At 42.1% G+C, this 144,179-nt stretch overlaps 2 protein-coding genes across 2 annotated transcripts in view; one reads left to right on the top strand and one right to left on the bottom strand.

Moving 5' to 3' along the window:
* Nucleotides 1–43,217: 43,217 nt before the first annotated feature.
* PGBD5 (piggyBac transposable element derived 5) lies at nucleotides 43,218–105,718 on the top strand (the record flags this gene model as incomplete). The annotated part of the gene is made up of 7 exons (XM_084285162.1): nucleotides 43,218–43,938; nucleotides 71,497–71,924; nucleotides 79,399–79,533; nucleotides 90,821–91,001; nucleotides 98,005–98,202; nucleotides 103,768–103,873; nucleotides 105,523–105,718. 7 exons carry the CDS (start codon nucleotides 43,218–43,220, stop codon nucleotides 105,716–105,718), a joined length of 1,965 nt encoding a protein of 654 aa, XP_084141288.1.
* Nucleotides 105,719–125,759: 20,041 nt separating this feature from the next.
* The window catches only part of GALNT2 (polypeptide N-acetylgalactosaminyltransferase 2), an 87,601-nt gene continuing 69,181 nt past the window's right edge, over nucleotides 125,760–144,179 (bottom strand). The window contains exons 9-16 of the mRNA XM_084285002.1: nucleotides 143,408–143,495; nucleotides 142,212–142,315; nucleotides 137,986–138,112; nucleotides 134,238–134,330; nucleotides 133,956–134,039; nucleotides 132,043–132,169; nucleotides 128,151–128,270; nucleotides 125,760–126,022 (exon numbers count right to left, since the gene is read on the bottom strand). Of these exons, the coding sequence (XP_084141128.1) occupies nucleotides 125,867–126,022; nucleotides 128,151–128,270; nucleotides 132,043–132,169; nucleotides 133,956–134,039; nucleotides 134,238–134,330; nucleotides 137,986–138,112; nucleotides 142,212–142,315; nucleotides 143,408–143,495 (899 nt within the window). The 3' untranslated portion in view covers nucleotides 125,760–125,866. The remainder of the gene's footprint in view (nucleotides 126,023–128,150; nucleotides 128,271–132,042; nucleotides 132,170–133,955; nucleotides 134,040–134,237; nucleotides 134,331–137,985; nucleotides 138,113–142,211; nucleotides 142,316–143,407; nucleotides 143,496–144,179) is intronic.

Raw genomic sequence — 144,179 nt, 5'->3', positions numbered from 1 at the left:
AAATTAGTGATAGAAATTACCTATTTGGTCATTAAGTCCATCCCTTCACAGCAGGATAATCGCTATGCAATGCAGAACACAGCTCAAGTAAGGTCTAATTTCTCATAGAGAAGACTGATGGCAAGATATAACTTCTTCTTAGAGATTATAGGGACCTGCTTTGATGAAGCGGACACTGTTTATGATAAAAAATCATTGTGTCAAAAAGACAATGCCCATCCTGATATGTTTTCTGAAGAGCAAAAACAGTGGTTTTGTCCTCTGCTGTCTGTCAGTGTATGGTTCCTGGGAGATAAGGGAAAGGTATGCTATGAAGGTTGGTAAGAAACAGGCATGCTAACCATTTATTTGCTGTGAAGAACTTATCCCACTGCTTTCTCACTGATCAGCTACCAACTATTCCCCACTTCTGGAGTAAATTAATGTGTTGGCCTATTCTGTAAATCACACATGAGTGGCACTGGGTGTACGGTGTGCTCTGCTGGGGCTCCCCCATCCACTCACTGTAAGCATCCAGGTAGAGGGCAGGTGCCAGGCTGCACAGACATCAGCCATGACCCCAATCTGCTGAATGAGCAGGGGTGGCTACCCCTGAGCCACCCCACAGTGGGGGAACCTGTGCCAGCATGAGGGAGGAATTTATGCCAGCAGCTCTCAGTGCTCCCACTCATGCTGCTTGCTGGTAATCTATAACAAGCCTCACAATGCACCACTTCTTTCTTCGGTGCTTCAGTTCCTCTTTCACTTTCCTTTCCCATAGCCAAATGGCAAAATGGACATCAGCTGCTTTTCAGTAGTGAGTGAATCCTTGGGGGCATGTACAGGGGACCAGGGAAAGACATTTAATGGGTAATTAGAAAAGTTAGGAGAACTTCTCAGCCTAAAATCAGAGCTTCACACCTCCCAGATATGGAGTGCAGCCCAGAACTGGGCTGAGAGGTGTTTTTGAAAGCGTGCTTTGGGATACTCCTTAAAGGGCTGTAGCACTGAGGAAGCCCTGGGGCATGTAAAGCATGACTAAGCATCCTAGTATATCTTGCATCTCAGTTCAGGACAGCAAGAGGGCAAAAGCAGAGGAAGAAAGATAATGAAGAAGGCAGAGTCCTCTGAACTTACCCAATAAACCTATATATTACAGAATCACAGAATTGTAGGGCTTGGAAGGACCTCCAGAGATCATTGGGTCCAACTCCCAAATTCAAGGTCGTTGATGAAGATGAATGATATATGGATGCTGCTGAGATGCCCAAGAGTGCTGTGTGAAGCATTTGAAGTAAAGAAACCAGAGAAAACAAACCTGAAGGAGTTACAGGACATCTGGGAATACTGCAGAAAGTAGATTGAACTCAAGGAAATGGATAGCCCTTGTCTGAATGATGGGAGAGGTTCATGGTGAAAACAACAAGGCTGTAATACTCGATGCCTTTCTGAAGCCCACCTCTAAGTTGTTGACTGCAAAATTCATGGCAGTGCTATGCTGCCTGGTGCTCTGCGATGACCTTTATCTTTGCTAGTCACAGCTTGATTCCACTTGGCCAGGAACAGCATCTCTAGATCTGTCTCCATTGCCTGATTGCTTTTGTATCCATCTGAAGCTTTGTAAGCTGTATTTCTTATGACTACAGTAAGTGATGCCCGACTGGGTATGCTGCTGTCTGCATATAAACAACAACAGCATTGTTCGTAGAAGAAAGAAAAGAGCCTGGGAGAATTCTCAAGGCTGAGGTGCATTTAGGGTGTCTATAAATAGACTAAATCCATCATCACACCCTCTTCCCCTCTCTAGCAGGCCCTCCTATCGCAGGCTCTAAGTGTCACACCCAACAAGGACAGGGGAATGCAGAAGAAGGAAGGGAGTACTGCTTGCAGTGTAGAAAACGCAGGTTAAAAATTTATTTCTGTCTCACAGGCCCCAAACCATGACTATTCTGTGCAGCCTGTGAGTTCAGCCGTGAAAGCACTTTGGGTCACCTTGCTACGAATATAACTCATGGCTATTTTCTCTCTTTGTCTCACAAAGTATGGCATGTGAGGTTTCGGTTCCACTTTATTGTTCCAGCTTTCTCTGATGCTGCAACATCCCTCTCCTAAATTGTTTTCTCTATTCCTATCCGTAAATTAAAAACGTTTCCAGCTCAGCTTTTGGGCTCTCTTTTTCTCTCTCTCTTTTAATATATATGTGATAGCAGTTGCCACAGAAAGGCTGACTGACAGCTCAGCTGGCCCCACATTCTGCCTTTGATAGTGTCTAAAAACAATGAGGATATTTATTTAATCCCTGAAAGACATTGTACTTAAATTTCTCCCTAGCTAATTCTCGAAAGCACTCAGATGCCTCCAAGCAAATTAACAACCTGAGATGTCAAAAAACCCTGTTCTTAACCCAAACAGTGATTGCAATGTCCTCATTAATGAAACAAAAGATCAAGACTTACGCGTACACAGTTAGAACCAGCTTCAGGCAGAAATACTCCAACAACTCCTGTAATCATGTACTTGTGAGGACCTTGCCGTGTACCACCCTGTCCAGCCCTGCATCCCCTCAAGCCACCTTCTGCAGCAACTGCTGATGTGCGAGCTTTAATTCAGGATAATTCAACACCTCTTTCTTCTTGGAGGATTAACAGTTTTGTGCGCCCTATGGCATAAAGTGGTGATGATGCTGGAGCAATGGATGTGTTCTGGTGGGAGGCAGTGGGTTTGCAGCTCCCAAGCCTCTTCTACAGCAGCCCACGCAAAGGCTGGACTGGTGTTTGGACATGTGCTGCCCTGCAAAAGCTCTGGTGAGGCTGAGGAAAGAGGGAGCAGCGAGGGGCGAGGCACTGGAGGTGAGCAGAGAGAAAGTGAGAGAGGTGGAGATGAAGACAGCCATAGGATGAGCTCTCACCACATGGGGGAAGGTAAATGGGCTTATTTTAGAGCAACGTAGAGCCCTGAATCCAAGCTTGGCTGCTGGCCCAGTTTTATTTCAAGCCAGTCTTTACAGTGCACATTTGCTCCTCACCAGAGAAGGAAGAGAATTTTCTTCACAACATCTGAGCTGACAGGACCAGCTGGAAGCAGAAAGAGTACAAAAGGGAAGGGAGACTTTCAGACAGTCTTCACTGGCCTGTCTGATGGCAATAATTCAGTTTGTTCCTTCAGCTCAGAAAGCTCTGCAGAGAGCAGTGTCTCATCAGCATCCTAGCTTGTCTTTATGACCCCAGGGCAGAAATCTGTGCAGGTATTTTTTGCATTGACCTTTCAGATCTATTTATTTATTTATTTTTATTATTTATTTTAAGATAGGACACAGGAAATTCTGTGTGCTCTAACACCATTTGCTGTTTATTATCCTCCATCTCAGATTATGACTTGCGGCTTCTGCACACTGGGGAAGTCTGCATAATAGTTTCAGTTCACTTGTTAAGAGTAATTATTTTTTCCAGCCTCTTGTTTGATGTAAGCTGAATAGCTTGGCCTCTAAGAGATGTAATTAGTGATTCCTCCAGTTTGGTATGGAATGGGGCAATTGCATCATTAAATTGAAGATAAGCCTTAACTTGGTGTTTCAGGCACTCACATAATGCGTTATGCAACGGGGGAATTAAAGCTACAAGATCTCCCCCCCCAACTTTGCCCCAGTTATTTCTGTCTCTCTACAGCTCTAATGCAGAGAGGAAACACAGATTTAACACTGCAGATGAAGGGATATCAGCTGTCCAGATAGCACCAGCTGGCATGTCACTGGCTTGTGTGACCTGGGATGAAGCAGTGCAGCTCCCCCTGTTCCCCTCAACCTTTTGGCTGTTCACCTGAAAGAATCTGGATATAAAAAGTGCAGTAGAAAAGAAGAGAAGCAATACTAACTCAGCAGAAACCAAGAAAACAATCCCAACTTATTTGAAATGGGTTGCATCTGGGAAAATCAGGTCAATCATTCAAGAGTATGATCATTTAGCGTTTTCTTTCCAGTTGTTCATTGTCTTCTGTGGAAACCCAGACAGTGAACAACAACATTTTATTTTATTTTAACATTATTCTATTACTGGATCTGGAAACAATGTAATTTAAGCTTCATTTCACTCCTGCCAAGTCATCATGAAGTTATTAGTAGGAATACCTTACCTGACAGGGAAACTTAGGCACAGAAATTGTAATGATACCTATCTATGGTTGTGCATAAGTGAAAGAAAGATGAATTGATACCTCATATCATTTTTATCAATTCCCTACTATCCTGTTTCATCCCAGTCAAGAAAGAACTCAGAAAAATACCTAATAACAGGAAAAAAAAAAAAAAAAAAAAACAAACAACAAAAACAAACCAACCAACCAACCAAACAAACAAAAAACCACTTTTACTTAGTTTTACTTAATAACACTGAAATTCACTGTTTAAAGTATTGTTTACTATTTTCATTTTATTCAACCTGCTTCTTTCAAACAACTAGGGTGGATTTTAAGATAAAGATTCTGGAAAATTATGTGTAATGTCCTTAAAAATATCCCTGCTTTGGGACTCCTCTTTCCTCAAAGTCATATACCTGTGACGAGGCACTGTTGTACCTGCACGCAGAAGTCCTCACACTGCCTCAGTGATTAATAGGACACTACTGTACAGGAGACAGCAGCACATTTTTGACAAATTGCAGTCCTGTCTTAGGATCAAAACTGCATGACGCTCAAAAGAAGTGGCAACTGCAAAAAAAACTACCCCTTTTATTTCTGTCTGCCCTGCCCTGAAAGTTAATACATAGCAATATATGAATCTCCAGTACTTCTCAAATCATTGTTTGTTCAAACCATGCAAAATACTTATAGTCATATTTCACTATTCCCCTAAATGCACCAACATGCTTCCATTCCACAACCATAACCCAGTTATAACACCAGCACTAGTGCCTTGTCCCTCTGACGTTTTCAGAAAGCAGAGAGAACTGAATAGAAATGTTCTTTTTATGTGATGCATTACCTTTCCCACTTTCTTTTCTCTAGTATATCTTTTACGTGCATACACTTTCTGAAACTTCTCTTTATTCTCCTCTCTCGTCTATCATCCATTAGTTTTTGCTCCCTTTTTCTCTTCAGTTTTCCATTCCAATTCTTCTCCTTAACCTTCTTGCAAGAATTGCCCAGATGTCCCAATGGATCCTGTGAATACTGAGTCAGATTTAAAATCCATTTTAATCAAGGGAAATCTCTCTGTTTTCAGCTATAGACAAAAAATGGCATAACAGGAACTGGAGTTCAGCATATCTGGTGTCTTCTGAGGCACAGATGACACATTGGAATTTGGCAGATCTATCCCATATATTGCTTTTTCTCTTTGCAGAGATACAGTACATTGGTAGGCTTTGTGCATACTTCTTCATTTCTGAATAAGCCACAGCTCTTTTAACTTTAATGCCCAGACTCTCTCATAAATGTTGCTTATTGCAGCAATATCAGTATTTTCTTGAAGACAATATCCATTGCATTTTTTATTTTCTTTGACAAGCTATGCCTTGCCTAAAACATGGAATCATTTTTGAGGATGTCCTTTTACACTCAAACAATTTGTCTATTGTATCTCATGTATCAAGCATTTAATTCCTCATTCTTGCTGTGTCCAATAGGTAAGAGAAACAACATTCCTCTAGAACATGCTACCACAGGGACTGAGCCAGCTTCCTAGGTTGATATATGGGATGTGCATGGTTATACTCTGGTGTCTGATCCTCCATTTCTCTTCCCTACCACTGCCTGTCCCATTGATGGATGCATCTTCTTGGGATCCGTGATGTGACAATGACTGTGCAGTATATCTCTTCCCAGCTTTGGTTCACATTATCCTCTGTACCATCAAAGTATGCCAAACAATGAGGAAAGAAAAAAAAAGGAAAACAACAGGTGGAAATCTCTGATTAAGCTGGGAACAGAGGCTGTCCTAGTGACATATGCGAAGAGCAGCTCCTGTAGCATTCCCAGGAAGCTCAGCTACTGATAAATGTTAATTAGCTGATTAACATCCCCATTAGTGTCTGCCAGCATGTGATTAAGCTGCATAGAGCACAATGGGGAAGCTGATCAACAAACTAGGAGGAACTCCAGGCACTGAAGAACTCGGCCAGCCACAGAGCATCAGAGGGTTCTGCTTGGTGGCACCACCTCAAGTCACAGAGACTCTGCAGGAATGGAGAGGGAACGGAGGTCCCACCTTATTCCCACCCCTCTGGCCTTTCCCTCTTTCTTCTCCTTAAGCTAAAGCTTAAAGGACTTGCCAGTCTGAGCGGCTAAGTGAGGCATGATGCATGTACATGTTCAGCAGAGCTCGCCTACAACAGAGTTGGCATGAGAAGAATATCACAAACACAATGGAAATACAACCATCCTGTTGTTCTGGTAGTTTCTTGGTCCTGTCCATGTTGCAAGCTGTGTTACTACCTTAATCTTTTAAGATCTTTATTGTAATCTGGAACAGGCTTCTGTGTTCTTATAAAGGCTTCAGTAAAATAGCTGGATAGGGAGTCTTTGAAAGCACAGCTGTGGGGTTTATTCATCCATTCATTGCTAATACAGCACTTTCTTACACCTGTATCTTTTATTATATTAGCATAATTTTGTTACTACAAGAAGTCACTACCCAGTACTATTTCTTCTAGTTATGGTTTTCTTTTAGGTGCTCAGCTGTTTTGCTGATGGAAAAAAAAAGTCTCCTTATGTAAGATACATAAGGGACTCCATGCATTAACTGTCAGTCCTTACAGGGATATCCTTGACCACCAGGCTAGAACAGCCTAGACTTACTCTTTTTCACAGAGAGGGAAAGGTGTGTGATTGCTTCCCTTATGGTTCCTCTGTTTCCTAGTATCTGTAAGGCTCCTCTCCTCAAATGAATGATTACTGAGCTGTGGGCAGGTGCATTGTTTTTGAGTGCTCAGGTGCTTCTACCATGAACGGATTCTCCATCGCTAGGACTTGGAAGGGAAGATATGCAGAAGTTGCACATGACACAGGGTTGGGAAGAGCCCGGTTGCACAGACACCTACATCAGACATGCTCTGCCCCTGCCAAGTTGATTAATCTCTCTTATCCACCGTCAAAATGAGTTTATGAAGTGCCTGAACCCTGTTTCGGTTGTCACCATTTCCCACTCCTTCTCAAAGCCAGAGGGCATCACCTTCCGGGTCAATACACACATAGGCCCCAATCAATTGGGTGGCCTGCCAAAACCCAGAGCTGCTGCTGTCTGATGTCACTGTAGGACGATAGAGCTGCTAAAAGCACCTCCATCACAATAGCTGCTGATTGTTTTTTGGAAGTTATTTTACAGTCATCTGGGGAAATAACTTCTTCATTCATTGAATATTGCAATGACTTTGCTGTTTGTGAGAACCCTCGGTGTTACTGATTTGAATGATTTCTTACAGTACCCTCACTTCTAAATTCTTAATAGAGTGGCTGAAGAAAGTTCTGATAGCAAGGTTATAGACATTTTTTCCCCCAGTGTGGCTTAGGCACTGTTTTTCCTGCAGTTCCTTAATATGATGAGGAGCATAAAATGTCAGTTGCATAGAACTATACTGGGGACACATCTGTCAAAAATAGGAGAAAGAAGCCAATTATGACAGAAATTATTTTGGCTAGCCAAAGAGAGCTTCCTTCATATGCCAAGCTTTGCTGTCTTTACTAGTCATTAATATTATGTTGGTAAAAAAAAAATAAAAAAAATCTTCCTTTAAAAAAAAAATCCTTTTAATCTATATTTTTTAATTTAGCATCCCCATTGATTTTACAGAAGGCTAATACTGGACCAATACAACCAGTGTAAAAATGGGGCACAAAGTTACTCAGAGGAAGCAATAACAAGGAGAATAAACATGAAAAATCATATAGTGGCAGGGATTGAGTTCTTATTGCTGCCTGTAAGGCTGCCTGACACTTCGCAGATAAGGCTGCTTTCTGTTGACTGTAATTATATAACTCTTTAGCTGTTTAGGATGAAACTTGCTTTGCTGGGTGTCTGCCACAAATAGATTTATTTTATTTTTTAATGCCATCTAAATGCTCAGTGACAGAAAAGAAACCCTGGAGAAGCTTTCCACGATATTCACCATCTGGAACAGTAAATTCCAGAATGGAATCCTATGAACCAGGATGATCCAGAATAGATTCCTTAACAAATAATGATATATGTGGCTATTGGCATGAGCAAATAGAGAAACTGCCTGCTCTTTAACCTAAGCAGCAATGCCCTAGTCTTGGAAACATCGGTCTCCTTCAGTGACCTATCCATTTTAAGACACCACTGATTCTATGATGGCACACGACGACTTCTCAGTTTGCAAGGCATTGCAGTACATCAGCTCTATTTTTTCTGAAACTAAGGAGGGCAAAAATAAGCAGCTTTGCCAGTAATGAAGAGGAGAGACTAAGCCTTTATACGTATTTTCACCCTTGCAAGGGACTGCTTCAGTCAATGCTGGGAGCTGCAGATGCAGTAGCAAGTTTTTGGTTGAGGGGGCAAACAGTCCTTGTGTGTTAGCTTTACAAGTGACTGTTCCTTTGTGCTTGGAGACCAGCGCTCCAAAAAGTGCTTTCTGACTGCAATTGCATGAAGACTGTCACTCTACCCCAAGACTCTTCACATATTTTCTCAGCTGCCACCCCTACGTATGTTCGTGTTCATTAGGGCTCTAGTTCATCCATCTAGTTCACCCATGTGCAGCTGTGGTTCAGTGTGAAGGATGAATCCTTCCTGTTGTTGTAAATGCTGCTCATGTCTCTTAGCTTCGGCTCCCTCTGCAGAAAGTGAACAAGAAAAATACTTGTCCCAAGGATCAGTGCCCTGTCTTGGCAGGGTCACTTCAGCTCTGCAACAAATGGGAGGCCTGGACCCCATTTCCAGTGAACAGACAGCACCAGTGGACTGTCCAGACGCACATGAGACACGGCAGCCTTAGAGACTGGTCCTCAGCTCTCTGAAGTGTTTATGGGTTACACAGGTATTTAAAGGAAACACTGCCTTTGGAAGAGAAGCTCACATCTCAGTTTTGTTAAAAACTGGGGAAATAAGTCATCGCACAAACAAACTCACTAAAGCACTACTTTTTCTGGGTATGACTTCAGAATGTAAAAAGGTGCTGAACTTTTCCCTCTTTATTCGTGCACTCTCAAGAAATTACTCTGCAACAGCTGCAAGTCAAAAAACATCTGTTCTGTTGTTGTATGATGTAGGGAACACTTCATTTTTGAGTTCTGATCTCCTGATCAAAGCCACATATTTAATATGGCATACAGCAGTGGAACTTTGCTTGTAGATATGATATTGCCAGTTCTACCATGTTGGTTATATAAAGCTGAAAAATTAGTCAGTCATAGCTGGATTCAGAATGTTGTACTATAAATATACCCTGAACTAAAATTTCTGCTGATAGGAGTGCAAAGAGTTAGCAGATTTTGAATGACTTTGTAGCTTTTGCCTTCAAATCTTGATTTGAGACCAAACTTTGGGAAACTATTTTTTGAATAGATGGCTTAAAAACATACATTTGTTACCTTAATTATCTGAATGTCACCTACTTTTGCATTTTCTCAGATTTTTTTTGTTTTTGGTTTTTGTTGTTATTGGGAACTCAGAAACCTCCTCAATTTCCAAGCTTCTGGTACCTTCCAGCAGAAGCTGGAAGTCGTGGCTTATTATCTCTTTAGATGGATAGAAGCGAATTGAATGTTGTTTTTGTAGGTGAGTAGTTGATGAAATTTCCATTCTTTGTAGTACTTTAGGGAGGCTGTTCATTGTGATTCAGTAGCAAAGGGGAAGACTAACTTATCCATCTGACAAGACGTGCTCCCCCATTCAGTGTCTCATTTCATGATCTTTCCCTGCATCCTTTGAAAACACATTGTACCAGATAGCTTTAGAAAGTGTAGCCAATGCTTTCACACAGACGGTTCCTCTCTCTGAATGAAAGATGTGCATGCCTGATGCTGTGACTAACACTTCCCACCTTATGTCCTGAAATACAGCATCCTGTTTGGATCATTTCTTCCTTCCTTTTTCTCTCTCTCTCTTCCCCCCTCTCCCCCAATAGTTATGTAAACAGCTTTTGGCCTGTCTCTTAGGATGGTTTTTGCTTGTTGCATTCAGAGTATGCCCATGCCAAGAAGTACATGCAGCTCATATTTCCTTCTGTTGCTGTCTGCTTTCTACACCTGACACAAAGCCTGGCCTATTAGCAACAACTTTATTGTGTGTGCTCTTATTTTCCCCCATGAGAAGTTGTTATTGTTCCTCATAATAGCTAATCTCCACATCCATCATGTGACTTGTTTGTTTAATGTTCTTCAGTTTATTTATAGCTCACTTGAAATCATCATCAGCTCGTTCCTCATGCAGCAGAATATTTGATTGTGGAAGCTGGTTCACAAAATTCTCCTGAGCAGGATGGGTTGCACAGGCACATATGTTAACACAGCATCCAAAGATTAGGGCAACACAAGATCTGAACAGGACTCTTCCTTGGCTAGAATTTTCTTGGGATGATCCTGCCTTGGAAACACACTTCCTGCATGTCCAAATATAATTGCCATCTGTATAATCTCTTTTGGAGGCTGTACTGATTGTGAACTGGAGGTATCTGAGCAGGACATTGTGATTATTTTTCTTCATTCAACACATGAAAGTGTTTTTGGTAGATGCTTTCCGTACAGCCCTTCCTTCTTAATTGCAGGAGGATGCCCATACTAAGTCAGGATGACAACTCCTCTAGCTCAGCACCCTGTCTCTGACACTGGCCAGTTGGATACTTACAAAAAGAAAGGAAAAGGGCAAATACAAAACAACCTTTCTTCCATTTCTTGATACCTCAGATGTGGGCAACTGGTGATCTGAGATTTTCTTCACTTTAGAACTGATTTTACTAAATCATTTTTTATCATTCACAAAATCTTTGTCATTCACCTCCTTCTCCTGTCACATATAGCTGCTTCACAAGTTCGAGCTTAAAATCTTTTGGATCTTTGCTGGTAATTCCCCTTCATTATTAAAAGCGGCCATTTGTTCTTATCCTCTTTCCCCTATGTCATAAGCAGTTTCTAATGACAAGAGCTCCTTCTTTCATATGTCATGATAACTATATTCCTTTAAGAGCTTTCTGTGAAAGAGCTTACTGAAAGCTTAGAAAGGAGCTTTGGAGCAGGGGTGACCTCTGAGAGCTGGGGATTCAGATTACAGCAGCGAAGCATCTGGATCAGCCAGAGGGAGGCTAGAGCTACTGAAGGTCACAACAAAACAGCTGGAGGAAATATTAAGGAGATCTAAAATGAATCCTGGCTGAGATAAAACAGGTTGGAAAGGCAAAATGATCAGCCCATGTCAGATCTTGCTCAAAAAGCTAATTCAGATTAAGCTATGCTTTGTGAATGCAAAGAATTATATTAAAATCACATCACAGGAAAAAGAATTAGATGACTTGAGGGAGAGGCTCTATATCTCATTCCTCTCTGGCTGTCAGTTTAAATCCAGGTCAGGGCTGTACTGCTCAAGAGTCATTAGCATCTTGTGGCCCATCTGTGTATGGTATCATTCTCCATTTTCAAGCTCTAGTAATTCAAATGGGGACAAAATAAGAATTTACTATCTATGTCTGCTCCACCCTGGGCCAGTTCTCATGACCAAGCCTGATAGTTTGTATGGATGGCACTTTGTCCTAAAATCCCATATTAGAAACTGTTCTCCTTTGGGTGGGAATTAATTCAGAGTGGGTATAGCTCTTCAGACAGATAGTGAAGGTGGGCTTCTTGGTCTGTCCCACAATAAATATTGATGACTTGGAGCCCAGAGCTGGTTTTCTTATCAGTCTGTCAGTGATGAAGGGTGCTAACAGCGAAGCCAAAGACTGAAGAGGTAGGTAGCAGGAAATACCACATTCCCACCCACCCAGCAGGTCCGTTTCTGATGGAACTGTACTGATGACTGAAGACGTGCAATTGTAGGTGGGTGATGTGTTTTATTCAGCCTATACCGTTTTCTCTTTGTGTCATTACTTACCTCTGACCCAGCTGATTTATAAATGTTGCATCATTTTGAGAGAGGCTGAAAACTGGTTTTGGAAAATATTTGGAGCTGTCTTTTAGTTTCCTGACATTGGCTTTTTGCATATGCTGCATGCTCCATCCATCCTTGTAAGAGTACATGGACCCTGCTGCTACCAAATTGTCATACTCGGTAATAAAACTGTGGTATTTAATTGAATGTATTGTTATTCCCAAGACTTCCATTCACTCAAACTGCTCTTTCTCAAGTGTTAATATTTTAAAAAAGCAAGGAAACAAAAATCCCACATGATCTATTTGAAGCCAAGTAATGGTTGAGAGGGAATCTTAGTTCATATAAAATTATATGTTTGAGGTGACTAAGACAGAGCTCTAACTGCATATGAGAATATTCTTTCCCTGTGTGTTTTGACATGACCAGCAGAATTACAGGGAAAAGAGTGAGTATTTCTTTGTGGAGCCTTCTCATTTTTCACCACAGACTTGCACCTGGTTTACCACTGAAGGAATGTTTTTGCTGCATGAAAAGACACTGCTCATTACGATATATTGTTGTGCTGTGCTAAGTGGCGACTTTTGTTGTGTTGATGCACATGGCCAAAAACTCTTAGTCTGCATGGCTTTAATTAAAATTTCAGATAACAAGGAAAAAATAAAATTTCTGTGTTAGAAATAGTACAGTGGGTCTCTCTTCTTTTCAGACTATTGTGAATTCTCCCAGAGGGTTATTAGTTAGACACACACATAGAGCTGCGACTCTCAGCACTTACCTTTTTGGCCTGTATCTCAATAACTTTTCACTTTGCACAAGCTGTGAGGTTTTAAAAAGAGAATTCCTTGATTGTCTCCACTTATCACCTCTTGGTTTAGTTCACCAAGTAGCATATGTGCATAGGAGCTAGATTTGCAAAAATGCTAGAACTAAGAGCAAAAAGAAAAGCAATGTTCAAACAAAAGGAAACAATAGCACTGTAGACGAAAAATACTAAAAGGGATGAAAGCCTAAAAGAAAAGTATTAAAAAACCCTCACTATTTTCATGATGAGAAAGCAATTTGGTTTTATGCCCATGAGTTAGTGAATGAAACTGGTTGTGCTGCCAATTAGTTTCTGAGGGCTTACAGCTTGTCTTCATTTTTCACTGCACTTTTCTCATCTCAGCTGCAGTTTCACTCCACGAGTGCAGCAACAAGCTTCTTCTCTCCTACCACGGCTCCAAAAACCATGACCTACCATGCCACTGGCATCTCATTGATGTTGCATGGAAAGGTTTCGGGTCCATCACCAGGTACAAAGGCAGGATGGACAGCAGTTATTTTTAGGAACTTCATCAGCCACGTACATTCCTCAGCACAAAACCCAAACTGGTCAGAGTCCAGCTTCATCTTCGTAACTGCTGACAGGTTCTTAAATGGCATTACTGCAATTTGAGGCTTCAGAAATTACTCATTTGGAGGATTTTTCATTTGTGCTGTATAGCCCTTCAGGGTAGAAATGTACTATTTTTCAGAGGAGTTGATGTGCTCTCTGTAGCATTTTAAACTTCTGGGGAAGACACCATTTTTCAGTGAATGTTATAGGCATTTTAAAGATGAATTACAATTGAACTCCATTTAGATAGTTGACCTCGGCTGTTCCTAGAGGTCATGCTGAGGAATGGTCTTTGTTAAAGTCGTAAGGCCTTTTTAATTCCTTCACACGTAAAGGATGAAAATATGTGGTGGGACAACACGACAAAAAGTTTTGTCTTAAAAAAATTACTTTAATAAAAGTGTAGGAATTTCCTTGTGCATGAATGCTCTTGAAAGAGATTTTCTGGAGAGCATTTTTCACTAACAACAACAACAATAATAGGAATAATAGTTATAGCAATAACAATAGTAATGGCAAAAATAAGAAAATGCATTTTATGTTTATACAATGGAATCATTTCTCTAGGAATTTACACCCAAAAGTGATATTATTGCAGTCCAGGAGAACGTACTTACCATGTTACAAATATATATATAATTAAATCTAAGCAACAATGCTCCAATTTAAGGTGTCCTATATTTTTTAATAAATACAAGAAGAAAACCCATCTTGCAATACTATGAAGATCTTTCTGGGGTAGTCTTTATTCATGCTGATGAACATTTGGTCACTTGAGAAGTTCTACTTATATGAATGAGAGAATATCGTGGAATTTTTGCACCCCCAGAGTCAATGGTCTGTAACTTTGAAAAGAAATATGATCAATGTTGTTTTTGTCACTTCTCTAAAACAGGGGGACAGATGACCAAGACATTTATAAGCTTCATATCCAGATTTGTAAACGACATCTGAAATGAAGACTTTAAGGTCACCTTCCATTGTTTTTGACCCACTTTTGGGCTGTGCATGGTAAACATGCCTGTTAGTTTAGCCCTTGTGTTGAACCCAGCTACTTAAACATAGAATGCATTCTGCTTATCAATAATGAAACGCTTTCTTTTGCATTAATGGAAAACTGCCATGCCAGATTTGCTTGGTATAATTTTACGTAGGCATTTTCCCTCTGAATTTGAGCTCCTCAGAGTTCCTCTAATGACTCAGTAGTCGATACATGTTATAGGTTCTATGTTCCTTCATTTGCATTTAAAAAAAAAATTAATAATACACTGTGCTTCCTTCTTCAAGGTGTTTCCCCCATTGACAAGAGGAACAGGTGTGGCAGGCTTAATAGAAAATTTCTAAAGCCCATGTTTATGTGATTATTTACATCTCTGTTTGCTCCCTGATACCTTGCTTTGTTTTAGATACAGAGAAGGCAAATGATTAATCATTATAGTGATTACTAAAAGCAACACTAACAACAAAATCATCTGATAGTTTTTTTTTGCGTAGTAAATTTTTATATTTTAATAGTTTTCCAGTCTAAATCAATTTCTGCCCAGAACTGGCTGCCAATGCCTTTTAGATAGTAACTGTGCAGGTACTACACTCTATTTTAGAATCCAGAGATGTTTAGCAAGGTGCCTTTTACTGCCTTCATTTGCCTCTGGCACTTCTGGTACTTATCTCAGCAGAATTATTGACTTGAGCTAAGTCAATCACAACAAACATACGCACAGCCACACACCCACATGGCAATCTCTGCCTGGCATCCTGCATGAAAGACAAATGCTCGGTTGCCTGTTTATGACAATCACCTAAATGCTCACAAATATGAAGGTTATCATCATTTTTCCTTTCATCAGGTAACTCTAACAGCCCCTCCACTGCTGCAGCAACAAATTTGAACAAGCAGACTCTCCCATCAGCGTTTAGGCTCACTTTGAGTGGGTGCTTGTGCTCAGCTGGAGGTGTGCATGTGTTTAATGATCAAACACGATTTTTCTGGTAGCAGTTCTCCTACATGGGTCAGATTCTACATAGGCCTTGAGAACCTATATATTGAAAGCCACTCCTGCAAATTAATTCTGTGCAGTTTCTGTACTTTTCCAGCCTACAGTTGTAGGCAGACATCAGCAGTGTTTGCAGAGAATGTCATGACTCCAAATGTTGCAAAGTAGTTATGATGGACATTTGGAAGACATTAAGCTTTCTGTAAGGAAAGGATTAAAATTTTGTGGCATCCAGCCTCACCAGAACCTACGAAGAACTTCCGAATATGTATTAGATATTAATTTTACCAACTAGCTCAAAATTTACCCTAAATGTTTGTTCTTTAACCACTCTTACATACTTTCTTTTGGGTCATAAACATACATGGCAAATAGAAGGAAGTCCACCAATGAAAACAATGTTTTTGGATTTTCCTTTGACTAGGACATGACTTGCATTCAAGCTTGGGAATTATTTACCACCTGAATTTTGTTGCTTGAAACCATCCTGATTTTGCGTTCTAAAAACATTTGCAGATGAAGAAGCTGCTTTCCTGCAGAGAACACTCTTCTCTCTGTGCTGCTTTCTTATTTTCTTCCCAATGATTTTTCTTTTTTTACTTTTTTTTTTTTTCAGGGAAAAACAGCGTTTAGTGCTGAGCATTACCATAATGTTTTCTAAAAGCACTTTCCGTCATTGAAGAGACCACTGCTGGATTTCACACAGGCCTGCTTTGTAGCCTTGCAAAAAGGAAAAAAAAAAAAAAAAAAAAGAAAGAAAGAAAAAAAAAAGTAGGGTAATGAGAAATATCTGCAAACTGACATAATTCCCCATGTTAATAAATATTTCAAGTCATCCCACTAATGCTGTGATTTTCTAAGAATACCCAGAACCTCTCATTAATGACCTTTGTTAATGTCTTTTCCTGTCTAGAGTCGTTCCTCTCCGTCACACTAATAGCAATGTGACAGACAGGCCAGTAATGGCATCCTGGCGGCTGGATTTGGATTCAGTATGTGCAGGCTGCATTCAGATGGGGAATTTCACAAGGGGATGGCAATGCTGGTTCCCATTGTCGTGGTTCCGCTCGAGTGGGCAGCCGAGCTCCACCACAGCCACTCTCTCACTCCCCCTCCTCAAAGAGGAATGGGGAGAAAATATGTGAAAAGGGCTCAAGGATTGAGATAAGGACGAGAAAATCACGCAATAATTATTGTAACGGGCAAAACAGACTCGGCATAAGGAGATAGTAAGATTTATTGCCTACAACTAACAAGCGAGAGAAGTGAGAAAACAAAGAAAAAAAAACCAAAAGCACCTTCCCCCCCCATCCACCCTCTTCCACCTCCTCCCCCCGAGTGGCGCAGGGGAACGGGGAATGGGGGTTATGGTCAGTCTACAGCACTTCTTCTCTGCCGCTCCTTCTCGGTCACTCTCGTCCCCTGTGCTGTGGGGTCCCACCCACGGGATGCAGTCCTTGATGAACTGATCCGGCGTGGGCTTCCCACAGGCAGCAGCTCTTTCAGAACTGCTCCAGATATGGGTCCGTACCACGGGGTCCATCCCTCAGGAGAAAACTGCTCCAACCTGGCTCCCCTACGGGCAGCAGCTCCTGCCGGGTCACCTGCTCCTGCGTGGGCTCCTCTCCACGGGCTACAGGTCCGGCCCGGAATCTGCTCCGGCAGGGGTCTTCCACAGGCGGCAGCCTCCGTCGGTGCAGGGCCACCTGCTCCACCGTGGTCTCCTCCACGGGCTGCAGCGTGGAACCCTGCTCCACCGTGGTACTCCATGGGCTGCAGGGGGACATCCTGCTTCACCATGGTCCTCACCACAGGCCGCAGGGGACTTCTGCTCCGGCGCCTGGAGCACCTCTCCCCCTCCCTCTACACTGACCTTGGTGCAAGGCTGTTCTCTCGCTCCCTTGAGTCTCCCGGCTGCTGCGTGGCGCAGCGTTTTTTCCCTGTCTTAAATATGCTCTCACAGAGGCGCAAAACAACATCGCTTATTGGCTCGGATCTGGAAAACAATGGGGCCCTTCCCAAACATGGGGCAGCTTCTGGATCTTTCTCACAGAAACCACCCCTATGGCTCCCTGCTACCAAAACCTTGCCACGTAAACCCACTACACCCATGTACTGGCCGGGGGTTGCCATTGCCTGGGGATGCCTCTGCCAGGGCAAAGCAGTGCCTGCAAGAGAGTTAGGATGATCCAAAGACAGGGAAAGGTAGGGCAGCCCTTGAGCTGCTCTAAACTATGCGTGGCATTGGGCTCAAAATCACAGGATCAGAAAAGGGCTGAAGTGAGCAGGGACCTCTGGAGCCCACCTGGCCGAACCCCTGCTCCAGCAGGGACACCCAAAGCAGGCTGCACAAGGCCATGTCCAGGTGGCTTTAGGAGATCTCCCAGGAGGAGACCCCACAGCCTCTCTGGGCAGCCTGTGCCAGGGCTATGTTACCCCACAGCATGAAAATGAGACCTGGTGTTTGGAGGGAGCCTGCGTTCCAGCTTGCCCATGATCACATCAGCAACAGGGAAATGGTGAAAGAAAGGTCATAAATGCCACCCTGCTTCTACTTCAATTGCGGCACTCAGTAACAACCATCAAACATTTTCACCATGGTGTTTACTTTTGATGTTAATATTCCTTCAGTAACATCTGCTAAGAGTACAATAAAAGAGCAAAACAGGTGAGAAAGCATCCAGATTTCAGCAATTAGCACTTATTCATGATTTCAGTCTTTTATACATAGTGAATCCCGAATTCTTAGTGGCACAATTCTCATGTGTGTTTCCCTTATCTGTTTAAAATTTATGTTCCTACCTGCATGGAGGCCACCAAGGGATGGGAACCGTTTTCATCTGACTCCAGGGAGAAAAACGCTGCTGCTTGCTTGGACTCTGTGGGACGTGGTAATGGGGAACAGGGGGAGAGGAAAAGGCTGAGGCAGAAAAGCACCCTAAATAGGTCCGTGCCTGTCACTGAGGCTTGCAGAGGGCTCTTTGGGAGTGCTGTTTGGTGACAGCCTGAACAACTCACTCTTCAGAAGCTCTGCCACTGGTGCAGAACTCGCCTTTTTCTACAGTCAGACCCAGCCTTCACTTTGCAACCATGAACACAGCTAAGTTTTTGGTTTGGTTTGATTTTAGTTTGTTGTTATTTGTTTTCTGAAATGCCTTGCCCCAGTTTTCAACAGCAAATTTGCCTGGGGAGACTTTGGGATCCCCACTGACATCGGGACCAAGAGCTCCACTTACCAGCACAGATATTTTCAGCCAGTCCCCAAGATACCATTCCCCCCTTATGGGCTGTGGGTTAGGTTGTGTGCCGTATTGTCTGTGCACCACAGTTAGAGGAGGGTGCTCAGTCAGGCTTTTTCTTTACTGTGCTTGAGCTTATCTGAAGTGTAAGTCATACTGGCAGACTGATGGGGAGGAACAGCTCCAAATTCTTGCTTGTAGCAGAAAAGTCCATGCTGCCTCTGTGTGCAGGTGACAAATGTGACACTGCTTCTAACATTTTCCAATATTATCTCCATCGTGCAGGAAATTATTGACAAACTGCTTTAAGTTATGCAGTACAAATGCACCTGCTGTGCACCCAGTGCTGCAATGCCTTTCATCCATTCATAATATCAGTATCTTTTCAGACAGATGCCAAACAGTTGTTACAGAGTTTTTTGTTTGTTTGTCTGTTTGTTTGTGAAGAGGCTTCTGGTATGAACATCTTTTATTGTTTCTCCAGGTTAAAAACAAACTAAACCCATAAATCTGTAGATCAGCATGACTGGTGATCAGTTTCCTTTCCCAGTTTGCAGTCCTCAGAGTACTTTAGAAGCAAAGAACTCAGAAATCCTGGTGAGCTGATGTTTCTCTCCATGCACTCCTTGAACAGGTGGAATTAAAGGAGAGGTTGAAGGACCAAAGTTTAATCCAAAGTAATGCAATATGACAGGTGCTTTTGACAGGGATGTCAGACATGCCTAACATCAAACTGAGGTGAAACCAGCTTTGCCTCTCTGTGTTGCATCTTGAAGGCAGGTACACATTTTTTTAAACTAGCTGAAGGAATTATATTTTCTTTACTCTATCCTGAACAATTTTGGTGCTTTAACAGATATTTTGCATGTAGACTACAGCAAATTATAAGGAACATTAAAGGTAAGAAATCAGAAATCCCAAACTCACTGTTTTTAGACATTTGATTCAAAACAAGAGACACATCTTCAACTGATAAAAATAATTTAATCACCCCCAGAGGTGTCACTGTTCAGTACACTTATGGGACGTGGCCAACACTTTTCCTCACACATGAAGATTATCTTCCCTTGCAGCAACCCTAATCTGGAGCTTTTAAATAAAACATTAACTATAGTAGTCTCTCCACTGGGTGAACTCTAAATGTTTAATAAATGTTCATAAACTAACCTCAGCACTTACCTGGGAAAAATAAAATAATAAAATAATAAAAAATCAGCTTTTCAAGTTTTACAGGCAAGGATGGGATCCTGGATTCACCAGAGTCAGTGGAAGAACAAGCTCTGGTTCTTCTTGCCCTTCGGAGGCTGGGATCCTGAAGATTAGTCTTCCTTCATGCTGTGGCATTTTGCATCAAAAAAGGGAGCCATCTTCATGCCTGGCATTTCACAGAGAAGCGTTCATGATCTGTCCAAATTTGAACTGACTTAATTACATAAACAAACAGCCCTTCATGAACAGGAATGTTTGCTCTGAAAACTACTGTTATTTTCAAAAAGCAAATCAAATTGCCTTCCAAATAAATCTAGTGCTTCAGCTTTTAAAGAGATATTTGGACTCAACCATGTACAAAAGCAAGTTCTTTTCTATTCATTGCTTAGTATGTGTTTAATTTCTAAACTTATTTCTTTTAAATTACATATAGTGAAGGACTCAGACAGCCAAATACATTTTGTTTCAGCTTAAAAATAAAAAGTCAAATCTCAACTGAGAGATCATATTTCAGCACCCCACCTCAACCCCAATTAGGTGATAAAAATTGTAAGGTCTGAATTAAATAAGAAAAATATCTTTAACATCTTTAACAAGTAGCTCCTTAGGGAGTTCTTCAAACAGTCAGAATTCATGCATTTAGGAAAGGGATGGTATGGAAGTAAACTCTCTCTGAGAATGAATCTGTGGTACACTGGGGTAACTTTGAGCACAGAGTTTTCCTGTGAAATAATGCTGATTCATTCAAGTCAAATCCATTTACAGGAAAGTGTCAGTTCTGGCAATTTTTTTGGCATCAAAATTTTTCAAAAGCAATTACAAAAAATTTCATCTCTCTTTAATTTCACTGTATTTAATTGTGTCAGTTTTGTTTTTTTCATGTTGAAAGATAATCTGTTGTTTGAGTAAGATAATTCTCATAACTTGATAGAAATACTTCAAAGTTTCTCAAAAAAACAATTGACCCAAACTAAATTTCCTTCTGTATTTACTTAAAAACAAAACAACAACAACAAGAAAAACGGGACTTCATGTCTTTGTCTATAGAGATGTGAAATTGTTTGCTTTATTTTTCCTAAAAAAAGTTTGGGAAAATTGATCTACATCTAGTGCGTAAGTTAGACAGAAACAAGTTTCAAAACACTGAGTAATATATTCATTTGTTTCTCTCTCTTTCTCTCTTTCTTTTTCAAAAAAAGCATAAAAAGCATGTTTAAATTGTGAAAGAAACTGATGTCTTAAAGTTCAGCACCGTAAGGAAATTACAGATGGTGAATCAAGCCCATGAGAGAATCCCTAACAGAAGGGAACGGGCCTGTAGCATATAAACATACAATAAAGGTCTAAAAATTCCAGTGTGAAATCTATAGGCTGTTCTAACCCTGCAGCAAAAATTAACAGCAGATATTTCTGCAGCTGAAAGCTTGAAAACCAGCCTCAAATTCTGCTATTAAATAGTAGTATCTGTAGACATGCTGCTTAGTGCCTCCAAAAGACCTCTCACTGACTAAATGTAGCCCATTAATAACAAGTTATTTTCTGTGATGTTGAGTGTCCCCATCTGTGCAATTAGAGGGTTGGTTTGTGTCATTCAACCACCTTCTGTTCCAAGGTGGCATCAGGTCACTTCCTCATGCTGTGGTAACTGGCACATTAAACGCCCCCAGGACTAGTCCACATGGTTTGCATGTATCTACATACATGCGTCTGTCTTCTAGAAGCAAGAGGTTGCTGAGAGCGTGTTCTTCCTTGGTTATTGGTTTAGCACCTGAGAACATTTGCCTTAAAACACAGACACACACATGACAGGCTTACGTTGCTGCTGTAGACCACAAAGTAGTCTTCATTTACTGTTTGGCTTAAAATCTAATTTTAGTTACAACCGAGCAACTCCATTAGCATCACAGACATAGGAAAGCCGTAACCAAGATTGAATTAATCTCCATTTATAATTGCCCTTCTCACCCTGGCACCTTATGCTACTCTATTTTGTGTTATGAACATCAGTATATTTGCGTTATCAGCACCTGTAATAAATAATGCCTACATTGATCTGCTTGCCTCGTTGGCAAGATGGCAAACAGACACAGCACGAGACTATCCCTGCACGTGAAAAGGACCTGCCTTCTCCCAAAGGACCTCACAGAATCACAGAATCACAGAATTTTCTAGGTTGGAAGAGACCTCGATCCAGCCCCAGTATTCTGCTAAGTATACTGAACTGCAGGCTGCTACCTGTGCTTTAATACCATCAGATGCGATCATGGTGGCCTTGTGCCAAGGTTTGATTTAGTTTTCTGAGAATGCAGGTATTTCCCCACCTCCCTGGACTGTCCTCATCAAGACAGATGATCAATGCTTGCACGCATACCATGCAGTGACAAAGTGTCCTCTCTCTTCCCTCACTTTCTTTTCTATAATTTGTTACTGTCCTTGTCTACTTAGCAATGCATTTCATAGTCGAAGCTGATTCATTCAAGCTTAATAATGCAGTCAAGCTGCTTTCTGGCATTATCCCAGTACAATCACTATAATTCCTTCAGTTTCCAATATAGGTCAAATTATTCCTAATTCAATAAAATATTGTTTTAAAGTAAGCATCATTCATCATTAGTTTGTTTCATTTTGGTAATTGTTCTCTATCATTTTTGTTTGCTTTTTTTTCAGATTTTCCTTGCTCTTTAATTCTGTAATCACACAGTGGATTATTAAAAAGCTGAAACTCTATTAAATAAAGTGACCATATACAGCCATCTATTCGCAGTTCAATTTCCATTCTTTTAAGCTTCAGCCTTCATGCTCTCTTGCAGTTGAGTGAAGAAGCAAGGAGTTCTGATTTTCAATTATAGGCATAGAAAAGGAGAGAAAAGAAAGGGTCTAGGTGTAGTGAAATTGGAAACGGGATTCAATAGAAGTAAAAGTCATTAAAAAAATAAAAATGGACTAGCTGAGAAGGTGAGGTGGCTCCAGGGACTAAAAACCTGATTTTTTCTTGTGTGGCATATGGGAACCTTTGGAATGTGGAAAACATCACCATTGTTGATGAGGGATAGAAACAGCTGTAGGTATATGCTATTATACCTCTCTTTATTATTAAATGTGTCTGAGTCCAGACTCCAAAATTACAAATATGCAAGTCAAACAGGTCAGAAATACACGAATTATTTTAAAAATAAATAGTAACAACTTTGGTTATTGTAAATGGCTTCAGCCTAAAAGGGACCTCTGTGCCACCAGCCAAGGCCCCCAAGCAGCTGAGGGTCCCAAATGTAAAGACAGCATTTAAAGGAAGCAGTTTTTCAAAAATCTCCCTACATCCACAGAAAGGATGTCTGATAAAAAACGGTCAGAAATTGAATATTTTTGGCAGGCAATTCAAAGTATTAAAAAGAGATTGCATTTTGTACTGAAATGAAATATAACTAAAATAATAGTAATAAAAAGAAAAAAAACAAACAAAAAAACAAACAAACAAAAAATAAATAAACAGAATTTAGGTGAATTTAAATATGTTTAAGTACTTTATTCTGATTCTACAAAATCCTTCTCCCTAGCCCTAGCAATATTTAGGGCATGAAAAAGAGACGTCAAGCACAATCAGTCTCCTGTGCCGCCACTATCTTTTTTTTTTTGTGTGTCTCTGTATCTGAAAAATTACTCAGCCTGCACAGCGAGCAAGCCTGAGGAGTGGTGTTTTTCCTTCCCTCCCACTCTGCTCAGGCAGCTCCTGTCTGTCTGCTCTGCACTGTTATCACCAGCTAGGATGGAAGGGTGCTGGATGGTGTGCAGGGGGATAATAAGGAGTGGGGAGAGAGCAAAGCAGTTGTGCAAAGAAACGGGGAGTGGGTGTTTTGAGAATTAATGATCTGACCCAGCCCCTGCAGGGGTCTCCTCATGTCATTCTGTCCTTATTGATGTGCATTTCTCGCAGCTAGGAGGTGAAACAAAAGGTAGCTGGTGATATAAGTCACATAGAGACAAACTCTTTAAATTCTTTACAAAGACCAAGGATAATATATTTGTTTTTGTTGTCGTTGTTGTTGTTTGTTTGTCTTTTTTTTTTTTTTTCCTTCAGGCAGGATGTATAAAATCTCTGGAAGCAGTTCTGTTTCTGACTGACTACAGTGCAGTAAATGCAGACTATCTCAGCTGAGCTGCCTGATCGTCTCTTGCTTTTTGGGCAGGACGAGGAAACTAAAGTAGGATGAGTCCCACATTTAGCAGCTGTCTCTGCGCTTAATCCTGTCCCTCTGACACCTGTGATTAATAGTCCAGAGCTTTTCCTTCAAGTTGCAAACCTTGCCATTTTAGCTTTACCATTCCTCAGTTATCATTTGTAAACCCAGAGGCAATCCCAGGGCAGACTGTTTCTCTAACTGTCCTACATTGCACAGATTATAATTCTTACCATGCTCTGATGGTCCTTTAATCCCTCCTCTCAGCCTAATAAGCCTAATAAGACTCCTGTTTCAGCAGCCAGAAAAGTTTGTGTTCGTTTCTACGCCATCATCTGGAATCACTGCATAGAGTTACTCCAGACCTTATCGCATTTTCCCAAATTGAAAAAGCCTGTCCACAATATATTGACCATTGCAACCAAATAGATGAAAAAAAATATTTCAAATTAATGAATTATGTTAGGCTCTCACAAATGATTCACCCTCCTTTAATTCCATTTACTTCAGTGGACTAACAGCAGTGATCATTTGGCCCATACCTTTTGGATCTGTGAAGTAAATACCTATTCAATTCCATACATGAAGTCAGAGCTGTCAGTATGCCAAATAAAATTAATACAGTTCTTGTATGATTTGATATTTTTTCCCTGGGTTGGTGTAGAAGAGACTTTGGTCACACCAAAAAGCAGTTCCAGATTACGTGATTTCATATATGAAGTCTTTGACATGACTTCCCAGGAAATCTACTGTGATTTCCCAGCGCATCCACGTGGAATAAAAAGGCAAATTCCTCTCTTTCAGGGATATCAGTTAGGGTTGTGGGTTCCTAAACCAGCAGCCACCAGCTTTTCTTTACCTCAGGGGATGAATGAAATCAGAATATGAGAAGAGGTTGCTGTGCAAGAGGTGATTTTAAAAGTAGCCAAGGCATGAATTCAAATAGCAAGCGAAGTGGAAACAGAGCTGTCATGAGGAAAAGAAGACCCTGAACTTCAGTCTTCCCCTAGCATTTTATTTTATGCATTGCAATCTGTGGAGGCTCAGGAGACTTCATAATTTCTCCAGGGTCTCTGTTCATGTAGTGGAGCTTTTGCAAGCGGAAACAGCTGCTTGTTCTAGACACAGACAGTCTGACCCCAGGCATCAGAGGAGATGGAGGCAGATTTTTTCTTCTGTTTCACAGCCAGTTAATGTGCATGTGACTAGTGCTCCCAGGTATCAGAAGCGTTGTCTATGGCATTAGTTAAATGTGGAGGCTAGCCCAGACACATCCAGCACAGCAATATATATGTGGGTCTGAAGATGCCACCTCTAGCGTGGTGGCAGGGCACTGTGAAAGAGAAGGTGAAACACCCAGGCTTGTTGGATGCTTTAGCCTGTACCCAACATCTTTTTTGGTTGCCTCAGCACCAGCAGAGCTGAACACACACCAGCCCAGTCCTCCAATCAGTGTCCTGAGAGCAGCTCTGCTGCAGCCTGAGAAGCTCCCAGCCATGGTCAGCCAGATGGACTGCTGTGGTGGAGCAGTGCTGGTGTTCCTCAGTGCTTGGTCAGCGAGGCGCACTGGGTTGTCCTTGTTGTTCTCACCGGGAAGACAGAAAATTGCCAGAAAGGCACAATAGGTTCCTCTCCTAGGATTTTCTGTCTCTGGTGTCCAGGGAACACCCCATCAGAGATACCAAATATCTCTGATACCTCTGATATCTCTGATACCTCTAGTGAGGTGATGGGACAAATCAGATACTCTCCACTCCCTGGGGAAGCTTGCTGAAATTCTGCATCATTTGTGGATATCACTGTAGTGTTTATTTTTGTTTGGAAGAAGCTGCCTGTTACCATTATTAAACAGATTTTAAACTGTGCATATGGAGAAATTGTCTGGTCTCCATCTTATTCCTAGTCAAGTGAGTTAACATTTTATATTACTTTGGAGATAATCAGGTTAATTTAACTATCTAGATATTCATGGAGTCAACAGAGAAGTGTAAAAATCACTTTCACTGATGGTCATCTCCTTGCAAGAGACTGAAACAATTAAACTATTTTGCTAGGATAAAGCCAACATATGTGCACTACAATCCCTTACGTGCAATAAAGAGTAATAATGCTTGGAGCACATGAATTTTCACATGAAATATTGTAGGACAGAACTGCTGGAAACCTCTTAAGGCAATAATGGCTGTAAATTCATATGTAACTCATTAACAGAGCCAATACATTAAAAGTAAACTACTTGCTGTCACTAGATGTGTGGAAAATTATATATATATGTGTGTGTGTGTGTATATATATATTCTCATTCATCTCACCTTCTCACAATTTGAAAAATACCAGAAAAGGAACTTGGGACTAGTCTTCTAGTTTTGTATTTCTCTTCATTGGTATTTTGCAGTTAGTACAGGCAGCAGTACGATGGCTAGAATGAGACTGTTTATCCTGCTGGCCAACACTCACCTCTTGCTTCCCTTGTCTTCCTACACTGCACCTGGGCCCCTCTGATGGGTGGTCCCTGGTGCACTTGTGTGCCAAACAGCTAGATCATTTCTTCTCTAACCTTTTCTTCTCCTCCCGTTTCCACTGAGTTTCCATCATCATCACAAGTTTACCATCTGTCTTCACCAGGAATTGCACTATATGTTGTTATTCCTCATCGATAATGCCTGCTTCATCTGAATGTGACGAGTAGGGTTGTATGGTCCACATCTTGATCATCTCTTATCTCTGACAGTGTAATTTGCTTCTCTGTAGCTTTCTTTCATTCAGCTACCTGTTTTTTTTTGTTGTTGTTTTGTTTTGTTTTGTTTTGTTTGTTTGTTTGTTTGTTTCTGAAAATGAGCTAAGGAAAAAGAGTCTGTATCATTCATCTTCTTACAAATATACGCATCCTTGTTTTCTTTTCCAAGTTTTTATTTCTGTTTTTACATTAGATAAAAACACCTCAGTTCTGAAGTTCTGCATCTCGTTATGTTCCATAAAGCAATTATTATTCATGAAAGAGAACCTGGATTTTTCTAGGTAATTCTTGAAAACATCCATTCAATTTTCAGCATTGGTGAAGAAGGAAAATGAAAAGTTAAAAACTAATGAGAAAGGAATACGGCGGGGGGGGGGGGGGGAGAAAAAAAAAAAGAGTAGGCCATTGCAAAAATCTGCAACAAGCTCACACATCGAAAACTTCACGTGGTTTTGATTAATCAAACATTAAAACATAAAACTAGAAAAGGTAGAAAAAGTATAAAATCATGAACACCACAGAGAAAATGAATGAGGAATAATTACTGACTGCTTCACACAATGAGAGAATGGAGGGACATGCAATGAAACGATCAAGTGACAGGTTATAAACAAAGGGTTTTTACGTACTGCTCTTAAGCTGGAATTCATTGCCACAGCATGTTGTAAAGGGTGTTGAGAAAGCCAGAAGAATGAGTCTGCTCAAAAAAAAATTTAGAAAAATCATTGGAAATAAAGCCTACCAAGCCATTAGACAGAGATGATATAGTTACAATATCCATCTCTGAAAGTTGCTAAGCAGATGAGAGCTCAAGGCTAAGGGCTAACTGGTAGCATCAGGGCACTGTCCCATTAGGCTTTTCTTCTAAGTGTCTGCGTATAGACCTTGACAGGGAGAGGATGTGGGCAAGAGAGACTTTTGATCTACCTTAACATTAACAGTCTTATTTCATTTCCTTCGCTCTGGGTGGGACCCTTTGTCTTTTGGTCTCTTCCTCCAACACGTCTCCTCCAACAGGTCACCTTTCCTGCTGTAAATGTCCCATGTCCTCCACCTCTTTCACAGGGATTCCTGGGCGTTGAGTCATCCTGGAAAGGCATCTCGATTAGCCTTATACATTGACTGTGTGTGTCATAACATGAACTGAAACATAAACTGATTTTAGAATGTGGCATCCTTTTTTAACTTTTGCAGGTTGCTGAGAATGCCTTCAGGGACAAAGAAATGTCACTTCTTCCAGCTTCATTATATTGTGCCCACATCTCACAGATTTTCTTGTGGTGGCAGAGATCAATAGGAAAACTAAAATAAGAGACAGAAAAAAAAGATGGATGGGTGAACTGTGCATTCAGCATTAATCAATGGAATGAGTTTTGCTTCTGAGTCAATGCAGAAAAAGTTAAGATAGTGCTGGAGACATCTGAAACCCTCCTCAGCAGGGCCTTCACAAAAGGGAGACTCCACACTCATGCCAAAGGAGAATGCTTCCCATGGAGGGCCCCCAGACGTGGCCCATCTCCTGTCTTGTTACAAGACATTCATGTGGCATCTGGGCACAGCGTCTGGCACTCTGTCGAGCAATCTGACACATACTTGTCACCCAGTAACAGCAGCGATCTCTTAATTAACATGATGGGCATACATCCAGTCACTTGGAGCTGGCTGGCACTGCTGGAAAAAACTCTCCAGCCAGCAGCCAGCCCTCTGCTGCATCTGAAGATCCTTCCTGAGCTAATATGGCAGAGCCCTTCTGAAGGAGAAAGCAGCACTGATAAGATGGGTCTTGTTGGTGGCTGTCTGAGTGCAGGCTGTGTCTCGGCAGAGTGCAGGCCTGCCGTGGTGAGCCTGCATCTCTGGGCTTCTTCTAAGTCTGTGCATGAGATGGATGAGCTGGAAAACTGCAGACACAAGCACAAACAAGTAAGGAGCTTCCTAAACATGATCAGCATACATCTTAAGGCCAGAAAAGGCTAATAGGGATGAATATTATTGAAACAGACAGTTAGAGCCCCAGGTTATCAGGCCTAACCTGTTGGTTTATATCACCTAATGCCTGCCACAAACACATTTCCTTGTGAACAAGCAACCATCGATTGCAATACCATGGATATTGCAAATGGTATTGAATGTTTATGTGATGACGGAGTAGCCAGATGTACCTTAAAACATGAGTATATTTTCCACAATTGTATAAATTCAGGTATATGCCCTCATTTCTGAAGAAGTGCAAATACAGGCTCAGATATTTTATCGGTAGCCTTTACTTATTCTCTCTCAGTGGAATCAATGTCACTTTACTTAATCACCAGTCAGAAGATGCCCATTACTGAACAGATCTGTTAACAAGCTTTGCAAGGTAAATCTTGCAGAATGCATATTTGGAAAGACATTTCTGAGGCAGCTAAATGCTCAGGTTTTTCTTTTAAGTTTCCAATCTGCTTTTGTGTATTTCAAGATCAAGAAGATTTATGGGATTTGAGCTCACTGAACTAGCAGAAAGGGGACAGCATTACAGCCAACAGCTGATGATTTGACCTCTGTTCATCTTTGTAGAGCATCTGCTTAGAAGCTGAAATGAAACAAAACTGACTTAGAAGTATAAATCCAGCTACATTCATCATAGAGCACATTTAAGACTGTGAAATGACTGAACATTCTAAAATAACCCTAGTAAGTGTCCTTAGAAAATAATTGTATCAAATTATTAATCTACACTAAATAAATTGGTTTGACTTGTGCTGCAGCTGCCTGCAGCCAATGTCTATTCTACTAACAAGTTCAAGGCTCTAGAGAAATGTAATTTACATACCAATCTTTAAATACTGCTAAGAGTAATGGTCTTTGGGAGCAGGGCATACTTCTGGCAGTATTTGCCTGAGGTACCATCTTGTTAGTAGATATTGATGTTGTTGAAGATGGCCAGGATACATAAGAGGTTGAGAAGTTTTCCTGAAGAAGGCAGAGGCCAGAGAAGACACCTAGTAGCAGTAACTGAGACTTTAGTACATATGATGTACTAGATATTGATTTCTATCTGGAAGGCAATGGCGTAGGTTAAGTGTTAGGAAATCAGAGACCCACAAGGGCAGGTGGATAAAGGAGAGAAGCAACAGGGACTATAGCTTCATCACGAGGATAACAGCATGCCCGTGACATTTCTTGGTGGCCTGGTGGTTATTCAGTCCTTACCTGTGAGAAGGATAAGCTTGTGAAGTCTTCGTCTACAGAGCAACATGATTTCCTCTCTTCAGTGTGTAAGAAATTGTGGTCAGAAGAGAATATTTCCTTCATAAGTGCAGCAATCCAGAAATGAGAATGACTAGAATGAAAATAAAGCCATGCAATGATTTTCTTCTAAGAGTAATAGCTACCCCCCCCCTATATTTTTTTTTATTGACATAAATGTATGTTTGTAAAGTCAGTTAAAGATAATGTGCTTATTCCTTATCACTTCCCAAATAGATGCCAGTCAGTGTATCTAAATTAATCTAAATTAATTTTTAATTTAGATTCTATATTTTGAACATGTAGGGGAAAATAATTTGGCAAAAATGATAAGCCACTGTGGGAAAAGACACGTAAAATCCAGAAATCAGTCAGGGGGACCTTACAAGGAAGATGTAGTCTGCAAATCTATGCTTAGTTAAATCAGTGACAAAAATTCTTGCTCATCCTGATGAGATGGATAGGCCAAATGAGATCAAGGAGGCTGATTCAGGGCTGTGTATCAGTAAAATCCAGAGAGCCAGTGTGTCTTCAGCCTAGGGACTATGAAAGAGGCTCTCATCAATGATGGCAGTCTTCCCAGAGAAGCAAGCAACAGTTGTTTACAATGAAGAAAATGAAGAAAGATGCAAATGTTGTGTAAATCAGGAGATCATTGCTGTATTTCCATAGCTTATTTGTGTAATCTCCTCCAGGGATTAATTTTACGCATTAAGAGCTTTGAAAAGGCAGGTGACCCACGTGAGGAAGAGTAAGTGGGTAATGTACTGAACAAATGAGTGGCTTTACAGCATGCAGCTAGAATATTTTGCATAATATTTATTTTAAGCTTCAGTAACTAAATTGGCATTCAGAAAGCTTTCCCTTCTTTCTCTTTACTTTTTTACTTCACTCTCTCTCTTACAGAGCGATTTTGAAAGCCTAATAGTAAAGTGTTTAGCAAATATCAATGTCACTTCAGAATTTAATGGAGATCTGGTGCCTTTCTTTATTCACTGTGTTTTCCCATCTGAAAGTGAGCAGGCCAGGATGTGAAGCACTGTCAGATTTACAGCAGTGTCTATGAACTGTTCCCTGAACATTCTGCTGTTTCGTTGTGGTTTAACCTGGCCGGCAACTAAACACCACACAACCTTTCGCTCGCCCTCCCTCCCCCCTCTCTGGAATGGGGGAGAGAAACGGGAATGTGAAGCTTGTGAGTTGAGATAAAGACAGTTTAGTAAGACAGGAGAATATTATTATTATTATTAATAACAATAACAATAATGTGTACGGAACAAGTGATGCACAATGTAATTGCTCACTACCTGTTGACCGATGCCCAGCCTATCCCCAAGCAGCCACCCCCCCCACTCCGGCTAGCCACCCCCATATATATTGCTCAGCATGACCCCATATGGTACAGAATACCCCTCTGGCCAGTTTGGGTCAGCTTTCCTGGGTTTGTCCCCTCCCAGCCCCTGCTGCACCACCAGCCTGCCTGCTGGCAGGACAGAGTGAGAAGCTGAAAAGTCCTTGCCTTGGTATAAGCACTGCTCTGCAACAATTAAAACATCAGCATATTATCAGCACTCTTTTCATCCTAATCCAAAACATAGCACCCTAACAGCTACTAGGAGGAAAATTAACTCTACCCTAACTGAAACCAGGCCATATATCCAGCACTTATTCCATACCGTTTATGCCATGCTCAGGTTACACTCTTTCCAATACATTCTAATTAATCACTATTTTCGTCTATGGTATATAGCAATCATGGCAGCAATGACATACAGTATTATCTAATAATTAATATAATACAATTCAACTCATGGCTATTCTCACCCAGTATTAAATCCCCTTGAGGTACACACTGGACCTCTCCATTCTTTTGCATTACCCACTAAGTGCATCCAGGTCCCTGAGCAAAAGCAATCCCACGAATAGGTTTGCCTTTTCCTGAGGCAGAAGTAGCCCAGACTATTTTACCCAGCACGTTTCTTACATGCACTGCAGGAACTTTATCCCCTTCTACAGTATGTAACAGGTTTGACTGGGCAGGTCCAGTTTGTTTGGCAGATCCCCTAGTATTGACTAACCAGGCAGCCTTTGCCAAATGCGTATTTTTTGAATGTCCCAGCACCTATTGCTTTCAGTGTAGTCTTTAACAGTCCATTGTATCATTCTATGTTCCTGGAGGCTGGTGCATGACAGGGCATGTGATACACACACTCAATACCATGTTCTTTGGCCCAAGTGTCTATAAGGTTGTTTCGGAAATGAGTCCCATTGTCTGACTCTATTCTTTCTGGGGTGCCATGTTGCCATAGGACTTGCTTTTCAAGGCCCAGGATAGTGTTCCGGGCGGTGGCATGAGGCACAGGATATGTTTCCAGCCATCCGGTGGTTGCTTCCACCATTGTAAGTACGTGGCGCTTGCCATTGCGAGTTTGAGGGAGTGTGGTGTAATCAATCTGCCAGGCCTCTCCATATTTATATTTCAGCCATCGTCCTCCATACCAAAGAGGCTTTGACCGTTTGGCTTGCTTGACTGCAGCATGTTTCACAATCATGAATAACCTGTGCTATAGTGTCCATGGTCAGGTCCACCCCTCGATCATGAGCCCATCTGTATGTTGCATCTCTACCTTGATGGCCTGTGGTGTTATGTCACCCCACACAATAATGTCATTGATGTACTGCAGGTGTTCAGGAGCTTCCCCCTGCTCCAGCACAGACTGGATCTCTCCATGGCAAGTGGTAGGGCTGTCTTTCCACCCCTGGAGCAACTGATTCTAGGTGTACTGGACTCCCCTCCAAGTGAAAGCAAACTGTGGCCTGCACTCTGCTGCTAGAAGGATGGAGAAAAATGCATTAGCAATATCAATTGTGGCATACAACTTGGCTGCCTTCGATTCCAGTTTGTACTGGAGTTCCAGCATGTCCGGCACTGCAGCACTCAGTGGTGGCGTGGCTTTGTTCACACCATGATAGTCCACCGTTAGCCTCCACTCACCATTGGATTTTTGCACTGGCCATATGGAACTATTGAAAGGTGAATGAGTCTTGCTGATCACAGCTTGCCTCTCCAGTTGACGAATTAGTTTATGGATGGGAATCAGGGAGTCTTGGTTAGTGCGATATTGCCGCTGGTGCACAGTTGTGGTAGCGACTGGCACCTGCTGTTCTTTGACCCTCAGCAACCCCACAACAGAAGGGTCCTCCAAGAGACTGGGCAAGGTAGATAATTGTTTAATGCCCTCTGTCTCTAAGGCAGTTATGCCAAAAGCCCACCAGAACCCTTTTGGGTCCTTGAAATATCCTCTTCTAAGATATTCTATGCAAAGGATGCACAGAGCATCTGGGCCAGTCAGATATAAGGTGCTTTTGCCACTCATTCCCAGTTAGACTCACTTCAGCCTCCAATGCAGTTAACTGCTGGGATCTCCCCATCACGCCATAAATACAGATGGGTTCTGGCCCTTTATAGCTTGATGGCATTACAGTACACTGTGCACCGGTGTCTACTAAATCCTTATATTTCTCTGCATCTGACATGCCAGGCCATCGAATCCACACAGTCCAATAAACTCGATTGTCCATTTCCTCCCTCTGGTTGGAGGCAGGGCCCCTCTAGTCCTGGTCAGAATCTTCATTTCTGTGTCTAAATGACTGCCTGCTGGAAGTTGGAGCAGCAAGGTTTTCAGAGAACCCCTTTTTCCCAATTGTTTTCTTTTGCAACTCACATACCCATGCCTCTAAGGTCGAGGTAGATTTTCCATCCCATTTTCATAGAATCACAAAATCACAGAATCACAGAATCACCTAGGTTAGAAGAGATCATCTAGTCCAACCTCTGACCTAACAATAACAAGTCCTCCACTAAACCATATCACTAAGCTTTAAATCTAAATGGCTTTTAAAGACCTCCTGGGATGGTGACTCCACCACTTCCATGGGCAGCCTATTCCAATGTCTAACAACACTTCCACTAAAGAAGTTCTTCCTAATATCCAACCTAAACCTCTCTTGGTGCAACTTTAGCCCATTCCTCATCATCCTGTCGCCAGGCACATGGGAGAACAGACCAACCCCCACCTCGCCACAGCCTCCTTTAAGATACCTATAAAGTGTGATAAGGTTGCCCCTGAGCCTCCTCTTCTCCCTCAGCTGCTCCTCGTAGGACTTGTTCTCCAGATCCCTCACCAGCTTCATTGCCCTTCTCTGGATTCACTGGAGCCCCTCGCTATCTTTCTTGTAGTGAGGGGCCCAAAACTGAACACAGTACTCAAGGTGTGGCCTCACCAGAGCCGAGTACAGGGGGACAATCACCTCCCTAGCCCTGCTGGCCACACTGTTTCTTCTACAAGCCAGGATGCTGTTGGCTTTCTTGGCCACCTGAGCACACTGCTGACTCGTCTTCAGCTGACTATCCATCGATACTCCCAGGTCCTTCTCTACCAGGTAGCTTTCTAACCACTCAGGTGGCTTTTCCAGCCATCTTCAAACTTCCGGATCTAGAGGAACACCTCACTGTGGGCTGTATGGTCCCCAGGTGTGGTCCCCAGGTGTGGTCCCTGAAATTTTTCACCAGGAACACCTTATGACAGAGCAGTCAACTGTTTCTTTAGCTTGGAAGCTGCTGAAATGGTCCCTGGCTTGAAAAGAACCACTTTGTAGGCCAGGACCACCCTCTTTGTAGCCCAGCATCTTACTGCACAAACCAGTGTCTGTATCAGGTGTTAGGGAAAGCATCCTTCTGTTCAAGGAATATGACAGAGTGGGTACACAGCCCGTGCCACCCTGTGGTTTTACCAATGTCTCCATGAAGAGGACATGAGAAGAAGGGATGGAAAATCTACTGGGACACTACAGGCACAGGAACATGAGTTGCAAGGGAAAAAGAAAAAAAAATGGGAAAAGAGGTTTGGTGAGAAACTTGTTGCTCCAACTTCCAGTGGGCGGTGCTTTGTCCCCAGACCTGGTCTTTCTGTGTAAGGAAGATGACAGAATGGATACACAGCCTGTGCCCCCGTGTGGTTTTACCTACGTGATGATGGAGAGGACGTGGGAAAAAGGGATAGAAAGTCTACCAGGACACTACAGGCACAGGGATGTGAGTTGCAAGGAAAAAAAAAAAAAAAAAAAAAAAAAGAGGGAAAAAGGATTTCTCTGAGAAACTTGGTGCTCCAACTTCAAGTGCGCAGTGCTTATTCCCTGGATCAGGTCAGGTCCCCCAACCAATGTCTGGGTGAAGACAGTGTGATTTAACACACAACATGGTGAATATTTCTGTAACTTTAAGCAATTTTCAGCAACACATAGAGGGGACTTCTAATAAATGCATTTCAGTTGATCATTTTCTCCTTTTTGCAGTATCAAGAAATCAGATTTTTATCTTGACAATGTGCCTTGGAAATGTTCCTCTTTCAAATCCTCAATGTGTACTTGGAGAACTACTGGCAAGTGAATAAACAATTTCTGATGGAGGCTGATGAACATTTTTTCCAGATATCTTTTAAATATCCTATTTCTAACAACATTGCAAGCTCGTTGAGACTACAGCTTCTGGAATTGGTAGCTTCTGTTGGTGTATCTCGGAATAGAAATTCATAATGTGTCGAGCTAACAGTCATTGATGTGCTCTGAAAGGATCATTTGATGGGCCAGATCTTGAGAGCCAGGAAAGTATTTGTGCATTTCATCCACTGCTGCAGATGTTCAGTTATCATCAAGAGCAAAGCCTATGTGTATTGTGATGGTTGAACTTTCAGCCTTTGCATGGAAAAATGAATTTTCTCCTACAGGGCGAAATGTCAAGCAGAAAGTATTTTTTAGATTAACAATTATTCTGGTTAATGAAAATAGTCTCTCTCTCTTTCACCCTCTCCCTTCCCTCATTTTCAGTATTGCTCCCTTCTATGATCAGATTTTGACTTCTGAAAGACTTCTTTTCCAGGAGGCAACTGGGAGCTGGTCTCACTCATGGCTACATTGATTAAACAAAGTGGGTAAACACTCCAAATCTAATGGTGACAAACAGCCATCTGCCATGCTCTATAACTAACATTATTCCTTTTTTTGTGGGAAGATGTGATTCCATTTCAGATCCTTAAGCAATCCAAATCACCCTGTACAGAGCATATTTTGCTTTTTCAGCTTCTTTTTCTTTTCTCTGCAGAGAAGTCGAATCCCCTAAAAAATGAAACCAAGATGGATGCTTTTGACTAAAATATAAATTAATCAGTTTGGTATCTGATGAAATACAACAGTGTTGGTCTAAGTATAATTCATTAGCCTACAGTGCTTTGCAAGGAGAACCAATTTCAATAGAATTATAATTGTCTGATAAGTTACTGCACAAAAGAGGAAAAAAAAAAGAGATAATCTCATATGAGTAGGTTTAGCATAGACTGTTGACAGATTGAAGCCTGTTTAGGTAATAGCAATCAAAGCATCCTGGCAGTTAACAGATGGGATACTTTATTTCCTGGTGGTTTCAGAAGGTGTCTTAGAAAAAAGGGCTAAAAACCAGAAATTGTTTCAGCAGACAAAAGGAAAATATTGGTAGGTGGACAGACAATTTGAAGAACTGTTTTGGGGTATTCTTGCTCTCCTACCCAGTTACAGGCTATACATTGTACCTCCAAGAATATTCATTATGTTAGGGCAACCTTGATTTTTACTTATTTTATGATGTTATTCTAGAAGTTATTCATTTATTTATAATATTGATAAGGTTATTAACTAACCACTAAATATAAAAAAAAAAATCAATGCTTAACGTTTTTACTATTTAGTAATATTATCACTCTAGTTTTATATTGGAAAGGTAAATTTACAAGCTGAAGATGAAGCAAATGAGTGAATTCTGCAGCTGGATAAGCCTCCAACTTGAGTTGCCACAGAAAGAGTAGACCATGATGTAGCCTGTAGAGCAAATAGCATATGGCAGTATCCATTCACTCAGCCAGGCAGGCACCTGTGTTTGCAGCTGAAGCATCCTTCCAGGAAGGGTTCAAGAAGGTGAACTTGGAAATCAAGGATAGTCATGGTAAAGTGAAAACTGTGCAAGATACCAAACTACGAGCCAGCCTGGGTGGGATCCTGTTCTCTAGTCATCTCCTTCATGCATTGCTACAGCATGGGTTTCTCTGAAAAAAAGCTTTTATCTTTACTAAGCTAATTGATCAAATAAGATAAGAGACAAAAATATTTGTGGCAAAAAGGGTTGTAGGTGGTAGAAATGCGGGCAAGTTTTGATGTGTTATTTACATAGTAACGAGTGATCATGCTATCACAACTTATTGATTCTGTAGTGTGTTATAATAGAAATAACTAGCTAAATAAAGAGATTCCAGGTGCTATCACACTCCCAGTCCCAGGTCCTCTCTAGGTTCCATTCCCATCTTGATCAAAAGCTGGATGTGAATTACACTATGGGACACACAGACTGTCATAGGGCATTGGCTTAATGACTCCAGCCTTTAACAGAGCTCATGTGGGGCTCTGCCTTACTGGATCTGCTCTTACTATGAAGTGTGTGCATGAGGTCAGTCCTTCAAAAAGTGCTTTCCAAACAGGTGTGGTTTTCAACTGGGAAAAAAAAAAAAAAAAAAAAAAAAAGTGCATTAGAGAGCTCAGCATTTGATTTTTTTAAAAAGACAGCACAGTTCTGTGCTTCTGGCCTGCTAGATATAATTTCTGATCCACGTACGCACCAGAAAGCAAGGAGAGTAAGACAGGGCTTCTGCAGACAGTTGCAGCATACTCTATGGACCCTCCATAAATTATTGATGAAACCACTAATCTTCCATGCATGCCTGAGCAACACACCTTATCTTTCCCTTTGGAGCTTAGGTGAGGGTTGTTTATAAAATAGCTTTTGCTAAAAATGTACCATGTATGCACAAAACATGACTTTCGAAGGCTATTAAGCCCAGTAAATCAAAAGGATTTATCACCAAAATACTCAAATTTCTCTGCTAAGTTTTAAATTTCAACCCTCACCTTGTTTCATTGTTAGAACTGTCAAAAATCACCTCTCCCTTTTATATTGTAGTAAAATATATTTGTTCCCTCTCTCTTTCTTGAAAAGAGCAACCTGCTTTATTTCCTTGAGCTTTGAGTTATCATCATGTTTAGGCAATGTAAAATTTCTTTCAATCCAAGAAGCAGAGGGTTCAGACACTACCTATAATTTGAAAACCTAAGAATGAAAAGAAAATATCTAGACAACCATTGCTATTGCTGCCAACATCTCATATGCTACAACTACCTAAGTTCAAAAGAAACTTCTGTAAGGAGGAAAAGAAGCTGTGCTATACCTCCCAAAATGGAGGATCTGTATTTCGCAGGGCAATACAGTGGAAAACAACCCCTACAGAGCTGCTTTTCCCCATGCCATGCAGCCAGTCACGTAATATGAAGCCTTTATAACAGAGCATGGAGAGGGATGTGACATTACCGGTTGTGGTTGCATAGTTTTCTTTCCTGTGAGGTGAGAGTAAACTAGATATCATGTGGTGATGTGCTGAGAAACAGCCTGATGCATGATTTCTTGCAAGGACAAGACAGCCCCTTACTGCTTTTTCTCTGGGGTCTGGGAGGAAACGGTGTGCCAGCTCCATATTTACAGCTGTAATGTGTTTGTTGTCAGAGAACTGTCTGGGTAAAACCACTACTTTTGAACTCAAAGTTTTTATCTTCTGTTTTTCCAAGTCATCACAGTTTCCAGTTCTGATGAAGCCTTTTTCTTGAGTTTTCCTGTTCACCTGATGCAAAACAATATTAGAAGAGGGAAATGGAGTCTATTTCACCTGATACTTGATGAAGAAATCTACCCTTGTGTAAAGTATCAACTGTACAGATTACTTTAAGGAGGGCATTGAGATGGAAGACAGCTTGAAATTCATATTCTGGGCTGTGCTTGCAGTAAAGAGGTTAGAAAATAATAAATTGGTGAACTGATTAAATATTATTCCAACTTGGTGAATTTTTGCTGTGAAAGGATCCAGGTACACACTGGGGCTTAGGTCTACTAACTCTATGAAATCAATAGGAAGTAAGAAAGCTTAGATAGGAGATAGAAATGTCAATGTTTTCTTGGATCTGAGCCAAGCTTTAACAGCATGAAGTAATGCAAACACAGTACAAGACCCTTCCTCCAAGAGCTTGATGTCTAACTACAAAGAGCAAGTTACTGAAAAATCAGAAATATGGGATTTTCTACTACTGGCTCAAGGCATCACTTTTCTTATTCTATTTTAAAACTCACCACCTTAGGATTAACAGGCCTGTTCAGACTAGCTCACAATCCTTTTCTTGTAGTATGTATATTTTCAGTGAAAGATAACCACCTCTTGATACACATGGAATAATAGTACAAGAAAAACCCTGATATATTTCTAGCTGTCTTCAACACTGTAAGCGAAAGTAGTTTGTGGAAGGGAGTTAGAAACCTGTGATTTGCCATCTTTCAGTGGTTCAATTTCTCAGCAAGAGCTCTTCAGACAGCCCATAGTCAATTGATGAGACCTACAGTATCACTACAGCAGTCAAATGTTAGATTGAAGTGCTCTTCCTTTGCAACCTAAGGAAATAAGGGCTCAATCCTGCTCCCAGTGTGGAACATACTGGTCGGGGCAATGGGGTTATTCTACCTTCAGCTGTAGTAGAAGCAGTAAAAAACTTGAAACTGTGCAAACTGAGGACAGAGAACCATCTGACTGCTTGTGCTGACACTGCTCTGCTATGCATGATGTGACCCACCATGCCACTTCTTCAACATATTTTATAATTTGTTTGAAAGATGATTTAAGGAATCAGCCACTGACAGCTGGCCACTGGATCTGCAAATGAAGTGTCAGGCACTTTGATGACCTACTGCACAAGATGAGAGAGGCTCAGGCCTATCATGGTCTTACCCTTGAAAGCTGGCATGATCAGAAGGAGCACATAGAAGGCACCACTGCTATTGCAATAAAAATAGAAAACTTCAAGGAAAAAAAATCCCAGCATTTTCTCTGCAGACAAATTAAAAAGTGGATCCACAGGTTGTCATGGATACAAAAGTCAGTTTACTGTAGTAATGTTTTCTAGCAGCTAAACACAAGTGCAAGTGATTAAGGAGAAAACACGTCTATATGTATAATGTCCCATTAGGTTTATATAATTTGTTCTTTCAATCAACAAGCTGGTGACTGTTTTCTTGACTGTTCACAAAACCCTGCAACCTGATGAGAACGTTATTAGAATCACCTTTCCTCTCTTTGCCTCTCTATAATTATTTTTCATCAAAAGACTATTAGCATTTGATATGCAGCAACTTTCACAATCTAGAACCCTTATTTTGGGTTATGGCAATCCAGCCAGCAGCTTATACAGCTGCTCTGAGAAGACTACTGTCCTGGTTTCAGTTAGAACAGGGGACAGACCCAGCTCTTACTGCACCCCCAGCCTGCCTGTTGGCAGGACAGAGCAAAAGGCTGAGATGTCCTTGGCTTGGTATAAGCACTGCTCTGCAGCAATTAAACCATCGGGGTGTTATCAGCACTCTTCTCATCCTAAGCCAAAACACAGCATTCCACCAGCTACTAGGAAGAAAATTAATTCTGTTCTAACTGAAACCAGGACAACTACTCAAACAGCTATGTGTTACAGCAAATAATGCAAGCTAAAATCCTGTGCGTAGAGCCCTTGTGTGACCCTCTATGGCCCTCTCTCAGAAAAGTGATCTTACCCTTCTGTGCATTCATGAAAAACTCAAAGCAGTCTCTCTGCTTGTGAGACAGGCAGAACAGCTATAGATGAGGCTGAAAGAGGGGAAACTTTCACCAATAAAAGGTGCACATATATGGCAGAAGACTCCATCTTTAAAAAGTTGTGTTGGATTGGTAACTGCAAGGGTCAGTCCTGCTGCTCCCTATTGGTGTAGCCGTCTGGTCCCAGAGTTATTGTTTCCAGCATTCTCTTCAAAAAATGAAAGCTGAAATTGTGGCATCTGGCATGCCAGTAGGAGTGAAAGTCATGGCAGTATGCCTCAACCAGCTGTAATGAGAACTTGGAGTGAAGTGTGCTGGAAGTGGGGGAAATTGTCTTTGCTGCAACCAGCAGTTGTGAAAATCTGTGTGGGTTTCTTTGATCTCTGGACTGTTCTCATTAATTCTTCCACTGGGAGCCCATCCTGGCAAGCCTTCTTTTTCTGTCCTGGTCTTCAGAGCAGTCCTTCTTGCTGCTGTGTTTTACTGAAAAAATAGAAACACTATAGACATTTCAATGTCCAAGGGCACACTCATAAAACCTGCATGCAGAGATGAATTCACCTGGATGGAGAGGTCCATCCATGTCTCTAGTACCAAAAAACAAAACAAAACAAAACAAAAAAACAAACACCTGTCAAGACCTTTAATTATATTTTTTTCCTTAAAAATCATTGTGTGAAAAGGTCATCAGAGTGCACCACTTTTTTGTTGCATTTTGTTTGTTTCATGGGTACTGCATACGAAACAGACAACATTTGGAAAAAGTAATCTGTTGTTTTCTACTTGCCAGTCCAAATGGACTCATGAGGCTCAAACTGGTCACTTGTCGATACCAGCAAGAACAATTCTGCCAGTCCAGTTATGCCTCCAGTGGCAGATTTGCAACCTCATTGTCTTCAAATGATAATTTGTTATAGGTATTCTGAAGACAACAGGGTAGCATAGATGTGATTAAAAGGGCAGGTTGGCCTACAGAGCTATGATTTCTGTTGACCAGAGATGAGAAGAACCCACATTACAGGCTAAGTTGGCAGATCCTGCAGTTAAAAAAAAAAAAAAAAAAAAAAAAAAAAGGAAAAATCCATAAAATCCATTTGTATATAAACTTAGTAATTTTTTAATATAATCAATAAGACATTTTTGAGATTTTTCAGAAGTAGAAATATGGCTTAAATCTCACACCTCAGATTGCACTGGGCTTTTCTATTTGCTTAAAGGTGCTCAAAAGATGGATTCTTTTCTCTGGACTTGGCTGTACGCACTATACAGAACCCTAAAGTTTTAATGATGTCATGGCAATTTAAAAACATCTGAATAGAACATAAGATTGAATTTTTAAATACTTATACATCCCAACTTTTATCATCTCATAGGTTGTGCTAGAGTCCTTGAGAATCATTGGAAGGACATAATCTTCATTTTTAAAAGACAGAAAGATTCAGTGTTATAAAATTTGCCAAATCTGTAACGCTGACAGATTTTCTGAATAACCTACACCAAAGAATTGCATCAAAAATGCAAATTATATGTGTGTGTCCTCCACCCCAGTTGAACGCAACCATTCCACAGAATCCAATGGATGTTTATTTTGAGAGCAGTGCTGCGAAAGGGTGGGCTGTCGGCGAGAGGGAAGGCAGGGACTGTCTTCTTAATGAGAGTTTGTACAGTAACCAGCACAGCAGGAAGCCAATAGTAATGATAATAAACCTTGATTGGGGATTTCAAACATTACCCTAACATCAGACACACCGTTCTGACTTGTGCATAACCAGACACTTCGGCTGCTTTAACAAACCCTTAGGTTGCCCTCGGGAGCCGTGTTTAACCGGCACAGCCCTTCCCTCGCTGATGCCTCGCCACCACCGTGCTTTTAGGGTCAGCCACGGGTGCTGGGGCCGCCTTCAGCACCGCGGGCGAGCGGACAGCTCCGGGACGGGGCGGGACGGGGCGGGGACGGGGATGGGGATATGGGAGTGAGGGATGGGGATGTGGGGATGGGGATGAAGGGGTGGGGATATGGGGATGGTGGATGGGGATATGGGGATGGGGATGAAGGGATGGGATTATGGGGATGTGGGGATGGGGATATGGGGATGGTGGATGGGGATATGGGGATGGGGATGAAGGGGTGGGGATATGGGGATGATGGATGAGGATATGGGGATGGGGATGGTGGATGAGGATATGGGGATGATGAATGGGGATGATGGATGGGGATATGGGGATGGGGATGGTGAATGGGGATATGGGGATGGGGAGGATGAGGATGGGGATGGGGATGATGGGGATGATGGGGATGATGGGGATGATGGGGATGATGGGGATGATGGGGATGATGGGGATCCCCCCCTTCTGGCGGCGCGGCGCAGCGGCGGCGGCAGCCCCGAGCCCGGCGCTGTGGTTTTAAATGGGCGGAGCGGCGGCGGGCGGCGGGGCGGCCCGTGGGCGGCCGGCGCTGGCCCATATAACCCCACCTCCCGTGCGCGGAGTGCCGCGGTAATTGGCTGGATGTGGTACTTGGAGATGTTGAGCTGGCTCCTTCCCCCCATGTCCCTGCACACGCACAGGGGCGGGTGGTGCGGGCGGGAGCGGGAGGCAGGGCTCGGTGGCGGCGGCGGCGGTGGTGGTGGCAGTGGTAGCAGTGGCGGGGCTGCCCCCGCTCGCTGCTTGCCCTCCGCCGTGCCCGAGCCCCTGCAGCTGCTGGGCTGCTGCCTGCGGCCGCAGGACCCGGCCGAGCCGGGCCGAGGGGAGCGCGGGCGGCTGCTGGCGGCGGCCGAGATGATGGCGGAGGGCGGCGGCGGGGCGGCGCGCAGGAAGGCGCTGTCGCTGCTGGAGGCCGCCCGCTCCCGCTACGAGAGCCTGCAGATCTCCGACGACGTCTTCGGGGAGTCGGGCCAGGACAGCAGCGGCAACCCCTTCTACAGCACCTCGGCCGACTCCCGCTCCGCCGCCTCCTCCCAGGACGATGAGGACGGCGGCGAGGAAGAGGAGGAGGAGGAGGAGGAGGAAGGCGGGGGGCAGTCCCCGCGGGGCAGGGCGGCCCGGCGCCGAGCACCCAGGCCGGCGGAGCGGCGGCGGCAGCGGCAGGCTGGAGGCGGGGGGGGGACGATGCCGGGCGGCCCCGGCCCCATGGAGGAGGAGGAAGAGGAGGAGGAGGAAGGCGCCCAGAAGGGGGGCTGGACGCGGTCGCTGCGAGACGTGCCGCCCCCCCGCTTCAAGGACGGCAGCGGTAGGCGGTGGGAGAGGGGGGCCTGGGGCTGGGCGGCGGCGAGAAGGACCCGGGGAGGGGGTTGGGGACCCTCATGGGGGTCCCCCGGGGTGGCAGGGGTCGGGTCCCGTCTCCTGGGGCTGCCCCCGAGCAGCCCGGCTGCTGGGGCCGCTGAGGGCCGCGGGCGTGCTTAGTCACAAGCAGCGCCAACCCCGGGGGATGCTCGGGGCATCCCTCGGCTCGTCGGGTCCCGGCCTCCACCCCTCGCCTGAACCTCTCCTGCCAAAGCAAGTGGTGAGAGGGTGACCCCGCCGGGATGCTGAGAGCCCTAGGGCTGAGTTGCCCCGCTGGTGTCCGCAGGGAGACATTGCAAGGTGCCTGTCCGCAGGGCTGAGCAGCCGGGTGGGTGGCGTGGCGGAAAGGCTTTGCGGAAACACCTCGCTAGTTGTGAGGAGCTCAGGTGTCAAAAAATGTTTGCGGCACAAAACTGGGTGCGAGGACGGCTGCCATCCTCCACCGAGGTGATGGATGGCTTGCCAGTCTTCAGGTTGCCGTCTTCACTGTTTTCCTAGAGTTTAATTCCTTCGTTAGAAGGTAAATGCAGGTGAGTGCTGCTACACTTGGCGTAGTGTGCTGAAATTGGTGTGATGGGACTGGTAGAAACCCATTGGAGGAATGGGATGGAGGGGAGTAAGTTGGAGCTAGCACTGAAACCCGGAGAGTTCTGTAATGCTACTGACAGATGGGCAAGTAGAAGTTGCCATTTCCCTCTAACTCCAGAAGTCTATAGACACCATAAAATGCTTAAATGCCAAGCTGATGTGCCTCTTCAAAGAACTCTGTTTTGACTCTCATTCGTAAGCGTATGTAAGATAACTGGACCATAGGCTTCATGGTGTGGTGCTATTTCAGCATCAGTTATCACTCAATTTCTCTGCCTCTGCTGGCTTATTTCTTAATGTCATTACTTTATGGTAATATACGCTGTAACATAGAACTGGTGTTGGTGCTTTACTGTTGGTTTGGGAAAGAAAATTAAGTTGACCTCTTAACTCTGGAATTCAAATTTCCTTTGAAATGAAAGAGTCTGATCTATGGTTGTCAGAAATAGATGCAGAAGTCTCTTGAGAAGGGCATATGGGTATTGCTGTGAATATTTCCTCCCAGTAATAGACAGAGTAGAGGTTGCTTCTGCCCTTTCATTCCGTTGATCATAATGATGATGATAGATGCTACATGCTGTTCATAGCATGGTGATTTGGTTTGGCAGGAGTTCAGATAGTGTAGTGCTTTGATGTGTGTGAAGCGTGTACCCTCTGTGATTTTTTTTTTTTTTGGCTGCTCAAATTCCAGACTACAGAAACTACTGCATTGTACAACTAAACTCTCGTAGTTCTAGTCTGTAGATTAAATGTTTTTAGGCCATGCATGTATCATATCCTTAGCGTGGATCTACTTGTACTGGCACCATTGTCACTTCATCAGACACTGTTCTGACCTAAGGGACTGGGTCTGTACCCACTGAAAAAGAGGTTCTAGTCAAGGTGAAGACAGCTGTCTCTTGCAGTGACAACACATCTTTGAGTCCCTGCTGGTCAAATGTAGTGAAACATACAAGTAAGAAATGCAGGAGTAGGCACGCAGCACTAACAAAACCATTCTCTCAGTTAAAAATCGTTGGATGAAAGAATCCTCCATTTCCAGGTTCTGAGCTTGAAAGGAAGAGTTTTTCATGAGACTGAGATAGAATTGAAATCAGAACAAAAACTAAAACTTCAGAGTGTGATCTTCTGGTTGAAATATCAACAGAAGTATCCTAGTGGCAAGCACCTGACATCATCTGATGCTGGAAGAGTCTTTGTAGACTGAGATCTTTTGAGACTTCAGCTACGTCAGTGCTGGAAATAAATTTTTGAGTCAGACTAGACTCAAACTAGTGTCAAGCTGACTAGGCTCAAACTAGTGTCAAGCTGTTTGGTTTGGAAGACAGCCCCTTTAAGAAAGGGAGGATGTGGAAGAGAAAAAGGTTTAAGATAATTAATAAGAATGAGCTAAAGCTATCAAGAAAATGAAGAAGAGCCACTTACAATACTCTTGCGGTCTTTTTAGATATAAGTAGAAAATCCTATTGCTTCCCTTTTTTCTGTTTTAAGAAACAAATTACTTAGTAGTGTCTCTCCCTTCCCAGCCCGATGTCTTATTCATACCTAGAAATAGTCCCTAGCATTATCAGGCTAACTGATGCTTCATCTCAGAAGCACAGTATAGGCCCAGCTGCGGCTGCTGGCAGTGTGAGGTGGTACAGGACAGCCTCAATCTGTAGTCAGCCACTGTGTGTTCATGGTGAAGCCTGCCTTGCCCATGGGGCAGGTGCTGCCAGGCAGGGAAGGGTCTGGATCAACTTCAGGTGTCAGGACAGAAGTGACTGGTATCACTGCACAACACTGAATTAATGTTGTTTGTGTCCCTGAGTTTTGTTTTCTGCCACTTTTCAGGCATCTGCAGTTACTGTTGTTTCTGTTACCTTTAATGAAAATAATGGGTGCTTAGAGTCCATGGGAAAGAAATAACAAAAACACGAATAGCTTTATCTGACTTCCTTTGTGCAAGTCCAAAATAGCTGTTAACTCTAACACTGAGGTTAAAACAGATGGTTTGCTGGTTGTTGGTGTTATTTCCAGTTAAGCTGTTCTGCAAAATCATTTTCTTTAGTTGCTGAGAAGAAAACAAGATGTATTTTGATGCCCCGGCTTTCAAACTGGTAACTAGTGGCACTATGCAGTTCTGATTAAAATAGGTTGAGGAAACAAGGCAGCTTGAGTGCCTGTCACAGATATCAAAGCAGTAAAGTGAGTTCTGAAGTACTGGGATTTGTGGTGGATAGGAGATCTTGGAGGCAGGTGTTTAAATGCTTTCTTTCCCTTGAGAAAGGAAAGAATGCCTGCCTCCAGCAGGTCTGCGGGTGGGTCAATATGTGTGTTTGAAAGGGTGATGACATCCATGATCAAATGTTGGATCCAGGCCGATTTTGGCATCTCCCTTCTCGTGCTCTTAAAGGGAGAACTTCCCATCCTCTCCAAGCCTCACTGTGACGGGAAGGTAGAAGGGATCTGTTGGGAAATGGACCTACAAAGAGAATCTTCTGGGAGAGGAGGCCTGACCTCTGGCCAGACAGGACTTCAAGTCTGCAAGGAGGCATAGCTAGGAGCTTCTCTGGCTTCTCTTCCTCTGAGGGCAAGAAAGAGCTAATGGTGGAAGTGCAGAAAGAATAAGGGAACAAATTGCTGCTAGGATGGGGAACGTGGAATTGAAAAGTAGAGAAAGCAGCTATTATTAAAGACAATCTAGCAAGTGCTAGTAACTCAATACGAAGTCTTGATTTCTGGTTGCTCCTGCCTCAAACTTCTTTTCATTGTTGTGCTATTTCCTGAAACAGTTGGGTGGCTCTGGGTAGTGCTTTCCTCTGTTAGCTCAGTAATCTGCTCAGGAAATGTTGTATAAAGCAAGGAACTATTGGCCTTGGTCTTTCTTTGGGGAGGGTCTTAGGCGGTGCAAATATCCTGGCACTGCTGCAGCTTGGTGCTCCTAATTTGGGGTAGCTGCAATTCTCTTCCTAGAGCCCAATGCTGCTTATATTGATGTAGTTCAGTGACCAGAAAATTGGATCCCAGATGTGAAAGCCCTCCTGCTTTTAGGGATCATGTTTTATGGTGGCAGCAATAGCAGGGAAGCCTGAGCACACAAAAAAAAATTGAAGTTCCCAAAGTTACACACAATTAGTGCCACTGTTTTTCTTAATTTCTGTGTTCTCACAGGTCTGTTCTTAGGCCTAGACCCAAGAACAAAATGTTAAGAATGTTCCTTGCTGAAAGTGTGACAGCTTCTGCTCAACAGGTTGCATCTGGAGAGCATAACCACCTTTTTATGGACTTCAGGGTATTTCTGTCAAACACAAAATGTGCTGCAGTTACCGTATTTGGAGAGCACGCTTCAGGAGAACAGCATGCGCTCAAGGAAAAGTTGCATAGAGCATGTCTAGCAATCAGGCTTTCCTTGAAGAGGTTTAAATTAATATTTAAAGTAATTTTTAATATACTTTTTATGAGAGTACTCTTTTGCCAAAAAGACCAGGTTATGGGAAACCATCATTTATTCCATCATGACTGGTACATGAAAGATAATCTTCTGCACAAGCAAGGGTGCATTACCTGGCAGAGGAAATGAGCCCGCATGCAGGATGGTAGCATGTTTCAGCTGCTGTCAGGGAAGGAAGGCACAGCTTTACATTGAAGCAGGGAGCCAGCCACACCTTCTGGGAGCTAACCAGATATAGTTTTGTCTGCAACGGCTTCTGCATAAAACACTCTCTAGTATTTGGTTTGTGAGCGGTAGTGTTTTTTTTTTTCCAGCAGTCTAGCTGAGTGATCTGTTTCACAGACGTCTCTTCAAATTTAAATATGTATATTTCAGCAGCTCTGCCTAATTAACAGGGTATTACATTGCATTAGGCCAGATCGCTACTTCAAGTGTCATGTACAGTAGTAGAAATACTTCCAAAGCATATAGTGGAGAGGCAGTTTGCTTTTTTGAGTCTGTGATATGAAAATTGGAACTTAAATGTTTCAAAACTTGCATGAAAAGTTTGCATGATTTTTGGGTTAACTAGTAGTAAGAGGTAAATGGGAGAATTGTCCAAGCCAATTTAGTAAGTGAAGAGCCCAGAGAATCACAGAGCAGTTGAGGTTGGAAGAGAGCTCTGGAGACCATCTAGTCTGACACCTACTGTGCAAACCATGGTCAGCTAGAGCGGGTTGTGCAGGGCTATATGCAAATGGGTTCTGAATGTTCCCAAAGACAGGAGCCTCCAACCTCTCTGGGCAACTTGTTCAAGTGTGTGACCACCCTCCCAGTAAAAGTTTTTTCTTTTGTTCATTCGCAAGTGTTTCTTTATATGTCATTGATAAGAATTCAGACATGATTGGATTTTCTTCATTGTTATTATGAAGAAGAGAGAACTTGTTTGGAAAGGCAGATGAGAAGCCAGCTTTCCAGCAGATGGGAAAAGTTCTTGGTTCAAGCCTTGAACCGAATCTGAAGGCTTTAGTCTTATTAGATTGAGGTTAATACTTAATGAGTCCAGGCATATAAGTAAACCTATGAGAGCTACTTAATTGCTTATGGAAGATTCTGTTTCAGAAATATCTAGGTCAAATTCTCTCTAAGTAAATAAAGTCTCTGCTGTGACTTGTTCTTGCTTACTTCTGTCACCAGAATTAGCCACTTTTGACTTGCTAAGCGATGGAAAATACTGGGAAAATGGCGTATCTGTATAAGCTGTTCTTGCATTCTAAGTAGAAATTATTTATATCTTCCTAGATGTTTTGTGATGCTGTTACATATTGTAATGAATACATCACAAAGATATGCAAAGTGGTAGTGTACATCGTTTATAGGATGACTTAAAGGTCTGATGTTTTGCTAAATATGTGAATTATGCAAAGGCTTAATATTTCATACCTCTTAGGAAACGTAAATATGCTTTTCACATAGTTTTAGAGCACACTTTCCTGCTTCCATCATCACTGAAGCAATACAAGTGCTTGACAGCCTTGTTAATTCTAAAATTTAGAGCAACTTAGCTGCATTCCTTTCCTTTTGCCCATAGCTCTGCTTTTGAACATGTATTTTGTGAATAACAAACTGCTGATAAACTTCACAGAAAAAAACTATTCTCTGCTTTTATACAGAGAACTAATTTTGATAAGTACTATTGACCTTCATGTCTCAAAGCTGTGCAGATCAACGTCTTCTCCATAGACACTGCCTAGACTTCATGGAGTAAATATGATTTCTCTGTAGATCTGGTAGTGCATCAAATGAGTCTTTTCCCTTTGCAGCTATTTATGGGGTCATTTCAAAGAAGTAGATAAGTTCCTAAAAATAACTTGCATTCATTTGTCAACACCCCAGTAACACTGAAGCAAACATTTTCCTTGTCTGCATACCTCCAAGTCAACCTGGAGAGCAAATTAGCCTTTCCCTCCTGAGTCTGAGAATGCTAATAGCTGAGTCGACTTGCTAATTTGGTATAGGATGCTGGGTCACAAGAAGCTGTCCTGGATGCTATTAGAAGGAGCTGGAAATTTATCTTAGGTGTGCTTGTTCATGTTGATGTTTTAATTAGTTTTTGTCCCATGCTTGTCTTCCAAAATTTTGGAGCAGATGGATTGAGTGGTTTGGAAATACAAGGTGGTTCCCAAAGGGAAGGTAATGCTGGATACAGCTATCCATCTTATCTTGACATCAGAGGAATGTAACCCTAAAATACTTCACCTTTCCTAATACTGCCAAAAATTCTGCATGCTATTGGAAAATAGAACAGATGGACTCCAAAGTAATATATGACTAGGACAAATGTGTGAGAATACCAACATTTGACATCTTGCTTTCCTGTGGCAAGGCATCCTTTCCAGAGGTGATCCAAGCTCTTAAAGACCAGGGTCTTAATCAGTCACTGGCTCTACCTGAAAATGAATGGACCCATAACTGAGTGGGTCCTTTTAAAAATGAAGCCAGAGCTCTGAGGATGAGGGACTGCAGGGAAATGTGTTTGGAAGGTTCCTTCGTTTGTGTGGGCCCTGTATATGTACTTCCAGATTATCTCCCCTGGTTTTCTGTGAAGATGACTGGTATTATTGACTCCTGATAGAAAACCTGCTTTCGGTTTTGCTATCTTGGACATGACTTGTACTGACAAACTATAACAAGAATAAAGAACAAACACAAGCAGCTTCTGTTCAGCCAGCAACACAAAGCTGTAGCTGTGTGACTGAGAACTGGGCAAACTGAAGTGTGGTTGATTTGTTGCACTGTGAAGATGCAAAAATCATGTTAGAGAAGGCCAGATAGAAGACACTGAAGCAAAGAGTATCATATGTATGTACAGGTAGGGGAAAGTAGTTGTCTTGGACGGGAACATTACTGGACTGAGCTAAAAGACAGTGAGCCCAACAGTGGGTACAAACATTATTTCTAGTGGGGGGGAAAAACCACAGAAGACTAAAAGCAGATGCTGCTATAACCATGACTCATCTGTGATTACATATGGCAGAGAGGTGGGTGTGCGTGAAATAGATTAAATTGGAGTAAGAAATAAGAGTATCTTTCTCTAAGTTACTTATGAAATTCACTGCTGTGGAAAGTCTGAGTATCCAGTGCATATAGTTATCTCTGTTTTTTGAAAGATAGGTGTTGGCTAACTTCCTGGTGGGTAGCACTTGCAGGTGTGCAGTCTAGGGTATGTAACTGGGTGTGTAGCTATTCCCACTGCTGTGATAGTGCTGTCTGCTTGCAGGATGTACCCTGCTCATATAGAGCTTGGACAGTGGTAATTTTGTCAGTTCATTCCCTGAAAAATTCCTCAAACTCACGTTTGCTTTTATGCATATGGCTTATGGCATTTGGTGTGGGCATCTAGGGTTAATTATTCTGCCCTGGTACTGGCAGAACAGTTTTACTGGAGTGGTATTGCAAGGCAAGAGGTTGTCAGCCTTCCCCAGAAGGCAGGCTGGTAGATCTTACAACTTCCCTTGCTGCAGTGGCCTGGCAAAAACTGCCTTCAGTTTGGGTCAAGTGGGTCCTGAGCTGGTCTTGACATGTCTGAGATGCTCTTACATATGTCTTGCTGGGTATGTTGCGTGATGGATATTAGCATATGTGTGAATATAAATTACTATTTAGTCTTTCAAAGTACTGTATAACTTAATGGATCACTGAATGAGAAGATTTTCTTAAGCCAAAGGCTTTTCCCCATTTCTTGGGCATCACAGCTGTGAAAGAAGGTATCAGCTCGTGGTGGTTTTGGTGCCAGGAGTGCTTGTGTGTGCTTAGGAGCTATCTAACCGAGCCTTGAGGAGACCCGCAGCTGTCATTGTGTTCTTCATCAGACTTGCCTCCTTGCTTCATACACCGAATCAAGGGTAACTTCTTGAGGCAGGAGCCATCTCTGCTCTGAGTTTATTACAACATATTACAGCTATTTATTACAACAAACAGTTTCTTGCAGGGACTGAATTTTCTTGGGGGGGGGGGGGGGGGGGGTTAAGGAGCAGATGCAGAAACTGCTGACCAAATAGATATCTGTTGTGGACTAGATTTTATTCTCTCTAAAATTGTTGTTACTGCAGCTGTCTGTTTCTCTCTCCATTTGAATTTGATAAGGTCTGGCTGAGTATCTCCAAAAACATGCTATATGAGGATCTGGCAAAAGCTTAAATGTTCTGATGGAAGAATATTTTTTTCTTCTTTATTGAGAATTTGAAGCTGACTTCCTTAATTGAGGCAGACTTACCAACTTTTTACATTAAACTTTTAGATAAGACAAAAGATGGGAGGGATTCCATGTACACTAGAGGACAGGCTCAGAATTCACATGGTTTCTGACAACCTGAAATAATCCTGGGGAGTAAAAGGGTACAGTGCAAGAGAGAAACACGTAGTGTGAGGGCAACAGCGATAAACAGTGGAAATGGAAAATGGAGGGGAAGAAATAGTAGTGTTTAGGTAGAAAAGGAACAGAAGACTGAAGCTGAGCACAAGATGAATGTGACTCAGCGTCATGTTGTTGTGAAAAGGCAAACATCCTCCTCAGCTATTTAAACAGAAGAGTGTACAAGATTTGTGATGAGACTGGCGTGCTATTTAGGAGAGGTAGTCCAGGTCACCACCCCAGGTGAGAAGCAAATAGTCAAGTATGAAGAGAAAAGACTGAGAAGGAGAGAATCTACCAACTGGACCACATTTCAGAATCCTGTTTTTAAGCTAAGTGGCCATGAGGATAAGTAAAGACTATTGTAGGAAAGGGTATTATCTGCCTTATCTGCTATGGAAATTGAATAAAAGGAATAAGGGGCTTAAGTTGAATTGATGGAGAACTAAATCAGTTATGATAGAAACCCTCAAACAGTATGATGCTGCAACAGACAGTGTGAGGATGGATCTGTGGAGGAAGACAGCCACAGGTCTGGAATAGGCCTGACTAAATCCCTGGTCCAGTCATCTGCAGTAACAGCCGTCTTGACAGGCCAGGACAGTGCAATGTCTGCCCCATATTTCTCCAGTCTACAGGTTGGGGATCAGAAGGTTGGTTCTTTCCTTTTTTTTTTTTTTGTGAACTTTGCAAAACTGTTTCATCTTGCAAGGAATACCGTTGGCACTTGGGTCTTCTCTTTTTCCTGATATTTATCTCAAGTATGATTATAGGGTGACTTGTCTATGATGCAGCTGCATAATTCATCCTGCTCTACATTTGTCTGTGTTTATTCTTTCCTATAAAATCTATTCAGTCTTCAGAGAAATATTGAGATCAGAGTAACAAGCTTAAAGTCACCAGGTCTCTACTTTTTCTTGGAAAGTATTTGTTTTTTTCAGCTGAGGCTGTTACCTTGAACTTGGATTCACTTAGGTTCTTGTTATGGTTCTCTGAGTAGTTGAGGAATAGAAACAAAAATGTGTACTAAACTGTAACATATGAATTACATCTTTGTCCCTGCCACAGGTATTGCAGCTCCTAGCATCTTGTCCTCAGACTTGGAAACTTATTCTCTTATGAGCCTCATTAGTTGGCCTGAAAACTAAGGCAAAATCTTTGCCTCAACAACTGAATCACTCCTAGGTTATCACGAATCTGTGTCCTGAAAATTGTATTGACCTTGCTTCCTTCTTTTTAACTTTCCTCTTAATTTTACTTTGCAAAAGAACCTTTTGGCTTGTTCTGTGCAAGGCACAGCTGTTTCTGATTAGGAGCTATAGGACTATAGCCAGAAGTACCTCATTCTACAATTCCACTAGACTGGGGTAAATACAAGCCACTTAGAGCTCTGTAAGCACAAATTTGAAAGTGACTTGCTTTCTGGGACAGATGGTGGGTCTAAAATATTCAGCTGTGGATATTTTTGAATTGGTACTGTAAAACTGGGCACCAAATATGAAATTGTTCAAGGAATGTGAAATGGACTTGATACTGGTAATACTGTTTTTGAGATAGTAGCAATTTTTAACTTTTTCTGTTCTTTTGAGTGTTGGCTGTCACTCCCTGAATCAATGCAAAGAAACTAAATGAGCATTAGGTTCTTTCTAAAAGCAGCTATTTGTATTATATGCTGAAGTAGAACCATTTGATAGCATTTTATGGGCAGATATAGAAGTCGAGTGAGTCAAATGTTAAAATACAAACGATGCCTTTTTCTGTAGGCCTTTTGCTGAAAGGCTGACTTAAAAGGGAGAGAAGGGGTCTGTGTGTTGACCTGGAGTGGCTTGATGTTAAGCAGTGTGCTGCCAATTGTTCTAATGTCAGCTTTCTTTTAAAGATAAATGAGAAATGGTATTCTTTCTTTTCAAGCTGAAATGGGCAGCTAAAGGGAGAATGCTTTAGCACAATACTTTAATCAGAAAAGGAGCGAGAAACAAGTATAACAAAAGCTGTTCAAAACTTTACTTTGAAGCTTTCCATTTCTAGTGAATCCTTTTAATCTGTATTGTAACCTTTTCCTAACCTGCTCTTCTCTGCTACAGCATTTAGTTTCTCAAATTGTTTCGCTTCCTAGAACCCTTTGCCATCACAAAAACGACCACTTCTCCTACATCTTAATATAGATCCTACTAATACTTCACATTTTAACATCATATGCGTAGCCATTATAAACTTCCTTTTTTATTCTTCTGAGCTCTGCTGGACACCAGGTCTCCACTGTTTGTGTTAAAATTGCAGGTAGTCTGGGGCAGGAGTTCACTGTTGAAATTTTGTTTCTTAGTAAGTCAAGCTTTTTGTGATTTTTTTTGCTCTGTCCAATGTGCCATTCCTGTGGGAGATGGTAAATGTCTTCCAGATACTGAGTTCTTACCTACCTTCTATGAAAATAGAGGTGATGGGGGCTAGAGCCCTCTGAAGTGCTCCTGCTGAGAGATGGCTTGCCCAAATTCAATCCTCATTAGACAAAACTTGTAGTGAGAAGAGCCCGTAGGGTCTAACAACATCTCCTGCTATGAAAAAGCTAGTTGATGTTAAGAGACAAGGCCATGTGAAACCAGGCTATGCCTGTTCTTGTGTTCAGCATCACATAGAGAAGACAGTTGGTACTTCTAACATACCAAAGTGATGGCCAGATGCCCCTCCACCACGCTGCTCACCCACACCCGCTCCAGCTGATGTTCCAGATCGGAGTGTGTGGGAGATGTCATATGTGAACAACTGTCACACCCACCACAACATCAAGCTCAGAGCATCAAAAAGCTGGAAGGAATGTCGTGCAGCTCAACAAAATTTGTTGTGGATCTGATAGGAGTGGTGGTTATCTGTGGGTTTGGTTATACCATGATTAATCAACCTTCTGTTTGGATAGTTATAGAAGTGTAGAGGCTAATTCACTAAGTGATAGGCCAAATTCCTTGCATTGAAGAATTAAAGAATATTTTTCCATCTCCTCCCGTGTCCTGTGGGTGGTGGTGGGGATTGGGTCTCTTTTGTCTAGTTCTTCCCCTGCTTACAGTTACCTTAGACAGCCTTACATCAACCTCCAGCCTAGAGGCAGGAAGATGTAGTCAAAAATAAATGATAACATGTTTAATAATGTTTCCATAAGAAGTTTTAGTGTCTGTTGCTTTCCTCTTTACTCGAGACTAGCAGAACTCACTGTTTTGTATCCTAGATACTCATACTGATGAACCATGAATGCTTGCTAAAGTAAGGAGTGACGAAAGTTTTGCTTTCTGTGACCAGTGGTGTAGTCAGCTATTGTCCCTAACTTAGGGAAAGAGAGTAATCAAGCTTAAACTCAAGAAAAAAATAAGTCATTCCTAAGCAGTGTCTGTAAATTTATCTTTTGCTGTGTCTTCAAGGGCTCTGCTATACTTTTTACTACTCATTCTTTTATAGCTATTCCTTTTTTTTTTTTTTGTTACTGACTCCGTCACTTGACACTATTGTTCTTTGGCACTAACACATTTGCTTAAAGCAACACTGGGCTACCAGAAACATACTTAATCTCACAAACATTCACTTCAGTGTAGTGTTGGGCCAGTGCCCAAGAAGAAGTTAAACACTATAGGCTAGAATTAAGTATCTGGTTAAAAGGGTCTCTGCTGCACTAGAGCCTGAAAGACCCCAAAGGAGATGTTGTCAGTTAACTCCCTAACTGTACCTCTGAATTCTTTTTCATAAGATTGATTTTTGCTTTGAAATGCAGACCTACTTCTTCAGGAATATCACCCTTGCATGAGTTATTTGGAAAAAAAGGTAAAAACAATCAAGCAGAAGCATGCAATGTGAGAGTGAAGACTGCACTGCTGGCGGTACTGCCAAAGCACTTGGTAAAATAGCTCTGTGTGGAAGAGCAAACCCACATCCAGACCATGCCTCGTTTCACTTTTCAGCTGATCAGCGGGAATTGATCAAAACTGTCAAGATAATTAAAGTGAAACACAACAAAGATAAACACGGGCCAAATGAATAATCACCATGGAAAAGCAGTTTGGCTCTATGAAGCAGCTCTATCTGCTTCTTATAAGTAAGTAAAAAGCTTTCGGTGCAACTCTGGAGCTTCCTGTAAAACAGCAGTCACATGCTCATATTGCCAGCCTTATGCATTGTCATGTATTCCACTCTAAAGAAAAATTATGTGAAACATCTGCCTTTCTGTACCCTCAATCCAGCTTTTATATTTCTTCCGGAGTAAAAAGCTTTAAGTGTGCACAGACACAAGTCTCCCCTTGTCTGCAAAGAAGACTTTGCTTGCCTTTACCTAATCCCCAGCATGAAAAAACTATAGGCTTTCTCTTGTCTTCTTCCTGGCCCTGTTCCCTCGTGATGGATAAAACTCAGTTGTGTGTATGCCTATGGGAGGTGGATTTAAGAGCAATCACAGGTTAAGTGAAGCAACCTCAACCGTGAAGTTGTTCTGCCTACTCTCTTGTAGTATATTAGGGAGTTGGCCATTTAAATGATTTTTTTTTTCTTTTGTAAGGCATCTAGAGATCCCTTTGGGTGTTTATCAAAAAGCACAGCCTGTTTGCTTTGACTATATGAGGAGCTTAAAAGCCTGACATTGTTGCATGCGTAAAATTCAACAGCAAGTTGTATGACTGGATTGCTCCTTAAAAATGGCATTTAACTAGCTTTTAATCAGCACTCTAAATGCTTAAAGCAGTAATCGCTTTGGTATCAGACCTGTGTATAAGTGGTAAAAACTAACATTAAGACCTGTGATCAGAAGGAAAAACCTGTGTTCCCTGAAGAATACATGGGTTGTAATTTGCTTGTCAAGGTTTGAGGAGAGTGATCAGAGTCTACTGAGTGACAGTTCCAGGGCCCTGAAGGGAGGATGATGAGGCTGCACCAATGACTAGAGGAGGGAAATGTCTTTCTACCATAAAAAGTCTCTTTCCTAACAGTATGCATATTGCAGGCGCAGTCTTGCTTATAGGATTAATAAGTTGAATGGCTGACTGCACAATGAGTGTGTGCTTTGGAAATTTATTTCCACTAAAGAAAAACACAAGGCTGTTAAACATCCTTCTGATTTGTGAGTGATGCAAATTAGAAGTCAAGAAGTGTCAAGGGATGTTAATAAAGTGCATTATGCTTTGAATACAGGGAAGCATTTAAGCACATGTGTAAATCCAAGCTTTCCATGTATATCTATGTGATACTGCTTTAATGACATAGTCTGCTTTTAGCATGTTGCTGTACTAACACGGAAGCTGTTATACCAATGCAAAAGTACTTGGTTGATACCATTGCTCTCTTTTTACAAGAAAAACAGTTTTCTAGCCAGGACAAAGGGAAAGGACTCCATTTGAAAGCATACTGGTTATACTGGTGTAAAACCCACTGGTAGATCCAGCCTTCCTGGAGCTGGTAGGATTCAAGCACACACTTAGCTCTGCTGAAGTGAGGGTGACCTTAGTCAGGATCATGCACCCCTATCAATAGAAGGTTTGTTTTGAGCAGGTACTGTGTATCTATGTAAATTTATCTATAAATGTATATATGTGCTACTGTACATATATGTGATCACATATACTATAAAACATGCACAGAAACAGAAATTAAAAAGGATGAGATAAAGATGAAAAATATTATTATTTATTAACAGTACAAAAAATGTTCTTCCTACACCAGAATGGATCGTCTTGTGCACTCCCTGGGGTGGTGGCACTGTGTACTGGAGACTGCTGCTGTAAGGCCAATGGGAGGATCTTGATGTGACATTCATCTCAGGTCAGGCAGACAATGCCCAGCAAGCAGGGCTGTGGCCATCTGTGTCCAGCTCTGCTATACGCTGTCTCAGACCAGACACAGAGAGAGAATTTCTGTCAAGTGGCTTGGCTTTGTCAGCCAGGAGTGCTACCAGACCTAGTATTTAGCAGTGATGCAAAGCAGCATGCTCACCTCCTTCTTCTGTCTTTTCTATTCTTTCTCCCTCCTCCCCAAATAAATAACACTCTAGCTTGCCTAAGGGGCTTAACATTTTGATGACAGTAGGTTATAAAAACTCCAGGCCCAGCCTTCCTAATAATCTGCAGGCTGTTTTTTTTTCTCTCCTCTCAAACATCGATGGGGGTTATAGCACTTAGGACACAGCAGAACCTGGCCCTGAGGGAGGAATGTAATCAATTCTTGATGTGGAAGGGAAAATGCTCCTGATTCAGAGCAATTCGCAGTTAGTGAGAAGGAAAGGAGCCACATCAGAGATGATGGAAGAAGCTGATGGGATTGAATGAGACACAGCAGGTCTGTTACTTTTCTTAATTTTGCTTTATGAGGCGGTCAACATAAATAAAGTATGAACGGAGAGAAACGTTGCTTAAATGAGAGACCTTTGTGAATATAGCAACAAGCGGCTGAAGAAGTGGAGGGACAATGCAAAGGAGAAAATCTGTCTACAATACAAAAACAGCTCTAGCAGTTAAGTCTGGAAGGCTTAGGAAGGAGGAGGCTCCCTGTGGAGACAGATATTCTTTTTCTTTATTTGCCTTTCTATTCCTGCACACAGAGTCAAGAGAGCAGGGAGAGACTTAGCAATCAGAACTTGAGGTTTTCAGATACCCCTTTTCCTGTGGGATTCCATATTGAAAGAGTGATTAAAAAGCAAATCGGAAAATGAAAGGAGGTCTGGAAACAGATGAGCATATTTGTTCCCAGCACCGAATCTGCAGTTCTCCAGTCCTGGCTGGAGCAGCAGCATAGGCTGACCTCTCCAGGAGGCCTGAGTTGACGCTGAGGTTTGTGACAAATGAATGCTGACTGAGGCAGTGCCTCAGTGAGGGCATGGAGGGACGTCTTGGCTTCATAGAAAAGGCAGCTCTACAGAGGCAGAGAAGCCTGGATGTCAGTCACAATGAAGAGATGACTTTTGCTGTGTGAGAGCAGAGGCTTCCTTGGATAACCTTCAGCTGTTTGTTATTTAAGTGGAAGCTGTGGGGCAGCTAGAGAATTGAGTATACCTCATAGGAAATGTGGTGCTAGGTAAATATTGATGTGGTACTGAGGAGGAGTCCTCACACAGGTCTTGGGCATTTCCTTGCCAACAAGGACTGGCCAAGGAGAATATAGGGATTTGCAACAGCAGCTCTATGTGAGTTGTCACGTCTGCCATGAAATCACATTGATTTGGTGGGGCAGGTGGATGGGCTATGCAGAGGAACACATTTCTGCCTTTGCTCACTTGCAGAAATATGTAGTTAACCCTTTTGGTGGTTTGTTTTTAAGCCATCAGAACCTGAGTCCATGCTTTAGATTTTGAATGCCTCTTTATGTTGAGTGGCTGAGGTACCAAGGGACTGCAGGAGATGAGACAGAATACAGCTTTCAGCATTTCCATGTAATGTTGCATTATCTTCAAAATGAAAGAGAGAAGTCTCCAGCTGCAGACCTCCGTCATATGTAGTTCTGGTATTTGATTGCTGCTTACCTGATAACTAGATACTCCTTGCCAGAAAGGGATTAGTAGAAAAGCAACGTGTGATCGTATGACTGCAGACGTCAGTACTCTTAGTTCACAAGGGGCAGTGCTCTGAAACTGTGGTTGCATGCTTAAAGAATTCATACTAACATAAACCTCACTCATCTCATCACTTAAGTGAAATGTCAAGAGAACAGGGAAAAGGTATGTCAGTCTCAAAAATGCAGGAGGATGGGAAAGGAAAGCAGCAGAGGACTGGAGTCTGGGGAAGGTCAGGGTCAGATAGCAGCAAGCAGGCAGGGAGGGCTGGGAATCTGCAGAAGGGAACAAAAGAAAACAGGACACAAAGCCCAGTGCCAGCCTGAGGCATGGTAAACCAGAAGCAGGGATGATATGATTAAGTTGAGATAGCACAGCCTGTCAGTAGCAGAGGGAAGCATTCAGGGAGGCTGACTCCCAGTTCCTTGACTCAGGAAAATATTTGCTCTGGCTTGGTGGGCAGGCAGGTTGGAAGGGAAGCACCACTTGGGTGGTAGTCACAATTCAAAGCCCTTGTTTAATGGGAACTTTTCCAGTTATTTGTCACTGAGTAAATATACTCCTTTTTGTTGTATCATAAACTAGCCTCATATGGAAACAGAAGCTTATGTTTTTTTTTCCTTTAAGAAAATTAATTTTCCCAGGTGACAGTGTGCAGGATGGAGTAGGGGGGCCAAGGTTTACAGAGTAAAAACACACATTCAGGAACTTCCTTACTCCTATGTAGTTAAAGTATCACCTTACACATGACATTGACTTTGTCTGTGGCCTCTAACCTGTCACAGGCTTTTGTTCCAGACTAAGATTTTTCCAAATTCTAGAGGATTAAGGTCTGGGATATTAATCCAAACATCTGTTTTGAACCCCCGTGTGAAGACTGTACACTTCTGTGCACTTCTGTATGTTTGAGCAATGCTTAAAAAAAAAAAGGGGGGAACATTAAAAAAAACAAACAAACAACAACAACAAAAAAAAGGCAGCAAATTCTAACTGAATATAACAGGAAGAACGCAGCTAGTAAGTGTGAACCTTCAGTTACTGAGGTCTCAAGCTATCAATGTCCTAATCTGTGGTTACAGAACAGGAAGTTATTATTTCTGTTTTAATAATGCCCAGAAGCCTCTATAGGAATCCTCAGTGTAAAGTGCTTGGCACTTTATGAACAGAAGGATATATTTTGCAGTGGTTGTTCCCATGATGCTAATTTAAATTTACCTTGCAGGTGCATCCTGCATAATTACCTGCAGATTTTAAGGAACCAATGTCTGAGCCTGTTTTTTATACAGCAGAAAAATTTATTGGCTTTGTCTTGTCTTCCATCCCACTACTAAATATGACCCAGCATTCATCACCTATGGCTTTTTTGGATGTGAGCACATGAAGTTCTTTGAAAGTCAGCTGTATGAAATCTGTGTTGCTGCTAGGTCTGAAGCGAGAGATACAAGCTACTTCGTTCTTTTATAAGCTGAGGTATGTTCTTACTGTGATTAAGTCCTACAGGTCTTTCAGCATCTATTGACTATGTTGGCAGTCCCCAAGAAGCCTGGAAAAGACAACCTCCAGGTACATTTGTGATCATATTTTTAGGTGATTTCTGTAACGTTGAAGTGCATTGAGTGGAAGGGAGGGAGGAGGAAGGGCAAGCTCACTCTCAAGCTAGTGAGCCAGGAATGCATTGGCTTCCAGGTATGTCAGCTGGGAACCTTTTCCAGTGCTGAGTTTGCATCTGGTGAGACGGATGGCTAGCAGGAAGCATTGCCTGCATCATGACCAAGTCTTTTCCCTGCCTGATGGGCAGAATAAACAGCGAGGCTGCATTTGAGGAGGCAAACTTTGGCTCCAGAGTAAAGCACCATCTCTTCTGAAAGGCTGTGGAGGAGCACGTGATATTCTCTGCAAACCTTCCCTCCATGGCCTGCTTCTGCTCCACTTTCCCCAGCTGCTGTGCATCCCAGCGCTGGCCATGGGGCTGGCTGGGGCCTGGTTTGAGCAGTGAGGCCTGCTGCTCGAGGTAGCTGGGGAGAGGCTGCAGGAGTGGTGCAGTGTTGCTGAGGGTCTGATATTTTGAGGTCCCACTCTGACTTCACTGTGGTATTGAGCTCTGAGTTGTGCTTCTGGTTTTCTGCAAATGCTGCTCCCTGAAAGCCTTCCCTGGGGGCACAGGGGTTGGTAAACAGGTGTGCATCACCCTGGAGTCAGCACAGGCAGAACAAATGGGAAATCCACCTTCTTGTACAACTGCATTTTGTTTGCACTTTGTTGCTGAAGAAATGTTCTGGTTTCTTGAAACTGAGAAGTTGTGGGTTCATAGGAGTTGGCCCTAGCAAGAGTTGCAGATACATGATCTCTACTTGCATCTTCCTAGTTAGTAGTCCTACGAAAATATTTAGATTTTTGTGTGCCCCTAAACCTAACACAGGATCTCCTTCTCAGCAAGGAGCACGTGGTTTATAGCTGCATGTCCCAAGGTTTTTTAGGCTGCTGGGGTGGAACAGAGAGAATAAAAAGTGGTGAACTTCAAAATTTAAAAGCAGCTGTGTAAATGAGCATGTATTATGGTCCTCTCTGGTGGAGGGGAGGTGTCCTCAAATAAAGGTGCCAGTGACTGAAGTGTTGATTTATTTCATTCTTACTGTCTCTAAAGTGATGAGACTTCCTTTGCCTCCCTGTTTGGGGTGAGCACAGCAGAGAAACCATGTCTGACTGGGCAGCTTGTGAAGCTGCTAGAAATGCATGTGCACACTTTACTATGGAGAGCACTACCCTCCCAGGGAGGCTGGTACAGCCCAAAGGAAGCAGGCATGGAAAAAGAGCCTGAATACCATCCCCTAGAGCCCCTGGCACCAGCCTCCTTGGCTAGATTCCGGTTTTGGAGCTCTTCTAGCTGGGCTGCAGCAAGAGCCCCAGCTCCATGCCTGGTGGAGCATTGTGCCATGGCCTTGTCACCCTTTCCCAAGTGGGTGAAGCAGCAGGAGCTTCGTTCTGCACATGGGAAGCAGCACTGAACACTTCTAGGGCAATGGGCTTCCTAATGGCTATTCTCCCTCCTCTTCAGGAAGAGGCTGTAGCTGCTGAAAGCAATTTCACAGCCCCATCCTGTAGCTGCCTTAGCACATGTGGGATGGAGATGAATCACTGGAAGGTTCTGTGCTGAAATGAATGTTCTTGCATGAAAGAACTACAGGTTGTCTGTAAATGCTGTGCTGAGCTGTCTGGATTTCCAAATGATCTTTTTTTCTTTTTTTTTTTGTCTCTTTTACATTCATACTTTGAAAAAAATCAATTTCTGAACAAAGCAGAAAACAATTTCCTCATGAGACTTGTTCAAAAGTGAGAGGTCCATTTTCCAGAGGCATATGTGTGTTTTGCATATAAATGCAGGGGTTGACATGAAAACTTTCAGCATCTCATTAGATGGGTCACTTGCATGTTGACCTTTACTTAATTTAGTTTTTCTAAATGTCCTGATCATTTTCATGAAAAACATACTGGCTATTTTCCCTTCGTCAAACACAAAATCTCTCCCTTTACAAAGGGAGGGTCCTGGCATCAAGTATACCTCATGATGAAAAGGAGCAAGTTGCTTGCAGGTGATGGTATTTGTGAACAGCATGCGCCAGAACTGACCAGAAGCCCTGGAGAGAAAGATGTGAAGACGGATTGCATCAGCAAGGGTTCCCTGTGTGGAGTCCTCCCCATGGGGCCATCCCAATCAGCTTTCTGGGATTTAGCAATGGAGGTCACTCTGCTAGTAATGGAAGTTGTGCTGACGTAATTACAAAGCAGCACAGATAGATTTATGTCAGAAAAATGTGCACAGCTGCGCCTACAACCAGAAGTGTACAGCTCAGTGTACCAGAAGCCTGTATTAGGGATGATGCATCAAGTCAGTGTGTTGACGGTTGTCTCTGACCTGCTAGGTATGCTCAGTGTCAGCTGGACTGCCAGGAGCAGCGAATCTGCTCTGATTGAGTACGGTAAAATGTTAATAGAAAACTGCGGTGGATGATTGCCATGGAAGCTGCTGGAGCAGGAATTCCCCTGAGAAGGGACAAGCATGTTCAGTCCCACAGTCAAATGAATAATGGGCAAAGTATTACACGAGCCCACACTGGTGCTGTTTCAGCATGTCTCTGCTGCTTTAAAGTGTTTTTTGTTGTTGTTGTTTGTGTTGTTTTTTTTTATTATTATTATTATTATTATTAACAGTTTTAAACATAAGATCCTGTACCAGTGTTTGGGAGGTTCTGTTGGATGTTGATGATGCTGATTGGTAGGTTGTAGGATCTCACCACAGAAATAAAGTAAGTGTATAATTAAAGGTGTCAGCCTTACCTGCAGTGGGCTTTTTAGTCTTTCTATTTCACTTCCCACAGCTTGAGGGCTTAAAAAATGATGGTAAACAAAGAAATACCCTTAATTAAATGTTTTTTCATTGTGGCTTAAATCCGCAACAAGCTTCACTTCCGTGGAAGGCTGCCACAACATGTCTCACATGTGCTCATTTTCCGATCTGCTGTTGTTGGCACAGCGTACATTCAGGCAATGGGAAGGGCACGAGAACTGTCTGCCTGTTCCCCTGAAGATGCCCAGAACTTGAACAGCTTTCATGCAGTGTCCTCTCCCACGCAGCAACCTGCTGAGTGACAGCCAAAGCCCTCCACCATCCCACTTGACAGCCCAGTCCTGTTCTTGCTGCCCCACTGAGAGCTGATTTGGGCTGCCCCAGGCCACCCTCCTGGCTGGCACTGCCATCCTGGGCCACCATCACATGGAGCAGGAGCCCCTCTCGTGCCAGGGGGAGCAGGGACATGGCTTTGCCTGACCCACTCTAGATTGGCATGCTAGGCTTTGCTTTTGCTCTAACACTGGTTTTTGCTCTAACACTGAAGAAAATGAGGTGGGAACCTGGATGGAGTATGTAGCAGCTTGCATTGCAGGAAACGCTTTGCTGAATTTTACCACTTAGTGTAAATGTTACTGTTTGGTTTGTTGAATAAACACATTCTCTATTTAACTTGTCGTAACTCAGTGCTGTCTGAGGGGGAGGCCAGGGAGTGCAGCTGGCCTCTCCACCAGAGTCAGCACGGAGCTGCTGTGTGCAGCTGTTCAGGGCCAGGCGAACCTGGGCAGTCCTTTCTCACTTGTCCTTGGACCATTTTAGACTTAGCTCTGCATTCTCACGGTGGATAGAAGTTGGCATACAATGCATGGATCGCTTTACTGCTATGAGGAAAATAATCGTTTTTAACGCTGGAGAGAGAAGAGAAAGTGCCCTTCCACTGAAGCTGTTTGACACAGTTCTTGTGCCTATGGTTATTACAGGCAGACACGAAGGCATTGGCAAATGCTTGCTCATGGAGCTTGGAGTAATGCAGTCAAATCATGCTTTGCTAAATAGTTTGGAATAAACTTGACTGAAAACAAATGCAAAGCAAAAAAGTGTGTGCTACTGAATGCCAAGACAAGGTATAAAGTAAGTCTGGTGGAAGTGCTGTAGCAAAAAATCATACAGAAAAAAATCATCCAGAAGCACAGGCTTCTGAGAGTCTAGCAGACCCATCTTCGGAAAGATGATGTCCAATTTTTTCATTCTCATATAAGAAACGCCCTGTAGTCTCTGTGGTTTTTTCCTTTGCATCCTCCTAGTGTGTCTCTGGGCTCCAAGCAACTCCACAGCATGGCTCAAGTTTTGGTAATTGATACAGAATTCTCTTGCTAGGTTGTTCTAAGGGGAAGTAAGACTCACCCACCAAAATAACAAATGCGAACATCCTACATGCTGCAAAATACTAGTCAGAACCACAGCTGCTATAAATTAAGGTGACTCCTTTGGCTTGACAAAGTGGAGTTGTTATTGAAGACCTGGTTGCTGGTTTTTAATAAGATGAATGAAATCCATACATCATAATACACTGCATTAAAGACCTGGATACTTTGCTGCCAAGGTTCTGCAGGAGGGCAGTATCCAAAATAAACTGGAATAAAATGCAGAAGAGAACTGTTATATGCTCTCACTTCAAGCTGTCTTGACAGGTTTGTCATAAGGCTGTCAGATTGGCTATGGTTTGAGAATGGTCTGATGTACATTTCTTCCAGGCCATTAAGAACAGAGCTGATATGAAAACTGATTTTTCTGGCAAGCCAGATAAGCTCCAGTGCTTCCAAAACTTATGTGAGAGAACTTAGCATGAAACAGAAATTCTGAAAAATTAAGTTGGGAAATAATAAAACATTATTTTTGATTTTTGTTGTTCTTTTACCACCACCACCCTCCCAGCTCTTTATATTGCTCTGTACTCTTTGAGAAAGCTGAAAATTTGTTTAAGCTGTCTGCCGTATTTCATCAATTGACACTTTCCGTGAACACATCATGATATTTTTTTATGAATGTTTGTTTTCTGACAGCAAATCTCCATCAGCATTTTTTGACTTTCTCTAAATAAGACCCCAGAATCACGTTTTGTACTTTGGGAGAAGTAACTTCACAGGAATATAAAACAGTCTCTTCTTGCTTGGACTTAGGATGAAGGAATTAATTTGCTTTTCAAGCCCTGCTCTTTGAAAGCTTTGCTATATGTCAGAGGAGAAAATACTTCCCAATTGCCAGAAAATAACAGATTCTGGTTAGACTTGTTCATTAGGTATGTGTCTGTTTATAATGCACCTAAATGTGCTATCTTTGTACTCAACTATAAATTGGTAGGTTTTTGCTCAAAAAGGACAATAATATGACTTCTAAATCACTAGTTTCATAAACTGATGCTTCCACTGCTAATGTGCATGATTCAGGAGTCCTGGGGTCTGCCCAGTTGCTAATGAAGTTAAATTAATGTGAAAGTCAAGCCTGGATTAGCTCTGTACAAGATTTGTTTCCAGACTGTACGATATGGATTGGCATACATATGGTAATACCTCAGCCTGTTAAGGTAACAGGATATTTTGTCATGAACCTCAGTGACACCTGGTATGAGAGCACTGAGTCTTTTGCACAGCAGAGCAAAAAGAGATTTTTTTTCCACAGCCTTTTTTTTTTCCTCACACATCTGATTCACCCTGCCCCAAATGGCAATGCTTCTGACCTCTTTAAGATTTGTATGTTATGTTGTGAGCACTGATGGATTAAAGTAGGTTTTGAAACTTTCCATCTTTTATTCTGAGCCTATGAACTCTGAGCTACTAAATATCAGACCAGTAATGAGAACAGGAAAGATGGCAAGGGATAAATTAACCTATTAAAAATGTGCATTCAAATTACTTAGTCCTGCAAACCAGACAAGTAAAGAAATGCTCAGTTCATTTGAAGTTCTTATTTTTTTCTAAAGTCCCAGTCAATGAGGAAGGCCAGAAACACTGCTGAGGCTGGAGCAGTGGGAAAAATACGGATGGCAGGGGCTCGTCCAAGAGAAACACCGGTGGTTCAGGGAGGATGGGGGGAGCTGCCTGAAGGAGGGTCACACAGATGCTTCATTTTATCTTATTTTTTCCTCCTTTTTTTTTTTTTTTCTTTTTTTTTTTTTTTTCTGTAACGTGTATGTTTGCTGAGAAGTTGGCTTCTAGCAAGACTGCTGCGCCTTGCCCTGAGCTGAGCTGAGCTGAGCCAAAACGCTCCCTGCAATGCACACAGTCTGAGGGCGAGGTGCCAGCCTCTTCTCCACAGTCACACCTCCGGGATGGAGGCTTAAATGGCTTTGCTTGCTCAGCATTTTCATTTATTTTGAGTCTCTCCTGATGATTTAAACAGCCACAGCCCTGCTGGTTGGCTTTGACACAGACATTACTTCTGAGTGCAAAACAGAAAGTGGAACCAATCTGGTCAAAATGGGATCTAGTAACAGTGGTGACTTGCAAAGTGGCTGCTGCTGATTGCACATGCAAGTTTTTACTGGTAGTCAAAGTGAGGAGGAAGAAAGAAAGCATATGTGCACACATTGCATCGTCATGGAGGAAGATGTGCTTTCACGTGCTTTTATTTTTCATTACCCCTGATGTGGTCCAGCATTTGGTATTTATGATCTTTGAAGGTGCCTTTCAACTGAACTGTTCACTATTCTATATTCTATTCTGTTTTGTTGAGTTTCCCTTTAGGAAAATAAATAAATAAATAAATAAATAAATAAATAAATAAATAAATGTATGTATCTTGTGGAAAACAGAAAATAGAGGGTTCCATTTAGAGGTAGTTACTAGGCTTTTTACTCTACTGGTAGGGGGATGGTTGGACTAGATAATCCTGGAGGCCTTTTCCAACCTTAATGATTCTGTGATTCTAAGATCATGTTATTTCCCATGCTCTGCCAAACACGATTTAAAGTAGTCCCCGAGTGCTAGTGCTGGCAGGAGTGCTGCCCAACCAGAGGTTACTCTGTAAAGCTCTGATCCCACCTGGGTATGCACAGACCACTCAGTCTTGCTGCATGCTTGGAAATTCAAGAGCACTTTTGTGCTCTGACTCTATGACTGATATTGGAAATTAAGATTGATTTTTAAAGCAAAAACCACGACACAAATAAATATATACTCCATATAGAAACTCTAAGGAAGGAAAGAGAGAAAAATCTAAATCTGATATACAGTCATAACTATATATTCATTCTGAATGTCTGAGAAATCCTGTAGATTTTATTTCAGTTGATTGAGGTCCCATTCGTTAAAAGAAAATGGAAGACTTGTCAAAGCCACTATTTTATTTGACTGAATAAGGCTTTGAAAGGTAAGCAGTGTATATATAGAACTGCGAGCTTATTTCATATCAGTGTTTTCTGGTTAGTTGTCATGTAAGTCCATGTAGAAGTCCTTAAAAAGTGTCAATTCACTATTTAGGTTTTTTACGCAGTTTCTTCTCTATATGGATTATATTTATGTACTTAGATGATCATATTTAAATAATTGATTTTAGACTAGTCATTAACTATGCAAAACCCAATTCATGTTAAAAATTCAGTTCTCTTCCTATAAAAACTCAATGTCACTCTTGTTTTTTATTGCATATCAGTAAATTATGAATCAAGTGTGCTCACTTGGCCAATAAAGGCTGTTTTTTAAGACAATAAGATTATACAGTGGTTTTCAGGATTATATTTAGTCAACAATTAGGTTGATGACTGAGTCAGAAAGTGATTCAGCTCGCTTCTAGAGCTGTGTGGGTTCTGCAAGGCAAATGGGATACCAATCTTGCATATTTATTTCCAGAGGGAGAGCAGATAGGAGATGCTCTGTGCAGATTGGAGCAGATCTGCTGGGTAAGAAAGAAAGTGTCTTATCCAGCCTACCTGGCAGTTTTCCATAATCACTTTTCAAGGTAAACTTGTGCCACTGCTGAAAATTTCATAGTGTACTAAATTAGGTTTTTGTGCTTCTGACTGCTTTTGACTTCCTAAAGGTGAAATCCAGCGCAGACCTATTGTCTGCATGGACCTATCTCAAGACCAACATATTTCACTTCGTAAGACGTAATGCTTTATGAACACATTTTGGTTGCAATAGGCCAGACTTGCAATGTTACCCCCGACTTCCAGCTTCTGCTTCTAAAGACAAGAATTTAAAAGCTACCTCTTTTTACTACTGGGAAGATTGCCTGGGCACTGGAGGTGAATTCAACAGCTACTCAAGGGCTTCATATATAACTAGGAATACATCCTGTGCAGTGTGCTGTTATCAGAAAGCTGTATCTGTTGTAGAATGTCAAAACTTGATTAAGTTGTGGGGAAGGAGGGAGTGATGTACTATAAGTCATTCATGCACAATCATTTGTAGAGCATTTTATGTCAGCTATAACAGTCTAGAGTGTGCTAGCAGAATATAAATCTCCTGATCAAAAGAAAAGAACTCTTTGTAACAGGCTTTATTATTGCAATAGCAGTTCAGGTTAAGTAAGTATATTTATTCTAGCCCCATAGTTTTCAGTTGATACTGAAAACCTTTTATCATTTAAGCTGAAATTTCTGCTCTGCCTTTACCAGACCATGATTTGTGTGGAATTCTTATTCTTGTGCTTTCAGCTGAACTGTCTCACTTCCAATTTCTCAGTCTCACATATTTAAAGTTACCTTTCCCATTTTAATTTATGTCTTTCCCCACTGTATTTGGAAAAAACATCTTTTTTTTTTTTTCTTTTTTTTTTTTCCATTCCCTGCAATCTGAAGGTTTATTTCTTTAATGTCTTGCTGTACTTCCAGTAGCTTGAGTTCACTAGACTGTAGCCAAGTAGAGCAATAGGCTTAGAGCAAGTCCAACCACAGAATTGGTGTAGTTCCTAAGCGTTACTGTTCTGTGCAATGTTTCTGCGAGATGTAGTTGTTGCTGTAACTTCGGATGTGAACTGAAATTGGGCGTACAGAAGAACGTGACCTAACCAACACATTAGAGGGTCTTTGCAGCTCCAGATCACAGAATGGGAAACTTCTTGCTCTGATTCAGCTGGGAGAGCAGATGCTGAGACCCAATCAGCCACCTGGTGCTAGGAAGACTCCTTCCTGTTCGGCAGAACTTCAAACAATAAATTGTGCTTTCTGCTTTTCATCAGGAAGAACACTGTTCAGAAAGTCCTAAGACTGAAGGGAATCTGTTAAACTAAGGCACAATATTTATGGTATCCAACTCTTAGCGTCATGAGCATTACCCCCAGCTGCCTTCTGCAGAGGGACATAGAGCTGCTTGCTCTTAGCACTGCCCTGTCCATTATGCCTGCCCGTGCTGCCCCTCTCAGGTGCATCGATTTTGTGTGTTTGGCAGTGGCACAGCTTCTACAGGAGAAGAGGGAATGTCCCTGTCCCTGCAGCCCTTACCTTGTGACTCAAGCACTGCCATGGGGAGCATGAAAAACATTACTTTTAAAATGGAGCTTAATAAGCTCATGGAACGGAGTAGAGGAGAGAAGGTTGTGAGGCCTGGTGTCTGCGTCCCTGCTATTGCAGGCGTGATGTTCTTAATTCGACTTAATGTAATCTAGTGTCTGTCTGGACAACCTTGTTACGCTGATACAGGGCTGCCAACCCTTAGTGCGTCCTTCCCACCCACCCTGTCTTAAGGACTAAAATAAATACTTGAAACCTGCCACAAGGTGCAAGATCTCTTAAAAGCCAGGGTAATGACAGCATGGGACTGCAAGGCTTATTACATTCTGTGAGGAAGAAAACCAGGCTGTGCACTGTAATGCTTAAAAATATTCCACGTGATATGGTGTAGTGAAACTAGCCATGTAGAGGAAGACAGAGACCATAGAGGGGAAGTTTCCTGATGAGATCTGTCAGACGATGGATACATTTCCAAAGCAATTAGCTGCCATGCCGTCACTTTGGCCTGGTTTTCAAAATGTCCCAACTGAGTAGTCATTGCTTTCTGTTGTGTCTACACAGATGAATTTTCTAATGGTATCCAAAGTAGTATATTGACCTGAAGTAGTCACGTTCGAGCTCCGTGTGTTTCCACTGCAACTGTGGCAAGGGAATTAATTCAGATCTGCATGTGCTAACTCATGTCAGATACTCACATTAGCCCTGCTTTAAATTGCTGGTGCAGTTTGAACATGCCTTGTGATGATCAGGAGTGAGCTTATCTTCCTTTCCTACTTTTGTCCTAGGTCCAACACGGAAAATGCCCTTGACTGCCAGTGCCATGGACTTTTTTCAACTCTTTGTCCCTGACAACGTGCTAAAGAACATGGTGGTCCAAACCAACATGTATGCCAAGAAGTACCAGGAGAGGTTCGGTAGTGACGATACCTGGATTGATGTCACCTTGACAGAAATGAAGGCCTTCCTAGGCTATATGATATCGACCAGCATCCACCACTGTGAGTCCGTTCTCAGCATCTGGAGCAGCGGCTTCTACAGCAACAAGAGCATTGCACTTATCATGACACAATCACGATTTGAAAAGATCCTGAAGTACTTCCACATTGTGGCCTTCCGCTCGAGCCAGACAACGCATGGCCTCTACAAAATCCAGCCTTTCCTGGACTCTCTGCAGAATGGCTTTGACTCTGCTTTTAGACCTTCACAAGCCCAGGTAAGAGTTAACCTGTTGGAAGGGAAGATGTAACTACAGCCTACATGCTCTAGGTTGTCTTGCTATGACTGAAAATGCAGAGCATAACTGCCTGTGGAAAGAGCCAGGGACTCACTGGGGGTTGTTAGGGGTGACCAGCCTAGACCTTAGTGGAAGGTGCTTGCCATTATGGTCCAGGCCTTCCTGGGAAGCAGCAGCACAGCTACCCACTCTCCCCACTAATGGGAAAAGGCAAAATAAGCAGAGGGCAGGTGCCTTTGCTTGCTGCAGTTGTCAGCCTGTGCCTTGTGCCAGTCTTTTCTTTGATGATGGGTGATGCTCCCATGGAAGAACTTACTGCTGTATGTGTATACAACCAAAGTGTCAGAGAACTGGAAATATTTCTAAACTATTATTTCTAAACTATAAAGTAAATGACTTCAGTGAATTTTCATTTCCAGGTACTACTAGGGGCATAACAGAAAGACATTCTGTAGGGAGACTGCTCTGGAGACTGGGCAAACAATGTAAGAAACTAAATATAGAAACTTAGGAAGCTAGAGGTCGTCTGACTACAGCTGTACAGCTGAAAAGAACTTTGTTCCAGTACAAATGAAATCCTTTTGGAATTGCTGGTCATGTTTGAAAGTCTGGAAAGAAAAAGGAATAAATGTGAAATATGTTGCTGCTTGAAATAACTTTTCAGTCAACTCTGTTTTCAGGATATAAACTGATCTCACACAGGCATTGGGAAAAGGTGTAATATGCACCTTCCTCTTTCCCCTCCTGTTTTCCCATTGAAGCATAACCTTTTCTCACTGCACAAAATAAATGGAGACATAGATACGTCATATCCATGGAGGTATGCCTAAAAATACGATTGGGAGTGACCAGGGAGTAATTTGAGTTTTTCTGTCTATTTTACAGACGATAAAAAAGCATACCTGTATAATCCAGGACAACTCATCTGTCTAAAAAGCAATTAAGGTAGACATGGGAGAAGGGAAGCAGGAGTGTTCTCACTAAACCGTGCTAGCTAGATGCCTTTCCATCAAGACAGAACAGGCTGTTAGGAGCATGGTATTATTGGGACCAAGCTCCCATTAAGATATGAAATCTAATCCTTATCCCCTGACTTCAATGGGCACAAGATAAAGGGTTCAGAAATGTGATCACTGTGTCTAATGTAGATGCTTATAATGGTGTGCTGTGGGACATACTGAGAGTGCAAATCCATTAGAGGAAAAAATTTGATTTGCATGTATATCCCTTCTCCCTTTCCCAAACGAGGTCTGAAAACTGAATTGATGAAATCCACAGTGTCCTGTTTGCAGTGATAAAACCTCTAAATTTCCACAAGCGAAGCATATGCTTGTGCTAAGCTTGGTAAGGAGATTCTACTTTAAGAAAAAAAAAAGGAGGAAAAAGTGACAGCCCAATTCTCTTCCTCCCCCCTTCACTTCTGTGCCCCCTTTTCAGTGTTTACGTCAGTGATTTCTATACAGCATGTGTCAGTGGTATTGAGCGGAACAAAAAGCACTAAAATACTGCTTCAAAAATAACTGAGAGAAAGAAAAAGGTTTTGAATCTGTTGTTAAAAATAGTCTGGTGTAGCTTCAGTATCCTACTGAGGGACATTCCAGTCCTCCTCCCAGAAGGAGCCTTGTGCCTAACGCCCTTCTGGGTGCCATCAGGCAGAGCTGCACACTACTAGTCTCAAGGGACACGGACCCCATCTGCTCAAAACGGCAGGAGAGACCTCTCCCTGGAAATTGTCTTGAGTACAGATTAGCAGACTGCGGTAAACATCAATCCCAGGTTGTCAGAGTCAGTGAGGCTAGAAATAACAACCCAGTTGCATGGAAACAAAGGGAAGAAGCAAGAGGAAAGAACAATTCAGATGGGCTTTTGAGTGTGCTTGCAGTTTAGCAAGAGGGGCCCAGGTTTCTGTAGTCAGCAATACCTGCAATCCCAAGTTCAAAATGCATTTGTTGCTTGATTTACACCTGTATTTTAAACATAAGACTTTTGGCATCCAGATGGTTTGTGCCTGAGCCACAATCTATACTCAAACTTCAGGCCAATGTCCTGTAAATGGCATCAAGCAGAGGAATGATGTGGGCTGTTCAATGCTGACAGGCTGTTTGGGCTCGTAGATGGTCTTGGTACTGCCTTTCTTCCATTGGCAATGTGCACTTGCAGAACATGGGTTAGGAGGCTGCCACATTAACTCATTCCTATGGACAGAACCAACAGTCCTGGAATCAGGCAGGCTGTGCATCACCTGCCTTCTTAGTTATTTCTTCTGTAGCTTTGCTCTTTTCCTTTTGGAGACCTAGAAAAGACTCTTTAAATTGAGCTTCAGTCTCAGAATTTTTTTTCCCCTCACGTGCAATCCCCCAAAAGTGCGCATGCAAAAATGACACTGCACTTTTTATGAAAGCAGATTGAGGGGAGGGAGAGAACGAAGCCAATATACCAAAACAAAGAGAAGATCTAGTGAGTTATAATTATTTTGCTAAATATACTGAGCAAACAGAAGGAAATAATTACTTTCTAGTCTTTGAAGGCACTGAAAGTCCAGAACATGTAATTGTGTATCATCAGTGCAAGCTTCAATTTCAGAAATAACAGAAGTGGTATTCTGACCTAGATTGTATAAGAATGACAGGAATATTCTTTGCGTCCTGTTCCTCCCCAACAACTCAAGTATAAATCACTGCTGCCTGTACCTGAACAAGAAAAGTTGGAGTTAGGGATTCAGTTCCTAGAATCATCTCCTTGTTGCTTGGCTCCACATAGCTTTGTAGCTATGCTACTATCTGCAAGTGGAAACCTGAAGACAGGGAAGGCACCCTGAGTGAGCTCAGAAGGTACCCTGCAACAAATTCAAGGGTACTCACCTGCCAAGGACATAAACCAAATTCCAGAAAGAAGCAGAGATGTGGAAAATAACATCACTGCTCAAATACCCTTCTGTGCCTGCTGAGTATTTATGTGCTTGTCAGCAGGATGTGACTACACGAGATTGTTGTCAGTATGGGGGAGGTTGGGTATACAACTCTGCGCACTCTGCTCTTCCTTCTCCTGCCAAAGCATCTTCTCTTCAGCATCTTGGAACCAGACATAGCTGGATCTGCCCAGAGAAATGTCGGCTGGGAGCAGTTAAGCACGTTTGTGCAGCTGACTTAAGTCCTTCAGGCAATGAGCTCCCCAGCAGAAACAGAGCCATAACTCTAACCTCGTCCTCTGAAGGCAGCATTTGCTCTAAGTGGGCTAGTTACTAAGGGGCTTGTTTGATTTTTGCTCTTGGTGGTATCATAGTTCTTCCAAACCAGTCGACAGCATTAGGCAACAGCTTCTCTTAAAAAAAATAAAGGTGTTTAAACAGGCCAATTAAATTGTAGCTATTCTGTGTTCTCAAGATTAAATGTTGATTCGGCATTGGGAATTTCCAAATTACAAGCCATATGCCTGTGTCTCAGTTTCCCTTTTTTCAAAAAGATCCTTTGTGAGTAAGGATCCTGGTCGCAGCCCAGAACTGCTCTGTTTTGAGGTTCTGTGAGCATAACACAAAGATGATAAGTATTCAGAGGATGCCAGCCATGTACAAGACATGGATCAAGATGGACAGGCAAAGGAACGGTAAGGATATTGAATAGCAAGGTAAATTTCTGATGTCCCATAGTTCTTGGCCAGTTGTTCCTCTGGCAAAGCCAGCCTTTAGGTAGAGTTTGACAGCAGAAAGTGATGAAGCTTTGTGGCTGTTTTTAAATGACCTCATGGTAATGGAGTGCTGTAAGGACTGATTTTCTTCTGAAGAAAGTCAATTGAAGGCTGAACAAATGGGCAGAGGATCTTGGGAGGAGCTTTAAATCATGGCTCCATTGGAGGTGGCAGTTAACCTTTGAGTATGGCAAAGAGGATTAGTAAAATATGGATAGGTTGAACAGGTCTTTGAAAGTGAGGGGAGGGAGCCTGTCTGATATATTGGAGAAGGGGAGCTATCAGAGAGAAATAGAGAGAAGTGCTATGGCCTGGTGTGATGGCCTAGGAGAAGGGCTTACCAGCAAGCATCATTAGGGCAGGGCTGCCTCATACTGAGGCCAAAAGGAGAAGTGTTGCCAGGCGTCTGTGACCTTGGATGAAAACTTTAAGGAGTGGGTGGGTTGGAAAAGCTGTGTATTTTAGAGCTGTTATTCGGAAAGCATGGAAAATGCAGGCGCTGCCTGGCTCAGAGCACCTTGCAGGGACTTGGGTGTAAGGTCTGACACTGAGATTCACAGATCTGCAGCAGGAGGAGAGGGATGGCTGCAAGGACCAGGAGAGGAGATAGCAAGGGGTTATCTTAGGGGAAAGGAGATGCTCTCAAATGTAGCGTAACAAAACCAGAACTGACAGTTGGACAGTCAAGCAGCAGAGATGTCAGATGCTTGCAGAGAATTCAGCTTAGGTGGGAGGAGCTCTGAGGCAAAGAAGCAGAAATTCAAGCTACTGTCGCAGAAGCATTAGGTGAATCTGCGCGTACAAGTGCAGTTCCCCGGGGGACCCTGCTCACAGCTGGATGGTACCCACCAAAAGCCAGAGACAAGGTGGGCTGGGGCAGTTTCTCCAGGGTTACAGACTGAAGAGACAGCAAGAAGACCTATCACGGTTGAAGATGGCTGTGAAGAACAGGAAGGAAAAAAAAAATAAACAAAACCCACCAACAGTGAAATAGCTGAGAGGGAGTGAAGCAGCTAGATGAGGAGTTCCAAAGACCTCAACTAAACTGGGGATTTAGGAGAAGAAAATGGGGGAGATTTCTGTGAAGAAACCCACAGATATCTTGCATCAAAAGAAGTCAGAATAGGAAGAAAGAAGAGCTTGCAGAGTGAGTCAAAGATGCTGAAGAGGCTGCCAAGAATACGTGTGGGAGTCAATTAAGCTTGAAAGTAGATTTTTATCTAGGAAGAAGAAAAGCAGGAAAGAATGTGGTGTGGGGGCAGTTAGCCTGCTCCTGGAAAAGTGGGCATTGCAGACACAGCAGGAGTGGGGAAAGGGAAGGGAGCAAGTGTCACTGCATGGAGATTTGCAGAGAGATGAGTTTGAAATGATGGAGGGAGTATAAACTAATGGATCTGGCAAGGAGCAACACAGATAACTTTTGTCATAAGACAACCATGTCAGTGCCAGAAGCAACAGATTGCCTCCTTTGAAAAAGAGATGGGGATCGGCTGTCCCAGCAGCAGGCACAGCCCATACAGCATCCTGCTTGCAAAGTCCTTTACAGCTGTTGCACATGGTGGTTGGGGAGCGAACACAACACTCGTCTCCCCACCCTTTCTGTAGGAAGCAAGAAGTGCAAGCTCCAAGGTTTGCCATTTCCATTTCTCTGCCTGTCCACACTCCCTCACTTCAGCAAGAGCAAAGAGCGGTTCTTTAGGAGCTTCTGGGAAGCTTTGGTCTTTTGGAGAAATGCAAATGACATAAAATTTTGGGTAGGAGAAAGAAGAGGAGTCTCTGGGACCCAGGGGAAGGCTGGGCTGAGCATGGGCATGAATAAGGGAAGGATGAGGAGATGTTTTCAAAATTCAGATTTGCTTCCTAAATTTTAGACTGACAGGCCTTACTTTGACTTAGAAGGCGGAGGGAGTGCAAAAGGTATAAGCAGGATGCAGTAGAGCTGCTGTGAGTAGAACTGATGCTGTGCTGCAGAAGAGGGAGCCAAGCTAAGGGTGGAGGGTAAAAAATGTCTTCAAATGATGCTTAGACAGCCTTTGCTTTCTGCTGCTCCTCATCCTACAGGGGGGAGATTACTGCAGCTCAACCACACCATCTGGCAAGTAAGAGGGGCTTTCCAAAGCTACCGAATTCTTACCACTGTATCCAACCCCATCCCAAGGGGAACGTTTGGGAAAGAAGAGCAGTGTTTCGAGGAGACCTGGAATGAGAGAGGAATGGGATTTGGCTCCAGTGGGGTATAGTGGGGCAGCTGCAGCTTTAAGAACAAATAGCTTTGTATGCGACACTCCTTGCTTGCATCTGCATTTTGGTGTGTATAATTTGAGCATTTCACAAGAGTGCTTTCAGATGGTCCTGTGAATGTTTTATGAGCCGTTAAGAAGTGGAGTGCGTATAAATGAAAGCGTGCAGCCGCCGCTGCACAGAGAGGGCACAGATGCCTATTTTGGGCTGACAGAGTGATATTCAGCAAACATCTTGTGTTCAGGAGGCCAGCAGCTGCTCATCAGTGGTGCTTAACTGCTTACCCACCGCATCTCTCCTACAGACAGTGCTCTCTGCTTTAATACAGCGTGGTTCTCATCTTGGCCACTGGATCCGTGCAGATGTGCACAAAAGTAACACATGTGCATGCGTGGAAAAGGTTCTTCTGAGGGTATGACAGCCTCTGCCTTGTGGATGCCTCTATCTGAGCCCCGTCTGTGGGGTGATAGTCACTGGAAAACAGTGGGCTCCTTTGGAGATAACCCATCTGACTATTTCACATGTCTTTAAGAAGGTTTGAGCTATGTCCTACAGGAATGCGTCCCCCTTGTGTACTAGGAGGGCAGCCTCCTGGGGCTTGCTGTGATTTGGATGCAGATGTCTGGGTTTGGTCAGCTGAAACCTGCTTTCATCAGCTGAGACCTTTCAACAGCTTCAGAGCATTTGTGCTCTCAGAAGTGACTTGCTAGACAATTCACCCACCGTGCAATCAAGGATGTGGACGTAATGCCCAGCTACCTGTGAGCTGGAGGGAAGTAACTGTGCTTTTCTGTAGGTGGTTTTTGTGGTGTAATATCTAATAACTCTGGTGCAGAATTAATGGAGAGAAATGTAGCAAAACAGCTATAAGCAATCGGGAATCACATCTGGATGCAGAATGCAAAAATTGCTTCATTTCCACAGATTTTCATTGCGTTCTCCAGTCTACCTTGTCTTTTTCTATTCCCCTCTCTGGTCTTCTATCTTTCTATCTCCTTGTGTCAAATTTTTCAGCTCCTGAGGCAAGAGAGCCTTCCCTGAAGCTGCTGCCACCAGGAAAAAACGTTTTCTATCTTTTCACCACCTTCTTAAGTGGCAGCAGAAAATATATTTTTTTTTCCTTCACTTCTCTCCTTTTCTGTGTGTTTTCCTTTGCTGTAACCAAGTATCTTGCAACATATTGTAGGGGATGCTTGGGTGGAAGACATTCAGCCAAACAAGATTAAGCTGATGATGAAGTTTGGAGCGGCATGCCACTAACAATCTCCCCAACTTAACAGAGCCTCAATTCAGAGAGCTATTGAACTATAGCTGATGGTGAGAGGTAGAAGGCACTTGTAGAGCAGCCATCCATAACAGAGTGTGCTTGGCCAGGCTTTGTTTTTTTGTTGGGTGGCAGCACTGAACAAAAGAAATTTTGCATCTTTGTATGGAAGTGATGTGCACAAGGATTGTATTTGCTTGGAGGATTTCAGCAATCATGAACTCTTTGGTTTCTTTTTTTCTCCTCTTTTCTATCCAATTGCAGGTACTACACGAGCCCCTGATTGATGAGGATCCTGTTTTCATTGCCACATGCACAGAGAGGGAGCTGCGCAAGAGGAAAAAGAGGAAATTCAGCCTTTGGGTTCGGCAGTGCTCATCCACTGGTTTTATCTGCCAGGTGGGTTTTACCTCTTCAGGTGTCTTGATTTAGTTCCTAGCAGGCCCCTGAATGTGTTGCAGGAACAATGATAACAGTTGCTTTTGTCCATAGCCTTGCCAGGGGCTACAGTCAGAGTTCAGCAAGGCTTCTTGTGCCTGCAGATACTTGATCCCAAGGAGGGTGACGACAAGTTCCCAGTGCTCTGTTTGCTTGATGATTTAACTGAGGGTGCCTGTCTGTAACACAATCCATCTGGCTGCCAGTCCTAAGCTAATTAAATTGAAATGGAGTTAAAGAGTCCGTCTGTTTGTACATCCTAAGTTTATCGAAAGGTCTAGGTACTGTGACTCCTGTCCTTTCTAATGGGCCAGCTTCTTCCTCCAAGTATAATGTTGCGACTGTGATAGCCAGCCCTGTCCAGTAGGATAGGTTAATATGGTATCAAGATGTCCATTTTTCTGGGAGAAACTTAGTAACAGGGTTTCCTTTTACATCTCTTCACACCTCTCTACTTCTCTACCAAAGAAATAAAATCTGATGTGACTTCAAGATGAGATACAAACTTGAGTGGGAGGTGTGTTAAGAGATTTGTATTTAGTGTCGTAAAGCACTAGGGACAACTTTTGAAATTCTCAGATTCCCCAGTTGCTGGTGTATTTTTGAGCACTCTTGAAAATCTGGCCACTTATTTTGGTACCTAAGGGTGAGGGGGCAGATAATTTCTGATCCTTCTTTTTCCCAAGAGCTGCTGTGAAAATATGGTGTCATGAATGCCCCAGAGCAGCAATGCTGAGGTGCTGGTAGCACTGACCACCCAGGCTGAATGCATGTCAGACCTGTGGGGCCTGCGGATTTGCTGTGGTTGAATTCACAGTACAAGTTGACCTGTGAATCGCTACAACTGTTTGAGTAGCTACGTAAGAAAAGAGCCTGTCTAGGAAAAAAAGGTTTGTACTTTCAGCAGTATTATTCACTGTAAGAAGGACATGAGAATCATACATTTTCTGTCCAGATTTTAACAGTTTTGTCCAAAACAAAATAGATTTACCTCATCAAGTGTCTTTGGAAGTTTCCACTCTCCAGGCTTTTGGAAAGTCATTTGCTACACAGACACAGTGTCCCTAAACACCAAGGTGAACTCCACCTGTCCCAGACACAGTTTATTGAAGGTGTACAGAGAGCACAAAGTTTGCTGATCTCTACTGCCATGCTCCCCCCAGCCAACCACCACCAGACTAATAAGTCGTCAGAAATGCCAAAGGTTTCAGATGCTGAGCTGTAATTACGTTGCATCTCCCTTCCTGCCCATTGAGACAGTAAATTAATGGAATGTCAGTTGAAGCAGAGTAGATGCCCAGCACCACCCTAATCCTCTTTCTCCCTTAATGAAACAGATACTCACACTTCACTTGCATCCGGATGACGTCCAGGATCTTCTTAACAGCCTTCTATTTTCATTCTGTGACTTGGCTCTGATTATCTCCATGCTAAAATGATTGTGTGGGAGGGACCTTAGAGAACCATGAAAAAGAATATACAGGAACATGAAAATGGAAATACCTAGTCTGGGGATGAGGTGATCTTCAATTAACATATGTTTGAAGAGCTATGTTCAGTTATATGTCACACCTCTGAAGGATTGTGATGAATCCATAGCACTCATTTGATGGTTGTTTGCTTTATTCGCTGGATTAAAAAGAGCTTATTTCTATGTTTAACATATGAAGAGAATTGACCTAAACAAGAAGATAGTCCAATATTTGAGCTTTGACTAGTCTGTCACTTATCTGATATTAAAAAACTTAGGCACCTACTTGGAAATACATAGAAATTCTGTAATGATGTCTGGATGAATTCTGTCCCTTGTTGTTTTTGCATGATGAAATCAGAGACTATTTTATTTGGGATAAAAGATGACACCAAACACTTCATAAATCAAGCAGTTTCAAAAGTCTGAAAAATATATAGCTATAAAAAGGTGAGGCAGCCCCATCAGAAGAAGGAAGTGAACAATGTGTGACTGGTTCTTGAGGATGGAAGCATCCTCAGGAGTTTCATGATACTCTTGGCCTAAAGCAAGGTCCTCTTAACCTAAATAATTAGCCTAATGTTAAAAATCTCCATTTAGGGGCATCAATTTTTTCCAGTGATCTGCTTTTCTTACTGTGAAAAGGGTTGGCTTGTTTTCCTAATGTAAAGTTGGTATCAGTGATTTGAAGCCACATACTAAGCCACTCTGTGAACAGCTATTGGTACACAGCTCACTAGATAGTTGCAAATTTTAGGAGTTACACCTCTTTGACTCCCTAAATTCTTCTGTTTGCTTGTTCTTGTGAATGAAAGTCTCAATTATGTTTTTGTTGTAATGAAACATTTCTCCTTGATAGCCTTTTTTTTTTAAGGCAAATAATGTTTGCTTAAACATCCAGCTCAGTAAGTCAATCATGGAAAAGAAGCAGCATTAAAAAATACTGCTTGTGGGTATAAGAAGGTGCAGAGGTATATACGTGCATAAAATAAATAGTGTACATACTTTAGACTACTTTTCCAACTGTGTTCTGTCATACGAATAACTTGACTCCACCCTGACAATTAAGTCTTTGTTTTAAGACAGGTGCTCAATTTCAGATTGTATCTCTGCTTCAGAATTTCCAAAGCAAAGCATCATTTTTCAGTGAATAACCTTGTTGTTGAGTATCTTTTTTTCACAGTCAACTGGCCAAGTGGGAACATGCAGGAAGGACAGATCATTCAAACATAGCAAATGCATGTCTATAGCAGCTTGAAACATGAGCAAAACCTTCCAGGGGTTTAGAATGAAAATAAATGTCTTGCTGCAGAAAGGACGATTATGGCAAAGTAGGCAGCAAAACTGCCCTGATCCTGTTGCCTGTTTCACGTGTCCTTGATGCTGGAGATCAAGGTGGCAGCGGCCAGTGTTACAGGACAGGACTTGAGGCCTTCTTATTTCTTTCTCTCTAATTCAGTAAGAACAGCAATCTCAATTTCCAGTACCTCAGGCATCCCGTTCTTCTCCATCTTCTTTGCTTTGCTCCTTTCCATGACAGAAGCCCACCTTCTGCTAGGCTATGAGACTTCATTTGTAAAGCAGAAAAAGCTGATCCGGCTGACACTGTTGAGAAGCCTTAAACCAGCTCTGGGAATGCTCAGTGCTGGGGAGATTGCAGTCACTCCCATTAAAACAAATGACATTAAAATGAAATCAGTGGTCAGGCAGTAACTGAAGGCACCCGCTTTCTTCAAAGCATGTGGATTGGAAGTGGGAGGACTAGTGAGCTTCTGCCTCTGCCGCACATCTGGTCGGTGGCTGTGGGCATCCCACTCGAGGAATTTTGTCTCTGCATTTGTAGTATGAAGGTGGTAGTGTGTTCCCATCTGTGGCCACACAAAAGGCCAGGCTACATCAATGCTAAATATAACAGAAGAATTACCTCTTTTGGCTGGCTGGCTATGCTGTGTTTAAATACAGGATTATTTAGGGTTTATAAGGTGCTGGGGGAACCTAGTCTGGAAGGCACTGAATAGTCACAGTCCTGTTAAAGGCAGGATGATTATATTTGTTTCCCTTGAGAATGCTACACTAGGTAGCAATAGCACTTCAGGCTACCTTTTTCAGGATAACTCAGATCCAAGTACAAGCTCAGACAATGAGCTGACCATGCAATACATTTCCCTGTGTACCACTGAGACACTTTTCAAACTAGTATTTTAATACCTTGATTCCAGTTTAAATGGCTGCAGTAGCTTAGAAGTGTTTCCTTTTAAAGTATTTGCTGAGTAAGTATTTAAACCAAAACTGTAGATGTGTCAGGTTGTAATTTTTTTTTCACAGATCGTCTTGAACTCTTGCTTGCAAAAGATGCACCTGTATATGATTGGTAGGTCTCTCTTTCATTTTTGGTACAGCAATAGGGCTCATAAAAAACTGATGAGAGCTCCCAAATATTCAGGTTTAGTTATTTTGTACTGGTAGGACACATCATGTTTTCTCTTTCCTTCTCATGTGTTCTTCATAAGGAACAAATAAGAGTGTTTCCTTGTCATTTTTTTCAGAAGGAGAAGGAAGCATAAACAGCTGCTGCTTTGCACAGGACGCCATAGAGCCGAGCAGGAGGAGGTGTTCCCATAGAGCCTAGGGCCATAGGACCATGGCACAAGGACAACCCAAAAGGCAGTCCCTGGCCCAGCACCATTAATCAACAAAATGGAAGGCAATGTAGATGGTAGAGAGCACTGCAAAGGGATGGTCGGGCAATATTAATCACTATGATAGGCAGTAATGGAATTAGTTCATCAGCCTAATTATTTGCTTAGAAAACTGTGACGTCATGACAGAGGATGAGAAGAGATGACTTTGTGGATGCCTGTATCTTTTCTTGTTCTTTGGGATTAAATTTGTTCTCTGAGGCTATTCTGGGCGATATTTCCCTTCCCCCCCAATTTATGGGTTCTGCACTTGGTTTTATTCACTGGCAGAAAGTTCCAGCAGTAATGCATTTCATTTCCACTAATATCCTTCTGAAGCGTGTGTCTCAGATTTATGAAGTCCTTTAGGTCCTTGTGCAGGGACTGAACTTGAGTTTCCATCTTCCACTGTTCATCCTGAAGAAGGGATGAGTCAGAACAGTTTCAGAAGAAAGAATTGTATTGCTGCAGCTTGAGACTTGCCACATTACTGAATTATTATCAGTTTGTACCATGGTGGTATTTAATGAGTTCAACCCGGATCAGGGTGGCCCGTGGTTGAGAGGGTAAGCAATTCAGGGACTTTTTTTCAAGTCCCTGAAGAGCTGCAGTGAGCTGCCTGAGGTCACTCCACAGACCAGTGGCAGGGTTGGGAATAAACCTCAGCTCTCCTGACTCAAACTGCCGTGCCTCATCTGCTACCTTTTGCTGCTTGTTTCTGCTGCAGCATGTCTTCATTTCTTATTGCATCATTCAACTGCAGCAAAAATAAAAGGAAACAATGCATATATAATACTTTTATAGTAAATGCTGTATTTCTTTCTTGATGCCAAATAGGGTAAGTAGAGTTAGCTTGAATACTTCATAGCCCTGCTGATTTCACAGAGTAAGAACTTAGGGAAGCCGAGAAGGTGCCCCAAAGAGTTTATAATTTCACAACACATCACAGAGGTGCATTCAGTCACTGGTAAGCTGTAATTGTTCTTACCCATTCCCTTTTGTGGTGGATAAACAAGGGTAAATAAGCCTGGAATTAACTCAGTTCCCAAGGCTGGAGTTGTGGGAGAATGGCATTTTTTAATAAAGCTGCTTAGAAATGTTGGTGTTACTGGCTGCTTAACTTCTGTTTAGAGATCGGTGTGAGCTGAAGGGTTTCTTTAAACAGTGCCCTGATAATTTCTCTTGTTGCCGAAAAAGTTTCATCTGGAGTACACAGATATAGCAGCTGCTTTGAACAGGTTCTCAAGGTCAGGCTTTGGCTGGGAGGGGATCTCAGGAAATCTGATCGCCTTCATTTGCCAGTCACTGTTGGCTGGAAAATCCTATTTGCTTTCTTCCTCTGGCTCCCACCAGGCTCTGGCTTTTTAAAGCATGTGGTTCTCTGTTGTCAGCATCTGAGAATCTTAGGTATCAATTAAAAGTCTGTAATCCTCTTGCTCACCAGTATTATGCAGGAAGGTAGTTTTGTAGGTGTGTGGTGGGCCAGCCCTATTCATTTCTGTGGAGTTTAAAAGCTTGCTGTCTTTCTAGATGAATGGGAAAAACAAACATCCAGGTGTGACCAAATGCAAAGGTCCCTCCCAGAGCTGACATGCATTTGCCGTCTGTTTTTGGGTGCGAGGGAAGGTTATTGCTCAGTTCCAGCCTGTGCTGCTTGGGGATTTACTGACTACCGGGTCAGTAAAGCAAAGAAGCAAAAATGGCCATGTTTGGCAACAATAGTTGGGTGTCTGGCTTCTCAGGGAAGCGTAGGTGGGAATCAGGATACTGAAAAGGTGTAGGAAGACCTCAGTAGAGAGTGCCAAACTGCAAGGGCCTGTCTCCACCTTCCAGGCCACTTCTTTTTGATGCTGTAAAGAAGAGGGAGCTGTCAGAAGGCTGACACGGTCAAAGCAAAGGGTTATTTGCCTGACATACTGCCTCGGTGTCAAGATATATGTACGCAAGACCAGGCAAAAGGGCGATTGAGGTAGCTGAGATGAGAGCCAGCCAGTTCTTAAGTATTTGAAAGAACAGGAAAGGCTTTATCATAGAGGTGTTACAGGTGATGAATCTGCTTTAAATGTGGCTGGCCTGGGCAAAGATACAGAGAGGTCTGCATTTGGTGATCCACAGACTGTAGATTGACCATACAGGTAAGATGTGGTGTCCTCAGTGATGGACAAATCACATGGAGGAAGGATGTTGGGGGAAGGAAAACAAAGCTTTAGTTTTAGCCATACTAGGCCTTCGGTGTCAACTCTACCAGCTACTACTTTTTGGTAGATATTTTGCACAATGTAGCCTTCAAAATCTACTCCTGCTTGTTACCACCCCTGCCATTTTTATCTTCTGAATGTCAGCTATTTTATTTGAGAATTGTACCCTCGGGTGCTTTGATTATACATGAATGCGAAATGTTTGGGATGTGCTATTCACAAGTGCTTTCAATTTGCTATCTGAGCTATGATTATCAACAGAACAGTCAATGTTTTAGTTTTTAGTGTGTGGTCAAGATGCAAGTATTGTTCCTAAGTGCTCATCTTTTACCCCATTTCTAGCAAGATCTTATGAACCTGCTACATGAATTTTCCACACAGTAAATCACCAGCATAGAGCAAGGAAAACTGTTGGCTTGTGGCATGGAAGTCTACTCTGAGATCTTACTTTCTCTGTTAGTGCTCCTTCTAACAGCCTGCTTCTGTAGCCAAATATTTGTTTTGAGTTTCTGAATGACAGGTGATTGATTTGCCTCTCATCTGTCAGCATGTGGAATCTCCTGCTCAGAAATGTGATGTCTTTTCTGTTTGCCTCTGTGTAGGTAAGTGGTCTTTACCAATACCATGTTGCTCTGGCATTGAGTTATATTGATTGATACCTACTTTTTTATTTGTGATGGGAGAAGGCAGAAGCAGTTGTAGCGGACGTGAAGAGAGCCAGTGACTGTGAAGGTCTTTTATTGTCAGGCTTTAGGGACCAAGAGACTGTTAGGATTCTGCCTGGAAGATGAAGGCAGAAGAGAGGAGAGTTTGAGGGATGAGTTAAGGGTGTGAGAAGAGAGAGCTGGTATTGTGCATGTGGTATTAAGAAATGTTGGATTAGAAGTATCTGGTGCAGTAGGGCTGCCCTAGATAGAAAGATGGCAGAATTTAAAGTGTAGCTCTTCCGATAAGAGCTGAAGGATGACTGGAGAAAGCTCCTTTTCTGTTCCAGCACTGCAAGACAAAGAGCTTCAGCTTGTACTTGTCTCTTAAGAGAAATGATGCTTCATCTATATAAATTATCCCATTTGGTGTTGTAGATCGAAAGTATCAGTAGCCACTAGAAAAAGCTGCACAGTAAGTGTGATCTCTGCAGATATTTGAGAAACATTGCTTTGACTGTCACCCGCAGAAGCAGAGGATGTTGCTGCCAACATCTCCATCTGTTGTCCAGCAGCAGTTGTCCAGCCTGTACTGCTGCTGATGTTTTCCTCTTGGAGCACATGGATGAGGCACAAAGCTCTAACACTGTCACAAAGCAAACCAGCAGCTTTGGTGAAAGGTTTAACAAACGTTTTCAGGGGAGCAGCTTCTGACTGTGCCTATGAAGGTCTTGCAGTCAATTTCTGGCAATTCCATGCTTTGTCTGCAGACTGCTAACTGCTAACTCTGTGGTGAATTACAGAATGTGAGGGAGTGCTGGGGGCTTCAGTAGGGAGGTCTTGGTGATTTGAGGTAGAATGGTATAAGCTGGATGAGGGGACAAGGAGAAGAAAAATAAAGGCCATATGGAATTTTAGGCACTTGCAGGAATATTTGAAGCTATGCCATTGCCAGTTGTCTGTGCCCAGCCACGGTAGCACAGCATCCTTAATGCCTTCCAACATTATGCCTTCCAACCCCCATCCTCCCCATAGAGCTGAGCACAACAAAGCTTTGAACGATGCTTCTCCAAAACAAGAAAAATTGTGCCAGGAACAAAGGCTGTGCTTCAATAGGCAAAGGAGTGCCCAAGAATTAAAAAAGGGTATATATTGAACATTGGAGAAGGAGGGAATGTTCAGCAGTGGTATAGATGTTGGGGTAAAGGACACTGGGGAGGTGAACAGAGTGAGAAGGAAGGAGAATCACCAGGAGGCCATTACAAGGACCCTTGAGACAGAGGGGAGCACAAAGGGAGGGTGACAGGTGCACAGAGAGATCTGCTAGCAAGATGTACAGAACATGTAGCATCCTGGTGTGAAAACAGTGATAACGCCATGGACAACTAGCTGCTCTTTAGAGTAGCTGCATGCAGACCCAAACCAGCCCATGGTGAGGGACCAGGTGGTGCCCCCACCAGTGCCAGCAGACTGCCTCATCCCCTGGCAGCAGGCTCTGCGGAGAGCACAAAGTCAGCACGAAGTAGCAGAGACTCCTGAGGAGCTTAGACTTACTGTAATACAGGAGGGAAAGTGCAGGACACTTTCCTAGACTTACAGATGCCTGCTTTGTTTTCAGCTTCAACTACTGACTCAAGGTCAAAACTAACCTGTTTGCATCTTTTTTGTCTTCTCTTCTCTTCTTTGTCTATAGATTTTTAAGGGCTTGATGTGTGGTCTCTGTGCTGCCACACTAGTAACCTGATCTTAATTTTCACGCCAATAATCACACACACAATCTTTGCTGTAAATTTGGAACAATCTGCCCTTTGTTTGCATTCCACTGTTAAACTGCTCTCTTGAGTCCTAATTAATAATCTAAATGATTTATCATAATTAGCTAGTCCTAAGTTTAGCATTGGGGAAAGCACAAATTTGACAGCTTTCAAAAGGGAGTGGAGCATTGTCAGAGAGTCTATGAACATTTCTGCCTACGTCCTCAACTGGAAACTATTTTTATTAAAAGGGGATAAAGGGGATTTGTTTGTTTATTTGTTTATTAAGTAATGTGTTAAGACTTCCTTTAAGATGAGTGTGTATTTATCCTTGCACCAACTTTCTTCTTCAGCACTACAGTTACTCCAAAATACAAAGCATGTATCATTGCTCAGAGATTTCATACTTAACACACTCCTCTGGGGTCTGTTCCATGATAGATGAATAGCTAAGGAATATTATATTAATATCCCTAGAATACCAGTGCTGGGTGATGCACCATCTAAAACGGGGAGAAGCTTTTTAATTTAATTTTGTTTCCTTCTAAGATCATTGATATATCAAAAATTACAGAGAGCACTACTGCAAACATACAAGTACTTTTATTCTCTGAACATTGTAATGAAGTTTCTCTTATGAAGGAGTCTGTTGGTAAGATAAAATGGCATCTACAGGAAAGCAATGCTGTGTATTCTGGATGGCTGATGTCTTAAGCAAATTTAACAAAATGTTGTGGATACATCACTCCAGCAAACAAGGCACAATTCCTTTTCCCTACCCCTGAATACTTAGCAAGTTTAATCTTTTTCTCTGCAGATTTGAGTTTTGTTGCAAATACATGTCTTTCCACTGAAAATTTGCATTTGTGTGTGTGTGTTTAAATCTTTGGAAGTAGCATGGAGTTACAGTGCCACTCGAGTGACTGAATACAGGGCCTGCTTCTTCTCATTTCTCTTTCCAGCAGGTTATTTCTCCTGACTTTTGGAACAAGATGAAGGTCAGATGCCTAGTTGGTTTTGATAGGCGTTCAACTTTGGTGAAAGTTATGCTTGTAAAATACTGTCAGTGAAATAAAATCAAAGGCTTCTGTACAAAGAAAGGGTTATGTGCTTTCTCTTTCTGAATGGCAATGCAGGTCTTTTCTAGAGAGATCACTTGTAGGAAAGCAGGAATAGGTTCCTTCAGTGCTCTTTCAATTGGTGTGACCATGCTTCTTGTCAAGAAGCTTGGTCACAAGCTTGTTCTACTTGTTCTCGGAGAACAAGTCCTACGAGGAGCGGCTGAGGGAGCTGGGCTTGTTCAGCCTGGAGAAGAGGAGGCTCAGGGGTGACCTTATCGCTCTCTATAGGTACCTCAAGGGAGGCTGTAGCGAGGTGGGGGTTGGCCTGTTCTCCCACGTGCCTGGTGACAGGACGAGGGGGAATGGGCTTAAGTTGAGCCAGGGGAGTTTTAGGTTAGATGTTAGGAAGAATTTCTTCACTGAAAGGGTTGTTAGACATTGGAACAGGCTGCCCAGGGAAGTGGTGGAGTCACCATCCCTGGAAGTCTTCAAAAGACGTTTAGATGTAGAGCTTAGGGATATGGTTTAGTGGAGGGCTGTTAGCGTTAGGTTGGAGGTTGGACTCGATGACCTTGAGGTCTCTTCCAACCTAGAAATTCTGTGATTCTGTGATTCTGTGATTCTGTGATTGTCTGTGTTCAGTTACAGTAATGTTACTAAGGATAAATGTTCCTGCCCTCTAATGCACGTCCACCTACAGATGATGGTGGCAGCTGTCTTGCCATGCATAGCGGTGTGAATTGCACAGCAGCAGCACACGTGCTAGAGCTACAGCGGCCTTATAAATGAGCCAGGCATTTATTTCACTATTAAAGCAGCATATTGCAGTGTACCCTGCTTCCTGGTTCAATCTGTTCTGGTGGGTTGTCTCCAAATCCTGATCGAAGTAAAGGATCTTGGAATTAGTGCTGTGCCCGAGCAGTTTCACTTACAGGGGTTCATACACACTTACTTGCATTGCAGCCTAAATGGTTGCTGCCAGCAGAAATAAATGTGAACAGTACTGCAGGGAAGCTAATGGGCCATTTCCTTCTGGTCATCTAGTAGAGGCCTTTTTTGGAACTGAAGTTTCCATGTCTTCTTTTGCTGGCAGCAATAAAGCCAATGCAGATTCAGTACAACATGTAATCTCTGCTATGACTTGAGACGTTTCCTGCCAAGTAAACAGTCTTCAAACTGCACAATGACAGTGGCAAGAACCTCAGGAAGCCCTTGAGCTGAGACAAAGGACCCTGTCTTAGCTGGCGGCTATGCCAGCTAACCTGGGGTGGTTTTAAAGCAACAGCCCCTTGAAACGGTCTTTGGATATTAGCAGTTTATAAAGAGTATCTGCTGTCTTGATCCTCAGCTTGTCTCCAGATGAGAAGGTATGTTAGCAATTGCATCTGCTCCCTCTGGATTCATTATAATTTTCTGACTTTTCTTCCTGTTTCTCGTTTAAGATTTATGTCCATCTCAAAGAAGGGAGTGGTGCTGACGGGCTGGATGCTTTGAAGAACAAACCGCAGCTGCACAGTATGGTGGCCAAAAGCCTTTGTCAGAATGCCTCTGGGAAGAACTACATCATCTTCACTGGCCCAAGCATTACCAGCCTCAATCTCTTTGAAGAATTTGAGAAGCAAGGTGTGTATGTGGTGACTCACTGGGTTTTAATGACCACAGACCTAGAGACCTCCTGCCATTGAATTCAATAAACTTCCCAAAGGCTTCAGTGAGATTTTAAATATCTCTGTACAAATAAATTGGTCATCTCTAGGAAGAGATCTCATTCATGGAAAGGTACTATGCAGAGGACTTTCTAAGTTGAGTCTATGCTCTTTAAATCTTCCAATTTAAAAATGAGAACATAAAAACATTTTTAATAAGGGTATTCAAAACCCTTACTTCTGTTCCTTGCCTTAGAAATGTGAGGTCTAATCTTCTGCATGACCTGGGGGACTGTTCAAGGCATGCCCTGGCTGCCTGTAATTTTTCTGTTCCCACTGTAAAAGACTAAGGATGGGATGAATCCTGCAAGGTGTGCCTTAGAAGTCCTTGCTGTTTGGATATCCGTTAGATGTGACTTCTCTGCATGACGGTTTTATGCCATTGCAAAAGCCCTAGCATGGTTCAGCTTTTTGCTGGTACAAATATGCCTTGGTAGGAAACGTTTTAGTTTGAAAGCATAATAAACTCTACATTGACCAAAGTATATTTGCCAGCAGAATGCCCATCGTTGTGTCAGTGTGGCTCTACCAGCCAGTATGCTGGTGCAGAGAGCAACCCCAGGACATCCTTTCTGTCAAATGCCCCTTCACCTTATGTGAAGTAGCCCCATACTACCTTATTTGAGAAATACTGAGGACTTCCCTTGGATTACAGGCTCTTGTACTCTGATAATCAGTTAAAAGTTATCTCAGTGTAATTTTCAGCTAGTTCTTCAGTCAGCACAGCCTTTCAGGGTCAGTGTAGTGCATTCAGTAGATCCTTTGCAGCACTAAGACTTGAGGTTGCCATTATGCATCACGTAGAAGGAGGCCACAGGGCTGTTTCCCTTTTCAGCATACCACTGACAACCGAGTTTTGCCTTTGACATGTTCTCCATTGCAGAAAATTAAATCCACCTCTGGCATTATATTAGTGAAATGTGGTCCAAAGCAGAGGGAATGACTTGGAACTGAGACAATAGTTTGATTCTTATCTCAAACGAGAACACCAGTCAGCTGATAACAGTGCTGTAGCTGAGCCCCTCATTCCTGCACTTCAGACTGCTCTGGCACTGACAGCTGTCTCTGCTGAGCTCTGTGCAGGACTTAGTTCCTAATTTATTTTAGGTAAATTGGAAGCTCACAGAGTGCAGAGGAATACTACCATATTATCACAAAAGAGGTCATGGTTTTCCCAAATGCTGCAAACAGACAGATGGGAAAAAGTCAAGCACATTTATGGTACGCTGGATGGTTTCTCTTCTGTTCTATAGTCAATAACCATTTTTATTATTAGTTGATTATAACAATTACATTTTTAAGACTACCAAAACTAAAATGGACTTGGCTGGTCAAAAAACTAGAGGATACCCCATATATTCTTTATATTTGAGAAGTGTCAGGTTTAAAGACTGGCAGACAAAAATTGACTTCTGAGTCACACCATTTGTGCTTAGCTGGGGGAGGTCAGAGACAATGCAGCATGACCCAGATGGTCCACAGCCCCTGTGGAAAAGGTGCTTGGGTACTAAACCCATTTAGTACTTACAGATAATTCAAATTGTTTACAGGGGTAAATTATTCATGGTCTTTACACTGAACAGATCATTCAAATTAACAATTTCTAGCAGGTATCAAATTTAATAATGACTTCTTACCACATGCAGTTTTGACTTACTGTCTGATCTAATATGCTAATGCTATATTGATTTCAGTTTGGTTCATGGGTTGTTATATGGCTTCCTGAGACATTTTACGATATTTGACAGCTGCTTCCAAAATTAAATTTATGATCCAGTACACACCGTCGCTTTCCTAGGGGTGAAACTATGAGGTGGGGGAGGCAGACACTAAGACAGCAGATTTACTGTCTTTGCAAAATAAGTTAGAACTCCCTTATAAAGAAGATCATGGTGAGAACATGGTAGTCTGTATGTTTAATAAGGACAGGGGATTGTCTGTGTTTGCCATGGGGTACTATGGGCTTGGTCACAGGTTCGGTGGGGGTGTTGAACTGGAAGGACTATGGTACATTGGAAGAGAACAGACACCAGAGATGTCAAGCAGTGGTAGAGTCAGTAAGAGCTCTGGAGGAGATGGTGTGTGCTGACTGCACTGCAGAGCAGGTAACGTGTTGCCAGCACCTGCTGGGATCCTGCTGCATTGGCTGTACATTTGGGGAGAGGCAGGCAGAGAAGCCTGGACTCAGCAGAGAGATCTCTCCTAGTGTATCACACAGCCACCGTCAGCAGTGACCTTAATGCTTTTGTGGTACGTGGCTTGGCCGACAACCTGAGCAGGGCCACACCGCGATGAAGTGTCATGAGAGCCTTTTGATGAGTACAGCATCTGTGCTGAGGTGTTCATGACAGTTAAGATCCATTCCTAAACTGTCAAATTTACTTTTCTTGTTCAAGAAAAAATAGTTTCTGGGTTAGGATCAGTAGCAGAAAGAGAGAGATGCCAGTGAGAGCTCTAAACAGAAAAAAAATGGGGTTCATCTTAACAATTCCTTTACATTATTCTTTTGAGGGGAGGGTGGTGGTGGTGGTAACTTGACAGAGAGATAGGGGAAGATTTCAATAGGATAATGCTGAGAAACTATAAACTTTTTGGTACCTAAATTGACATTTAAGGGAACCAAAGGGAATTCTGGAAAATCTAGAGACGCCCACCAAAAAATATATTATTTCCTCTCAAAATCTTGGTAAAAAGCACCTGGGGCTCTTGGTTGCCAGTGAGCTAAACGTGATTCAGCAGCGTGCCCTGGCAGCAAGGATGGTCAGCACTATCATGAGCTGTGCAGGAGTGTAGCCTGTAGGTAAGTGAACCATATCAGGGGCTGGACCAGATGTTCTGTACCGAGGAGGGAACTGAACTAGTTCAGCCCAGAGAAGAAAAGGCTTCAGGAGGACTCAACAGCAGCCTTCCTGTACCCAGAGGAGAGGGCATTAAGAGGATGAAGCCAGCTCTTCAGTAGTGCTTTGTGGATGGATGAGAGACAACAGACCTAAGTTGGAACAAAAGAAGTAGTTCAGACTGAACTCAAGGATTTTCTGAGGACAGCAGAGCAGGCTGCACAGGGAGGTTGTGCAGTCTCTGTTCCTGGAAGTTTGCAAGCCTAGACAAGATAAAGCAGGCCTGAGCAGCCCTGTCTGTCCTCAGAGCTGACCCTTCTTTGGACTGGAGATACCTTCTGAGTTGCCTTCCCACCTGAATGAGTCAATCATCCATAGGATCCTGTGATCCTATGAAGACTTTTGTGGACCTGCAACTACCGTTTGCTTTTCCTAAGCCACACATGCATTACTGCAAAAAAACACGGTGTTCTTGTCTGACAGCCTGCCGTGTAGCACCTTCACTGTGCCACGGTAGAGAATATGTGTCTAGTAATATAAAGGGATATCAGTGAACATAATTCTAAGGCTTTTGAAGATACCAAGAGATGAGAAAGCTTCAGAAAAATAAGCCCGGACACTTTGATCTTTTTCAAAATCAAAAACCTGAATAGAGCTCTTTTTCAGGGGACATACAAAACATTTCTTTTTCTGGCCTCTGAATAGAACTGGAAACCTACACCGAAATGCCCCAAATTCTCTTTTCTTTGAGACAGCTGTCATTGTTATTTGCTGTGACAGTCATTCATAGTGCACATTCCTTTCTCCCCTCTAAGCAAGCGTTGTTGCCTGCAGAGGACAGCACCTCCCAAAGCCCCATGTCCCGTGCTTCCCTTAATGTTATGACCCCTGAAAGTCCCTGTTGCACTTTCTGAACCAGCAGGAGCAGCTGCCTCTGTCCTGCAGAGCAGCTGGGCTTGGCAGAAGCTGCAGGACTTGCCAGCCTGAGTGGCCATGGCACCTGCAGGAGCTTTGCAGAATCCTGCAGCTCCAGCACAGGGACTAAAGCAAGTTCTCATCTCTTTCCCGCAACAGGCCCCCCACTTGTGCTGATTCTGACATAACCCAATGTTGCATTCAGGATATATTATTGAAGAATGTGTACTCAGAGGAACTGAACTGGGCTGACGCCTGTTTCTCCACATCTTTATTGGTACCCTTTACAAAGGCAGTCAGGCACAAGCTCTGCAGAGCCTGAAGACTCAGGAATGAACCTGAGTGACCATGCCATACTTCCTCTTCTTGCTTTAGTCACTGCCCAAGCTAACTTATATTTTTGCATTTATATGCAGTTATAGTTTACGATCAGAGGAGGAGAACCTGTCTCCACTGACTCGTATGTATGCGGCAAACACCTGTTGTGATTCAGATTTAATTAAATGCAAAAACTTCATTGAGCCAAATGGGCTTAGTTTTTATTACTTCTATTGCTATAGTAACTGCGTGGTTTTTAAAATCTCTATAGATTAAGGGTGTCATCCATGATAGGAGACCCTAGTAAATCTGCAGAAGTGTTGCATCTTTCTGGGCTGTGTAGCAAGGAGGTTACACTGCGTGCTCCTGAGTGAGGAAATGGTTCCCATCATTCTGTATGAGGACTGAAACATCTGCTGGAAGCTTTCTGCAGGCTTACTGCCTGCAGTAAAGGGAAGGCTACAATTATTATTATGGTATTGCAGAGATGGCTGTTGCTATTTTGAAGCTGTAGCACATTAATGTGGTTATTAGCTTAGTTTTGGACCATTGCAGTCTTATGGAGAGAGTTAGTATCACCCTTCAGTGAGTCATAAACCTTAGGCAGCTAAGGAAACTTCTCAGGATTGTGTTATCAGAGCAGGAAAATCTTACTATTGGCTAGAAGAAAGCTTTTTAAAAGTTTGGTATGTTAATGCCAAGTTTGCAGGAATGTGACTGCCAGTGTTTGTATACCTCATAGCAAGACAAGATTTTTTTTAAAAAAAGCCTTTGATTGGGGGTGCAGTTCCTGCTGTATTGATTCTATGCCTGTTGCTATCAGACATTTCTTGTTGTCTTTTGTGGCGGGAACTTACGGATTTTCAGGGATTGATTCATTCCTTAGAAATAACCAGTTGAGTGCCTTCCTCTCTCAGAATAAAGTAGCACCACCACTGTGATGGTTGACCTTCTCCTGACATGAGCATCTCAAATTTCTGATGAGAAAGTCTCAGTTCCTCATAGACATGCCCACAAAAACTGAACTGATCCATGAGTATTAGCAATTATTACATTAGTATTTCTGTCATATCTGTGAGCCTTAGCCATTGAGGATATGCTCAGTTCACCAAGCACTAAAAGAATGAAAGGCAAAGGCTGCACCCGCCCTCAAAAACTTGTGTCATTCCAGAAAGACAGAGGCAGAAGAGCCACGTAAATGGAAACATCATAGGTAACATGCTCTGGGGAAGCCAGAAACTGTAGTCTGACTTAACATTTCCCCTTTAAAAATATGCAACTATCCAGTGTGGAAAATTATTCATGATGAAAAATTTGATCAAACAATCTTAGCTGACAGATTAGCTTTAAACTACCACAGGCCATAGCTGGTATGTGGATGATGTGCACAGATGTCACCTGCCCATGTCCATCTATTTTTTCCACGCAGGTGGGTTGAAGCAAAACCAAGGGAGAATGGGGAAATTTCCATCCAAGATTTCCTTGGATTTAATTAACTTTTTCAAGAAGTTACCCTTCTCTTGAAATAAGGGAAGTAGACCATTATTATTTAATGGCCTGATGACAAGTTCAGGCACTTTTATTATTAATGTAGTAGCAAAATCTCACTTGTCCCCACCTGGCTGCATTGAGATGTGATTTGCAGAGTTAGATTTAATTCATTGCTTCTTTCACCTATGAAAAGGCCAAGAAGCTGTGAGCAGCAGAATGTGCTTCCTGGTGTCCCGTGTGTGGAGCCTCCAGTGCCTGCAGAACAGGATCAGTGCTCACTCAGCCAGGCCACTGCTTGCTGGAACAAGAGGAAGCTTATTTTAATGTGGGTTTAGCTCTCACAATCCTACTCTGTTATTAACTGGCAATAAATTAAATTTATCTTCCCCAAGCCAAGTCTGTTTTGCCTGTAACAGTGAGTGATCTCCCTGTGCTCATCACAACCCACAAGCATTCCTTTGTCTTTTCTCCCCCTCTCCTGCTGAGGAAGGGAATGAGAGAGTGGCTGGGTGGGCACCCAGCGACCACCCAGGGTAAACCTACTGGGACTTTTTTTATCTCCTTTCCCTAAAATCTGTTTTCATGGGACTTTGTATTTCCATCCTCTCCATCCTTTGGAATATGCTTTTTTAATTATTTATTTATTTAATTAAACCCATGTTTTAGTAGTTCTTAATTGCTTAACAAGTATTTCCCTTACAAACCAGATAATGCAGGTGCAAGGAATGCCAAGATGAAGAACAAGAAGTGGACGGCACAGTGAAGCAGTAGATTAAACGAGTTTGTCAGCTGTGTATATTATTAAAAGCATAATGGGAGTTATGTAGGAGAATTTATTTCAGTTAACGGCAAAGATGTTATAGCTTTCCCTCCATTCCTGCTCCCTCCACAATTTATTCTCTTAGTTAAACATCAAAGACTCTCTTGGATCATAAATTCTGATTTGTTCTGTAATGCATATCACGGCTTATATTTCTCAGTCCAATTTAAAACATGTTGTGAAGAATATTACACAGATTATAGATGTCATTATTGGGAAGACACCCTGCATTCTTCTCCTTGTCACTGCATTGTGTCAGTGCAGGAGATGTCAACACATTTCCTTTTGAGGGCAGGTTTTCCGCCCTTGTCTCAGTTTCCAGAGTCATTCAGGTAGGACACAAATGTTAGGTATGTTAAATAACACATTAAATGTTACTGCAGGAGAAGGCCAGTTGGCTGAAGTGTTTGTTCAACTAGAACATTGTGGACAAGCTATTTGTCTAGTTAGGTCAGCCAGACTTGCTCCACTGCTCTTGATTTCTGGGTCTATGCAAAGGTTTGCTGATAGGGAATGGTGTTTTTTTTTTCCACATGCAGCGATTTACTGCTGTGGGTTGCTGAGCACCAGGAAGAGTGACTGCACAGGCCTACCTCCATCCATGCTGAACAACCCCAACACTCCCCCGTCCAGAGGACAGTACAGAATAAGGATGAAGGGGAACATGTCCTTGATCTGCTGGTACAATAAGGGGCACTTCCGTTTCCTGACTAACGCCTACTCACCGGTTCAACAAGGTAAGCAGTGTTGGTATTGCTCATCTGGGAAGTGCACGTGCTTTAAGTGGCAAGGTAAAATGAGTCACAGAATTTGGTAATAAGCCTGAACAAAGAGCTTGATCACAATATCCTACATAAATGGTTGCACTGGTGACGACTTGCCTTTTGTGTCTTCTTACAGCTACGGTTGTTTCCCATAAAAAGTTTAAAGCCTATTGCTAATGTGGCCTCCTTTGCCTGAGCTGGTAGAGGCTGCATCCTTTAGGTATAAAGATGATATCTCTGCTGATAGTCAGAGGAGGGAAGAAGGGTGTTATTTTTGTATAACACTTACACTAGCCACGTTTGCAAAGCATCTCGTAGGATTGTTGCTACAGAAAAATTAATAAATGTCATGATGTACTTAGAACTCTGAGCAGATCCGACAATTAATTTATCTTATCCAGTAAAAAAAACTAGTCACAAACAAATGTCTTTTTGCCAGAAGTAAATATGATTAAGGCTTCCTGTTATATGTTAAATTGATTTTAGCAGTTGATGAAAAGAAACCGAAACAGATAACTTGGATAGTTCAAATGAAGGTTCAAAGACCTTCTTAATGCCTGAAATCTTTCCCTTTACAAAAATACACAAATGTTTTTAAGAAGGTTTGGAAACGTCTGTAAGATGTAATATGATGAGCGAACTCTTTGAAACTCAATTTCAATGAAAATGTTGCTTCAGTTTCTCCTAATTTTTGTTATTCAGAACTATGCTGAGACAGACAAGAATAACCTAAACCTTTGATTGTAAAGCCACCAAGTCACAGACATCACGTACGGTCATGTTCTGAGCCCCGAGTGACTCTCACATATGCATTTAGACTGCAGAAGCTAAGATAAGGGCATGAATTGCTGTACAATAAGCTGGGAAGCTGACAATGTCCCTGCTCATGTGTGCTGCTCATAACCCAGGTGAACCCTAGGCAGGTGAAGGTGTACAAGTACAGTGCACCTTGTGCACTGGGGTGAAGAACTGAGTTTGAACCTCGGTCACCCATCCATGCCCTTGCATTTCCAACACCTTGCCACAAGGCTTGTTTCCTTGGCAAAGCGGGGCTGATTCTGAGATTTTCTGCTGGGCTCCTCGCCTCCCTCTGTACTGCACAGTGAGGGCTTAGTGACATGTACGGGCTGGTGTCTGAATGCTGATGCTGAAAACAAGCACACGAAGGAAAAATGAAGCTGCAGTGCTGCTGCTGAAACCAGTCACTGGAGCAGTGCCCACCCACGTGAGCAGTCAGTCAGGGTTTGTGCTGCTTCTTGTCTGCACTTTGCCAAGTGCTCTAGATGGACGAGATATCACTAAATGTCACCTGGTCGATATGTGCTAGTATGGAGCCTGCAGTTTCATAAATGTATAAATCCATAAATGCTACGAAAAAGAGAGTTAGAAAACTGTTCTGTTTGTGAGCATCCGTGTTAACCGCCCCTTTCAAAGAGACTCTGAGCTAGCGGTGGCCCTCAGCACAGCGCAGAGCAGTGTGAATGGTTGTGCCTGTGAATGACCTTGGGCAGGTTTTTAGCATGGACAGGACTGTAGGTTGCATATGTGAGGTGGTTTAAGGTCCACTGATTAGGACCTGTGCGTGTGGTGGGCCGGACCTGCATAATATCTTTCTTGCTCACCGAATGCTTGTGGGGACAGCCAAGATAGTTCAGGGTGAATCAGAGCAGAAAACTTGAGGCTGGCTTTTCAGAGCCATGCCAGGGGGAAGAGAGTCTCGAGTGAAGATCTGAGAACAGATGGAGGCTCAGCGGGAAGATAGGAGACCAGATTGCCTGCCTCTAATTTGGCATCTCTGAAGTCAGTGCAGCAATGCTGGTTTAAACCAACTTGAAGCTTGATCACCAAAGACTCCTCAAAGTGATGTAAACAAGGAGAAGGAAGAGTAAGAGGAAGAATTTGTGCTCCTTGAAGCAAGCCTGTCGCACAGGCCGGCTGGGCAGGTGTGTTAAACGAGAGAGGAGGTAGGGAAAAATGGAAATAAAACCCATACAGGGCAGTCAGACAGAGACTGGAGCCAGTGGGATCACTTGTCAATAAATCGTGTGTTTCCACGTTGAGCATACACTTAGATGGGGGTGGAGGAGGCCATGAAAAGAAAACGTAAAAACACAGAAGATGAGATGTTCAAAGCAAGACCTAGGATAGATGTAGCTAATAGTGAACTATTTATTGCAATCGAAAGGAAGGTAGAGAAGAAGGTAAATCTTAAAAGTACTTGGAGTACAAATCCCACCCAAGCCAGAGGCACCAGGAGGGCAGTACACTTGTCAGAGGTGATCTATGAATACTATTCTTAGACGCAGCACATTATTTATTATGGATGTTTTGAACCGGTGTGTCATAATACATCACCTCAGATGCTAAAGGATGAGTCTTATTTCTTTGGTCTTGCAAAAAAGTCCTGCTTATGCTGCTAACAAGTATGAATTTTCTGCCTAGAACAAAATTCAGCAGGGTTTTTAATTTCCCTTAAGCTTTAGCTTGAGTTGAATTTTTCCCTTTTGCCTATTCTGCAGAAATACTGAGAAGTCAAAAGAGATTGAGACCCCCAGGGAGTAAAAAATTACCCTTAATCTAAAGCAGGTGATGTGCTGGTCCAAACCTCCCCATCTGTGGGACACAGCTGCATTTTGTTTTTCCACTCAAGGTCTGGTGTCTGCTTTCCCAGCAGCTCCAGGACGATGGTCTAGAAATAACTAAAACCTCTATTTTTTGTGCAAAGCAGAATGGGGCAGGCAGCAAGCTCACTTGCTGCACAGCAGGATTGCCAGGAACTTGGGGAATCCTGGGCTTTCTGACCTGCAGGGAGGAGCCTCAGGGTCCCTGGTGCTCGGGAAGCAGGGCCCTGATTGCTGTGTAGGGTTCCCAGCCCAGTGCAGACCCTGGAAATCCCATGGCTTTGGCAGCGTGCAGAGCTGGAAGCAGCATCTCCTCTGCAAGTTGTTAAGGGGCTGGGCTGCTTCCTTTCAGGCATTATTTATTGTGCTTAAACAGAAACTTGTTGAACCCAAGATCTTTTGGAGAGGCAGCAATAAGCTAATAAGCTAACTATGGAGAAGAGCTTTCAGAGATGCTCTTCACCAGCCCGCTCTGCTTAGATGCTAAATGGACAATAGCTAAGGACAGAAAATGAAGTCTGGGCCCCATGTGCAGAAGGCAAGGACCAAATAGCTGCAAGTGGCATGTTAGCATCCCACCAGTGATTGGGGTGGCAGGAGGAAGAAACAGGGTTTAACACTTAGGGTATGGACTAGACAGGAAGCTAAAGAGAGGCAAGGGAAACATGGAGAGGCAGCTGGAGAGGAGACAGCGGTAATGATGAGAAAGCTGGGAGCAAAGTAGCAGCATCAGGAACCAGCTACTAATAAAATCCTACTGACACAGCCAGTATCAAGGGCTGCAGTTTCCCTAGGGAGTTCTCAATAGCTTCTCCATGCTGCCTGTACCTTTTCTGCCCACCCTGCCTTGAGGACCCTGCAGCTGGAAGAAAAAAAGATAGGAGATGCTGTGGAGGCATTGCAGCTGTATGAAACTATTGTACGAGCAAGCCCCAGTGTGATTCTTAGCCCTGGAGGAGCTGGAAGTGTGAGAGATTGGCTCAGAACTGGAAAGTCTGGGGAAAGCAGCTTAACATTAAAAAGTATGTTTGAGGACAGGTAGCTTAGGATTTTAACCTTGAATTTCCATGCGTCCTTTGTGGGAATAAATTCACAGGGTTACGTCCAAGCACGGTGAAAGGGAGGATGGGGCCAGTGGGGCTCTGAGGGGAAGACCATGAACACGAGACCTCATACGAACCTGCCTGGCTGCAGTTCTGATAAAAAACTGGAACAAATTCAAGTCCTGAAAAAAGCCGTATAGCACTTGGAACACACAGTGCCCACTCTGTTATATTATGTTATGAAATCTTCGCGCTTGCCAAGGGGGAAGTAAGTGCTGATATTACTGAGCCTTCACTTGAAAAAAGCAGGATTCTAGCTCCAAAAATTATGGATTGGCATAAACTTAACTATTTAAGGAAACAAACACGCATGCCCTTGTCTTTCTGCTTATTTCATTTAGGCTGCCATTTCCCAAGCTTTGCTTGACAAGCGTACTGGCTAGAAACTTTCCAACAGAGCCCCCGGGTCTTGGCTAATCTCAGGATCCCGGGTACCGAGTTTTTACAGGGTGAAAAAACACCAAACCCGAAGCTGATGCCAGCAGCCTGCACCAGGGAGAGCAGCACGCAGGCGAGGGCAGGCTGGGGCTGCAGAGCAGGCAGTGTGTTCCCCTGGAGGGCTGCCAGGGATGGAGCACTGCGCTGCTGGGGGAGGACCAGGAGGGGAAATAACTCATCGGAGGTGCCGGTGAGTCAGCTTGCCTGGGGCTGCTTGCCACAGAGACCTGCAGCTAAAAACAACCCGGCTCCAGCAGTTGCCTCCCTGGAGGGATGGCCCTGTGGCTGCAGAACAAACGCAGGAACGGCTATAAAAATAATGTGCATATAAAGATATTTATGGTCTCAATACAGAGGAATGCTGCACAGAATATAATAAAAAGTGAGAGGGAGTGTGTGATGCCCACATAGCTGCCATCACAATGCATTTTTAAGGATCGCGAATACAAAGCAATTTGCAAAAGGAAATATAAATTCTGGAAAGGAAAAGAGGGGGAGAAAGAGAGAAGGGGGAGGAGAGGAAGAACATTTACACCCAGTTTGGGGGTATGGAGTTGAAAGGAGAATTGTTGAACAATTCAGAGGCGGTATCGTTTTGGACGCCTGAAAAATCAGACTTTAAAAAACTGAAATAAATTGCTGCACGGCTCAGATGTAGCATGACATTTAGTATGTGTCATAAGTCTTGCTTCAAAATAGAGCCTGCCAGCCTGGACAGCACAGGGGGCTTGACAGAGATAATGGATGGAGTGAGACTTCCAGCTGAAGGAATGAAATGGTGAAGTCTGCAATCAAACCATGAGGAGCATTTTAAGGGCAATTGTAAAAGAGTTTGCAGAATCCAGGCAATGGGAGCTTGAAGGCTGGAGAAACGAGAAAGCCCAGAACTGTATCTGTACTGAAACAGTGCTGAGAAAGGATGCAACCAAGCCTGTGCTTCACTAGACCCAGAGAAAAATACTGTTGTGCCTGGGAGAGAGCAGGGATCCCCACTAGACAATAAGCTACAGGCGTGGAGCAAGAGACGGTCCCTTGAGAGCCAACCATGAAACCCTGAAGGACTGTGAAGTCAAAAATCAGGGAATGGACTCCTCAGTAAAGTACTGCAAGTTTATTTCATTCATCCTTCCCTTCTACAAGCAGGTAGAAGCATCTCTGACTGAATAATGATCCCTCTTCTTCCCTTTTCCCTTGTTCAATATACTACCAATGGAAAAAAAATCAAATTAGCATCTTTGTTACAGATAACAGAGGAACCACTTTCCAGTTTGGAGACAGAAACTAGCAATAACGTTTATTTTATAATAAACTATGTATCTTTAAATTGCTAAACCTATCACGTGGAATAAAATCTGTTATGTTTTTAATTGATGCAGGAGTTATAATTAAGAGAAAAAGTGGAGAAATTCCATGCCCTTTGGCTGTTGAAGCATTTGCTGCTCACCTTAGCTATATCTGCAAATACGACGACAAATACAGCAAGTAAGTGAGAATAAGGATGTGTATGTCTGTGTGTGGATGTGTTTCTTTCATTCCTTCCCCATGGCTGGACTGGTTGAGCTCTCCATGTTGAACGGCAGCTGGGAGCCCAGTCCTACTTTCACTTAATTCATCTCTGACAAAACTCCTGTTTTAGTCAAAGATCAGAAGCTGGCTCTGCACGATGGGGATAGCTGCATTGCCAGCCGTGTTGTAGGAGTCTCTGCAGGAGTGAGGAGATGAATGAGTACATCATTGCACACATTGAATTTTTTACTCCCCTGACTTTCACCTTTACGAATAATCCCAAAAAACATGCTAATGTTGCTTTGGCCCCTTCCACCAGTTAAAAAAAATAATAAAATAAAATTAAGAGCATTATGTTCTTACCATCTTGAAAATGACCTGTAAGAAGAGTTGGGAAGATGAGCCAACAGGTTGGTCATGTTTTGGGCCACATCAAAGTCAAGGCTAGCTTGAGAATTCAGCAAAGGTCTACAAGTCTCTCAGGCTGGCTAGCTCCCCACCCTTATCATCATATGGTGTTTAGGTGATTATCTGTCCTGGTGGTATTTGTGTCACCTTGAGCCAGAAGAACAGGATACTCAGTTTTGGATGGAAACCTGATCTAAGTAAACTGAGAGAATGTAGGCCTTTCATGGGAATTTAGATTTTTTGGCTCTGGGATTCCAGTTGTGCGCCTCTTGGCTAGCTCTTGATGTAATGGGGAGAAACAGAAACAAGAATAGCAGTGGTGAAGCTTGGCTGTGGGAGTAGCAGTGAGGTGCAGAAGATTTCAAGAGCTAAAAACTGGGGAAAGAGAAAAAGCAGCAGGGATTTTCCAAGTCAGTTCTGAGCAAAGCAGCAAGAATGGAGCATAAGATAGGAAAGAGGAGGAGGCGGTTGTTAGAGACCAGTGTTGGGATCTGGTCTGAGGAAAGCAGTACAAGAAAAAGATGAGGTAGTAGATTTAAATGGTTGCTAAAAAAATGAAAAGTAGGGAAGTGGGAAATCTTATGACTGAAGAGAATATTCTGGTAGTCGTGGAATTAGTCAGAACCTAAATATAAGGTTGTCAGTCCTTCCTAGTTCTCCTGCCTTATGGAGAGGAGGTGCTCCACATACCAGCACTGCATGCTCTGGCTCTACCCCCACATCCTCCCACGTGCTGTTGACAACAGCAGAAATCAGTCTTCACTTACGATCAAGATAAACTCGGAAAAAAAGAGGAGAGGCATGAGCAGTCTTCCCTGAACTGCAACATAATAGGCCTGAGTTTGGGAGGGGGGGCCAATTTTAAGTTACAATCTGAAAGGATTCAGACCCACGGCTCCCGTTACTTGCATGTTTGTCACAGGCAAGCTCTAGGAGTCTGCATCATTTTATGTGCAGCAATACAGAGGGGAAGGTTGCTGAGGTTTGGAAACTACTAGAAATTTACAAAACCAAAGAGACAGATAACTAACTGTAAATGATTGTCAAATGTACAAAATTATTTAATACTTGCACTTGGCAGTAAGCTGTGGTCCTGTTTCCCCATTGGGACTGCAGGAATCTTTTTCCAGGGTTATTTCTTGCCTCCCAGATGGAAGTGATGGCTGAATACCACTTTTTTTTTTTTTTTCCTTCTTCTTTCCCTCTTGGCTTTCTAGGTATTTCATTTCTCACAAACCAAACAAGACCTGGCAACAAGTGTTCTGGTTTGCCATCAGCATCGCTATAAACAATGCCTACATCCTCTACAAAATGTCAGAGGCCTACCACGTGACAAGGTATAGCCGTGCACAGTTCGGTGAAAGACTTGTAAAGGAGCTCCTGGGCTTGGAAGACACCTCACCCTCCCATTGATGCAATGTTCTTGGTGGCATAGGCAGGGGGAGGAAGGTAAGCAGAAGAAGATACCACACCTGGAACAGCAAAGCAAGGAACTTCTGACACCACCAGTGCTGTCCTTATCCAAAAATGCCAAGTGATGCCACTAGAGAGGTGGAAACTTTGTTCCTAGTAGCAGCTGGATGTAAACGTTCTACAGAAAGTGCCACAAGAAAAGCTGACAAAAAATTGCATAAGTGAATGCCCCGTGGGTATCTGTACACCAGAAATGGACTTAAATTCGTTATCTCTCAATACTGTTTGTCGAACAGGGTCATCTTGTAAAGTCCCTCTTGGGCTAAGAGCTTGTCATAAGCCGAGATAGCTCAGCAGTCCCAGGTGGGCATTGCAAAAAACTCTATACACCTTACTTGGAGTTACTCAATTCTGGGACAAGTAATGTAAGTCTGCACCATGGGCTGTGGTTGAGAGTGCCTACCATCTTGTAGAGAATCAGTGCTGTCCTCACAGTGTGCTAAAAGAAGCAGTTCAGAGACACGAACACTTAAGCAAGTATATTGACAAGCAAAACCTTTAAGGCAGGCAGCCAGGAACTGAGAACTGGTTAAACTTTTTCTTTCCATTTTGTTTTCTTAAAAAAAAAAAAAAAGCATAAGGCAATTTGATCCCAGCTAGAACACAGCAAAATTAGAAGTAATCAAATACATTAGTGAATTTAAAATGGAAAAACGTGACATTGATTTTTTTTTAAACCAGGATGAAACGAAACATTTTATACACAGCCAGAGAGTGAAGTAATACTGCCTCACATCGTAACTGCCACGGTCAGTATACAGATCAAAAACGAGAGTATAACAATTATATTTTTTTTATTTCAACTGTATCTTACATGTTGCTTAAAAGTCTGACATAATGGGCTCAAGTTTTTTAGGAAAAACAATTTGTTTCTTTTCCTTTTGTAAGTCCATTTTAGAACTTCATTTGGCACACAGTTTGCAGGAAAAAAAATAATTCAGTAATAGCAGTGTGTTTTGCATCATCACTGCGGGATGTTCTATAAGTATTCTTCTTACTAGAATGCCGGGCTTGCCACAATAGTTGTAATTAAGCAGATTACATGTTTAGCAAAATAGCATAGCATTGTGTTTTGCAAAAAGAAAGAAGTCCGACTGCAACCAGATGTTAAACTTAACTAAAACAGAGCAAGCTCAAAGGGTTCACCTGTTCTTAGTAGCACTGTAGAGGATGAGCATCACGGTGAGCTGGTGCCGGTGGCTGGTTTGGTGTTGGTGGAATCTGAAGGCCACTGAAGCCTTGGAAAGCAACAGAGAGAGAGAGGGGAGTGTGACCGAAACAGGAAAGAATTGACATGGAGGTGAAATGCTGCCCTGCCCTCTACACGGTATTAATTTCAGTCTACAGCTCAATCAACAAAAAAGCTCCATATTCTAAAGGTTAGCAGTGATGGACACAAACCGAATGGCATTAACTTACAGGGCACAGCTACGTTGCTTAAAGAACCAGCTGGTTTTAGGACCACAAGCCTGGCATTTTCTGGAAGGTGTTACCAAAGAATGACTTGGGCTGATTTAAGAGGAATAGAGCAATTGATTTATTTCTTTATCAGTCTGTAACTCCACAGGTTATATGTTTCTGTCTGGAGAGAGGCGACCAAGTACCCTCTGAACTCTCCAAATTTCACTCTTATGGTTATTAGAGATGCCAAGGCACTGTGCAAGCGCAAAGCCTGTAAATCATCGCAGAAGAGTCCAGCAGGAGCTTGTAAATTACTGACTAGCCCAAAGAGCATTCTTGCACTGACAGCTTTCAATTTCCACCAAAGTCCTATTTTTTGGAGTAGACTTAGGCAGATCTCACCTGGCTGCAGGGAAAGCAAGGGGACAGCCAGGTCCATGGTGGTTCTGCTTGCAGTACAGCCTGGCGACTGCCCCACGCAGCCTGCCCTGCCTGCCAGCAGGTTCCTTAAGCACCCCGTTCACCTCTCAGTCCACAAGGTCTGCACCCAGGAGACAGGCATGGGGAAGGACACAACCTTGTGCACTGGAGGAAGGAGAGGGTTTGTACTGCTGTAGTCCTCGGCAGTGCCGGGCTATGTAGGAGACCAAGGATGAGTTCAAATCTTGTCCCAGCAGGAACTGAGGCCACCCCTCTCCAGACCGAACATGTGGCATGGCTGCTTCTTGTCAGGCTTCTAGATATTCGAGGGTGGAAGAGAGGCTAGCATGAGGTGTGAAAAACAAAAGTTCAGCAAACGTCCAAGTTTCCGCTTCTTAGGAAACTCCACAGAGGTACCTGAAGACAAATGGTGCTCTTACTGCTGGCTCAGCCAACGCCAGACTTCATTACAGCAGGAAGAGTAACTACAACATCATTAAGCCCTGCAAATTTATTGAGTGGTCAGAGTTAGGGCAGCAAGGAAAGGTCTGGCAAGAACTGTGCTGGTCTGACAACTGGAACAAAGAGTAGCTGCTGGGAGCCCGGCCTCCTTGCATTGAACCCCCGCAGAGCCAGAGCACGTGCAAGATGCAGGTGCCCCCAGCAGAGATGCAGAGGCCTGCATGACCTCCTGGGAGCCACTTCGTGCCTCCGAGGAGCAAACACAGCACTCTCCAGCTACATCCTGGCCCCTGGAGCTAGATCTGGCGCCCTTTGCCAGTTGTTACATTGCTGTGTATGCGCAAAGGCCTGGCTCTACACCTTCCTGTTCAGAAAATGCCTTTTCAGTTTCAGGTGTCAGTAGGCCCACGGCCTTCGAATGTTTATTTTTTCCACCAAGTTATGTTTTTAATTATGTGGATTACTTGAGCTCAAATGATGAGGTCCTAGCTTTTTGCCTCAGGGACTGGGTCCTGAGTAGTTTTCCCTAGAATTGGAGTTGATGGGGGATTACACAGTGGCTGACTATTACAGGGAAGATGCTTTAGTCTCCTTTGTAAAGGAGAAACGTTAAGACAAAATTATAGCTTTGCAATGAATTTCATTTTCTTAGCCTTAACCATCCCTCATCATTTTGAACTGGTGCCCTAAACATGCACAAACATTCCATAAATAAGCAAAAATATTTCTATATATTTATATGTACAAAATGCCTGAATTTGGGCTCTTAAACCCACCAAAGCATAGTCTATATCCACAGATAACTGTTCAACTTTATCTTCTCCAGCTGTTGACTTGGAGGGGATAGGGTTGAGGAAAGTTAGGATTTTTCCTTGTTAAAAAAGCGTCTTGCACTTTCTCTAAGTTCCTACAAACAAGGCAAAGTAATTAAGGAAGAAATTTCATCATTTTAGAAGAGCAAAGGTTTATTAACTGCAGCTCAGATTCGGTAGCATTTCCTTTCCTGCAAACTGGCTCACTCAGATTTGGTTCCCCACCTGCTCGTAACACTAAAGTTTCTCCCTAGTTAAAGGAAAAGAAGGAATTTAGTCTCAAAGTAGTGCGAGGATGCTAGTTATAGTGTGTGCGTGTGTGTTAATTGTGCAATGGCTTGTGATATGATGCCAAGTTTTTTGGTTTCCTTTAGTTTTTTGTATCCTTGAGACAATCTGGGTAAGAGATCTTAAAGCTCAACAGTAGTTAAAAGACAATGGAAATGCCAAACAGGTCACAGAGGAACTTTTCTAAATTTTTCCAGGGGGAGAAATAAGAGTTTGAAGCTGAAATAGACATGGGGTTGGGAAGGCTCATGTCTGTCTTGATGAACTGAATTTTCCTTCACGTGTACTTCTGAAAACAGTTTATTGGTGGTATGCAAACTTTGTTTCAGAGAACTGAGACCATCAGTGAGACATACTGACCACCTTCTATGCACAGGACTTCTTTCAAGAAATGTCTGTCCTGCCGCGAGCTGTTCTTGGAAAGCATTTCTTTTCCCAGTGTGTAATATAACACTCACAAGAGCTTAGAAGCCACTGTGAAATGGTTTCCACTGCTGATGTCTTAGCTGAAAAAAGCTTCAAGGGCTTGCAGAAACTCTGCCACTTTTTACTTCAGCCCATTTGTGCACTCGACACTAGGGCACAACTGAAAAACATCTTGTCTCTGTTTTCCATTTCCTTTCTCTAGCCCCGGCCCATCTTCATTTGCAAGGTAGTCTGAGTATGCCAATTTAAAGATGTCTGATGTCACTAAATGGGTACAACTTTGTTTTCTTCAGACAATTCCTAGAGAAAAATGAATTTAGCTCTTTCCAGACTGACATTACGAACAGCAACTCAAAACAGCATTCCCATTCTTCACCTTCAGCTACACTTACGTGGCTTTTTTTTTTTTTTTTTTCCTGAAGAGATCTTACTTTTCTTCTACCATTTATTTAGCAGTCTGTCTTTAGCTGATTGGTATTGAGGGGGGCCTCCAGTGGCTCAGTCTTACTTGTCTTAGCATCCACTAGTCCTGTGGCTGATTGCAGAGGTGAGTGGGGGTTTATGCTGCACTGGTAATTCTGCATGTCTGCCTCTTTCCATGCAAGGATTGGAAAGTGCTCTTAACACCACCGGTAATCATCAGCCGTCATTATCCCTTCAGACAGGAGCTTCCTCTTCCATAATCAGACACTGAGGCACAGCACAGGTGATGAAACTGTGAAGTGGAGCTTGCAGTCTTGCTGATTAAGTCCATGTTTTGCATTTTCTTGTTCAAATGCACTTTTCCAAATTTGAGATGAAAGCATGACAGACATCGTCCTGCTCTTCAGCAGGGGCTGTAGGACTTTGTCAGCGCAGGTTCTTTGCTCCACATAGGCCAGCATGCGTCAATACCAAGATGTCCTGAAGGTAAGAGAAAACCAAATAAAACAGCAGCCCAGCCTGCCTAGAGGAGCTTAGAGGAGATACACAGGGAATCTGAAGCTGTGCTATACTCCAGTCATCAATGTGAAGTCCAAACAAATAATTACTCAGACTATGTGAAGTCTTCCAGCCATCTCTGTAGTGGAGCTTGCCATGGCACTTCCTCGTTGCTGTGAGTGATGTGAAATTAGTGATTTGTAAAACAAGAGCTCATCTCAGTCTGGTTGAGAAAAACGTGCAAGCAGCAAAGGAATGTTAGCAGTGATGTGGAAGGTGAGGAACTCCAAGTTCAATACATTTGTGTACGTGGCCTGTCATTAACTAGGGTACTGTGCACGGACAGATCATGTCATCATCTGCTCAAATGCAAGCCTACCACCAGTGCTACTTGGTATATATTCCTTCTTGTAAAGGCTCTTCCCAAACCTACCTTTCCTTCCACAAGCATTGTGAACTCAAACTGGAAAAACCCCTGCATAAGCATCTCAGTGCTGGGGGAACAGCTGAAAATACATGTGCTTTTGTACAAAAAGGGTCTCTTCTCTCCTCTTGAGAGCCTTTTCTTTCTCTTCAGCAATCTAGCCCTGAAGAGCTTCCCTGTCCTACGCTTTGCTTCCCTTGCTCCTTGCACTGGGAGCACGCCCAGCCAAATCATCCCACTAGTTCTCGGTCAGTCTGGAAGAGGTGACAACACAGAGCTGGCCTTTCCCTTTGCTTTTACAGTATTACTTTGCTGATCCCTCCTGCTACCTGGCAAATCGACAATGAAACAGGGTATTGTTTCGGAAGCCTATACTAATTGCAGTCACTGTGACGGTGTTGCCCGCTTTGCCCCATTAATGCTGCCCCATCGGGTTCGTGTGGGCCCAAGGCAGATCTCAGCATCACCTTCCTGCTGCTCCCAGTGGAATGGCTGAAACATTCCTCAGCTCTGCATCGCTGTCAAAGAGAGGGGATTGGATTTCGTTTGTGGGGCTGGGGAGTTGTGCTTTTGGGTTTTTTAAACCCTTCACACACTCACCACTCTGATGGGTCTGGTGAGCAGCTGTTAGGTATCACGAAAAGGCCTTAAGTGGTAAATCCCTTTTGTGTCACTCTTCTGAAGTAATAACTGCTAGCAGTAGATGTCAAGGTGGTCCACACAATTTCTAGTGCAAAAACCTTATCCATCAAAAAACATCACTCTGCAAAAGTGCTCATTTGATGTAAATGCAACAATCCCGGAGTGCTTCGGGGATCTGAATGAAGAACCTAGTGGTAAAGGACCGTAACACCTTCTTATAGGGCTGTGACATTCAAGACCTGATCAGATAAGCAAACAGGGAGAGATGAGTGCAATTTGGGATCCAAGCTCCTTGGGCAAACAGATGTGAGGCAAAAAGAAACAGCCTGGCTGATCTCACACCTGGTAAGGATGGGGACTCCGGAGGGAGCCAAATTAAGTTTTACTAGGGAAAGGAACATGCCAGGCCCATACAATTTGCTTCTAGCCCTGGCACATCTGTTCATTAAAATGAAGAAGCTAGCAAATGCTTCTGCTCTTCAAGTATGTACAGCATGCTCTGAATGTCAAACAGAGCACTTAACTTCACTACCTACCAAAAATCCTAGAAGCAGTAAAGCAAAGCCCCGTACACTAGGTTCATCTGTCCAGAACCCCGACCCACTTGGCGTCAAAGTAACTTTGTGGTCTTGTGCTCCAACTAAAGTGTGTCAAGGTGTGTGCAAAACGTGAGTGGTGAACAATTCACACCTCTCCATGAAACCAAGTTACTCATTTGATGGAAAATGTATTCCAGGTCTCAGACTTACTTTTGCAACCTGGACTTCGCCTCTATTTATAAGCCAAATCGTTGCCTGGCATTTCAATAGAGAAATTAAAAATAACTTTACCCCATGTTCTGGGGTGAGATTGGAGACAACAAAACTAAGATTTGTGCCAGAGATCGATCCACTATATGTGAGGCTAATTGGTACGGTCTGATAAATGACGATTTTAAGGGGGATCAGCACACTGGAAGAGGCAAAGGGAAGCAGAGAAGTTGGGCATGCAGAGGGAGAGGAGCCCAATGATCCCTTCCAACTAATATTTCCAGCATGCGCATTCCCCCTCCCTTGCTGCCTTTGAATGAAAAATAAAAGGCTGATGTTTAACACAACCACCCCGCAGAGCTGCTTTTGCTGCATAAGCCCTGCTGTAGCTCCATCACTGGCCTCACTCCACTCCCTTGCTCACGCTGTACACGTGCGGTAGCTGCAGACCGGGGGGGTCAAAGCTCTGCTGCACGTCAACACAGCGAGGGAGTGGGTCTCAAGTGCCACAGGAGAGACACGAACGATGGAAATTTTGGAAAAGGAATCTTCTTCCCATCCATGTTTTGTTTTAATTTTTCATTAAAAATGTGCAACTGACATTCCATCAAATGCAGTGACTGCACCAAACAGGAAGATTGGCCTTAGCTGCCGGAGTGCTTGCAAAACGAATCCAATGGGCTGTGCTCACATCAGCGGCTGCAGTTCTGTTGCAAGTTCCATACTCTTTAAAATTCTAGAAATTTATGTTGAAAATGTAAATTCCAGAGGTAAAGCATAAACTGCAATTGCTTTTTTCTTCTTTTTCCTTTTTTTTTTTTTTTTGAACTTCTCTGAGCAATTTTGTAACAGCCAAGTCTTTCAGGAAATGCAGGTGTGTGACCTCTTCACACAGAGACCTACACACCTGTATTTCTGCATGGGACAGGGAACTACTTTTGTGACACCAGTTTTGTTCTACACAAAGGCACGCTTGCAATAAATTTTTACAAGTTTTGTACACCATGAGCTAAATTCTGAGTTCCAAAAATGTGAAGTGTGGCAACAATAACAAAATGGATTTATAGTATCACTCTGATATCTTGTCATGTGATTTTATTTCTTCAACAAAGTTTGTTTACAATCAACAACTTTGAAATACAGTCAGATATATTACTGCTTGCTTTTTCTGCCTCATTCTTTTCGAGAACAGAGGGAGGGCTGAACACGGGATGTGGGCGGCTGTGCTGGGTCTCAGACATCACCTGTTGGAAACTTGAATCCACAAAGGGAGCAGAAACCTCACAGGGGAAAACCTAAATGAGGTTACAGTGGGCCTGTACCAGAGAAGGAGCAGGGAGGGGAGTCTCGCATGCTCAGTGCCCCTGGGCTCTCACACCTCATCAATTGCAGGAAGCTGAACTGACAGCCCGCAAGCGTGCTCCGCAGCCAGAGGGGACCCAAAGAGGCTGCTACAGGCCCCTGCAGTGAGACCTGCCACACGCTGGCCAGGACAATCAATGTGATGAACCAAATGGGAATTTCTTTGAGTTCTCTGTCACGGTTGGAGAACCACCCCCAGCGCTTTGCTCACCGGGCCCTGGATGCGCCGCGACCTGAGCTAATGCGGTGTGTAATCAGGCTCTGTGCTCACAGTTGTGAGCAGCAGTGCGGATCAGCTTTAGCACACTAATTGAATAAAACGAGGAATTTAATTTGTGAAATTATGAAATCCAGGATCTGATTAACACCAAGATGTGTACACATGCATACCCTCAGCATTGTCATTTAAAACAATGGCATCTTTTCAGATCAGGCCAAGGCACGCAGTAAGTCAATCTCCTATCAAATTATTCTCGATAGAATTTGCAATTAATAATTCCAGCACCGTAGTCTTTCTTCATTAAGCCAAACTTAACATTCCATGTTGCAGTGCTTCTAATATCCTAACTTGCCTCTCCATCCCCAGAGAGGAGCAGAGAGAAAAAGGTACCAAGTCACAGATGCTGCAGAGATACCCCCAACCACCACTAAGCCACAGCACAGGCACTTTTAAATCACCTTCATCCCGGGCTCAGGAAAACACTTTATGCACATTTAATGAATTGCAGCTCATCAGACCCCTGCAAAGCAGAATCATCTCAACTCTTCTCACAGACCATCTCCAGTTTCCTTTCAGTTACCGAGCCCGTCAGATGCGCAGCCAGCAACAGGTTTGCTTTTGGCAATGAGGGTTTAACATAGGAAAAAGGTGATGAGAATGGAGGAGCTCAGCACATGGGACCCAGGCTATAGTCAGCATCAAAAAAAAAGAAATCTCTCCAACACACGGGGCTCTTCTGCCAATACCTTAAACAAAAGTTTAGGTATTCCTTCTTCTGCTGGATTTGGACTTCCCAAAAAGAAAAAGGCAAATTTAAGTTCACTGCATTGTCTTATACACTTTGGGGAAACAGCAAAGGAAAATACTAATCTCTTTTGGACAGACACACAAAATTAAAATAAAAAATCTCGACAAGCTTCCAGCAGCCAGACACAATGATGCCAAATAATACTTGACCAAAAGGGAAAGTTGTGAGGGGGAGGAGGGAGACATTTCTTTAATTTGCTGTTAGATTAGGATCTGCAGCCAGCTATGGCAGAATAAATTGCAAATCACTCTTCGAAATTGTAAAGGTGAGTTGCCAACTAGTTCTTCTGTACCTCAAAGCCTTTTAACACTGAGCCTCCGGTCGCACTTTGGCACTTAGAGCCAGGGGTGTCCTTGTGCAAAGAGGGAGGAGCAGCATCCTGTGAGCAAGAGAGATGAGGTGCCTGATGAAACCAGGCTGCAAGGGGTCTTCTGCACTACTGCCCATACCTCTGGGCGCTGGAGGTCTTGTCCTGCAAGTTGGGACCCAACCTCATGCCTGGGCATAAGGTTTAACTACCAGGCAAGCCAGACAAACCTCCTCCATGTGCTCACCCTAACTGTTGTCCCCTTCTTTTGCTGCTGTTGTGTTCTGATGTTGCCCAAAAGGGAGAAAACTGGAACAGAAAAAGAAAAAAAAAATTGTTTTTTCTCTTACCATTTCCTAGTAATGAGGGAGTTATTTATAATGTTATTAGGTTCATTGTTGCGAGACAGCAGTGCCCTTTCCCAGCTGAGAGTCTCTCCAGCAATGACAGCCTCGCAGCAGCCTGCAGGATTTTATCGCCTGAGGTAGCTTAACCCAGTTTCTCATTTGGATAATGAAAATCAGCAGTGGGTGAGATTTGCTGCCATCGGTGTTCTTTGGGACCCTACACAAGGGCTGAAGCACCCCAGCACATGCGAGGCTCTTCACTTAAACGGATTCGCTTAAAAATGGTTGCAAAGCCACCATCCCCCACTGAAAACAAAGAACAACATCTTAGCTGAAGCCTAGGGGGTTTACAATCCAGCCAAATGCCCTCCTGGCAGCCCTCTGGGGCTCAAAGGCTTTGTGGTTGAGGCAGAGCACTGCCTAGGACGGCAGCCTGAGCCATGCCTCGCCCACCATGCTGCAGGGCACCGCGTGGTTCGTGCCGCCTTCTTTCCCCTGGGCCTCATGGCCACGTAATGCCCTCGGCAGGGCCTGCCACGAGGTAGTTTGGGGGCATCACTCCCCGTGGAGCAACACAGAAGCTCTGCAGTCCCAAGTGCTGAGGAAGACCCAGCCCCTCCTCAGAGCACAGCCTTCAGGGGCACTGTCTCACACACGCCAGGCCCTTGTTGGCCCTTTTTATCCCCACACCATGGCTGACGGGCCCGGCTCAGCCCTTCTCAGCTCCCCAAGAAGCATTCAGCGAGCGTTTGCTCCTGCGTGCCTTTATACAGGCCTTGAGTTACGTGAGAGGCTCCCAAGATGGAGTTGAGCCACCTGAGCCAGGATCTGGCCAAAGATCTTCACTCTGACTTCTCAGCAGCTGGAGAGGGACACAGGACGAGTGCTTGGCGTGGCTGCCAAAAGTTAATTAAAACAACAAACACAAACCGAAGAGAGAACTCTGCATGTGACACGGTTCACCAGTCGGGTCAGGTAGGACTTGTCGGATGCATCAAACCAAGCTCCCCACAGCGAGCTCTCTCTACCTTTCCACCTCCTCAGGGCTAATTTAGGAGCTGCTCTTCGCAGCCCATAATAATCGCGAGAAAAATCAAATTCTGTTCTGCCAAAAGGAGGAAACTGGAGCACGGGAGCCAGCAGGGAACTTGTCCTGCTGCCATCTCCAACTTTCCTGAGAAAACTTGTGCTCCAGGGCACTGAGTCACAGAAAGTGGAGCTGCTGCCACACAGCGCGCCTCAGTCTCTGCCCGTGAGGGAAGCCAGGCCAGCAGAAAGCCGTCTGCTCGGAAGGGAAAGGCCACCTCCAGCAGAGAGCAGCAGTGCATCGGTACCTGTAGATTAGATTTCTGGATGTAGAAATAAGCGTACAGTGTAGAGAACCAGGTGGACAAAGCACTTTCTCCATGTATGCCTCATGCTCAGAAAACCTCTTTTGTATGTACAGTCCCCTCAAACCCATCCTCAGGGGCAAGAAGTGTTTAAGAGGATAAGGAATATCTTTTTTTATCATCATTTATCTTTCCCAGGGTACCCCCATCTTGAACCAAGACCCACTTTGTGCTGGATAAGGATATTCAGAAACTCATATAAGCCTTCCTCTGAGCACTGCAAATAAAGGTCTCAACATAGATGCATAGATTCAGGCTAACAGAGAATTCCATGGTGTGTTTTCAGAAGTGCATAAAAACTTATTTTCTTCAGAAGTCTATGTGAGCTTTCAAAGACTGTCCTTTGTGACTGTGCAATGAAGAGACACCAGAATGTCAAGGATGCTGTCTTCTATCCAAGATGCTATTGAAAATGCTGGCTTTTATATCTGTAGTCATTTTGGATAGGAAGAATATTCTTGATGTTGCATGAGGCGTTGATCCCCAAAGGCATTAAACTTCTATTAACAATTATATATATATATGAAAAAAAAAAAATCCTGACTATTCTATGCTCTTTTTTTTTTATTATTTTTCATCTTTCCAGATGAAAGTCTGAAATTTAAATAACTTTCTGCAGCTACACACCACTATAATATCAAAATCCACCAACCCCTTTATCCCCTTATTTTTCAAGATGTTAAACAGATGACTTTGTAGGTAAGTTGTAGCAAAAGAAAGCTAATTTGAAACAACAGCTGGAGACAGGATTCTCTATGGAAGATGTTAAATTACCAGTTTCTCCATACTTGTGGGTGTACCACATTAGCACTGCCACCTTGCACACGCCAGGAGATGCACTGTTGTTTACCTGCCCTCCTGTTCTCCAAGATGCTCTGTGCATCCACATAATTGTCCAGCCTCAGGTATGAGCCACCCAGGGTATTTCAGTCGGAAATCATTTGCCCACGCGGACCAAAGGATGATATAATCCAGCATCCAGACTTTGACAACAGCATGTGCTTAAAAAAAAAAAAAGAGATCAACATTCATGAGATTAATAAGTTTGATATGAAATAGTATTTCCTCCACTTGCCCTCCAAGCTCTCGACGTCTCACTTAGAGACTCAGTTTCCATAGTTTTTGGCATCACATGTACTTCTGGATTTCACAACCATGGGGTAATTTCCAACAATATGAAGTACCTTTGTTTTAAACTCGGTGCCTGATATCACCCTGTTTTGCTTTTACATTCAACTGAGAAGAACAACAAAGAGTTACTCCCTATGCACATTCTCCTTTACTGTTCAGGATATAACCTTGTCTTGTACGAGCACCATGCTTTTCCATCTCACATCAGACAGAGCAGGACGATTTCTGCTCCTTGCTGATAAAGGACTTCAAAGTAGCAGGAAAAGAAAGCGGGCCACGGCACCCGCTCTGCGCCAGGCAGCCTGCAGTTCAGCTGTCTGCCTCCCTCATTCTATTTTCCACACACCTTCAAAGGTTTACCAGAATGCTGTGTGAATATATATTTTTTAATCTATTCCAGAACATAATCCTGTTCTGAAAAATAGGAACCGTGGTAGGTCAGGGGTGGACAAACACAACGTGGGGCTGTTCCCTAAGCAAACTGACAGACCCTCAAAAGTATTCAGTGCAGATCAGTGCCTGCAAGCACTGCTCCCGGACATCTGACAGCATTTTATTTATTACATGCACATACACCACAAACCTGCCTTATCACCTACAGGTGGAACGTTGATTTTATCTTGCTGTGCTGGATTTGCTGGAAGTCAGGGAAGATCTACCATCCCTCGGGATCATTGATTCAGAGACTCTCAGAGTGCTGTCTAAAAACTGTCTGTCTTTATTACCAAGCCCAAAGCACACCACAAGTGGTAAGCATCAATGGACATCTTACTCAAGCAATAGCTGTAAGGGCCTAATTCTATTTTTTCTGGAGTCAGGAGGAGGACCTTGGATCCTCACCATCCCTCCATCTGCCCTGGGAACAGCTGGAGCATCTGATGGTCTGGGAAAGCTGCTTCTCAGCTAGACTCAGCCTGTAGGGGGAAGAGTTAAGAAATAACAGGATCAGACTCCAGAAGCTCTGACACAATACAGAATATTTCGAGGAATCAAAGCTAATTAGCAGAAAAAATGGCTGGGAGTAGAAGCTAGGCATTCAGCCTGGAGACAATTACTCATTAAAACTACCTTCTGTTGGAGTAGCTGACAAGAAAAGGATTAGATCAGCTGAAGAATAAGACTTCCCAATTCTCAAAATTCATTGATTCCCCATGATATTTATCTGCCTAAAATTTATTTATAAAAAAGCGACTGTCCTCGACAATTCTGAAAATTGTATCCAGTCTTTTATATCTGAGAGCATCCAAACCGTAAGTCACATCCAAACAGAACCTGACGACTCGGCACCGATGTCCCTGTTGAAGATGTCAGAGCTTATGCTGTAGCACAGAGGTCAGTTAAAGCTCATTTTACCTTCAACTGCGAACTTACTGACTTTGAAATACATTCTAACAATGCTGTAAATGATGCTAGTCTGGAATAAGGAAATTAAGATTTCTCTCATTTTTTTCTTCTTCCCCGATGAAACTTTCCATGTGTTCCCACCTGCAGAGCCTGGATCAGCTTGACCAGGTAACCATTTAGCAAGAATTTTAAGTCCAGAGAGAAGGAATTAGGACCTTCAGTTTCTTGAGGGAGGAGACTTCACTCTGCAGGTGCTTCTCCATACCCTCTCACTTTGCACCACTTTCTCTGACCTTTCTACTCCACTCTTCTTTCATTTTTTCTACCTACACATCAAGAGACCAATACAGCATCATTTTCTTTTGTAGCTCTTCCTATGACAGTAGCCCTGACTTCACAAGTGACCGAAATATATCACTCAAGTAACTCATTCAGTAGGAAAAGTCAAATCAAAGCCTTCATACAATTCTGAAACCAGTTGGGAGAGAGCTTTAACAGCAGCACGGTGTGCACCATACCACACAAAACACAAACTGCATGCAGAATGCAGAATTTTCTTTCTGAAGAGCATCTAAAGAAGTGTTAAGTCCATTCAGAGTAGACAAACCCTTATCAAACATTAACTTGTTGTTGAAACTGAGACTTTGATGCAACTTTAAAACTTCCCCTCCCCATTGCTCTCTCTCTTCTCTTCCCATCTTGCCCCTTTAGGCACAGTTTTCTTAAGACTCTGATACTAGCCGTAAGGCTGTTTTGGCAATAAATAGTGATAACAAAAAGAAGAAAAAGCATCTCAACTGGAAAGCAAGACAGAACATCCCTCAGCTCAGGCTCGCTTGCAAAAACAAGTGATTTGATTTTGTGGTCTAGTTAAGCCAAGCTCTAATGGCTTGCAGCTACAGAACATAATAACTCTACTCTTTGCGTTTGGCTTTTGGTGTTTTTTTGTTTGGTTGTTTGTTTGTTTTTTTTTGTCAACCTTCCTTACACCCATGCTGGCTCAGCAAAAAGCTCCTTTTAATGGTTCTTAGCCCGCTGATCAGCACAGGACAGCAACAAAACAGTACTCAAGGCCTCACTGTGATGCACAGAGAGGGGAAATACCTTAAGCAGATGCTCAGTCCCTCAAGATGGGCAAGAAGCTTTAGCATTTCAGTGTTATTAATGTTCTTGACAGGATGAAAGGGAGCACAAAAGTTAAGAGAAGCCCATTTTGCATGAATATTGCCCACCATGCAGCCAAAGCACAACAGATAGTCGGTAGTCACTTTCTAACCCCCAAACCCAAAAGCCTGGATTACCAAAGGCAAGGTTTAAATAATAGGAGCATAGCAGAAAACAGGTATTTGCCCTATCAAGATCCCTTTTAAATTAAGCAAAACCACCACATCCGCTGGGTAGAAATGAAGAAATGAAGACTTGAAATCACGCAGGTCCCTCTTGCTGCAGGCAGATCAGCAACATGCTTCTGCACTGAAAGAAATCAAATCAAACCAAAAGGGTATCTTGCACCCATTTCAGACAGCCTCTTGGAGGGCTGCACGGAGAGAACATCTGTGGACTGACTTTAGTCCCAATTTTTAAGCTTGATTACTAGTGGATCTTAAAAATAGCTACTGGATGTTAAGCTGCAAATAAAATATGCAGTCTAACAAAAGATCCAACTCTGACATTTTTGCTCATTCTGTAATCATGGCCTATTATCCCAGACTGCTTTTTCCAGTGGCTTCTATTCATTTGAAGTCATTCTGTACAGGAAGAAGCCACTTTCTAGAGTATTCTGTAACAAATTATTTCTATGCAATTATTCCTTGTATTTCGGGCTGGATGAGGGCATTGATGCATGCAACCGAGGACCATGCCAATTTAGAGCGTATCTACTTTTAATATAAATACAAGAAATACAGAGTAGAGTCTTTTCTGCATACAAAAATACAATTTTTAAAAATAGCTACGGTTATGGTAGAAGCATTTCAGGCCAGAACTAGGCAATGATCTATAGGACCATACGAGCCACCTCAAACAAGACAACTGTCCTTAGCTCTAGCAGTTTTCAGAGTAATAAACTCCCTCAATATTCAGGTACGTACACTCAGGGATCTTCTTGAAAATTACTAAATAACTAAGATGTATTTTAAATTATGAAGAACGATTAAATGCTCCTTCATAAAGACGGTATAAATATCTGATTTTAAGCACGGGGTAGGCAGAAAAAGCCCATGGGTAGGCACAGGCTAAAAAGCATAACCTGAAATTTAAGCTAAGAAGTTGCACTGAATGAGAAACTTGCCTTATATCTGAACATATAAGGAAAGAAAACAACAGAGCTTTAGTTAGAAGGAACGCAGACTTTGCTGGACAGTTCAGATACTCACACCAGCAGTTTACTAAAGAGTACCCACAGAAAATGCACAAGACTCTAAGCAGAGACATGAGATAGATTTCTGTGTTTAACAACAGATTAAATTAAAAGCTACTGCTGCCAGAAGCCTGACATAATTACTTTGTAGTATTACCTACCAGCTCAGAAATGTCAAAGGGTGGTTAAGATGAAGAACCCTCATCTGAGTTCTCAAATACAATCTTTGAATATAAGGTGGTTTCTTCTGTTTACTGAAGTTTGTCGGGGCCATTTTATTTTTCCAGCAATAAATATTAATCAGCAGTCTATCTTCTTGATAGAAGATTTAATTAAGATTTCATTTAGTTTTTGAAAGGTATCAACTGGTCATCAACCTCTGGCACACGGGGAGACTAAGTTTGCACTGAAGAACTCTCCTTCCCTACCGCTTGAGAGCTAAAATCTTGTCAATACAATTAAAAAGGTACAAGAGCTTAAATCTCTCCTGCAAATGCTTCTGCTGGTTATGCTAGCTGATCAGGTCCTTGGGGCTAATTGCAAGGCTAGGTTTCTTAGAGCAGGAGCAAACATCCTAGTCCTGTGTGCTACTCAGAGTGGAAAAGGATGTGTCCTAAGAACTGGCAGCTTGAGGAGCCTCAGAAACTGGATGTCTAGATGTATCAAGGGAGGATTTTACTCTCATTCTCATACTTATCCTTCTGGAGAGCATGTTAGATTTGCAGCCTTTCTCAATCAAGATGATATTGCTGATGTTGCAATCAAGCACCATGCCCCAGCTGCAGCCCCACAGGAGGACAATCTCACATTCACAGCTTTCCATCACCCACTGTGAAGAGTTTGTTCCCTTCCCTATTGGGCCAATATAACACTTCATTTAAAAGCTCTCTAAAGATATACCTGTGAAGTGTTTGTCCTCACAGGGGAAAAAAAAAAAAAGTCATCTTTTAGTTTGTTTGAAATATGGATTATTTCATATCTGGTTGCAAGTGCACCACAGACATCTGAATCACTACCCTGCACATGGAAGAGGCAATCTCTGATGGAGCAGAGAAAGACAATGTGAGCAGATGAGGACAGGGACCCCAATCAACTACAAGAGCTGTTGCTGCAATCATCTTCCTTCAGTTCCTCCAGGCTGAAGGAAGCCCATGATGCTTGGAATAGTAGTTTATGGAAGTGAAGACAGGCATTAGTCTTGAGAAGATTAGATTGAACTGGGCCAGGGTGGGTGAAGTGCCTTAATGATGCCTTTTCAGGTGACTACAGTCAGCGTCAACTCACTCAATGGAAAACAGCTTCTAAAAAAAGACAATTTTCTCAAAGCTATCATATTAAATACAAACACATTCTGTCCTTACATACAAATATATAACCACGTATACATACTTTTAGAACAGGAGCTTTATGAAACAACCAAGTGAACTGAAGCATTTGAAAACTGCTACCATTTATAAGTTCCAGGCAGACTTCTTGGTTTTACTCAATTGCATTAGCCACCACACATTTATCTATAAAGCATTCTTCTTTATTTAAGTTAAACAATTTTTCAAGGATGGTTTCCATCTATAAAATGAACAAAGTACAAGCTCTGTACAGCAGACTTTTCAAACCAACTGAAAAAACAGTTTCCAAACTATGTTTTGAAAATCTGCAAAACAAACAATATCACCATTCTTGCTCTGAAGACAATAAGAAAAGTTCTCAGAAGACTCCATCACAATTTGCTTCAAGGGCTCTTAATTTATCTTTCAAATGGGCAATTTTCTTAAACATTAAAAACCCCTAAAATCACAGTACGTAACTTTGGCACACTGTCATGTAAACATAACAAAAGGATACCACTTCTTGTCTGTTCTCTCAAAGAAAAGTAATGCTGTCTTTAGCGTACAGCTCCTATATTAAGACCCCTATGCACAGCATCCAGGGGGAATTAGCGAAAATATTCCTACTTTAATATAACACCAGTTGACACTAAAGACTTAAAAGGTGGAATAAGGATTTTGTACTTCCAGTTCTGCCTCAGAGTTAAAAGGCAGGCCAATATTCCGAGTTGCAACTACTGATTTCAGTTAGCACTGTTTACTATGATCAAAGTTGCAAGTGGAAATACATCCATGGCAGAAGTTGAGTGTTTTTTCTTCTAAATTCTGTTTTTCAAAACCTTCAACAACTGACTTGCTGCTGAGCCCATATATCAGCGTTTATTCTCCAGAATATTAAGAAATCTACTGCTATGTTTATGAATCATGTTCCTCAAGTTCTCACCTAGGTTAAAAGACTACAGACAGGGAGGGACAAAGCTGAAAACTAGTTTATCCACTGCATGGCCTCTAAAACAGGCTAGATCTGGGGAAAGTAGACGGTGAAGCAAAAAAAAAGTATTAATTATCTCTATTAAAGAGTCAGATGATGGATGGGAGAAGCTGTGTTTAATTTCCCCATCCAAAAGGTATGCAGGTACTTGCAGGTCATAACTTCAGAGATGAGACACCAGATATTTGTGGGCATGCTGACTGACAAAGTCATTTTGCCCATAAGAGTACCACTTCTACACCTAGTGTATAGATGCAGCCAAAGGAAACTGAAAAATCAGGAACTATCCTACCTCCAGAAACAAAGAAAGAAGGGAACTGTATCAGCGTTATACAGTACAGCAAATGGTTTTCATCTCCTTATGATCAACCCTTACATTTTCCCCCCGCTGAGATCCATATCTTACCAAACCCACTTCCTAGCATGTCTGCACTCTTATATTTCTTTTTTTTTTTTTGGTTGATGCTCTGTCACTTATTAGTGCTGGAACTAGTTACTCACTTTTTTCATTTTAAAAGCTAAATGAAGCACTTGCTTTTAATAAAAATAGTAAATTGTCTATGCAGATATAAGAAAGGACAGATCAAAGTTGAGGTTAACTTTGACAGTATTATTTTAATATAAAAATGACATGGATTGAAGCTGTAAAAATGCATGGGTTTATGGTTAAAAACACCATAGAGGATCTGCTGGTATCCAGACTGATTCCCAGAACCAAGCCTGAATACATTCAAAAGCCTCGTTTAATGAAAAAACAAGGGGGGGGGGGGAAATACCGCAGTAGTAGGCCTATAAATTAAGCAAGTACAATTCAGAGAGATTACTTAGCTGCTCATCCTTGCAAATTAAAATTCAGACCTCGTGCTGTCAACAATGACATTATTATTCCATCTTAGAATTCAAAAGGGGAGCTTGAGACAGAATTTTTTCTGATTAGGGCCCAGAATAAAATTGTGCTGAACCCACATGGCTGCATCTGTGAAAGATCTGGACTGTTCATACAATTTTGTAACAAAGGAAGTATTTTTAAGAACATAATATTACAGAAATGATGAACACAAATATCAAGTACAAGATTAACAATATCCAGAGCACATGTAATGAATCTCCAAGTAGGAATAAACAATCCGAGCAATCATCTGTGCAGATGCGTGGGCTTATGCTGCTATTTTCTTTCTCCTCCTGAGTTTCATGATCTCCAGTGAGGGCAAAGCATTAAGAAGTAGATCCAGTTTGCAAAGCAAAAGCATCCAGTGTTAGCACGGACATCATACTCAGCTGCACAAAATCCACACGTTGAGTTTTCACTCTCCTAGCATTCCGATCCAATTTCTGGCTATACATACGTCAACGAATTCGTTGATAATTATAGGGTGATGAAAATTGATATAAATCATTGGGAGCTGACAATATATATATATTTTTATATATTTATATTTAGAGTCCATCATAGAAAAGTCCATATTCAAATTACCAAGTACACACAGGAAAAAAACCCTTCAAAATGACACTTCTGTTTCTGGAAACAACAAACGATGATTTCTATGCAAATGGAAGTTTCAAATGACCTTCTCCTAGTAATTTTCCCACCCTCCCTCCCACACCCTGTTCCCCACAGGTGGTTGTTTGTTTTTTTTGAGATCCTTTTTTCTATCATACATCAGTTGTTCCTAGAGTTAATTATCTGCTGTGCAAGTACATAACTGAAGACAGAAAGGAACTGTTAAAGTCTTCACACCAAGAAGGAACTGTGCTGCAGCCATGTTCAGTGAAATCTTTGCAGTGCTCCAAGTCCACCAATTCTCTGGTGTCTGCTTCAGCACTCTCCTACTTTCAGATAAAGATGGAATACTGAGGTATATAAGTTCCGTGGAAAGTTTTAAGAAATACATCAGTAATTCAATCAAAACTTTGCTCAATGTCTATGAATTGAAACAGCATTTTGCTTGTAAGTTCTTCTACTGCTGCAGATTAAGTGTGAATTTCCACTGTTGTGACAAGGAAGGACTGCAGATCTCAACGGTGAGACCACCATTTTTGGCATTTCGGCTGTCTAGACAGAGGTTGCTGCCAACGTGCCTCAGTTTAGAGTTGCTTTCAATTTGTTCCCATTTCTGCAAGAGAAAATAAAGTTACTGAGCTGTAAATGCAGGAAGAGGATGTGTTCTACATCCTGTCCTTTAGTCTTCACATGTTTCCCTGGCTTGTACTTGGGAGAGCTCTGAATACTGCAATTATAGTACATGGTTTAGACAATCCTTGAATAAGGGTATATAAATTATGGCAAGTCTTGCCAAAGCAACTATTCATTCAGCTAATGCACTGAATTAGATACAGAATACACCAAGTCATTTTCCTTTACTTCAGTACTTCTCAAATATACTGTCACACCATGTTCAGTTTTGCAAAACCTTTGGCTTGACAAAGAAAATAAAGAGTCTCAAATACCACAATATCACCACTACTACTGTTTTGAATGTAAAAAATTAAGAAGCACAATCACCAAAGGCAACCTTAGAGAAATCTAGAAATCAGTCAGATGCCCTTCAATTATGTAGCAGCACAAACTGTTTGTCTGTCACAAGCTCTGTTGCCCAAGGCAATGCCACAGATAGAGTAAATCCCAACTACTGGATGTTAAAAAAAGATTTTTCCATTAGAACTTATTGTATTCTGCCTTTAAAGCAGACCTTTATAAACTTATAAAGAAAGTGTTGCTTTCTTAGTTTCTTTATCTGAAAAGCGACAAGAATATTCTTTCTTCATCAAGGAATCAACATTTCAGTGATCCGTTTGCAAATATTGGGATACAGGAGCAAAGAAGGTGGCAGAAGATCAAAACTGATGACTTTGCAGAAACAGATGAAATGTTACATGACAAGATAAAAAGGATGGTATGTCTTTGCAAATGTGATTTTCCTCAGGCATGGGAAATAAATGAAATAATGCTGCATTAATAACAGTGCACCGAGGGAATCTAGTGATGCTGCAAACAGGTCACTGCTGACAAGAAAGGAAAGCTAAACCACTCTCCTGAGACAGACTACATTGTCTTCAAACTTCACTCAAGAAGGCCTTTCAAAATTACATCATGAAATAAGTATTTTATTTCAGAAAATGAACATGATAGTTGTAGTGGATTTACATAGCAAGGTTTGGGTGGCAGATGGCCTGCTGCTGGAGTGGCCTTTGTGAGAACTGCGGCCTGTGGAGAGGCCCCTGGAGGAGCAGGCTGTCCCCCTGCAGCCCACGGGTCCCACACGGAGCAGATCTCCACGCTGCAGCCCCCCCATGGGTGGAGGAGCCCCAAGTGGAGCAGGTGGATGTGGCCTGGAGGAGGCTGCGGCCCATGGAGAGCCCCCGCAGGAGCAGGCCCTGGGCCGGAGCTGCAGCCCATGGAGAGGGGCCCACGCAGGAGCAGGGGGTCTGGGGGGAGCTGCCGCCCACCCGTGGGGGACCCGTGCTGGAGCAGTTTGCTCCTGGGGGATGGACCCCGTGGTACGGAGCCGTGTGGGAGCAGTTCTTGAAGAACTGCTGCCTGTGGGCAGCCCACACAGGCTCAGTTCCAGAAGGAGGGCATCCCGTGGGAGGGACAGAGTGACTACGAAGGAGCAGCAGAGACGAAGTGTTAGGGACTAACACAGCCCCATTGCCCATTCTCCTACACTGCTTGGGGGGAGGACATGGAAGAGGGTGGATAGGGGCAAGGTGTTTTTAGTTTGCTTTCAGTTTCTCACTGTTCCAGTCCACTAGTGATAGGAAATAAATTAATCTCCCTATGCTGACTCTGTTTTGCCTGTGACAATAATTATTGAGTGATCTCCCTGTCCTTAGCTCAGCTCAAGCCCTTTCCTTTGTATTTTCCCCTCCTCAAACAAAAAAGGGGAGAAGTGAGAGAGTCGCCGTGGTGGATTTCAGCACCTAGTAGGGTAAAACTACCACAATAGTAGAAGATTGTCATACATCAGTGCTGCTGAGTGAAACCTCTCTGTATGGCCAATTGAGATAACAGCTGTATATGACAGTAAGATTGTTACTGGTTTATAAAAAGGAAAGGTCAATATACAAGATTATTCCTGCTGTTCTGCCCCAACGTCACGTTTTACATACACAAACAACAGTGAGACACAACAAAGAGTGTAACGGTTAGAAGAAAATACAATTACCAGTGCATTTTCTTGTACTCTCATTCACAACCCTTGTTTTCCCACTGTTTGCATAGTGTATCCATGCCATACTAACCTGTCTGCTGTCATTTTCCCTACAGCCCTGAAGTTTTATTAGTGAACCAGGTGCTCTGTCCACAACAGTAAGGCACAAATCCATATGTTTCACTGACTTGTCCTTTGTTAAGGCCCATTCCTAAAAAAAAAAAAAAAAAGAAAAATTAAAAATCATCATATACAATCACATTACTAACACGTGCACAGGGTGCACCTGCTATTTCTGCAACCACAGCACACATTAAACTTCTATGAATGGCTCAGTATGAACATTAGAACGGTTCTTTGTTTCCCACAGAGCGGGAGATGAAAAAACTGCTTTTCAGACAGTAATTGTTCCAGTATCCCCAGATCAACCCTGGGCTGGGCTAGCTGACTACTCCCTCTACTGGCTTTACAGAAGTACAACAGGAAGTTACACAGGACCTTGAGTTGAAAGAGACGCCTTTTCTTTTAAGGCAAGTTATCTATCCAACTGTATTTTCTGTGTATATTCTACATAGATATTTTGTGTGGATAAATACAGAAATTTTACACACAAAAAATAATCACTTGGGCTGCCATATCACTGGTCACTCTATCCATAAACTAAATAATGCATGTGTGTTACTGGGGAAAACATAAGTTCCTAATATGACAGACTACCAGAAAGCAAAAGACAAGACAGTCATACCAAAGGGTAGCAGGAGATTGACACTTCCTACCCAAAGCATGACATACAAAAGCATTTCTTTAAAATACATTTAAATATGCCATTTCTGATACAAGAAAGAAAAGCCATTCTACATGCACTGTTGCCTTGCCTGTTCGATCTCAGTGTCCTCCTACACAGGTCCTGATCTTACCCTAGCGTTCAGACTCTCCCCATGCATCTCACCCTGAAGTTTGGTCCCCAGGACCCAGATCAGTCTCCATTTGTCTGATTGTCCTTGGAGGAAGAAAGCTGAGTTCTTCTCTCACTGAAGCCACACCAGTTATCCAACTTATGCTCATTGCTACTTAAAAAGGAAAAGTTAACTTTTCTTCAGTGACTAAAGAAGATTCAGAGTTGTGTAATACAAAATCCTAGGTAAACAGGGCCAAGTTTGACTACACTTTTGTTATTTTGCAAAGAATGAGTGTTTCAGAAAGAAATTAGATGACTAATCCCAGCCCATTTCTAAGCTTGTTTTCTGATACCATAACTCAATGTTTAGCTTGCATGATCACTTCAACTCGGTAGATTTAACAGTGATTAAATTCCTTTGAGAACAGATGCTCAGGAAACAGAGACTCCTCTCCCATGCAATTGCAAGTAATCGCCACCACAGAGGTAGCAAGTCTAGCAGCAAGTCATTAGATGGGTACCATATAATGCAACTACTGGAATAATAACGATTATGAGAAACAAAAAGGCAGAACTCTGCATAACCCCTTACTTGTCTCAAAGCCATATACTGAAGGCTTTTCCTTCTGCTCTTCATACATAACATTTTTTCACTATATTGAGACTGGGTGTTAGGAAAGAGTTCTTCACTGATAGGGTGGTTGAGCACTGGAACAAGCTTCCCAGGGAATTCAAGAAGCATTTGGATGATGCTCTCATTCATATGGTTTGATTGGTGGTCCTGTGTAGAGCCAACAGTTGGACTCGATGATCCTTGGGGATCCCTCCCAGCTCGGCATATTCTGTTCTAACCTCACTTGACAGCAAAATTTCTTTTCTTCTCAGTTCCAAACAGCTTGTACAATGTCAACAAGTATCATTAATAGCCACTTTTAAGAATTTAAGGAATTAAGCAAGTATTTTTAGGGCTTATCAAGAATGAATCACAAATGCTACTGAAACAGATGCCACCCTTATAAGATTTATACTCAGTGACATTAAAATACTATCAGGGTAGTGGTAAAAACTTGGAGTTCAAGGACCCTGCAGTCAGTGAAAGTAAGAGCCTTGAAAATAATGATTTTTACATCTTCACCCTTCCATCAGCAGACTGGAAAAGCTTCAGACAAACCAGTAATCGTGCAAGAATGTAACACATTTAAAAGCCAAAGCTACAGCTTCATAGAAGTTCCAGGCTCTGCTGCTGGAGACAATGTGATGGCCCTTCATGGTATGAAATTCAGTGTACAGACACTTTCTTCCAGAGATCAGGAACTATGACTTGCTATAGTACAGGTAAGTTTCAGCAAATTCCACTACACCAGAACAGGAAAAAAGAAATGGCAAACAGTGCATGTATGTGCTCAAGGCACAGGCTGGAAACAGGACAACTGTGTAATAACTGGACAATCAGGACATCCAAAAAACCCTGTATCATAAATTAAAAATACAAAGATGGTAGGACACCAATAACCTTGACCCTTCCCTTTGCAGCTGAGTGCATTTGCCTTTACCTTTAGCTCTTTAACAAATATTTGCATTTAATTGTCAAACAATATACTAGAATTTCTTTGTCCCTTTAGAGGTGCAATTTTTAATCACTGAATTCTAACAGGCTGTTTTAGGAAAAGAATCGCTTTTCAATTAATTTTATTTTTTTTTTTGTGTATGTGTGTGTCATGTACAAGACAGAGCATACTCTCCACATGCTATAGTAGCTGAGTACTCTCAGTAAGAGTAGTTGCAAAACACATAGGACAGAGTTAAAGACCCTGGTTTGCTCCTCATCCCTATCCCATGCTAAGGTCACTCTGTTCATTCCTCCAATCCAGTATGAATTGTGTGTGGACATAAAAATCCTCTTTTGACCAGTTCTGCTTCCTAATCTGTTTGAATGCCTTGTCACAAGGTTCAGAACAAGCATATATTACTTTTTAAAGGTCATCTTCACTGAAGAAGCTACACAGAATAGAGGGTCAGATTTGGAGGAGGGGAGTTTGAAAGAAGATAACTTCATACATCTATAGAGAATATACAAGATAATGAGAAACTTCCAAGATTTCTGCACCAAGGCAATTCTTGACACATCCACCCTTTCTTCTAAAAAAATAATATTGTGGTGCTTTGAAACGATGAGTGCATTTTCACAAAAACAACAGAAAAAGCCTCCCCAAATATATTCTTTAATGATATGGAAGAGAGGCATATCAAATATATGATGGCAATTCAAAGCAACATGATAAATTGCCTGAAATAATATATTTTAGGTTTCATCTGATTGTAGAGTTTTCCCCTTTTAATTTAAGTCAAAGCAAAATTCTGATACAAACACTCTTTCAATAGCGAATCTTAATTAGTAAGCCTTCTATTCTAATAGATGCTCTTGATTATAAATATGAATGTAAAATTAATAATCAGGTTGGTTCTGAAAAGTTTACTGAAAAAGTAGCACACAAAACTGTGAGCACATATGCACACATTTTGTTAATGGTGATGAAGTCACAACTGTATAATTAGATTCTTCAAAATAGTTAATCTCATTTGGTTCCTGGTTGTTTTCTGGAAGAGCTAAACAGGAATTTGAGAATTTTTCACACACCACTACCATAACGCATCACGGTAATGCATTCTGACCATTTGACTGACCTTAGGTCATATGCTTAACAATACATCTTTTCTTAAGAAATAGCTCCACCAAATCAAATATACAAATTCATGGATAAAAACTTCCTATGAAAGTATGAAATTTCTTGGAAGGATGTTACTGGCTTCTAGTATAAAAATAAATATCAATGGAGAAAAAGGAAGTGGATAATCTGATGCAGACTGAATCAATCTCTGTGCTGAGATTCTAAACCTGAAGGCACACAAAATTAAATTTGAGAAAGAAATTATTAACAGACTGACTAAATAACAACTCTTCTGTTCATCTGGGTTTAGGTACCTATCACACAGTACCTGCTTGAGTTAGTTTCAATTTTACTTTATTTTTTTCCCCTCTTCTGAAGATCACATTTTGGGAAAAAAAAATCAGTAGCATACAGACCTGGTTTCCCCCGGCATTATGACATTCATAAACTCCAACAACACCATCCGCAAAATGGCCCAAAGTATCAAGGCAATTGGTACCCTGCTGCAAAGCCCCAAAAGCTATATCTTGATGATCAGGTACCCTAAAATAAAACCAGAAATATCTGCTTAGATTGTTGGTTTTGGTTTTGTTTTTTGTTTTGTCTTGCTTTTAATCTGTTTTTACTTGAAGTATTTTTAAGGTGAGAGGTTAAAGATGAATGATAATTATGATTTGAAAATTTCAGTTGTCTTTTGAAGATAGAAGGCAATTATTTGATCATATAGATAAAACAAACTTTGAAGCATAGAACAGAAAACGAAAAGATTTGTATATTCATCCTTGTTTTCTCGTATAAACTCAGTATAAGTAAATTAAAGGTGACAATATCATCATTTGAGGTCACTCAAGTCTTAATTCTATCAGTTAAGATCAAACCTTGTTTGTTGCGCTGTTTTTTTCAGCCACGCTGAAATCAGAAACATGAGACTCTACGTTTCTCCCAAAGTGTTCTTACTGAAGTGTTAGAAATGGTGTTGAATAAAAGTGTTTTACTGATATCTCTTTAAACAGCTGCATAAACTGGAATTCACGTAGTCTTGAAATACCTAGACAAATGCATTCAGTACACTTGTTTGATATCAACTTATGGTCTGTCTGCCCCACAATAAAGCAAGGGCATATAAACTCCTTTTAAAACTTCACAGTATTATTATAATCTTATTTAATAGTTCAACCCAACAGAATGAGCACAAGATAACATAGAATAAGGTAACATTACACTCCAGTAATGCTTGTTGCAGCACATTTTCCAGCAGAGCTTACAAGACATATTTCTTCTGGCAAATGAAACAAAAATAAATATCCTCTGGCACTTTTAAGAGAAAATAAAGAGTAACTTCCTTCCTCAGCATCATCCTGGTTTATGAGACCCTTTAGTATGTGTGGATCTTCACAAGTTTTACTAGGGCTGTGATAGCTGATAGTCTTGCATTCCCAGCCTGTATGCCACGAGTAGTTATCTAACTTTACTGACACAGTGCCCCCAGGAGGAAAAAAAGAAAACTATTCTTATGAGCCATGTTGCCAGTACTCAACTGACAACAGACAAACTAGTTTAGAGACTCAGATCTGACAGACATACATAGTAGGAGGTTATTGAACAAAAACCTTTTTATTCAAAGAGTGACAAATGTTTTCTTAGAGGATTTTTCATTAGATAGATGCATTCTAAAGCAGCAACTTTCAGTTTATGTCACGTATTGTGTTAATGCTCTAAGTGTTGACTCATTTTGCAGAAAGAATTAGTGATGTTACCACTCATTTCTGTTTATGCACGTGCATAAAGGTTAGCAGTTACCCACTGACAGAGTAAGAGATGATAAAGATGACCACCCCGCTTCTTAGAACAATGCATTTACCAACACTTGCAAAGTTTACAAGGCTTTGTTATCTAACTTGTGTTATTTGTACCATACTGAGATTCAGTCTTTTCACTCAGATAGGCATGTGCTTAGGTGAAGGCAAAGCTTTAAAAAGAAGAGAAGATGACAGAGAACATTGTGTCTTCAAGCAAACAGCCTGTGTAGGTGACTAACTCCAGGCTCAGAGAAGTTTAGTTCTTTGGACACTGTTCTCTAGAATACTGCGACTACAGCTGCAGTTGCATTTAAGTAGAAAAGAAAAAGATTACGTGGGAAAAGTGAATTTTTAAGAATAGAACTAACAAAACTGAAAGCAAATAAGCCTACATGATGGATTTTTTTTTTTTCCACAAATAAATCAAAAAATGTATCTTTTACATCCAAGGAAGTAGAAAGAGAAACCAATGATTTCTGAGGAAGGCAAATAAAGAAGTCCATGTTATTGCAGTTTCAGCTGAAACTCACCGCAACTCAGGATAAACATTTTCAAGATACCACTTGAAGGGCTTGCAGCTAAGTCTCTTTCTGAGTTCCATTCGGCTTTGAATACTAGAAGAGGAGTAAAAAAGGAACAGTTTTCAAAGTCTGGCTGTTGTATTTATATACAGTAGTGAATATAGAGGAAACTCAAGGTTCTCAGTAGAACTACATCTTAAAGAGATAACAGGAGATCCAGCACTACTTTTAACTCAAGAAGGCAGTATTTTGTGAAGAATAAATGAAGAAAAAGAAGCAGTTGTGACTTACTTGCCATAAGGTACATTTCTGGCTGAAGGCACTGCTGCATAATAAAAGTTTTTGTATTCATCCATCCATACTTCTGCTGCCCTGCGTGTATTTCTAGAGACAAGTATATGAAGTATAGGTTATATTTTTCTCCAGCTGCAATTAAACAGTTTATTCTTGCTTTGATTTTAATCCTCCCTAGTGCTACATAGTCAGCTGCCTCAAGCCAGGCAGATTGATTCCCTACTAAAGACCCACATAACAGAAAACCATTAGAAAGTCACACAACTGAAACCTACGCATTTAGAACAAGACTTGTGCCTTTTCCACACTCTTCACTGCTTCATATTTTCATCTGGAATTTAATACATGTCTTGAAGATCTTTCTGTAAGCTTCAGAGAATTTGTTTGTTTTTGTTTGTTTTAATAAGAATAACTTGACAGAAACCAAATTCCATGAGTGTTTACCTGGATAAGCAAGCTAATTAGAAACAGAAAATCTCAACAATTGGCAGTATTCAATAATGTGTTTTACCTTGCTGAAAACAGATATGCTAACTTTGGCAACACATTCAGTCTGCATCTCACTATTACCAGTATAGCACTCAACATTCCAAGACGACATAAACTGTTGTGACATTTAAGGCTATGAACCAAGCAAGTCTGCTGCAGCTGAAGTAACAGAGGAGAGACAGCAATTAGAAAATACTTCTAATACTTTAAAAGTCAGAGTAATTATTACCGTAAGTGCAGGGGAAAAAAATAACCAAGAATCTTTACTTCTAATGAAACATCTAAGATTTCTGTCTTTATGTAACTGGTGTCTTTAAATCTCCTTTTGGACAGCAAGATCGTAAGGCTTTTTTCCACCCCCTGGCTTCTATGTCTATGTAAAACTCATTTACTTATTTTGTTCATAATTTTATGCTTAGAAAAAGTCTTACATGCAACACTGAAGCTTATTTTACATTTGGCAGCAAGTTCATCTTGAGCAACCAAAGTAAACGCTGTCAGCCAACAACTTCAATAGTACTCTTTCCAATTCAGAAGGCAGAAATAGCCAGGAGAAAGTCAGTAAAATTAGTAAGACCCCAAAGAAGCCAAGGTATGGAAAAACAGAGTGTAGGGTGCACTCAGCACTTACATTAGACCACAGATAATGAAACTTAGCATCATGCCATTAGAGACAGTTCTACACGGACCAGACTGGGCTCTGCAAGGTTTATTAGCTCAGATGAAGTTGCATATTAAAGCAGCTGGCCCTACAGAGCAAAGCATATATGTGCAAAGCTAAACTGATCTAGTAAATCCTGCCAGATGCAAGCTGTGTCTGCCCACACCACACAGCCAGGAAGTCATCCCCTCTCTCCTCTCGTAATACAGGACTCCCAGTCTCTCATCCAGAATCATCAATTTGTTTTGGCTGCCCAAAGGCAATGCACACTGACTAGTCAGCTAAAAATAGGAAGCTTATCCAGTGCACTCCAGAACAAGTTACACGCAGTCAAGGGACAGATGATTGTATAAGCTAACAAGTCCCCAGTTGCACAACCAGCACGGATTCTGTGCACCAAGTTTCTTGGCACCAAGGTCCCACACATATCTGATAATATCTGCACTGAGATGGTATCATATTACCCTAGGTTTCTCATTCTATCACTGCTTTGTCTGTTTAAAGGAGCTTTGTTATATTAGACATATGAGACAGCTGACTGAGGAGGAAACATGACCTTTAACTATACAGCAAGTTGTCAACCCTGCTTTTAAGTGATATGCAAGTTTTCTAGGTCAATTCAAAAATAACACCAGTGAAACAGAGAACTTTAATGGCATTGCAGCATTTCAGACATCTCAGCAGACAAAGGCAATAAACAGCCCACAGAGAAAGATAGATCTGGAAAGGGATGCAAGTTCCCAGGATGCTAGTTTGTAGGCTTTAGTTGTCCTTATCACTCGCATCCAGGTGGGACCTCTTTTTCAAGTGATTTTGAACACAAGTGACCAGAAAGCAAAATGCTACTAAAAAAAAACTGTCATAGCAGCTGTCAGAACATTTGAGTGATCAAATTACAATGATTACTCGACTTCACAGTAACAAAATTTAAAAGTTTTAACCACAGTATAAATGCAGAATCTTCAGCCACTGCTAATGTGATATATTTCTGATGCATGCTCTATCCTTGCACACATACAGCCAGACCCTTTTGTTGCTTTTCAGACGAGTTATGTTTAAGTACCTATTTAATATCACAAGAAAAGCAGCATCTTGGCAACAGACCAAAGACAGAAAAAGCTGCAGAGCAGGAAAACTGCACAACTTTATTAACCATATTATTTATTAACCTTGATCCTTGTTATGACATCAGCATTTTAAAACCTACTGTAAAACTAAAACAGTTGCTTCCTAATCCTACATAATACGGTTTAATAGGTAGATCCTTCTATCCTCCTGGCACACACTATATATAGGGGAAGTTCAGAGTGGATGTTAGGGAAAGGTTCTTCACCAAGAGGGTGGTTGGGCACTGGGACAGGCTCCCCAGGGCAGTGGTCATAGCACCAAGCCTGACAAGAGTTCAAGAAGCATTTGGACAACGCTCTCAGACATATGGTCTGATTTTTTTTGGCACTCCTTTGTGGAGCCAGGAGTTGGACTCCATGAACCTTGTGGGTCCCTTCCTGCTCAGGATATTCTAGGATTCTATACTGGCAGAGATGTAACATATTAAGAGAGGATACTTCATCACTAGCTTTTGCTTTCCCACAAGTACTGTTATTCATTTTCACTGTAGCATGAAATACAGAACTCAAAGAAGAGGGGAGCAGAAAAATCCCTACTATGACTACTGGAAGAAATGAAGACTGTGACTTTATTTTAACAGACTTAAATTCATTAGTGTCACATTGCTGGCACAGCCAACATGGAAAAGAACAATTTATACCTCCAAGGTGATTGCTCAGCCAAAGGTGAAACACTATTCCAAATATATGGGCAGCTTGGAACTTAGTTCCAGACTTAAATACAACAGTGCTCTGTGCTGTTTCTTGTTAAACAGTGTTGGGGTCCCATATTCTTCAAGGATAAATAAATGATTTGCAGCTCTGAACTCATGGAACTTTGAGCTGAGACTTATACCTTCAGGCCTCAAAGCAAGGAGTCCTATACTCTAAAAGAAAATCTACACAGATGCTTCAGCTAGAACTGACTGAGCCTTGGTCAAAACATGTCATACACTCATGCAGTGCCTTAAACCATGTGACTTAAAACACTGTGAACATGAATCAGGATTACTGTTCTCATTCCACAGAAGAGCAACTGCGGAAATAGTTTGGTATTCCAGCTACTGCCATGCATTAAACCAACAGCAAAATTAACACACGTTAATTTGAGTTCTTAATACTGAAGTTTCTTAGGTCTATACAGAAAAGCATTTTAATCTTGTTACAAGAAGGGGAGATATGATATAGAATGAAGCTTTCAACAGCCGGACACAAATACCAGAATCAGTCTACACAATCATTTATATATATCTCAAAATTGATTGAAAGCAAAGTTAACCATTTCCTTCTCCATATTCTTTGTCTGCCTCTACTACAAATTTCCTCTCTTTTTTTAAACGAACAAGGTTCTTCTCAGTCTGCATAGCTGCCTCAAAATCATCTGCTTCCTTTAAGAAAAAGGTCCTTAAAATGAAGTTACTGCCACCTGCTGATCATTTGAGGAAATCCAAAACATTGCTATTTAAGTGAAGATCAGACTAAGAATTACCTTGCAAATACAGTACCACTCCCACCAGGAAATGTGTAGGGATGCTGTTTGCGGAATACATGACCAACTCTGCTGCAAGGGATGATTTCTAGACTCCCACCACATTGCCAAACTCGGAATGAAATCTCTGCGAAGAAAACATGAAACACCAACATCACAAGAGAATGGAATTTCACGTTATATTATTTGCAGGAAATTTGATTGTTGCTGAGATCGGTAAGATTTTTTTGTTTGGAGAAAAACCTACGATAGAATTAAGGCATATCTGAGCACTCTACTTCATTATTCTCAAAGTTCGGAAGAAATAATTGTATTAACTTGGAAAGAAAACTGTGTCTTCTGTTATCTGAGGTTACCCAGTATTCTCCAAATTCACAAATTCTGCTGTACTTTGACAAAGATAGGCCTATGTTCTATTACTGTGTTTTACTTAAAAGTTAAGCAATAGTAGAAAGACATAACATAATTATCTTTTCTAAAATAAATCATCTAAAGATGAAATAGAACATCAGGCGAATTCAAGGCATGATAAAACAATCAATAGTTTTGAGCTGCTGACTTATATCAGATAAACACTCCCAAATGCTGGCTGTGGCAGAAGTTATAGCAAGTCAATATTGATTTGAGAAAGACTGAATGGGGAGGTGACATACATAAACCGGAGGCTATGGACTATATACTTCTAAGCCAATCTAGCAAGCTTACCTTGCTGGTGAAGACAAGGTCTAGAAATATTGTTGCATGTTTCTCAGCTTAGACAATTGATAGCACAAGTTACCTCCTGCCAACAGAAAACTTGTCCTCATTCATTCCCAGTAAGCACACTGGTGCTTCCAGTAGCACTCCTTCAGTTTTGATTATTGCCCTCTTTAGCCTAACAGCTGCCACTGGTCACCAACTCCTCCCCTTAGTTTCAAGCCTCTTCATCACCACTTGACACCTTGCCACAGATTTAAAACAAACAAAAACCACACACACAAACACTAAGCAGCTCTATTTAGATGTCTACTTTTAAGACAACACTAAGTGCCATTCTTCCTCCAGAAGCCTTCCTCCCACATACACGAATAAAAAAAAGTCACAAAACCCAGCATTTCTAAAATTAAAGTAGAAAAAAACTATAGAGAACATGTCTGACCAGAGGAAAAAAAAAATGGTGCTCTGATTTAAAACATTGACAAAGTAAGATGACTGCTTTTCTCCTGAACAGTCGTTGCTTTTACACGGATTGCCTCGTATTTGCTTTACCTCAAAAATAATTGCTATTGCATCAAGGCCAGCTAGGCATATTCATGAATTCTAAACAATCAACATAGTCCCATCTGTAGACAGATAATCTTCCAAAAATATTAATAGGCAACAACATTGTCTTTGGCAATAACTTATGACCTTGATTTTCAAGCTGAATTAACATGGAACAATAGGCAAAATGAATTTTAGAAGCAACTGAACATGACATTCTTGTTGTACATTTTTCACAGCACTTGATCTTCTCTTATTTTGAGCTTAGAACAACAAAAATGAAGAATTACAACAAATGATCAATGTTTCTATTAAACAAGTTAATAACAGAAGTGCTTTTATATTTCTACCAGAATAAACTACACAGAGAAGACTTCAGACTTTCCCCTATCCAGCTCAAATTTGATCCCACTGTGCTGAAATTGTGAAAGCAGAGAAGTAATAATTTTCTTATATCACTTTGAAGCATAATTTATGGAGTTTTATAATTCCTGGAGTTTTGCTTGAAAGTTCAGACAGTGATCAGTCTAATGTGAGAGTTTGTTACATGCAGTGAGGCTGGGATGTTGCTTAGTGTAAGATAACAGCAAAATCTGACCAAAGACAAACATTTTTGCATTAGAATAACAAATGCAGACTAAATGCTCAGAAATCTAGTATTAAGCTTCATTAAGTATTGGGAAGTATATCCCTCTCAAGTGAAGGGAGATTCTGGATAAAAATAAAGGTCAACGCAATATACTTAAAGGCCTTTTTTAAATGATTACTTTTGAACATTTAAATCAACACATCACTAACATCTTCATTAATGATCTGATCGTGACCCAGATGTAGGTGCTGAAAAACTATTCCAGATGTAGTTTAGAAATGCCTTGTGTATTAATTTTTTTTCATTATTCATAGCTTCCTCTACTGTGTATGTTAATGCTTTGTCATTTGATTAGTTCTCCTTCCATAAATGCGCAGAACATAGACCTATAACTCAACACAACACTGAACAAACCTTGATCCGTCTTATACAACAAGCATATGTAATCAGTCAAATTTGGAAACAATGTGAAAACAAACCATCTCTTCATGATAAAAACAATCATTTGGCTAATTTATGAATTGGACTGTAGGCAAAATACTGGAAGCCCATCTTGGAATTGGTAAAGTTGAACCCACACTAACATGAAAAAGAGATCTCAAGTGCTTTGTACATACCTGAAGGAAAAATGCTAAGTTTTACAAAGTATAAATATGTTTAAACTCATTTTGCAAGTCCACCTAGCAGATCACCTGCATGTAGCATGTAGAGGCTGATCGAGAGATATTCTGGAGAATGAAGAGGCCATACAAGTGGGCATATTAGATACTAAACTGCACATCACAGATTTCCACTATCTGGCATATGTAATTTCTTGCTAATTAAATAATACACCATGCAATTTTTACACACCTTCTGTTAATCTTGCAGCTATGAACAATTAGCTGTCTCCTGTCTGACTTTGCTTTTTCAAGCAGCAGAGAAAAGGCACCCCAAAGTCTCCATCTCCTTTCCCCCATGATAGAAGAAGGGGGAACAGAATGCAGCAGAAGCAAACAGCTTTTTGCATGCAGACTTTCCACCTAGAGTAATGAGCTGTTGCTTGTGCCTTTTACTGCTATCATGTCCTCAATTATCAAAGCATACAAGCAGCTGTTAAATTTTCAGGAAAAACTCAGTCACTCAAGTACATGTTTACAGCTAATCAAATATTTAAGTGCTTTAGTGGCAAAAGAGGTTCTCAGAGAATGCAAGTATTGCTGTAGTAAGCTTATCCAATGACTTTCCAGGATGTTTTAAAAAGCAAAGAACAGTTACAATGTTCTAACTCCTACAACTTAGTCACATGCAGCCAAAATGGGGGGTGGGGAATAGAAATAGAAAGTAATTGTTCAGAATGTGCAAATATTTGAGTACTGCCCAGGAAGGTCAGACAGCAGACCATAAGGATGTTATCTTCCAGCCTTCAAGTTCTTTACGCAAGTTCAAGGAATGTTAGGATTTTGTAGATTGCACATGCAATAGAGAAGTTTTAATCCTTAGAACTGGTCCTAAAACACACTTATTTAACTTGTCTGAGATGCATCTCTACCTCGAAAATAGAATGACATACTGCAAGTCTTGAGAAGCTGCAGAGTTTGGCTCCTCGTAAATCACTTTTAATACAAGTATTAAAAGTCTTAGCTGAAAAAAGTCATTCCACAATACTGCTACGCAAAAAGCCAGGGAACCCTACTAATGCTAAATCTAACCACAATGTCAAAGAAGCAATGCTTGATGTGCAAGTTCTCTTGGCCCCTCCTCCTTCTTCCCCTAAATCCTACTCACTCTAACATGTGAAAACAAGGAATTACAGCAAAAATGCTTTCTCAATCATAATTATTTTGTTGGGCTAAAACACGAAGGTTAGATGCCAAGCAATATAGTAGGATCAATCATAAATAATAGACCATTCTTCGGTTAGCTAAGTTTCGATTGATTTCTTAAAGTGTATGTAAGTACATTAAACCCATGATCTCCTACATTCTGCTTGTCATTAAGTTTCAGCATCTTAAATATCAAAAAGTTGTCAGCATTTAAATACCATTTTTTAATCTAAAACATTAGAAAATGATATGACTTTCAAAACAAGGTATCATTTTTGGAATTAATTTCCTATCTACATCCTGAAGGTTGTTTTTTGCATGCCAACTTTCTTTTTTTTTTTTTTTTTTTTTTTATTGTGCAGTGAGCAAATACTTGCATTTCCTCATACGTAATTTACAATTCCTACCTGTTTTAAGTCTTTTGCTGATGTAAACCTTTTGGGTTTTGCCAGTAATGCACCTGAAGTTTTAACTCTGTTTCTTAATCCCCTCCACACAAAACCACAAAGACCATGAATCCATGACAGTAAAGACAAAAGTTGAAAGGTGCTTTCTTTCAAAAGTGATCCACTGGTAAGTGATATACTTACCTAAGTTTTCTCCACCCCAAACATCCATCATCATGTCATACTTTCCTAGTTCTTCAAAATAGGATTTATCCATCACAAACAACCCGCCAGCTATCATGGGTGTCCTAAACAGACAAGAAAAATTAAATACTTATAGAACCATGAACTGGGAGGTATCTATTTGCATCTCAAGTTTAATACATCCTTGAAAAAAAAACTATAATGTTTTCAAAGGCAACTATGTTTACATCTATCACTTCAAAGTTTGTCTGCATACCATCATACAACATTTCTACAACAGGTACAGAACTACGACCACCATTCAGCTTCTGAGTCAATTTCCAAATTTCCATTTGGCTCCCAAGATGTCTATTTAAAGACTGGGAATATGTGCCAACAATAAAGTATTGAAACTGATGCTATATTTCAAGCTGTCAAAACGTATACAATTTAAACACAAAATGATACGTTTGATATCTAGTTTTTGTTAAAGTAAAATAATCTAACAGTCGGTGGTCTATTTTGTTTGTTGGTGTTGTTTTTTAATAATCAATTTATTTGAGAGTCTCAGAAGGCTACACAAATATGAATGACGTTTCCATATTCCTGAAAGCTATGGAAAAGATTCCTTTTTAGACTGAGAAAATGAGTTCTAGCTTTGTTTAATCACCAACTACTTGGTCCTGAATCCATTTCTATTTTTAAATCTATGTCAAGTCTAATTGCAAATATATGGTTGCTATATCTCATTGCACGTCATTTAAAGTAAAACGACACAGACAAGGAAGTTGACTTAATATTTTTTTCTTTCTTATGGGAAAACAAAGGATGCAAATTCTACACTACAGACAGTGTCTGTTTTTCAGTATTAGAGTTTATAATTAGCAACGTAGTGTTTCCATTTGAACCTCCCAAACTGGAAATATTAGCTTTAATCTGTTTTGAAAACACAACATACACAAAAGTAATAGCTACATGAACAGTCTTAGAGGTACACTCTGCTTCAAGCTATGTTCTTCTAATGTCCTGAAGCAATGGAACACTCTACATGATTTATTGTGTATTTAAATCATCAGATAAACTAACCAACACTAATCCATTTGCAATGAAGAGCTCTGACAGGAACAGAGTCCCATGAAGATGGATCAGTAAGTTTCTTTTACTCAAAAAAATGAAAACATTATCTATCAAAGGGAGAAAAAGTGGGACAGACGCACTTTATGGGAGCAACTGGGTTTCCTTGCCGTGCTCTTCTTTGTTCTGGTGTCATGTAATCCCATTTGAACACCAGGTTCCAGTCAAAACCTTTAAGAAGAAAATGATAGAGATTAAGTAGGATATTAAAAAGACGGTGGTCATCATTCAAGTTGTAGTAACATAATATTGACCCAAACCACTTGGAACTGAAATTTACGTTAAAAATTTTAATTTGTACAGCCTTATGGGTAGAAAACAAATGAGGAGAAGACTGGATAAAAGGTAAATAAGTTGGACAATAAAAAATCAAACCTGAAATATAAAAAATGATTTCTCTTGTTGCCATCTATTACACAAAGTAAGGAACCCACTCGACAAATGAGAAAGTATAAGCCTTAAATATGAGATACTGGATTCATGCATAAGTCATATTGAATATCATACGAGAATCTTCATCCCATTACAATTGCTCTCAACAGTTCTTACTGTGCAATTACATTTCAAGTCTACGCTCACATTTATGCTTACACAAACTTCTCAGTACTCCTCTCTATCAGCAGCAGTTCTCCATCACAAAGGTTGCAACAGATTGTTAGTAAGAGAAGTGGGAGCTACGTATTCTTTTAAGTTCATCCTTTTCTACTGCATGCTCCTAAATACAGCATGTTTAAACCCAGGATAAGTGCTGGAGAGCCAGAAATCTTACTCTTCTTATGCAGATACATGTGTCTGCATGCACAGCAGGAGAAGGTCTGGACCTTTTATGAGTTAGGAACAGAAAAAAAGATCACC

The sequence above is a fragment of the Netta rufina genome (assembly GCF_964035555.1).
Source record: "Netta rufina genome assembly, chromosome: 3".
In the NCBI taxonomy this organism is placed as follows: Eukaryota; Metazoa; Chordata; class Aves; order Anseriformes; family Anatidae; genus Netta; species Netta rufina.
Note: the sequence above shows the minus strand (reverse complement) of the source record. Positions and strands in the feature narration are given on the sequence as shown.